Source organism: Haemaphysalis longicornis, unplaced genomic scaffold (assembly GCF_048455015.1).
Source record: "Haemaphysalis longicornis isolate Haplotype H1 unplaced genomic scaffold, Haemaphysalis longicornis Haplotype H1 scaffold_8, whole genome shotgun sequence".
In the NCBI taxonomy this organism is placed as follows: domain Eukaryota; kingdom Metazoa; phylum Arthropoda; class Arachnida; order Ixodida; family Ixodidae; genus Haemaphysalis; species Haemaphysalis longicornis.
Window position 1 is genome coordinate 166,228,856 of NW_027526445.1, and position 140,405 is coordinate 166,369,260.

The following is a 140,405-nucleotide window of genomic DNA, read 5'->3' on the forward strand; positions in this document are numbered from 1 at the left end:
GCACTCCTGCACACAGGGTCTTCTTGCGGGGAAGCAACATTTAGTACTAAAGAGTGCGTTATAATTAGGGTTGTTTGTTTTCGGGTTTTAAATTTTAACACGAAAGTGTTTTATGCCGGGATACACCAAGATTTCACTGACGTCATATCCGTCACGGAAATGACGCCGGTACACCTTTGCCGAAGCGACCCGCCAGCAGGACGTCGCTCGCCAAGCACACCCACAAGACAGCCGCCGACCCGCAAATCATGCTCAGCCGCAGATTTCGCTGCACACTTCACTTTATTGTTTGACCGATTCCTATGACAGAGCAATCAACTATAGTTGTTTTTGTCTGTTTTTTTTTTTGGACGGTAAGCTTACTTCGGCTCGAGAGAGTTATTTTTCATCCACCATCCATCCTTGGGTCCTTATAAAAGTAGTGTCAGCGTGGCCCGGCCGCAAGCTTCGCACTAACGCTAACGTTTGCTTCCCCGCCATAATACCCTCTCGGCAGCGGTGCACCCTTTACAGGAGAAGTCGGCAAATAAGAGTAGGGCGTAGTTAGCCGGGTACCGCGAAATTGACCCAAATGCCAGCGAATGCTTCGCATCAGTTTATTAAAGCTAAATCTTCGGCAAATAAGAGTAGGGCGTAGTTAGCCGGGTACCGCGAAATTGACCCAAATACCAGCGAATGCTTCGCATCAGTTTATTAAAGCTAAATATATACAGTTTACCTATTACATGATTTCAGCTTAACGCTCTTAGCTCTCGTCATGATTTTGAAAGCAATGTCGATAACTAGGGGCTAACGGAAATGGTTAGGCATTGAAAACGTCCGCTACTTCAAGGTCACTCCGCGCTCGTCATGCAAGAGTATTATTGCAACTTAGGTATAAAGGGTGATGAATTTCCCGTAGGGTGTAACAAGATCTGTTTTTCGTGTATTGTATCGCGTTTTTCCAAGAAGATGTCCAGTTTTTGGTTTAACCTTGCGCTGAGCCTCGAACATTATCGTCCATTTTGCTGCGTCTGTTCACTCGAACCTGTTCGGGTGGAGCGAACCTCGGAGGACTTTTATCAAAAACAACCGCAGATGGCTTGCATTACTCTGCAAAAAGATTCACTCGAAACATGTCAGGTTAAGTAGTTCGTGGAGGGCGGTTCGTAAGAAACGCTACGAAAACTTGCTATGCAGGGTAGCGATTGACCTGGGTAGCCAATTATGCCAGTTCACGAACTATCATCTTAGAAACCGGCGCGAAAGAGCGCCCGCAGCAAGGCAAGGTTACTGTTTCGCATCTTACGAAATGCAAGGGGCACTTACGCATTCACTTATCACCTCGGCGGTTTCCTTTATTTCACGCATCCATACACTGTTCACGCCTATATTAAGCGTGAAACACGCTTTTCGGTGCCGTAAACTTCATTTAAGAGCACAACGATGGCCAAAATGCGCGTTGTTTTATTTTTTTTCAAGCGTGAATCGGGTCGAGAAGAACCACATTCGCTTTCTTTCAAGCGTGATACACAATTGCATGCTTATGAAAACTCACGCTAAAAAAATCCCGCGCCGCCGATCGCGCCTTTCTTCATCACGTATCCCCAAGAAGCCGTGCAACGTGATGCTGCATGCTGCGGTTACTTGCGCCTCCTTTCTATTTTATTTTTCATGTGAAGGACCGAAGGCATTGAAAGGTGGCGCTTGCTTCAGCGATTTTGCCTAGAAAACAAAGTTAGAGTCGCTGGAGGCATGGCGTGAAGCAGGCGTTTTGTGAGTCATTCCTGCCTGCCATTGAAGTGTCTACTGTGTGGAGTGCTCGCTTTCTTGGGGAAAAACGTGGCGAAGAAGGAAGGAAGTGATGAGTAATTCGATTGGCCCGCGTGATGTTCCTCGCGGTAAACGCGAGACTTGGTGGCTGACCCAAGCTACCCAGACCATAAATCTGGCGCAGCAAATATTGTCTTCTTCTATCTTTCTAATCAAATGATTTCTGACGGCGAGAGAGGCGTCTTACACACAGCTGGAAAATGCCGCGTCAAGTAAGTACAAATTCTCCATTTCATCTTCACTAAGCGTTGGGAAGGTCGCCAGTCACGGATGGCAAGCGTCAGCGCCTAGCGTGATAGTTCACTGCACCATAAAGAAGCGTGCAAAAATATCCGTTACTCCCACTTTCTAAGCGTTATGAATCCCTCGAGTCATGCTTAGGAGGCGTGATTTTTCCGCGTGAAAGCCCCGCACGGAGCACCTTGTGTATTCGAGGTGACGATATTGGCGACACCGCGGACCCCGAGCACCCATACATAAGTTGTAATCAACCGTAGCAACATTTTGAGAGGTGGAGGGTAGAAGCCTGGAACGATGGCCGTCGGAGCCCTGGTCAAGCTCCGGCCGATGGGTTCCCTGTCTGTCTACCAGTGAGGGAGCTCTGCGACCTCGTTGACCATCAGGGTAAAGGCAATGGTGGAAGTATCCCAGTCCGCGGCTGTATACTATATGACGCATGGTGTTTTAAAAGCCACCCTGTAAATAGGATCGCATCTTTAAAAGGGTCCGCACCGAAACCCAGCTTGCACAAAAGGTTAAGAAACTTAGATGCTGCGTATGTCCCAGACGAAAAAAAAAAAGGCTACAAAACAAATCGGAAAAGGCGCCCGCCGTTGCGACGACGTCTTACATCTCTGCTTATGTCCCGCTGGCTTAAACTTTTCTGGACGATGTAAGTCCGGTTTTGTAAAAGTCGTTAAAAACCCGGTTTAGAATATGAATTATTATTATCATCATCATCATCATCATCATCATCATCATCATCATCACCGTCACAGTGCCAAGGCAGACTCTCCAAACATCTCTGTGTATACCACACCACGCAGGCCTTGAACTAAGGGCAGTTATGGGCCCTTGGTCGGACCCACGCCAGGCCGTACGGGCTACCAAAGCTCTGCTGGTGTTCTTGCGTAGTACTGGCCTGGAACAAGTGCTCTGATGAACTTAACTTCCAAACTCTGTGTATGTGCTTGAACACTTGTGTGCATTACCTCGTTATTTATTTATTTATTTATTTATTTATTTATTTATTTATTTATTTATTTATTTATTTATTTATTTATTTATTTATTTATTTATTTCAGTTCACAGACTCTCATTTTTCGTTCCCTCATATGGCGTAGCATGCTAAGCGATATGGCTCGGCTAACCTCGCTTTTACCATTAAATGCATTCTCTCTCTCATCAATAACGACAGCCGCAACAGCCTACTCAGGCCCACTGCAGGTCGAAGGCCTCTCCTATTGACCTCCAACCACTCCTGTCCTGTGCTACTCGAGTCCGCAGTTTACCCCCGAAGTTCCGTATTTCATCCCTCCATCGGGTTAATGGTCTTCCCCTTCCTCTATACCCATCTCTTGGTATCCACTCTGTTACACTAATTGTCCACCGGTTGTCGGTTCGTCTGAGTAAATGAGCTGCCCAAGTGCATTTCTTTTTCTTTACTTGAACTATGATATCTTCAACTCTAGTTTGTTCTCTGATCCAGGCGGCTCGTTTCTTATCCCCGAGCGCCATTTCTAACATTATTCGTTCCGTGGCCTGTTGAGCCTATCTAAGTTTGCTTTCCAGTTCTTTAGTAAGGCAAGGACCTGTAAAATTCGTTTGGGATGTATTACTTAATCGACGTATAAGAACTCTTGTAAACGCCTCAGACATCCCGGTTTGAGACTAGTCGCTAGGATGCCTTTAAAATCTCTTTGCTGGATTATTACAGCTGGATTTAAGTAGCCTGATTAACGACCATCATGTGTCTTTTGTTCTCGCTCTACACACCGTTGTCGAATAAAGTAACAGAAACATTGAAGTGCGTGACGGAATGCAACGCACCGCACGCAATCCGTGCGTTACACAGTGTTCGGAATTATAGAAACACAATCATTCCAAACATTTTATTGAATTCAGTGCAACAGATTTGAAAACACCGGAATGCGTGATTTATGTTCTCATTCTGATTCTGAATCTAAGACGACAAGGCGAGCCCATAAAGTGCTCTGCACTTAAAAGCGCCGTCATTTGCAAACGTATATATAAAAAAAGAACAGTTTATTGTATGCCGTAAGGCTCCTCGGCGAAGACATAAAAACCCGTAATAGGATTGCTAAAGACAAATCTTTCTGCTCTTGTTTCTGTTTCTGACGATCAAGAAAAATGCTAGTTGTTCCAATCATTACTGTCAGCCTGTTTTTTTCTCCAACCTATTATGAAAAATTGGAAACGCCCCGTCTGTCTCAGAACAACTAAATGAACGAATGGATCCGTCATTGTCACCCATAAAGATTTATTTATTTGATGTACTTAAGCTACTCCAGAGCGTTAAAGTTAATTCTGCTGGTGGACCTGATGGCCTACCCTTACGTCCTTCATGCCTGCTCTGACACCATAGCCTACTTTCTCGCTATTTTGTTTACCAAGTCGATCGCTACCGTTGACTTTGCTGGGGATTGGAAAATTGCAAACGTGGCGCCCATTCACAAAAGTGGTCTGAAAAGCAATCCTGAGAAATATAGGCCCGTATCTCTCACGAGTATATGCAGTAAAATCCTAGAACATAAAATATATAGCGCCATAATAAAACACCTGGAATCTAATAGATATTTTACGAATTGCTACCACAGCTTTCGGGCAGGTTTTTCCTGCATAACGCAATTACCAGTATTTAGCCGTGATATTTTAACCTGAGAGAACAGGTAGACTGCGTATTTTTGGATTTTAAAAAGGCATTTGAATCCGTTCCGCACGCATTGCTACTCCATAAGTCGTCTTTTATTGGCCTGCATCGATTCACGACGTAGTCCAGTGGATCACAGGTCATTTGCATAATCGTACCCAATGTGTACTGATAAACGGCTCTCAAAGAGGTGCTTTGAGTGTTAGTTCTGGGGTTCCGCAGGGGTCTGGTTTAGGGCCCCTGCTTTTCCTTATATATATTAACAATACTGTAATTAACTTGACCTGCAAAGTACACCTTTACGTGGATGATGGCGTTGTTTATCGTGGTATCAAAAGCCCAATTGACACGGGCTATCTTCAACGGGATCTTACCGATATTCAAACGTGGCGTGCAAAATGGAAAATGACTTGAAATTGATTGATTGTAGGGTTTAACGCGCCGACGCAACGCAGGCGATGAGGCGCGCCGTAGTGGACGGCTCCGGATTAATTTTGACCACCTGGGGATCTTTAACGTGCGCCTAAATCTCGTACACACGGGCGTTTTTGCTTTTCGCCTCCATCAGAAAAGCGTCCGCCGCGGCCGGGAATCGAACCCGCGACCTCGTGCTCAGCAGCGCAACGCCTTAGCCACTAAGCCACCGCGGCGGATAAATGACTTGAAATGTTGCAAAATGTAAGCTCGTGTCCTTCACACGCAGCCCCAACCCTATTTTATCGAAACACTCTGGGAAGTATGCCTCTTGAAACAGTGTTGGATTATAAATATCTTTGCTTCTGTGTTCTGTGGGCGCCGATGTGGTCGTGCGGCTGACCCTACATTTATTTGCAGAGAAGGATTCGGTGGCAGAAGAAGCCCAGCGAGTCGGGGAGCGCCCGTGGAATGCCAGCCGAGCAGCGCAGTAGCCTGGGTGTTCTCTAGCGCGTGGCTCGTCGGGCCTTCTTCTGCCACCGAATCCTCCTCTGCAAATAAATGTAGGGGCAGCCGCACGACCACATCGGCGCCCACATTAATTGGTGACCCGGACGTGATGATAGTGGGCGCATGCTTGTCGTCAAAGCATGCGCTCACTATCATCACGTCCGGGTCACCAATTAGTGTGGGCGCCGATGTGGTCGTGCGGCTGACCCTACATTTATTGGTGACCCGGACGTGATGATAGTGGGCGCATGCTTTGACGACAAAGAGGCCGCTACACTTCTATTTTTCATACAACCTAAGCTGCAAACATCAGGTTGGACGTGTGTCCTTTTCAGCCTCCCGCATGCGGATTTTTTTTAAATGCAACTTCCGTGATGCACCTCTAAAAGTTAAGGAACTTTTATATTTCACCGACGTAAGATCTATTGTGGAGTGCACCTTAGCCGTTTGGGACCCACAATTCGATCCTTTGTGTGCACTGCTAGAACGGGTCCAAAATAAACAAAATAAAAAGTTCACATAAGGTTATACGAAAGGAAGAGAGAGAGAGAGAGAGAAGCACAGCCCAGTGTAAATCGAAACATTTGTGAACGAAAAGTTTAGAAAAGGTAAGAGAGAGAGAGAGAGAGAGAGAGAGAGAGAGAGAGAGAGAGAGAGAGAGAGAGAGAGAGAGAGAGAGAGAGAAGCACAGCCCAGTGTAAATCGAAACATTTGTGAACGAAAGGTTTAGAAAAGGTAAGAGAGAAAGAGAGAGAGAGAGAGAGAGAGAGAGAGAGAAAGAGAGAGAGAGAGAAGCACAGCCCAGTGTAAATCGAAACATTTGTGAACGAAAGGTTTAGAAAAGGTAAGAGAGAAAGAAAGAGAGAGAGAGAGAGAGAGAGAGAGAGCTTCTGCAGAGACGTGCTGCGCATGCGCAAGGAGCGTTGGATTAGATTGGATTCAATTGGATTTAGATTGGATTGGATTGAAATGGATTGGATTGGATTAAATTGAATTCTATTGGATTGTATTGGATTGGAAATAGATTTAGTAGCAGTAAGGACTCTCACGGGTGATTTACGGTAAGAACGATCCCCAGTGCTTCCCCCACTCGTCATGATTCACTTCGTGGAGACGTTTGTGCTTGGTTTTTGCTTTTCGCCTCCATTAGAAAATGTAAATTTGACGCGCTATTGGGATGATTTGTGTCACACGCCTTCGTCTCTCTTTTTCTACCATGTGATGAATTGTATTCATGTATGACCGCCCTGCTTTAATTGCAGCACAGGCAAAACAAAACAAAAAGTTTGGCTCAGATTTTTTTCTCTCTATTAAACTTGTGAACGCGTCATGATCGACTGGGTAAATTATCTCAATTTTTACGCCCTGCACTATCCTACTTATTCATTTTCTAATAACGAGTGGAGCAACGCTAATAAAACTATAAATAGCAAACGTTTGCTCGTGAATCTTTTATTTGTTTTTATTTGTTTTTCTACGATTGCCAGCCACAGTGATAAGTTACTGCCCCGCTGGAACTTAGGTAGCTTGTAGGATCTTCATTAAATAAATAAGAACAATAATTCACATATCAAGAATAGGCCCCCATGATTGACCCCCGTCCGTATTTAGCCTTGTACACAAGAACTCAAAATCGCGGATATTCTGTCGGTAGTTCCACAAAAAATGTTAAACCGCCAAGATTTCTTATCAAATTTCATGTCGCTGTTTTGCAAGGGATATTGATTGTTCAAAAAAATTACGCCATCCGCATTTATGATGTCTTCATAGCGGTATAGAATGCAACAACAAAAACGAACGAAACAGCTGGCATGATGTTAGGTAAGCCGAACTTTATGAGGGAAAGTGGAATTATCTGGGTGAGAAGGCAAATGAATTTGACAGGTTTACTTTGTACGGAAATATGTGGCACGTAAACCCCGTCTCATGTCCCCTCCATTCCTACAAAAAACAACAACGACAATGTCATGCAGGATTTTCCCGTATAAGTCGTACATTTTCGTTGAACGAAGAATCATTACCGAATGGTCCAACCTATTGCGGTAATTCACGCAAAGTGACAGTGGTTGCAGCACATTTAAAACTCCTAGATTGTTGAGGACGACGCCTACTTTTGCCTTTTACGTTGCAAAAATATGACCACTCTTGAGTGTAATATAGAATAAAGAGCGCGACTATAATTTTTATTGTTATGCCATGGTATAAAAAAAGCTATGCGGATGGCTGCAAAAATTACCATCAGTGATCATAATAAAGAACTCTCGCTGTGGACCCAGTGTGCGAACGCACAGACTACGAGGAGACGCAATTTTTACGCGTCAAACAATGTACGTGGGCTCCGGACGCATCTTATACTTTAGGTATGAAGTAAAAAGTAAATATGGTTTAAACCGAGCGTCGCGAGGCAAGTCATTCGCAACCAAAAGCAGCTTCACATTCGCACGTTCGGTGGTCAGATCTCCTCTCTCGACCCGTACAAGGCGTCGATGTCCTTCTGGTAAAAGCTTTCTATGGGCTTCCTACGAATCTTCATGGTGACCGTGACCAGTCCAGAGTCCGGCATCCACATTTCCGAACACAGTTTTATCTTACGCGGCAACTCGGCCTTCTCTAAGCCATGCGAAAGCGCATGCTCCAAAATTGACTCCTCCGCGGCCGTGACCACTTCAGAGTCCTCACAGAGTTCCTTAAGTGTGGCTGCGGGCTTCCTGCCAAGACCTTCTGCCACACGTTGGAGTTGTTTCAAGTTAGGAACCGCGAAGGCAACGATGTAAGTGTGAAGCGAGCTGCCATAGGCAAAGGCATTTTCCACGAGTGGGGACATCTTCAGGATGGTCTCCACCCGACCAAGCGAAATGTACTCGCCATGCTGCAACTTCACAAGGTCCTTCTTGCGGTCAATGATCTTAAGCGTGCCGTCGGGGAAGAACTCGCCAATGTCGCCCGTGTGGCACCAACGGATGCCACCTTCCTCTTGGTAGACTTCCCGAGTCAACTCTTCATTCTTGAAGTACCCCTTCGTTACTGATGCGCCCCCTATGACGATCTCGCCGCGAGGGTTGGGCTTGTCCGAGGTGCGGTAGTTGCCCTCAGTCCAGTCGACCAGGCGGACGTACACCCCCGAAATCGGGGCCCCTACCCGGTCCATGCTAGTGTCCTCAACGTCCATGAGGGTCGCCGCCCCACACACCTCGGTCATGCCGTATCCCTCAATCGTCGGGCAACAAAAGCAGGCTCGTGTGAATCGGCGTGTGTGGCTGGAGAGAGGCGCCGAGGCACTTCCAATCAGTTTAACTTCCCCGCCCAGAAGACTACGAAACTTGCTGAAGAGAAGTCTGTTGAGCAGTGGTGTGTCAAATCCGAGGTCGAGCCAGAAGTTTTTGTACTCAATGGCGTAGTCAAATAATGCCTGGAACAGGTGACCCTTCGAGCGAGTTGCTTCCGCGACGCCTTTGCGAATCCGATCGAGTACTAGCGGCACGGTGACCAGTTGAGTCGGTTTGAGGAGGGTCATGTCCCCGGGGCACCCTTTCGCCACACCGGTAGAGTTGTCGGTCAGGGTAAGCGGAGAGGAGTAGCCAATGCGCGCACCAGCAGAAAAGAGGAGGAATTCGGTGAAGAGCTCGAGTATGTGTGCGAGGGGCAAGTAGGCAATAGAAGTATCATTGCTACTGTAGACTCCAAGTCTTTCCCAAGCAGCTCCGAAGCTTTTAAAGCTAGCGATAAGGTTCCGGTGAGTGGCGATAACGCCTTTGGGCTTTCCCGAGGAGCCGCTCGTGAACATAACGATGGCCACGTCCTCCGGGGAAGGGGACGACATCTCAGCCTCTTAGTGTGCGCCTCTTTCTAGAAGTGCGTTGAAGGACACCGCCTGTGATGAAGAAATAACGAGTGATAGCAATCGTGAGAGCGCTAGATATATCTCAAAAGAAAGGTAATGAACCACCGAACGAGGTACTGAGATTTTTACGTCTACGTACTACCTGTGCAACAAGGGCGTTCCGGATACTTTTCGAAGCATTGTACATTGAGTGCACTGCCAGTTGCAAGCTTCTACATGTTCTAACTTCGTTTATGCCGCTGTTAAGGTAGTATACGTCAAAATATAGGATTCGAGAAAAGCGCAGCATGTCACGCTCTACAGCCAGCACCAACAATTCGTTCGTACGGAAGTTTCCATGAAATTTCATTTGACGTTCCTGTTTACGCAGTGTATCTGCTTAAAGACCGAACAGAACCTACGGATACCTCAGCTTATGGTCAGCGAAAACAAATTCAAACTTTGCAAGGACACCCTGAAGACAATTGCGCGGCGCTGTACCGAAGTCACATCAACGGGCTGATTGTGCGTACAGCAAAATATTGGGATACAACCGATGTATTTAGCAGGTAATAACTTTCCTGGGAATCAAACGAAGCATTAAGATTGTCGAAGGGTAATGTTTACGTGCCAGAAGGCACTTCGAAGTATAAATGTAGTTATGGAGTGTCAGTTTCTGTGCAATAACGCGTGCGTTTGTCTCGTGAAATGGACATGATCAAAGAAACATTCGAGAGGGCGTATACATCTTCACACGCTGTTGAACGCTTCGGAAGACCTAGCTTTCGCGCGAGTGAAATGGCTTCATCGTTTAGAGATGCGAAGACTTAATTATTAATGAAACCCACAAATACAAGAGCGTGTCGCGTATCTTAGAAGAGTCCGCAAACGAGTTAGCGAGCATTGTGTGGACTGTCAATGGGCTTCAGAAAAAAAAAAAAAATGGAAGTGCAGAGCAGGTATTCGCCATAATGGGCGTTGCCACCGTTATCCGTTTACAGCTACCACCTAAACCAAATCGACAGGCGTTCTTAACTAAAGGAACGCGGGCGCTGCCGGTTAATTACGTATATTTTTCCTCAAATGTACCTATAGTTTTCTTTGCGCTATAAACCACGGGAAGATGTACCACAAGCGCCAGCTTTTCACGAGTTTCGAACGCTTATGACTGCATAAACCGCTTGGCTTTCGAAGCCTCTGGGGTACGCCGCGAACAACAGCGTTACCCCGGGACGCCGCCTTGGTGCTTTGTATACTTGGGTCTAGCGAGTGAGCTAGGACGGCAAGGCGAGCACCTAAAGTGCTCTGCACTTAAAAGGGGAAGATGCGTCGTAAGTCTCGCAACGAGATCTAGTTTTGCATGATGCATTATTCTTTTAAGCGAAACTTTTGTAGTACTTAGTGGTTGAACGTTCACACTTTTTTTGCACTCTTCTGCCACGCAACTAATTTTTTATGCCTCGTGGGAACATTTTGTAAGTGTTACATAAAAATTACAAAAACCTGCCAATTTTCCTGATCCTAGTTCTTCTTTTTTGTCTTTTTTTTTTTCTTGCCACCGGGCTTTTTTAAACATATCCAAACGACCAACACTAACCATCAACTTTCATTGCTTCTGCATTTTATTTTAAAGAAGATTGAACTATAACCATTTACTAACCTGTGGCCCTTGAGCCAATATTTGTGGTGCCTTGTGCTCGGCGCTTTCCATGTAGATTATGTGCGTCAGCGACGGCATCTTGCGTACAATGCGCACCAAACGGGGCATCAGGTCAGAAGACGTTACCAGGTGCGTTACTTCCGTCTCGTTGACAGCACTGATAATTCCGTCGTCGCTTAGCGCCGCGTACAACGTCGCCAACGGGATGTTCGCCCTGAAACATGCCTGCGCAGTCATAAACCACTCGGCTCGCGTCTCAGCCAGGATGGCGAGATACTGGCGGGGCTTCGCACCTATGGACAGCAACCCGCGAGCAATGAGGTCGATCTGACGACCCACATCTTCGTACGTGAGCCACTCGTAGTCGCCTAAAACGAGCTTCTTGGACATGTGGCCGCTGGCTTGCTTTTCCTCGCTTTGTCCAAGCACGGCCCGTGTCCCTAAAGCGGGCCGCTTGGAGTTCTCCAGGATAGCCTTGCGAGCGACTTCATCTAGAGTTTGCAGTCCTTTGAGGTTCTGGAGTTCCTGGTCTCTGAGTCGTCTGTAGGGTGATGACGGGTCTTCTGGAATAATCCTTTCGGCGAAGATAGTCCTTTTCCTCTGCCAATATATCCATGGTTTCTGAAAGATGAAGTATACCGGAAGCGTGAAGACATCGTAGATCATGGCCATTGCTTTGACGCAGCAGAAAAGAGCTTTTTTCTCGAATGGCAATGTAGTGGGCGCCATGGTTGACGTCCAGGGCCTTAGTGGTCCACATTGACAGAAGCCTTTGATGCGACGTTGTGTATTTACCGGGGAGACCAAAAAGTCTACATTTCGCTTACTCTTTGCTGTCTGTAGAAGCCTCCAACATAGAACTGTGATCTTGGTCCTCGCCATGCTCTTAAATCGGCACCGTAAACTTTTGACTAGGCAGATTTGTTGCTTTTTCGAAAGGCGTCGGGGTGCGGAAGATGCGTCCAGTTGTTTCTTCGTATACAGGCGCTGCCTCTTGAAAACACCGCCCTTAACCCGCACTAAAGAAGGATATCAGCCCATTCTGGTAGTTGCGACGTTCGAGTGTGTGTCAGTGACGCTAACACAAGATATGGGCCTTGAGTTGGGGGCTGCGGGCTGCCTTGGTTGATGATCGAGCCCGATAACGCTTTGTTTGCGAAGATGTGGTGCCGAGGGAGAAGGGTTGCCTTGCCTCTTGCCTGACTTACTCTTCTGTTGAATCCCCTGTACCGCACAAATAGAGAACGATAAAAGGTAAGAGACTGGGCGAATATACCTTTCTTTCTCTCAGTTCTACAAATACTCCTTCGAACTACTAATACTGAACTAACATGCTCAAGATGGAGTAACTCTGTGGTGTAGTTTCTAATCTTGGCTACTGAAATCTATTATACACTTTAGGTTAAGAACAATTACGGTGTATACAAATGCGATTGTTGTATTCAGTTAAAGCTGCACTAAGTATTTCACAGTTGCACGACGGTGAAATTTTTGAAGTAATATTGAGTGGACGTTTCAGGTATCGTTTCTGTAGCATACACACTAAAAGGCCTCGTCATATGCAGGCTTCCCCTGAGCCCCATACAACGAAATTTTTTCTTGCATTGAATTGTCGCGAACGATCTTAGGCAATTTTTCGAATATGGGTAACGGAAATATGGTGCCGTGCAGGAAAGAAAACAGGGCCATCTCCACTAACGTGAAACCTGGGAAGGGGCGAAGCCTGCAGTGTATGCGTGTATTCTTGGCGCATTGGCGTTTTTGCACATGGAGATGAAACCATTGGGGGGAAGAGGTATACAACTTTGCTGCAAAAGTCACGTGTTTTTGAAGCACGAAGGGTTCTCGCGCGAGGCATCGGAAAACGAGTGTCCCGGTGTGTTCTTTTAACACATTTTTGCACGCGGAGATGAAACTGTCTAGCGCGAGGCCCTGGAAAACGAGTATCCCGGTGTTTTAGTACCGTGACGACATGAATTGCGACGACAAGAGACGTCGACTGCCCGATCCTCCCCGGGGCGTCGCCCCTAAAAAACAGGTGGGGTTGCGTAAGCTTCGAGCGGTTTTCATTGTCTCAGCGTAAACTATGCTCGGTTACAGCTCAAGAACGGCACCACCTCATGTAGTGTATCACTCCGCCAAAGCGCCGGACCCGAGATGTCAGTGCGCGCGCGTTTTGAAAGGGGTTTGCTATGAATGCGTGATATCGTCTGCCTTGTCTCACGCAGTTTGTCTGTCGTCACTGAAGTCGTTTATAAGCATATTAAGTCCAAAAAATTACGGGAACGGCTCACGCCATGTTCAAAATATTCCCAGTAACGCCCTACCTGCGCCGCGCAGAGAAACATCCGGCTATGGTGACAAGGCACAGCGGCAACTTCTGGTGCCGTTCATACGTTGTCACCGAGTATAGCACAGCTACGCCTGTATGGCGAGGACCCGACAAAAAGCGCGCCTTTGCGCTCGTCAGTTTTCTTTTAGCAAAAACAGAGGGCGGGGTAACAAAACAAAGAGTTTTCTTGGTGTGAGGAACAGAAGATTCTCGAAATGTATTTAGAAGCTGCGTGGTTTTTACGTTGAAACAGTCGAAAAACCAAAACAAAGAGTTTTCTTGGTGTGAGGAACAGAAGATCCTCGAAATGTATTTAAAAGCTCACGGATATGTGACGTCAACAGCACGTGACCGGATTATCCGGCCTGGCGGCACATCCACACGTGCGGAGCTACGCGGAGTGACTAGCAGACGACAGCGCCGAGGAACAGGTTCCATTCCCCGCCGAGGGGCACCGCCGTCGAGCGAAAACATGCGGAGGCATTTTCTTTCGCGGAGCCACCGCGGGCTATCCCCACCGAGGGGCGGAGCCTAAAACCGGTCCCGTGAGCGGGTCCCGCGGGCCGAAAAGAGACGGTTTCTCCGTCGTGTGAATCTCGCTTAAGGCACAGCGGCAACTTCCGGTGCCGTTCTTAAGTTGTCACATTGACGGGGTGCTTACTTCCAAGAAAAAACCCTCAAATATAAAGTGTTGTTCTTGCTGGTTTTTCTTTTCCACAGATTGTTTGTTGTCGATCGCCACTCTCTCACATTTATGCACTCTTTGTTAGTACAGTTAAACCTGGATGTAATGAACTCCTGGATGTAACGAAGTTTTTCAATTCCCCATTGCCACCCCCATTGAAGCCCTTGTGTTCGCGTCCTCTATGTAACGAAGACGTTGCGACGGTTAACCGTGATGTAACGAATTCGCTCTCGCTGATGAGTCATTTTGTTGCATTTTCTTTTCTAAACATCGCCTGGAGAAATGCGCTATTTTAGCGAATTTCGCCCGCACTGCGAACTACCGCGCGTTAGCACGCGGGACTGCAGCGCGGGCGGTTAGGTGCTAGGCCTGCCTCTCGGCGATGGTGTATAGTCGCGCGTCTCCACTGCTATCTGGGGGTTCGATTCAACGGTGATGAGTTCTGCGGCCCGAAAACGGAAAGATGTTGTCTTTGCAAGACAAGCTTGCAATTTTAAATGCCGTCTCCGCCGGCGAGAAAGAAGAATGTCGCCGCCCGATTCCGTATCCCAGCTATCGCTTTCTCGACAATTTTGAGTGCGGCAAAAAGCATCACGTTCCCGAAAGGGAGCCCTTTCGGCGTAAGATTGGTCTCTAAAAGGCATTAAGGCACCAAAAAGTGTCGAAACTGAAAAGTGACACTTAGGTTACGTTTGTGACTGCGGGATATAAAGTGGCTTTGCGTTTTCGGGGTGCCGTGTAATGACTAAGCTCGTGGGAAAACAGCAAGGGTAAGTCACGCAGTTTTTCGCCGTGAAATAAATTATTGAGCAATGAGTTCACCATCACTGATGCCTAGTATTTTGGTTTAGTTTCTGGATCATTTACGCGAGCTTTTACTCTAAGCCTGCATGTTACGAAAAATTGCAAATTTCTGTCAACTTCGTGATATCCAGGTTTAACTGTAGTTCCAGTGTACGTCCCTTTTACATCTGGCACTGGTTTCACATATTAGGATTGTTTATTCCTTGTGTATCCTTCGCTCCTGAATTCTCGGTATTTTTGACTAAATAAATAAATACGTTTGACGAAGGTGACGCTCAGTAATATAATGCGAGAATAACTTTTGCCTGGACAATGCCTTCCGCCAAAGGATGCTACACCGCTCACTGGGTTCTTGCTACAGATACCAGCGACTCCTGGCCAGTGTTTACCCGTAATTCATGGGGTTTACCGTGTGTCGATAACATAAACCAGGCAGTCTAACCGAAGTTACTTATAAATAAATGGAAAAAAGTGACTGTACACAAAAAGCGATTGTAAACAACACTAAGAAGTCATGTTACTATTGAGCTGCTTGCTGCGAATAATACTTTTCTATATCAACTTTTTCGGCTCATCAACAGAACGTTCAGATGACATATGGAGGGTCCTAAGTTTTTTACATGGGCGTTTTCCAGAGCCTTTCGGCAATATTACCAAAGGCAACCGTGAATTAACTGAAGTAGACCCAGCTAATGCTTTCAATGACGACTTCCTTTCATTTTCACCGATATCCACAAAAAATTACGGTAATTAATCACCTTTCATAAAGCCCTACTGTCGAAACAGAATGTTCTTTGAGCCAGCTGTAGAGAAAAAGCGCGGTTTTTTCGGAGTGAAAACGGAGAAATCGGAAGATGCTTTCGGTTTAAAAATCAAGCCAATGAAGCACCTACTCTATAAAATATGGCACTGTATAGTGCACACATATAACGCCACATATATAACACGCAATATGTGTTTTCCGCTGTCAAGGAGGAACGGCATTTGTGGGCAGGTGCATGCAGCCCGCAAGGAAATAGGCAACGCTTCCCTCCGCTTTTTCGTCCGCCCCAAACGCCCTGTCCACTGCAGGTACGGAGGAACGGCGCTTTGTGGCAGGTGGATACAGCCCGCAAGGAGAGCAGCAATGGAGGCTTCTTCGCTTACTCTGCCCCGAAGCGCCTTCATATTACACATGCATGCCTACATATAATATGCACATATATATACAAACATACCGTGGCTAGGGGTTCTCACAGCCGACCGTGGCCACCGGGATGGGCGAGGAACGACGTTTACCCGCGTCCGTGCACCTGATTACCGGCTATAGCATCCTGGCTGCCCCGCGCCCCTGTCCCAATCCCCGCCGCGCTCAGCTCGTGCCCCGCGCATCGCGTCCTCTTCGCCGTTGTCTTCCTCAGGGGGAATAAAGAGCCGCTCTCCTCCTTGCGCCAATTCTGCGGAGGAGGTGATAACCACGCAGGCGTGTGCGAGTATTCGGCGTAACCCGCTTGCGCACAAATCACTCGGCGACACAGTGGTTTTTGGCGCCGCTTAGGCGGTGCAACGGTTGGCTCGAGCCCGCATTTCTGACGATTGCAACACGTTTGCGGGCGTGGGATTTACCCTCGCGCAAGTGGAATGCTTAAAAAAAAACTATAAAAAATAAGACGCTGAGGACCTCTTTGGGGGGTGGGGGGGGGAATCGCCCCCTTCGCCCCCCCCCCCCCCCCCCCCCCGGGACCGCCACTGGCTGCCGAGGACGATGAAACGTCGAAGGCGCGTGAAGCGTGCTCGTCTCGTGCCGGCCCACGAAGACACCGGCAACACTGTCGCTCCAGGAGCCATAGAAGGGAACGGGCGTTCAGCAAGCCGCGCATGCGCAGTGGGGGGTGGACGGCGCAACAATGACAACGAGAAGGGAGGGACATAGCCTCGACCTTGAGATGTTTCGCATCTAAAAGGAGGTGCGACGGCCGCAGCCAGGTTTTTTTGTTGACTACACCCCTCCACCTGTGATGTAGGCGGCTAGCGACGGTCCGAGCCGGCGGCACATCGTTCTATTCGGGCGCTAGGCGATCCCCGTCGCGCACGTGCGCCTCGTGACGTCACGGTGTTTACAACAGGAAGAGGTCCATTGGGAACGGACGAGTTTAATTGCAATGTCTACACTGCAGTAACCGACCTGGATGAGCCAGATGCCCAATTCGTTTTGTCTTTATTGTCGGATATCTGCGGGATGGCGGTTATTGTAATGGTGAAATGTAAGCATGAAAGTACGAACTCAAATGTCCGACATTGTGGCCAACCAGGGGCGGTATTCTCGTAACTGTCCCTTTTGAAAACGTCCCTTTTGCGCCACTTTCTCGTGACGTACTTCCGGTTAAGCAATGAGCGTTTGCAGTAGGTTTGCCGCGCTTGCCGTACGTCACTTCCGGTTGTTTGCTTTTAGCCAATCAGGGCTTCCCAAAAGGGACACTTTTGAAAGGGACGCAAAAGGGACAAAACTCGAGAATACCGCCCCAGGAGTGGAGGAAGATCTTTACGAAGGGAGAAGTGCAGGCTGAGTCAGATATGATCCGAAGCAATCGGGCAGACGTCGGCTTTTTAACGCGAGGAACCCAAGTTCGGTTTAGACCACGGGAAGCGTATTTTTTTCTTGCGCCGCTTGGTATGTCTTCACTCATCATCATCTTCATCATCGTTGAAATAGATGCAGTTTTTCGAAAGAAAGAAAGTTTTCACCACTTCGTTTCTTCAAAAAACTGCATCTGTTGCAGTGATAATAAAAAGACCTACCACATTTTCCCCTTTGAATTCCTTGGCTTTCTTTATGCCGCACGTGTTATCTCCTCTGATAGGGAGAGTGTTTCGAACTAACGTCACCAGCCTAGAATAATCTTCTTTGAGCTACAGTGTCCTGGATGCGATTCGACGCTTCGAGAACCACTCGCGCCGAGAAATGAATGCCCGAAGAGCATACACTGCGGTATACGATTCCCCGACACTCGCCTGCGCACGTCACTTTGTTGACTGCTGCTTGGTCGCCTCTGTATTCTTTGAGTTGTTAGGGGAGCACAAGGCCGCTCCAATAAACTTGTTTTTCCTTCAAGACAACTGCGTCGTGCTTGGCTGCGTGACATCTGGTAGGTGCTGGGTACGCACCCTTTACGCTCCCTACGACCTCTGGAAGCCGCCAAGCCAGTCCAACTAGAGCCAGCCGCCGACTGCAAGGTTTGCCGCCCGAATTCGATCTCTTACCAGAACGGCCCAACAGAACGACCGCTGCAACCACCACCATGGTGCTAGAAGCAACGTCGCCAATCGTCCTGCAGCAGCCCCGGGAACCGCCATCGTTCCGGGGACCCCCCGCTGAAGACCCAGAAGAATTGTTGGAGAAGCTGGAGCGCGTCCGCTCAATTAAAACATTAATTAACACGATACATATTACAGTTACATCGATCCATGGCAGGCTGCCCTGTCCAGGTTGTCAACTAAAGGTCAGCGTGAGCTAATTCTGGGCCCCTGGACTTCCGGCTCAACACTTCGGGGCTATCATCTCTTTATTCCCTATTTTCTAAAGTTTCACTAAGTCGTACACAACAAAGGTATCTCTCTCTCTCTCTCTCTCTCTCTCTCTCTCTCTCTCTCTCTCTCTCTCTCTCTCTCTCTCTCTCTCTCTGTTTTATAGAAAAATCAGAACGTTCAGTGAGGCTGCGGCGCATGAGAATAAACACTTTTAAACACTGACATCCTCGCCTTGCAACTCGGGGGACGAATTGCAAAGTATGCTTTCCGCACTGGGCGAACAGAGTAGAACCGTGGGCCTGAAAATTAATATGCAGAAAACGAAAGTAATGATCAATAACCTCGGGACAGCACAGCAGTTCGAGATAGGTGGCGAGGCAGTGGAAGTGGTAAGCGAATATATCTACTTAGGCCAAGTTGTGACCCCAGATCCCAACCATGAGGCAGAGATAATTAGAAGGATAAGAATGGGGTGGGGTGCATATGGCAGACATTCTCAGATAATGGATAGCAGCCTACCATTGTCGCTGAAGAAGAAAGTGTATGACAGCTGCATCTTACCGGTACTCACCTACGGGGCAGACACTTGGAGGCTCGCTAAGAGGGTTCAACTTAAATTGAGAACGACTCAGCGGGCAATGGAGCGGAAAATGATAGGTGTAGCATTAAGGGACAAGAAGAGAGCGGAGTGGGTCAGGGAGCAAACTGGTGTTAAAGACATATTAGTAGAAATTAAGAAGAAGAAATGGACGTGGCAGGGCATGTAATGCGAAGGCAAGATAACCGCTGGTCATTAAGGGTAACAGAGTGGATCCCTAGAGAAGGCAGGCGTTGCAGGGGGCGGCAGAAAGTTAGATGGGTTAGCTCACGCCACGTATATCCTGGCATAGACGAGCTAAGCTACTGCTTTTTTTTTTCATCTTTTAACCATCTGTACAGCAGCTGCTTTTTCATTCATCAGCGCCTTACCGCGGTCAACCTATCCATGCATGCAGTCACGGGCGTGCCGGCTGGGCCCTCTTCTTATGAAATCTGTATGATTTCGATTATAGCACTCAATGTTTAAAAAAATCAAGGGCCGTATACGCGTGATCACCAACCCTGTCCCAAAAACATAGTTTCTTACAGTATACTTACTAAGAAACTCTATGCCCAAAACGGAATCCTCGCGATGATAGCACCAGGCTACAAACTATTGCAAGATTTTGTGTGTCTTCTATATTTCTGGGATAAGAAACACGTCACCTCAAAAAGACGGAGTCAGCACAGTCATTTGACCGGAAAACGAGGGAAAAAGTGGGATGAGTAGGATTTATTTCTATCTTCAACGCTTATCGTGACTCAATGGAAAAGATTAGTTTGTGTTTAGCCCGCGGACTGACCCCGTTAGATGAGTATAAATTTCGAGGGGCAACGCCTTGCCTGTGGAAGACACGCACCGCATCAGCTTCTCGCAATGGCGTCCTGCATCTTCACGTGGACTTTGCTCGCCGTCTGTGCCATCGCAGCAGCTCAAGGTGACGATCCCGAGGTCAGTCCAACAGCGCTACTCAGCTTCTCATCTTTAAATCAGTTGCGAAGCGTTATTTTAAGTAAACCCCTTTTGCACAACAGATCGGGTTTAGTCGTTACTATATTTGTTGTTCCGATTCGTAATGAGCACGGTTAGTGTTCGATTTATTTAATATTATAATGTTCGATGTATTTCCTCAAACTGCATTTCTATTCAAGTCCGCGTTCACACATGTACGACGGTAGGAAATAAAGTAGCCCTATTCCGGAGCCAGCACTGTATACTGTCGCAGCAGCTCGTCCCGATTTGCATTCGTTCTTCTCAAACTGATAGCCCGGGATCGGCAAGCTTCTGCGCTTTGGGCAGTTTACACACGGAAGCTACAATCTACACATACAAGCATTACAACTGTGGACACTTTATTTATTTGCCTCTCAGGTTTAGTAAAGCGCTGCTGAAATAGATGCTAGTAGTGGGCTAGACGGAGCATTTCTAATGCTCAAAAAAGTGCGGTTTCCCAAATTTGATGCTTCTTAGTGCAGGTGGTTTCTAAACGAGGAATGTGACACGGAAATGTTTTCGTTGACTTAGTCGGCTTCTCATGCGACCGCGTTTGCATTGTAAGGGAAGAAATGAACCAGTTTATTCGACTTGTTCAAGCTCTTTCAACAAATAAATGAACGCAGCAAGCATATTTTTAGGAACTCCCTAGTGGTGATTTTCTCATAGTGCGTACGCATTATTTTCGTGGGATCATGTCCTCGCATACACATCTACGAATGTTTGCCTCGGCCCCCAGGTGTCTTAAATTAAAAGGCATTTTTTAAATGCCCTATATGGCATATACCTACCGATGAAAGCAGCGTGTCAAGTGTTATGTATGAACCAACGACCAGATACATTTTTGAGAGGAGGAGGGGTGAGTCACTAAAGAAAGTGAACTCATTAACAGGACGAACATGACGCACCAGTGGGAGCAACGAGTGCTACTTACAGCCGACGCCTAATGAAAAAAAAAAATTCACGCATCTCCCCGAAGTCAATCATGACGAGTGGGCGAAGCACTGGGGATCGTCCTTACCGTAAATCACCCGTGAGAGTGTTTACTGCTGATAAAACAATTTCCAATCCAATCCAATTCAATACAATTCAGTTCACTCCAATCCAATGCTCCTCGCGCATGCGCAGCACGGCTCTCCAGAAGCACTCTCTCTCTCTCTCTCTCTCTCTCTCTCTCTCTCTCTCTCTCTCTCTCTCTCTCTCTCTCTCTCTCTCTCTCTCTCTCTCTCTGTCTAACCTTTTGTGAACGTTTTATTTTGTTCTTGTTAAACTTTTGTGAACCTTTTGTTCACAGATGTTTCCATTCACACGGTGCTGTGCCGGGATCCCGTACGCCGGACACCAGACAAGCCTCGGCCTTAAGGTGCTTCACTTCTAAAAAAAAAATTGGCCGCTTATCTGCTCCCTTCTTCGCAAATGTCGACAAAAAATAGGCGATAGTCTTTGTCGGCATTTGTCACGTAAATGCATGCCTCCCTTCGCTTTCCCGCTCACCTCTCATGTTGTACCTCTTGCGTCGCACTCCTCCCAAGGTAAACACGCTAAATGTTTGCTCAAGTCGATTTAAACTTACCGCGTTCCACTGCTCCAAGCCGGGTGCCTCGATGCCAGCGCTGCCGTACGGCGGAGACGCGCGTCAATCGAGGCGCCCTACTTCAACGTTTATAGAACCGCATTGCCCTAGTCCACGTGCGTTCCAAGCAGAACGTGGAACCTATCTAGTGCAAACCTTCGAAACTGTTGCCGCTTGAATTCTCAAAATGCCGCCAGAAGCTATAGTGGCGCGGTTGACAGCAGGCGACAGCGGAGTGAATTTTTTTCTGCAGTTGGTGTAGTATTTCATTTCGCAAAAATCAAGCATCTATGATTTTTTTATATTTGCGTAATGTCTTGTTCTTGTTCAACAATGTTGACAAGTATGAACATATAAACCGGACTTAGATTTTGCTGTGAGTATATAAGACTATTGCGCAGACCTCGGTTCTCTTTGGCGGGGCGGCTGAATCGAGTCACAGACAGACAGACAGACAGACAGACATACCGATAGACCAAAATTTCTGGGTTTAAGCAGCCGAAGAAAAACTATCGTCTCTAAAACGCCCCGTACGCCTCGTCGTACCGTTAACGTGCTTGAGCGAAAGCCACGGCATGAAAATTATTCTCCATAGGACCCGTTCCAATATATCAAGGTAGAGTTCACTCGTAGTAGCGACAGTAGGCCGTCCGCGCCAGAAGGCCACAGATGAAGAGACTGAAAGACTGCAGCCAAATCAGCGAACATACGAAGCCAATTAAGCTAAGTAGTCAACTCCGGATAACGAAGCGAAGTAGACAAGTAGCCGGCACAATGGCCACGCCGAAATAGGAAGAATGATATGTAGATGGTGAATGTTAATGAGGAAAAAGAACTTGAAACCAAATGAATCTTGTGTCTATCTTTTACGCATTACCCCTCAATACTTTCCCGTTCAAGCTTTCTTAGTCATTAAAGGCCCTGTGATTTTTTTCCTGGCGGAGGCGTCGCCACTTTACAGCAGTTTACAGATATCCTCAGGCGAAATAAATTAATTCGCAGATCTCCACTGCAGCCCGGTTCATAGACGCGTTGAATCTAAACTTCACTTGCAAGTGATGATTAAAATTCCAGGCACGGCATAATGACTTTCAGATGAGAGCAAGTTCTGGACGAAACGGTGCGTGATAGGCGAGTCCAAGTGATGTCTTTCCCATCGTCTTTCCGGTTGTACAGCAAAGCACGGTGGGTGCCTGAGGTCACGCGAATCCACCCGTTCGATGACTACCGTAAATAAATGGGGTAAAGGTTTAACGAGATCACGTCAAATTTGCCGCAGAAAGGCGTTATCGTTATTACCTTGCAGGTAAGGTAATTCACAAGAGCATTTCACAGTACATCATTTACGTACCTTCGTGGTTTAACTCTGGGCAACGCCGCCTGTATTAACATTGCCTGACGCGTCGCGCGCTTTTCAATGGGAAGGGCAGGGACGCTTAGTTCAGGCACTGATCCGCTATGTGGCGCGTGCCGGCGGACATCTCGCCTTACGTCACTGCTCGCGAGTCGCGAACGCTGCACCCACTTCTACGACGTGTGTCTGTCAGATTGCCTGTTGGGCTTCAAGGGCCGTTTCGCTTACATCTTAGCCGTGACGGGGCGCTAGTTCTGTGGCGCACTGGGGATCTCGTTCAACGTGTCGCTCGCTTCATACTTGCTGCATTTTTCCAAAGATAAAGACGGAGGCGGACTGAAATAGTCTAAGAACATACTGATTGTTGGGTAGACATATAGCTAACAGAAAAACGATATTTTCGGATGGGGCAGCCATTATTTTACTGATATTTTTCTTCCTGGAGTATTTAGAGAAGAAAAAATTGCGTGCACGTTTTTTGTTCAGGCGCTCACTTCTACGATTACTTTCCAATAATATCACGTGCTTGTAAACTTGTGAAAATTATAGGAAACAAAAGGATAAGCAGCTGCGATCTCGCCACGCTGTCCGGGTGCTTCTACAGTACAGTCCTCAATTTTAGAAGTGCGTACCGATGCGGAGTGTTAACAGCGGGGTCAAAACAATACCTAAATGCGGAGGGGATAGAGGTGGGATGCCCCACTCAGAAAATTTCAGGGCCTGTGATCCGAGTAGATAAGCGCGCAAAGCCGGCATCAGCCTGCGGCAGCGCCAGGGATTTTGCTTCGTGACAACGGAAGTTTTATCAGTAGGTCTCTTTTTTTTGCCTGCTCCGAGCAGCTCTGAGCAGTTCCAAGCAGCCCAAAGCTGCTCCCGCCATAGATGTTCTATGGGCAAATAAAATACGGAGCTGCTTGGAGCTGCTCAAAGCTGCTTTGAGCAGGCAAAAAAAAGAGACCAAGTGACAGACCAAAACGGTCAGGCATGGTGAAAAACAAGAAGGCGTAGGAGCGCCGCCTCGGGAACGCTAAACAAACTTTCTACTATTTTGCATAGTTTCCGAGAAGCGGCGCTGGCTGGCGGACACGAAAGCACGGTGGAAGGCTACGGAGCGGGGAAGGGTAGGAGAGAGCAACAGGAGAGTGGCTGTTTGGCCATTTTTCGCTCACGCGTTAGGCACTGTTTATACAGGCGGCGTTGCTGTGGGATAAAGATAAGGAGGGTTGCACACAAGGCAGGTGCTGCGATCCTGTTCTTGTGTGTAAACTGTGCTATCTGGTATTCCGATATAGATGGCTTGCACTGACGTCGACCACTGCAGATGTCACGTTGGTACACCGCGAGTATCGTAAAATCCTACGAACTCATCTGGGTCTTATATATGGAGAAGAACCGCGAAAGCTGAGAGCAGCGCACCAAGAACGGCGGTGGTGGCGGGGGTGAATTATGCCCGGTACAACAACTACTGATGACGTCATCAAGCAAGCATTTCAGGACACGCTTAAGAATTTCGATACGATATATGAAGTTAAATCGGTTTTTTAACGTTTTTAGATGAGTGATTGACGTGCGTCGATCGATGTGCTTTATTCTTACGCAGACCAAACAGGAGGCACTTAGCAGGACGGCCTCATGCAACATAACGAATAATGTGGTCAAACTGTTGGTCCTCGTTATGTCTCCTAATATTGCCAATTCGGCAAGACTATACTTGTAGTTCTGGGAAATTTCGCCAACAGAAACAAGAGCGAGGTCATTGAAGCATACGCCACATATTTCGCAATGAATAGAATTACCTGAGCACTGCCTCTGACGGCCTTTCATTGAATGCAGTGTGGCTTGTTGAATCGGGCTATAGACGAAAGCTTGCCGTACATTTGTTTGTTTTATTGCCCTGTCCTCTCGCGGTCGTAACTGCCACGTGGTAGTGTTCTTTCTTTAGGTCCTTCCAGTTTGTAACCATGCTCCCACATTGCTGCAGTCCCACAAATTTATAGGATGCGCACCCTTATTAAAAGGAGTTGGTAGTGGTGTGATGTTCGTTGTCTTGTCTGCTTGTTGTGTTGGTCCTCCTCCCCTATTGTCTTTGTTCCGATACATTTCAAGCCCTGTACATACTCTGAGACGCCATGTAAGAACTAACTGTCCTTCAAAGGGTGGGTGTGTTGTGAATAAATAAATAAATGGAGATATGTTTTTGCCTTTCCTTGCAGATTGACAGGAGCCCCGAATTCCTGGCGACAATTAGCGCCATGGACAATGCCGTTGCCATCTTCAGTTCAATCAGCGACCCCAACCAACAGTGCCTCAGTGCCAAGCGTGAGACGTTCGTGCCTCGCAATCGCAATGCCACATTCATCTGGACCTACCCGAGAGCAGACGCCTCCTTTGGGTATGGAGATACACATGGCGTAGTTGCATCTATGCATCATCTCGCTGCGCTCCGTTTCGCATGTATATATTATATACAGTGTATTTAGAAGTGAGAGGCAAATTGTGTGAATACCGATGGGAGAACACGCAGTCCAAACACAAAGTGAATCACATGTGGAGAGTAGGGGAAGGGAGATAACCGTTTGTTCAAATGTCAGGGAACGAAGTGGAGAAAAATAAGGGCCAGAGACCGAACGCACGACCTTCGAATTATGCGCCCCATGCTTACAGGCTCGGCTACTCCACGGCTCTATTCTCCGCCACTTTTTTGTTGGGACTATTTGTTGGGCTTGGGGGTGGTGCCCAGCGCCACTGCGACAGTGAAAATACCTTGTTTTTACCCCATGGCCGTATTGTAGCGTCTCCAGCCTGTCCAGATCGCTCGACTCTCGGGAAACACTTTTATTTTACATTCGTCCCCAAGGCTTCCGAACCAAGCTGTGCTGTCGCGCTAGAGGCATACCGTGGCAGGCGGTTGGACAAAAAAGCGTCCCATATTTCCTATCTGCGAAAATACTCTTTTGCTTGGTGCTACATTCTACAGGCTGTTACGTCTAATTGTGAAGTGTGCGCCACGCTATTGCATTTAGCAACTTAGGCTACCCCGGTTTGTGGCCAGCTCGATCTCTATAACGGTCCGGCTGCCAGTGTTCCCTGGCCCTCTGCGTGACGGTAACGCAAATGCTTGAAAATAGGCCTAGCATTTGTAACTCCTATAATGCCCATTTGACGTGCGTGCTAGCCAAGAATACTCGAACTAACTGACGACTCCGTGAATATTGCAGTCTAAATGAAGCTCACCGGTTTTCACTATCACCGCATCGACCAAGCCGGGCTGTTCAAGTGATTTCAATTAAGTACGTCCGGGCAGCTGTGGTGTTTTCGGATTAAGACAGCATCACATGCATGCATCTCACCGACGCTCTTGTGACCTGTCTTTACAGCTTGTGAGTCCTCTGTGCGGTTCTATCCGCCTTCTACTTTCGCACGCAAGCTGAACAACAAAACTCCTGCTCAATTTCGCCGAATAACGACCGATATAGAACAGGTGCGCTTTCGGTCACATGCGTAGCATCTGATTTATTGTGATGATCGCTTTGCCCAAAGCGACAGAAACTGAATCCTACGCTTCCTGCGGATCGTTAAGAAATCGTTCTTCTTGGTCGTTGTTACGGGAGATAGGCTTCGACGGTTTGCACACAGTATTGAGCCCCCCATACTGCTTCAACTTTATTGAATTTCAATTTATTTTTAGACGACAACTTTTGTTGACAGTAGTCACCAGGGGAAAAAATGTTCGTGTTGTTGGTGGTGGTGTTGTTTGATGGTTTTATGTTTGCTTTGTTCCCAGGGATCGAGTCCGTTGTTTTGAAATCATAATTCATATGACTGAGTCCGGCAACTTCCCGTTTCGGCCCTGCGGTGGTAAGTATCGTACGTAGCTTACCTGTGACCAATATTGTTATTATCATAAAAATAGCCTTTGGCTTGAACATAGTTTGTTGTTCCCCACTCTTTCAAATACCCTTAGGGCCATAATGGCAAGGGTATTTGTAAAAGGAAGATAAAGGTCTTGTGCCCCACTCTGCTGAGTCCCTCCACTGCTAATAAACACTTTGGTAAAGCCCTCATCAACGCCAAGAAAAGAATAAGCAAAGGAATGATCCACCGTGAACATTGTACTAGTAGCATAAAACACTGAAAATGTACAGCCCAATATACCCAAATAGCATACCGGAAACAGGGGCGACCAAAAAGATATTAGGCGGCAACATATAGCAACCGCCGGTAGTCTTACTGCTAAACATTAATTTTCCCTTTTTGCCTTTCAGAGGGCCAGCACTTTTGGGTTGCCCAGGAGCTCTACTCAGACAGAAAGACCTGCTTCGTTGGTCGTTTTCCCCCAGATGACGGTAAGAGTTTTTTTTTTTTTACTTTTCTAAGGTCAGTCAGGACGTCCGGAACCTGCGACGTCTACCGCGCGAGTGAACGTATGGCACCACCATCTCCCGCTTTGTTCAAGATAAACGCTAGCTCCATCTCCTCATCCAAGGATCTTGTTCTTCCGATCATGAGACATGGAACGCTTAATCGGTATTCACGTGATAAACATCACATATATACCAACATCCTAGTTTCTTTTTCAGTACAATAAACTTGCAGCTTAAGAAGTTTGATTAAGCGTTATTCATGTGATAGATGTCACTCTTATTCTTATTTTTAGTAGAACTAAACGCGACTCCTGATGCTTTAGAACACAAGTCATTGGATAACCCAAGCAGCAGAAATTGCCAAGCCCAAGCATGGCACAACATCAGTGGCCAATGTGTCCGAGCTTGGCAATACCTCGGCCGCCAATATTGGCTGGTGTTTGGGAAAGGTGACAAGCCAACAATTGGCCAAGCCCTGGAAGGCCAATATTGGACAATGCTTGGCAAAGTACCTTGCCATGATAATGCCAATTGGTGGAGCCCACGCTATTTTCATGCACATTTTTGGCTTTGTGGCCAGTCCTTATGACCAATGCTTATTTTACGAGTTGCCTCGCGGCCCGATTTCTGCTTTATACATGCCAGTATACAGGAAATTATTAAACGGGTGCGCATTATTTATTTAATGCGCACTCGTTAAATAATTTCCTGTACAATGGCATGTATAAAACAGAAATGGGACCGCGAGGCACAATAAGCAAACTGCATCAACTTTGCGAACCAATTATACATACGTGACTTGCCAAAAACAATGGAGCAACACAACACACCGGATCTCTCTGTGTAGCTTTTTTATTATTCTCATCAAATATACGAGAAACCTCGCTTAACAGTGGCAAAAATACGAACACAAACATGAAAGCAAACACAAATAACAGTCGAGAAAAAATTTTAAAAAGCGCTGCTCATGAAGCGCGAACCGATTATCATTCGTTTAACTGCTTGAGATGCCTACAAAACAGAAGCATTCAGGTAAATGAAAACAGGACCCTCATTCCCGGTAATTCGCCGACCTGCCAAGACCACAATATGTTTTTGAACAGCACTATTGTAGAATAGCCCAGCTTGGAAAGCTTGTCACTGCTGCATCCGCCACTTGTCCACGGGAAACACCTGTGCGTCGTAGCGCCTGTAAGTAAAAAAAAAAATAGTTCACTATAATGCTAAATTCACGCTGCTTACTAAATACAGCACCTATACAAGCCTTACCACATATCCGTGTGAAAATATTCAGCCTAAAGTTCTAGCTTGTCACACTCGCTATGAAACATAAAACGTACTGCACTATTCATTTTTCAATACTGCGTTTTACGGTGGCAGTTACTTGGCTCGTTCTTGAGAAAACAGTCCGGAATTTCACCGAAAATGGGCTTCACTCTTATTGCAGTAGCGCAAATTAATATAAAAAGTCCAATAGACAAAGCAACACGCCAGCGGTTCCGTGAAATTTTGTTGTGCCTTCGCTCACTTCTGCCCCGTCAGACGCGGAATTCAGACGCGAACGGAACCGACGGAGAAGCCCAGCGGTAGTGTAATTACTTTGTCGCTCGACAATACCTTTACGTTGCTCAAGAAAATAATGAAACGAAAGCTTCATTAATAGGTAGAGTTTAATTAAGCCAGCGTAATACATCCGCAACTCTTATACTGCACACGAGTCTTGCTTCAACGCATGCTGAACGTCGTGAACCTGCAGTGGGAGCACGGCTGCTTATTCGGAAAACACAAAGCCGGAAAAAGGATAGCTAGAACTGGCGTCACACAATTGGAAGCACATGTATGTGACCACTTTTTTCTTCGCAAGAACCAACAACACTAAGCAGCACTCGCGAGCGCCAGTTATAAACGACAGCTGAAGTTTTGGCGGGAACGAGCGCGAGCACACCCGCACCGCGAAAAAATGAAATGGTGACTTACGTTTTCAGCGGCGGCCGTAGCAGGCAAACGATGTTATTACACCAGTCAGGTATACTTCACACAGCCACCGACACCAAAACGCACCTCACAGACACGTACAGGAGTACCGCAGTTTCAATGCCACAAAAGAGACGGAGCCGTCGGTGCAACGCGCCCGTGCACCGGCCCCGCCGCGGGTTCAAAGAACGCGCAAAGGCACAACGCTGAAGTAGTTCGACGTTCACCGTTGCGTTAGGACACACAAATGACCAATTCCTACTGAACGTTTAACACTCTCTCTCACGCTGTTTTGAATAAGCTGCACTTTAGTTTAAGTACGCTTTGTTTCGTGGCACGGTGCTGTGGCTCTTTAGGTAACTACTTTTTGCTGCGTTTTGGCCTGTGCACCGCGCTCTAACCGTTTGGGGAACCGCCGCGGGCAACGACCGCAGTGCTGCCCTCGAGTGGTGCTGCTTGCGCGCCGGGTGCGCATGTACACACGCAAAATAACGCACACGAGTGCTCTACAGTGAGACTTCATGTAACAATATGCAAAAACAGGCAAGGCTGTCGGCATTTACACCTGCCAATACTTTTTTATTTAAATGTGCTACTTGACACAAGCTTGAAAATGATTTGGAACTACTTTTTTTGTTGTGCGCTGCGCGTGAAAACAAATTCAAAAACACGCAATCTTCAGTAATATTTTGAGTGAACTTGAGTGGTCATTCAACTAACAAGAACATGCCAAGACGTGCGTAAAGGCACTCATAAATACCTGCGTCACATATAGGCTACTACTCTTCATAAAATTTAATGATCAAAAATTACGTCTGAATGAGCGCGCTGTCCAGTGTGATTTTTTGCGCACCGGCCAATGCGTGTCCTCAAGGCCGGTCGTATAGCGTTCGTTGTCCACGAATGGCTTTTGCGTACAGGCCGGCGTCTGGCCAAGCTATCGGCTGTCCAGTGTGATTTTTTGCGCACCGGCCAATGTGTGTCCTCAAGGCCGGTCGTATAGCGCTCGTTGTCCACGAATGGCTTTTGCGTACAGGCCGGCGTCTGGCCAAGCTATCGGAAGCCAAAGGGAAGCCAAGGGGCGTCCAATGATTGGCTATCGGCCAATGCTGCTTGGGAACCTCTCGAAATGTGCTCCCTGAGTACGATAACAGTCATTTCAGTAGCCCACGTGTGAAGTACAAGTACTTATACCTAATGTGCAGAATTCGATGTTCGTCACTTCTGGATGCGCTTCTGTTTACAGGCCCGATTTAGTGCGCACAAATTGGTGCTTCCTTTACAAGCTTCTATCCTAAAAGGAACAAAGTCAATTGACCGCGTATATTCTTAGTTACCTGCAAATGACGTCAAAAGACGACAGTGTTTCTGCGCTCATGCCAACAATCCTCCTCCTCCTCCTACTTTTCTCCTTCCATCCTTCTTCCCTTCCCGGTCCCTTCTGAGCTATCATTCCGTGTCCCTCCTCCCCCTATTCTCTGCCTCCTCCTTGTCCTCATCCACTCCTCCCCTTCCCCTCTCTCTGTGCACCTCCCCAGCTCCCCACTCTTCTTTCGTGATCATGACACCCACTGGTTAGCCTGGGGCTACACGCGGGTATCCAATGATGGGTCACCAGATTTAACTAGGGCTTCCTGGTAACTAGCGGGTCAAGTCGCTGGTCAGTGACTCACTGGTGGTGTCACTGTTTCCCACTAGTGAGTAACTAACGACCCTCTAAGTGCCAGTGAGTGAGTCATCCTCTGGGTAGCAGACCAGCAGCAACTTTTCTGGTTGATTCAGTCGACAGCCGACGGAACACACTGTCTTATACAGAAATTCTATCGTCTTACCAACAATTTTACCACCATCATACCGGATCACTTTGGAGACACCCGAAATGCCTGCCCAAGACCGGACACCGGCCATGCTACTGAGATCATCCCAAATCCCTGCTTTTTTTCTTAGTGCCGTATGCCTTAGGGCTTTCATTTCATCCACGTCGTTGTTGTTGCTTCCCTAAACAATGTTCTTGCAGAGTTCTTCCAGTGCAGCACGGCTTAATAATTCACAACTTGCGTCCGACTCGTATTCTTGAAGGCAGTCTGACATGTACCTTTAACTCGCTGTTCTATGTCGATCCCTTGCAGAGTGCCTGCTCTTTGTAAACAACCCCTTCAAGGACTCATTTCCAGAGGAATGCGAGAGGCAGTTCGACCGCCTGTGCGGGGAAACAAGTACGCTCTCTACGGCGGAAGAAATTGCAGCTAATTAACAGGCTAGACGTACACGTCTCAGAACAACGCCCGTCAAAGCAAACAAAAAGCGTCATCAGAATGTTTCATGTCTAAAATAAAATGGTTTACCATTCCGACTTTCTTGTTTCCGTCGTTTCCTTCAAACGGTGGCTCCCTGGGTTGGAGTTATACGAGCAAATGTATGCCGGGTTGTACTGACTCACGCTGTATACAGTAACTATATGAGGGTTATAACAGTGATTTTTCGCTTACTTTATCTGATACTAATGAAGACAAGTTGGTGTTACCGACCAAGCGACTCATTATTCACCGGCCCACCAAGAAGTTATAGAGATTTGAAGTTTTAAGAACATGCGGTTCTTCCCTCACCTAAAGCATTACGTAGGCTTGGCTTTACTTACACGCACGCTTACACACGTTATACGAAGTTGTTATAGCTAGCATAATAAATCGTACTCTTCCAGCTACGTGCTAAAGTGACGCATGTCTTCAGACGCAGGTTCAAGAACACTCCCTGGTCGGAATTGTTCTCACTACCCAGTGATTCCTAGCCGGATAACTCCAGACTCGCTTACGACGGGAAGGTGTCGTACGATTTCGTACACCGCTGTAAGGTCAAACACCTGCCGGCCCTCGTATGTGGCGTCACATACCGGGAAACAGTCGACGGGACGGCGTTTGCCAAATACTTAATCCCTTCTTTCTTCTCGCGGGTGAGGGTGTCAGAGGGGAATGCAACCTTAGTTGTTCCCTTGGCTACCCAGAATTGTGGGAATCGGAGAATAGCGCGCTACCCTCGCGATTTCATGCAACGGACGCAACGGTCGGGCCGCCTTCTCGTCGAAGCACGGAAGGAACTCGAGATGCCTCCTTGCGAGAAAAGGGAACTGGTAAAAAGCGCAAAGGTTCATGGGTACAGTGGCTGCTCCGCGGAGCCCAGCCACTTCCGGTTCGAGAGCTTACCTGGCCTCCCGTAGGCCGGCGGCTTTCATGCGCGCGTGTGCTTGTTGTTTATCTGTTTCCACCGAAAAAAAAAAAAACGCTCATGCATCGCACATTCAATGAATAACAACGATTAATCCTACTAGGGACTCCTCTGAAAGGTAAGCACCCTGTGACAAATAACACTCTACACCCACACACGCGCGTGAAAGCCGCCGGCGTACAGGAGGCCATGCGAGATCTCGAACCGGAAGTGGCTGGAGCAGACGACATACCCATGAGCTTTGTGCTTTTTACCGGCCACCTATAGGCCTGGGTAGCGCCATGTGCAGTGTGAGAGGAGAGCACAGGGGAGGAGGGAATCGAATGACATGCAATTTGTTTTGTTCTGGAACAGAGTAACGTGCGGTCAGTCTCGGCTGGGTCGTGGTTCATCTCGAGTGGAATGCAATGGCGTATATAGCGATCAGAAAGCTCAGTACTCCGCTTTAATAATATCTGCCCGCTCTGTGCAAACTGTCAGTACACTAGTTTTCATCTCAACGCAACTGGACATCGTCGCTGTCATTACTGGCCCAACGCTGCAGCAGAGCGCAGCGAAAGGCAGGCCAGCACCATCCACAACACCACCGCGCCTCCGTTCGACGCTGACAAGCGAACCGAATCATTGTTACCGCCTTTTATAAAATCCAATCACGCAGGCCACCACTGCTTTGTCACCATTTGTCATCTTTTATGAACGCAAGCCATTTTTTTTTATTACGGGACTCTCTTATGCAGTTCCCATACGAAGGGAATGCATGTCGGTTTCCTATGTAGTCCCGCATAGTGTTGACAGCTGTCTCGTTCAAGGACAGCAGAAGACGAAATGCCCAAACAGTTACGCCATGGCAGACCCAAGCCTGCCCAGAGTTCTCTACGGATGAGAGAGTGAGCGCATGAACTGCGTGTAACAGCAAGCATTGTGGTTTTATCTCCTTATAATCATGACCCTGGTATCGCTCACAACGTACGCGAATTAAAAAAAAGAAATAAAAAGAGCCTCGCGAATTTCAAATACAAAAGAGGACCTCAATAAAGCTGCAAATGTGGTCTTACTTGACTCGGAACAGAGCAGAAAGTCCTTGTATAAATGCTACCGGGAACCTCTGCGCCCCCCGAAAAAAATAATGGTGCCGCTGCCAGTCGACGCGCAACAACAACCTTTTCTATTCCGCTCCAGGGGTGCACGAAGTGCCTGACGAAGACCTCGTCGCGCACGTCATCAAAGCTGCACTCGCAGGACTTAACAGCAATGCCACCTCGGACACGCTGGTAAGTATTGATGCTGCACTTACAGCTTTACTTTTTGCCAAGGCCTGTCTGGACGTGCTCGCGCGCTTTGCGCTCGCTCGGAGCAAGCGAGCAAATCCATACTGGCCGTGTTTTTTCTAGCAACACATTTGCTAGGAACACACGGTGGGCGGTCCCATTGTTCACAGGCGTCTTACCATTCATCATGTGTTTTCGATACTGGCTTTGTGAGGTTTTCCCTAAAGCGAACGCTTTCTCACTGGCACCGATGGCGTCCCTTCAAATAAAATTACGCCCACCTCCCCTCGCGGGAACCCTGGTGTGATGCGACGCTGAAGAGGGTTCCATTGTGCGTTTCCGTTGGGTCGATTACTCGAATTGCGTGAGCAATCGCCGGGTAATGCGAGAGAGAGAGAGAGAGGGAAGAGAGAGAGAGAGAGAGAGCGAGCGAGAGAGAGAGAGAGAGAGAGAGAGAGAGAGAGAGAGAGAGAGAGAGAGAGAGAGAGAGAGAAAGAGAGAGAGAGAGAGAGTAGCGCGGACGACCGTCGACTGAGAGACCGGCCGGAGCGCGGCACTCCGCTTATATGCGCAGCGCGCCCGAAGGAGAGGAGACCGCGGAGAGAGAGGGCGCTGCACATGCACACAGCGCGCTTGCGCCGCGCCCATCGCCGCCCACCGGCGGAGTGAGAGAGCGCGCCACAGATGTTGGGGGAGAGGGCGCGCTATCACGGTGAGAGGAGGAGGGGCGCAGCGGTGCGGACAACAACAACGACGACGGACGCACGCAGGAAGAACAGGGCCGCCGACAAAAGATGCTCTCAGCGTCGCATCTAAAAACCACTGCGTTTACCCATAGACCGGTTGGCCAAACGAACAGCTCTGGGGCGGTATTCTCGAGTTTTGTCCCTTTTGCGTCCCTTTCAAAAGTGTCCCTTTTGGCGAACCCTGATTGGCTAAAAGCAAACAACCGGAAGTGACGTTACGCAAGCGCAACAAACCTACTGTTAATGCTTAACCGGAAGTACGTCACGATGAAAGGGACTCAAAAGGGACGTTTTCAAAAGGGACAGTTACGAGAATACCGCCCCTGATAAGGTCTCTGTAGATAGATACACGGTGGGTGCGTGAAGCAACCGGGCATCTTCCACTGTGTCAAAACGGCTACTTGGAAATCGTTAATAAGCAACAGTTCTAGATAAGACAATACAGCCATCCATCACGAAGCAGGAGTGCAACAGTACATAGATTTATCTCATAAACCACGTATCGGTATACATAGAGATCGTTCGTAGACGCGTTTACTTGGTACGCGAAAAATCGTCGCATGGGTGCGTCCTTCGTTTGCGATTTGGGTCTTTGAATTAAGGTTTGATGACCGAGTGAACGAACTTTCAGCGAAGGATTTGACGCACGCATGACGCAGTTTTGATGTGAGGAAGCTTTCGCGCTCCTCCCAACTGTCTTTACGAAGGGATGGTAAAGTTTTTTGTGCAAGGGAACGAGAATTATGCGTCCCTGATTTTTATTATGTGTATTATGAAGTGAGAACATCCTTACGCTTCGAAAAATCTCTTTTTCAGGTGACGTAGCTTTTGGAGTGGGACCAGGAAAACCGGTCGAAGACCACGGCCACCACTGCCCAACATAAGTACAATAAAGAAACCCTTAGACTGGAAAACTTATTGGTTTCCTGACTATCTGTGCTTTTTGTACCCCCCCCCCCCCCTCTCTCTCTCTCTCTCTCTCTCTCTCTCTCTCTCTCTCTCTCTCTCTCTCTCTCTCTCTCTCTCTCTCTCTCTCTCTCTTATTTTCCTACTTTCTTCTTTCTACCCATCTTTACACCTCCTTCCATATGCCGCGTGGCAAGAAACACGAAAAAAAAAAAAGAGGTAAGGAAGTTCCTGCATTTTTGCAGCCGTCCCATTCCATAGGGGCGATTTCCCATGTAATCAGGGTAAACTTCCCAAGCGCTGTATATATAGTCCCACACAAGGGCCGAGCTCCAGGCCTGGGAGTCGCTTGTACCTATTTTACCGGTAGGTGCCCGGCGCCACCAAGGCACACGAATGCACATGGTGCCTTCCACAGCCACGGTGGACGCCCAACTCGTAACCGCCTGTGGCAGTACATCCCGCTAGACTCTCTCTCCCCCGGCAATGTGTCGAGGCCGGGGGCCTCGCCACATGGGCAAGGGTCAGCAGGCTCTCCAAAGGGTAAGGGCAGCGCTCATTTTCCTCCCTAGCACTACTTCCGGTCCACAGATACACCACTCCTAACCATGTATTTTTCCCCTCTATGGTGCCTCTAACACATAGATGCTCTTTACAACTTTCATGCACTCTCTGCCAGTCGGTCCCGTGTTTAATGAGCATGCCAACACCTCCCCCTTTCTTCATTCCTGTGGTCCTGCTGCAACCTTCCCAGACATAATTGTATATGATAGGTGGGGCTTCTAGGTCCCGGAGGTGAGTCTCGGCTAAAGCGTATACGCCTGTTCCTTCCCGTTCAAGTTACTTTTGAATTTCCACCAACTTATCTGGCTTTCTGCCTCCCTGCATATTTATGTAGCTGATTAAATATTTATTGCATTTGTTTTTCCCTTTCCGCTTACGCGGTCTGTTTTTGTCTTTTACAGAATTGTTTGCTCCATTGTTTCCACTTAAATGACTTCTGTCAACGCTCTCAGTTACGTCCGTAGGTTCTCCGTTTAGCTCTAGGCCTGGCTGCATCCCAGCGTTCAGTGTGCATGTGTCCCTTGCTTCCCCTTTGTCTCCTAGTTTGCCTTCCTTAGCTGCGCGGGGCCCCCTAAAAAAGCTACCGCTCTCCCACCTAAGCGCCACCCCACCCTGTTTCCTAGCCTGGGGCTGAAGTGAATCCCGTCCCACTGAAAAGCTTGCCTATGTCCGATGCTGCCCACTACCCTGTTCACGTCTATCACTTCAAGCCCAAGTTCCCTGCCGCACCTCACGATCTCGCTGTTAGCAGCGAGTACTGCCCGTTCTGTGTGCACGCCCTGCTTCATCACCTCCGGCACGGTGCAGACTGCAATGCGCACATTTGGGGCCGTCGCCCGCAGGTCCTTTACCCCCTTCGCTATCTCCTGGCCACGTTTTCCCTCCTCTCCCTTTAGAACATCGTTAAGCCCCACGGCAATCACCACAAGGTTTCTAGCTTTCAATGACGACAGCTAGGCTGGGCGCTCCCTCATCGCCGAAGTAACGCTATCACGTCGTACATCTTATGACCTAAGCGTAAATGTCACCTGAAACTTTTTTTTTCAATTTTTTAACCCTCTGTATAGCACAAAAGTGTCGCGAACTGGGTGAGTTGGTACAGATTCATTGTGGTGAAACAGCGCGCAAAAACCAGGACAGAAGGAAGAGGACTCGTGTTGTTGTCCTCCTCTTTCTGTCCTGTTTTTTGCGCGATGTTTCAGCACAATGCCTCTGTATAGCAGCTGCTTTTGCATTCCTTCCTCAGCGCCTTATCGCGGTCAACCCATCCATGAGTGGAGTCATGGGCGTCCGGACTGGTGACACTTCTCATTAAATCTTTGCGATTTTAAGGATAGTACTCAATCAAGGACCGCTACGCGTGATTACTAACCCTGTCCCGGAAAGGAAGCCCCGCGATGATATCACCAGTCTACAATCGATTGCAAGATTCCGTGGGCCTTGTATATTTCCGAGATAAGAAACACGCCACCTCTAAAAAGACATAGTCAACACAGTCGTTTGAAAGCGGAAACGAGGGCAAAAGCGGGATGAGTAGGATTTATTACTATCTTCAACGCTTATCGTGACTCAATGGCAAAGATTAGTTTGTGTGTAGCCAGGGGACTGACCCCGTTAGACGAGTATATATTTCGAGGGGCAACGCCTTGCCTGTGGAAGACACGCACCGCATCAGCTTCTCGCAATGGCGTTCTGCCTCTTCACGTGGACTCTGCTCGCCGTCTGTGCCATCGCCGCAGCTCAAGGTGACAATCCCGAGGTCAGTCCAACAGCACTTGCCAGATTCCCATCTTTAAGTCAGTTGCGAACCGCGATTTTAAGTGAATACCTCCTGAACAACAGATTGGGTTTGGTCGTTACAATATTTTCTGTTCCTATCCGTAATGAGCACGGTTAGCTGGGGCCACGCGGCGGGGTGATATTCGATGTATTTCTCCAAACTGCATCCCTACTCAAGTCCGCGTTCACACATATATGACTGTGGGAAATACAGTAGCCCTTTTGATTGATTGATTGATTGATTGATTGATTGATTGATTGATTGATTGATTGATTGATTGATTGATTGATTGATTGGTCGATTGATTGATTGATTGATTGATTGTAGGTTTAACGCGCCGACGCAACGCAGGCGATGAGGCGTGCCGTAGTGGAGGGCTCCGGATTAATTTTGACCACCTGGGGATCTTTAAAGGGACACTGAAGTGATTTGTAAACATCGCGGGATTACGAGCGAGAGTTGTAGTCCGGAGTCCCTAGGCCCTGTTTCGACCACTCTGATCGCGTTTACGCGAATTTATTTAGTAGTAGTTGTTGTTGTAATCCTTTATTTCAAAGGGAAGGCCATGCGACCATAATAAGGGAAGAAGGGGAAGAGGCAGGGAGGAGTAGCCGAGTAGCACAAATGGTGGGTCCTTGAACGCCATAGAAGAGAAATAGAAAAATAGAAAAGTCAATAGTATAAAAATCAATTAGAAAATTTTGTCCTCCTCTCTGCACCCTCGCCCATTTTCTGGGGCGTTTTCGTGTGACGTCAGCAGGCGATGAGCTGGCAATTGGCTGCGCTACTGCACGGCTCGCCGACCTTTCCGATCGGCCCAGCGTTTCGTCCGCCGGCCGCCGACGGGTCGTCGCAATTCATTCGCTCAGTTGAAACGAAGCCAGGACACGTTTGTGAATGGAAGAATGTGCCTTTCTTTACTTTGTTAGTTTGTACACTGTAGTATCTAGCTCCAAGTCAAGGTAGCTTCACACAAGCGCTGCACAAGCGCACATGAGACGCTTCGCTGACTGGTACGCCAGTAGGAAAATATAAGGCCTCTTGAAGGCGGGAGAAGAGTCAGCGAAGTCAATATAGGTACTAAGGAAATAAAATCAACTGATATTTTTACCGTACAGCGTAAAACTAGGGCGCGGGAAGCACTTTTTTGCGCTGGGCGAACAAGCACAGCGGTCAGCAGCACGACTACGCATCTGCGAATGCTTTTCCGAGTAAGAGATGCAATTGTTAGACGTGAGATAATGTGGAAACTTGGGGGACGCTTACAGCACGAGCGCAATACACCAAATAGTCACCTAAGCTGCTTGAAATTCCAAGACGAAATAAAAGTGTAAACTTCTTATACATTATATACCTTATATTTCCAAATTCATCGTCGCTCGTTTCAATGGACTGGAACATCGCTACTGGGTTGCCTTGGTCCGCAGCAGGGAGCAGAGGGTTGAGCAGGAGGCACAGCCCTCGAAAATCTTCCGCACGCTCGAGAGAGAGAACGCTACCCGGAAAAACATCACCGAGGTTCGACACCAAGGGCAGCTCGCGCGGGGACCGCGTGAAGTGGCAAGTGCCTTTGAGGACTTTCAAAGACGATAGTCTTTCTTGGGCTACTTAAACCCAGAAATTTTGGTCTGTCTGTATGTCTGTATGTCTGTCCGTCTGTCTGTCTGTGACTCGATTCAGCCAACCGGCCAAAGCAAAACAATGCCTGCGCAATAGTCTTATATAGTCACAGCTAAATCTACCCGTCTATGTCCGGTGTAAGGTTGATACTTGTAAACATTGTTGAAGAAGAACAAGACATTACGCAAATATGAGACAACAAATCAACACAGAAGTGATATTTGCAGTGTTCCTTTATAAATAAGTCAAACATGCTTGACTTTTGCGTAATTAAATACTTCATCAACTGCAGAAAAAGAATTCACTCCGCCGTCGCCTGCTGTCGCCCGCGCCACTATAGCTTCTGGCGCCATTTTAAGAAATCAACCGGCAACAGTTACGCAAGGTTCCACTAGATAGGTTCCACGTTCTGCTTGCAACGCACGTGGAGTAGGGAAACGCGGTTCTATAAACGTTGAAGTAGGGCGTTTCGATTAACGCGCGTCTTCGCCGTACGGCAGCGTTCGCATCGAGACACCCGGTTTGGAGCAGTGGAACGCGGGAAATTTCAGATGATTTAAGCAAACCTTTGGTGTCTTTACCTTGGGAGGAGCGCGACGCAAGAGGAACAACATGAGAGGTGAGCGGGAAAGCGAAGGGAGGCATTTACTTCGCAAAAGCCGATAAAGACTATCGTCTTTTGACGACATTTGCAACGAAAGTAGCAGATACGCGGCCAATTTTTTACTCCAGCCTGTTCAATTTGCAGATCGGATTGGACCCCGTCCCCGAGGACGTTCTTAGCTAGCTCCCAAAGGTATCGGAGGATTTGAGAGAATTAATTAACTCTCCGATAACTGCAGCGGAGGTAGAATTCGTAATTAAACCGCTACCCAGAAACCAGTCCCCAGGTCCAGACGGGATTGTCTCAGAATTTTACCAGGCTTTTCAAAAAGGTTTAAGTCCGGTACTCGCTTCAGTTTTCGAGGACACAATGCACAAAAAGCTACTTCCTCCTTCCATGCGAAATATCCACCTGGTCCTCCTGCCGAAAACACCACAATCCGGTCCAATTCCAAGCACATTCGATTTCCGCCCGATTTCCCTTTTGTCGACGGACTACAAAATCCTGGCTCGGATACTGGCTCATCGACTCGAAACGGCCCTTAGTACGGTGGTAGGCCCACACCAGACTTGCGGTTTTAAAGGGCGAACAATAAATTCCAACGTTCACTGGATGAGGACCGCTTGTGAGGCGGGAAAGCTAGGGTTAGCACCACTGGCTGTGCTACAGCTCGACCTTAGGAAGGCATTCGACAGGGTACAACAGCCTTTCCTGTTCACACTGCTCAAGCACTGCGGAGTAGGAGACACCATGATGGACTGGATCCAGATATGCTACACTCAAATCACGACGAGCATAATCGTTAATTGGCAAGTAGGAACCCCCATCATGGTACAAAACTCTGTCCGCCATGGCTGTCCAATGTCTCCACTACTTTTTGCTCTTTACCTTGAGCCGCTGTGTCGCATGGTTGCTGCGTCCACCAAAATCGAAGGACTCGTTATGGGCGGACGGGAACTCCGAGTGTTGGCATATGCCGACGACGTTGCCCTTATCTGCACAACAGCTGCCCAAGCCGGAGAAGTACTCCGACTGGCACATCAGTTCTGTGGTTTCTCCGGTGCGGAGCTGAACCTTGAAAAATCCGAGGGAGCCTGGTTTGGGTGCTGGGAAAGAAAGCCGCGCAAGTGCTTCAACATGCGGTGGTCGGAACGCGTTGAGACATATCTAGGGGTAAAGATCGGAGTGGGCCAGGCGGTGGCGCCTCGGTGGAAACCAAAAGTTGACGCGGCCGAATGGAAGCTTCACCCCTGGAGGAACCGTAACATATCCATTTACGCAAGGTCCCTCTTGTGCAACATGGTAGCTTACTCCGCGATTTTGTACGCAGTGCGCATTACCACCATCGATGCCGGCTCGATACACAGGCTACACCTGTCGTGGGCAGTGTTTGTTTGGCGGTCACAATACGAGCCCATGCGCCGCACCAATCTCTTCTAGGGCGTGGAGGGGGGTGGCATTGGACTGATAAACGCAGAACTCAAGCTCGTAGTCCAGCGCTTCTTTTTCTTCCGTGACCAGGTCGACCCGTTTTTTCAAGCGGCCATCCAATGCCTAGGCTCCTTTCACTTGCGGCCGTGGCTTGCCACATCAGCGCCTGTCGACCACGGCTCTCGCATCACCGGGTTCTACAGGGAGATAGCGAGCGCGGTGGCTTAAATTCAGACGTGTTTTTCTTGGGAATACCTGCTCGCTGTGAAGCCACGAAAGTTATACTGGGACCTAGTTGCGAAGACATTGCCACCACCCCTGTACCGTCAGCCTCTGGTCCCTCAGGGTGGAGGCGATGTGCTCAAGCGAGTCAGGCAATCGCCCATCCCAGTCGGCACAAAAGATTTTTTTTCCGTTTCCACGCGGCAGTGTTGCCAGTCATGGCGTATCAGCAGGAGCGGGGCTTCTTCCTCCCCTGGTGCGCAGGATGCCTCCTGTGTGGCAAACCGGAAACCTCAGAACACACATTCCTTGACTGCAACACGGCGACGTATTTCTGGCACGAAATACAATCGTGCTTCAGAACATCTTGGAACGTCACTTTGGCCGGGCCTCAAGTTACTGTGCGTGGACACAGATCACCCCGCTTTCCGTGATTGTGTCCTAGCCATCGGACTTCACTCCCTCTGGAAAGCGAGGGTAGATGCAGTGGAGTGCGCCCTCCACCCACAACCCGCATGGCGACACTTTCTGCGGGAGATATGGACAGTTAGCGCATTGTGCACATCTGACTGTGACCTGGAACTGCGAAGGAAGCTCGCCCGAGGCAGCCATGCGCTGAAGCGCTACAAAGCAAATGAGGAAAGGCGCAGGCAGGGAAACGTCTAAGCCATTCATAAAAAAAAGGGGGGGTGGGGGGACTGGACCGTTTAACGGGCCAGCGTATCTACGTTGACCAGCTCCTCCTTTATGGTACAAGAGAGATAGCGCCAGCCAATAGGACGCACACAATTCCTTCAGCTTTGTTTTTGTATAGCCTGTGTTGCTGTTCTCATTGTCCTTATCTTTTTGTTTGGTGTCTCTTTGCCCTTTTTTTTCTTCTCCTGGTTTTACGTTCGTTGTCATCTTACCACTCAAAACATATAACCGACACATCCACTGTCAGAGCTGCTCCTGAACCATGTGTAACACTCGGCATGACGTGTATATTTATGTGTAAATAAAGTTATTGTTTTCAAAAAAAAAAAAAAAAAAGCCCGTCCGTGGCCGAGTGGTCTGGGGCGCTGGGTATGTTATTGCAAGTGTTTTGCAAGTCACGAGTTGGAATCCCCGTAGAACGCGTTCTGGTTCATAGAACGCGCGCAAACTGCGCTAGCGAGTTCTCGTTGGCGTGCTGTTGCCATAAGCACCGACTGCTTGCGGGCAGTGGGCACAGGCCAGAATGAACAGACCCTTGGACTGGTGGGAACACGCCTTTTACGATACAGGCATGAGTGAGGCAAGCTCCAAATATGGGGGAAAAGCGCATGACATTTCGGCATCTGCGGGGACGGGGAGGGCGTTCATCCACTGCGTAGGCCTCGGCTAGCGATTGCTACGATTCGAAACCGTCCTGGGAGGCTTATCTTATGCATTTTACAGCCGACAACATGGCAGAAGCGCGGTACGACGATTACTGAGATATCGAGAATGCCCATCCAACGATGCCGTCGGATGTCGAGCATGTTGTTTTACAGAACCGAAACCGAAACTTGTTTGAATGCTAACCTTAGACATCGTCCAATCAGGGTGCCACCTCCTCCCAACGTCACAGCCTTTAGTTGGTGCGGCCGCCGCAAACCGCGCATGGTAGTTTTTCTTCTTTCGCGCTTTGTAAAATAATTGCCGACTTGTCAACCGGATAAACGATGAAAAGTGTGCTAATTTGAGCCAGTCTACGCAGTGCAAGCAAAAACTGGAGCTTGAAAAATTCACTTCGTGTCCCTTTAACGTGCGCCGAAATCTGGCACACACGGGCGTTTTTGCTTTTCGCCTCCATCAGAAAAGCGGCCGCCGCGGTCGGGAATCGAACCCGCGATCTCGTGCTCAGCAGCGCAACGCCTTAGCCGCTGAGCCACCGCGGCGGGGGAGTAGCCCTTTTCCATTGCGAGCACTGCACTGTCGTATCAGCTCATCCCGATTTGCATTTGTTCTTCTTAAACTAATAACTCGCTGCCGACAAGCTTAATTTGGGTGCAGTTTACAAGACTAAAGCTACGATATACACATACACTTGCCGCGGTGGCTCAGTGGCTAGGGCGTTGTGCTGCTGAGCACGAGGTCGCGGGTTCGATTCTCGGCCGCAGCGGCTGCTTTTCTGGTGGAGGCGAAAAGCTAAACCACCCGTTTGTTCGAGATTTTGGCGCACGATAAAGATCTCCAGTTGGTCAAAAATAATTCGGAGCCCTCCACTACGGCGCGCCTCATCGCCTGCGTTGCGTCGGCGCGTTAAACCCAATAATCAATCAACGATGTACAATACGTGCAAGCACCAGAACTGCAGACGCTTTATTTATATTTGCCTCTCAGGTTTAATAAAGCGCTGGTGAAACAGATGCCAGTAATGAGCTGGACTGAGCATTTCTAACGATCGAGTAAGTGCGGTTTTCCAAATTTGACTCTTCTTTGTGCAGGGGGTTTCTAAACAAGAAATGTGACACGGAAATGTTTTCGTTGGCTGAGTCAGCGTCTCGTGCAACCGGATTTACGTTGTAAAGGAAGAAATGAACCAGTTCGTTCGACTTGTTCAAGCTCTGTGAACAAATAAATGAACACAGCAAGCATATTTTTAGGAACTCCCTAATGGTGATTTTCCCATAGTGCGTACGCATTATTTTCGTGGGATCATGTCCTCGCATACACATCTACGAATGTTTGCCTCGCCGCCCAGGTGTCTTTATTTAAAAGGCATTTTTTAAATGCCCCATATGGTATATACATACCGGTGAAAGCATCGTGTCACGTGTTATGTACGGACCAACGACCAGTTACATTTATGAGAGGAGGAGGGGGGAGTCACTAAAGAAAGTTTACTCATTACCAGGACGAAGATGACGCACCAGTGGGAGCAACGAGTGCTACTTACAGCCGACGCTTAATGAAAAAAAAAATTCACGCATCTCTCTGAAGTAAATCATGACGAGTGGGCGAAGCACTGGGGGTCGTTCTTACCGTAAATCACCCGTGAGAGTGCTTACTGGTGATAAAACGATTTCCAGTCCAATCCAATTCAATGTAATTTAATCCAATCCAATCCAATCCAATGCTCCTCGCGCATCCGCAGCACGGCTCTCCAGGAGCACTCTCTCTCCCTCTTTCTCTCTCCCTCTCTCCCTCTCCCTCTCTAGCTCTCTCCCTCTCTCTAACCTTTTGTGAACGTTTTATTTTGTTCTTGTTAAACTTTTGTGAACCTTTTGTTCACAGATGTTTCCATTCACACGATGCTGTGCCGGGCACATGGACGCCGGACGCCGGACAACCCTCGGCCTTAAGGTGCTTCACCTCTAAAAAAAATTGGCTGAGTGTCTGCTCCTTTCTTTTGAAATGTCGACAAAAAATAGGCGGTATTCTTTGTCGGCATTTGCCAGTAAATGCCTCCCTTCGCTTTCCCGCTTACATCTCATGTTGTACCTCTTGCGTCGCACTCCTCCCAAGGTAAACACGCTAAAGGTTTGCTGAAGTCGATTTAAATTTACCGCGTTCCACTGCTCCACGCCGGGTGCCTCGATGCCAGTGCTGCCGTACGGCGGAGACGCGCGTCAATCGAGGCGCCCTACTTCAACGTTTATAGAACCGCGTTGCCCTACACCACGTGCGTTCCAAGCAGAACGGGGAACCTATCTAGTGGACACTTTCGTAACTGTTGTTGCTTGAACTCTTATGATGCCGCATTAAGCTATAGTGGCGCGGGCGACAGCAGGCAACGGTGTGATTTTTTTTTTTCTGCAGTAGATGTAGTATTTCAGTTCGCAAAAATGAAGCATCTATGATTTTTTTTATAAAGGAACACTGTAAATATCCATTTTGTGTTAATTTTCTGTCTTATATTAGCGTAATGTCAGGTTCTTGTCCAGCAATGTTGACAAGTGTGAGTATATACGACTATTGCGCAGACTTCGGTCCACTTTGGCCGGTTGGCTGACTCGAGTCATAGACAGACAGACAGACAGACAGACAGACAGACAGACAGACGGACAGACAGACATACAGACAGACCAAAATGTCTGCGTTTAAGTAGCCCAAGAAAAACTATCGTCTTTAAAACGCCCCGTACGCCTCGTCGTACCGTCAACACGTGCTTGAGCGAAAGCCACGGTATAAAAATTATTCTCCGTTGGACCCATTCCAATATATCAAAGTTGAGTTCACTCGTAGTAGCGACAGTAGGCCGTCCGCGCCAGAAGGCCACAGATGAAGGGACTGAAAGAATGCAGTCAAATCAGCGAACATACGAAGCCAATTAAGCTAATTCAAGTAAGCAACTCCGGATAACGAAGCGAATTTGTGTGGGCGTAAATAGATAAGTAACCGGCACAATGGCCATGCCGAGATAAGAATTATATGCCGATGGTGGACGTAAATGAGGAAAAAGAACTTGAAACCAAGTAAATCGTGTATCTATCTTTAACGCATCACCTCACGATACTTTCCCTTTCAAGCCGTATAAGTCATTAGAGAGCCTGTGATTTTTTTTTCTTCTGGCGGTGGTGTCGCCACTTACAGCAGGTTACAGATATCCTCAGGCGAAATAAATTAATACTTAGATCTCCACTACAGCCCGTTTTGTATATGCGTTGAACCTAAACTCCACTTGCACGTGATGTTCCATACAGGGAAAAATGGCTTTCAGACGAGAGTAACTTCTCAACGAAACGGTGCGTGATAGGCGAGTCGCGAAGATGTCTTTCCGGTTGTACAGTAAAGCGCCGTGTGTGCCTGAGGTCATGGAAACATCCGTTCGGTGACTACCATAAATAAATGGGGTAAAGGTTTCCTGCAAAATAACGGGATCAAATCAAATTTGCCCGCATAAAGTCGTGATCGTTATTACGATGCAGGTGAGGTAATTCACAAAAGCATTTCACAGTACATCATCCATGCACCTTCGTGGTTTAACTCCGGGATAAAGATACGACTGGTTGCACACAGGGCGATCCTGTTCTTGTGTGTAAGCTGTACATCTGGTATTTCGGTCGATCAAAAGTCGTATAGATGGCTTGAACTGACATCACTGTAGCTGTCACGTTAGTACACCGCGAGCGTGATAAAATCCTGCGAACTCACCTGGGTCTTACACCGCGAAATCTGAGCACCGCGAAAGCTGAGCACCGCGAAAACTGAGAGCAGCGCACCAAAAATGGCAGTGGTGGCGGTGGGGAATTATGCCCGGTACAACAACAGCAACTACTGCTGACGTCATCAGGCAAGCATTTCGGGGCATGCTTAAGAATTTCGATGCGAGATATGAGGTTGAATCAGTTTTGAGCGCTTTTAGACGAGTGATTGACGTGCGTAGATCGATGTGCTTTATTCTTACGCCGAACAAACAGGAGGCACTTGACAGGAAGGCCTCATGGGACAGAAAGATTAATGTCGTCAAACTCCTGGCCCTCGTTTTGTCGTCGAATATTGCCAACGGCGCGAAAACGCAGCTTGTTTCGGCAACACTACTTAGTTCAGGGAAATTTCGCCAACAGAAACAAGACCGAGGTAATTGAAGCATACGCCACATATTTCGCAATGAATAGAATTACCTGAGGCCTCTGTCGGCCTTTCATTGAAATCAGTTGGGCTTGCTGAATCGGGCTAGAGGCGAAAGATTAACGTACATTTGTTTGTTTTCTTGCCCTGTCCTCTCGCGGTCGTAACGGCCACGTGGTAGCGTTCTTTCTTTGGGTCCTCCCTGTTTTTGACCATGCTTACGCATTGCTGCAGTCCAACAAATTTATAGGATGCACGGCCGTATTAAAACAAGTTTGTAGTGGCGTGATGTTCGTTGTCTTGTCTGCTTGTTGTGTTGGTCCTCCTCCCCTATTGTCTTTGTTCCGATACATTTCAAGCCCTCTACATATTCTTAGACGCCATGTAAAAAAATGCGCGGCAGTCCACCCTGTGAAGGGGGTTGGAAAGCGAAGGTGGAAACGCCGCCTATAACGATTACCCATGCGACGTCACTTCAATTCACGCACAAAGAGTGAAACCAGAGACAAGTAAAATGCAAATCAATGCACGATTCATGAACGGTGGTTGGTTGAGTTGTATTCGTGAATCACATGAGTGGAATATCTTTTTTTTTATAAAATTAAAGGAAGCTCGAACCTGGTGTTAGAATATTTCACCTCTCCTCCGTCTCTGCCGCCGCCGACTGGGGCGACAAGATCTGCGGCAGAAACGGCGGATAAGTGAGATGCCATGCGTTGGTTGGAGCTTCCTTTCATTTTCATAGTTCCTATCGCATGCGCAAGGCGCGCATACAGCAGCGGGAGAGGTAGCGTGACGCTATCACGTGCCATTCAGCGAGATAGCAGGGGGTAAACCCGCAGAGGTGCTCGGTGAGTGCACCGCCTGCTTTCTCCGTCTCCGCGTGGGCTCGTAGCTTCCTTCTTCTTCTTCAGCGGTGGATCGCAGGCAACTGGAGCCCCTACCTTGTCCCACCTGATCTCAAGCGGCAGGACGATTCCCAGTCTAGTAAGCAGAACCGGGAAGAGGAAATGGACACGAATTCGACAGCTTCGAATGACCCTTCAGAGGAGGTTCATGCTGCAGTTCCTTTAACTGCAGCGATGATGAAAGCAGTGACGTCTCGTACGGAGAAGGTGGAGATGGCAGTTCCGTTACCTTACCGTCCGTATCCTGGGCGGATGCTGTGGCTCTACCAGAGGATGTTCCGGGTGGCAACAGCGGATCGGCGAAGAGGCCAGCTCCTGCCGACGGCGAGGACAAGTCATCGATCGCTGGCAAAAAGCAAGCGTCCAATGCTCTAGATTCTTCCGACATGGCTGTGGTGACTAGTGGTCTTGTGACGCTGGCTGGCTCCAAAAAGCCAGAAAAGTCACTGTGATCCGAGACCACTCGCAAGGGTGGTACATCTGGAGGTGAAAAGGTCGCTTAAGATGCTTCAACAGAATGGCAACTGTCACAGCATTGCACGCTGCCACACTTAGTGTGGGAGGCCTAAGAAACAGGAGAAGGCAATACCAGCTTTTACGCCTCCTTAAACGCATGGGCGTGGACATTGCGGCCATCCAGGAGACAAAGCTTTGCAGTGATGAGGACACGGCGGCTGCATTGGAGCCCTTTTTAGAACATTACAGCGTATGTGTCAATCCCTCGGCAGGCTCGTCTGGTGGATGTTTCTTGCTTATTAGCAAAAAAGTTGAGTTTTCCAGTCTCGCCTGTAGTATAGATGATGCTGGGCGTTTTATTTGCTGTGACCTTGTTATGGTAGGAGTTGAATGGCGTATCATATGCCTTTATGCTCCAGTGAATTGTCGGGAGCGTAACTCCTTTATTATATCACTAGGGAATTTTCTGCGCACACAACGGAAAATCCTCCTCATGGGGGATTTTAATTGTGTCTGCTGTGAGCAGCACGCTATTCGCGGGGTCAAGTCTATTAGTTCGGGGGCAAGAATTGAGTTCCCTCATTGATTTCTGCCTAAGCTGACAGACGATGTGCGCTCTCTGGTTTCTGGGCCTATTACACTCGAAGAAGTTAAGGTTGCCATCTCTGACCTTAAGACAAACAAGACCCCTGGGCCAGATGGTTTGAGCGGAGAGTTTTATCAAAAGTTCTCTGCTATCCTTGCTCCGGTTCTGTTAGACATATTCACAGCAGCATACGACCATGATGTTTTGCCGCCAACCTTTTATTTAGGTCACACAGTTTGAATTCCGAAAACGCAAGATGAACAAAAGCTGAAATCGGTTGACGGCTATCGGCCAATATCTCTCTGCAATGTAGATTATAAAATTTTTGCTCAAATTTTATCTAGGTGCCTTCAACTTGTCATTACTAATTTAGTAGGACCTCACCAAACTTTCGGTATTCGAGGTAGGAGCATTCAAACAAACATACATGTTGCCCGTTCAATATTGGAGTGTGTGTCTGATTCGGCAGAGCAGGTGGCCCTTATCCAAATTGACCTTTCAGAGGCATTTGATCGCGTTTCTCATGATTTTATATTAGCACTATTGGCAGCAGTAAATTTAGGGGATACGTTGTTAAAAGGCATTCAGCTTTGTTACACAGTGCACCACACAACTGGTCATCAACCGCGTTCTGTCTAAGCCAGTTTCGATTAAAGGGACACTGAAGTGATATGTAAACATTGCGGGATTACTAGCGCAAATTGTAGTCCGGAGTCCCCAGGCCGCGTTTCGTCCGCCGGCCGCCGGCGGACGAAACGTCGTCGCAATCAAGTCGTCGTCGTAATCAAGGGTCGTCGCAATCAAGGAGGTTAAAAAAAATTGCTTGGTCGCAATTCGTTCGCGTAGTTGAAACGAAGCCAGGACACGTTTGTGAATGGAAGAATATGCCTTTTTTTACTTGGTTTGTTTGTACACTGTATCTAGCTCCAAGTCAAGGTCGCTTCACACAAACGCACATGCGACGCTTCGCTGACTGGTACGCCAGTAGGAAAATATAAGGCCTCTTGAAGGCGGGAGAAGAGTCAGCGAAGTCAATATAGGTACTAAGGAAATAAAATCAACTGATATTTTTACCGTAGAGCGTAAAACTAGGGCGCGGGAAGCACTTTTTTGCGCTGGGCGAACAAGCACAGCGGTCAGCAGCACGACTACGCATCTGCGAACGCTTTTACGTCTACGAAATGCAATTGCTAGACGTGAGCTACTGTGGAAACTCGGGTGACGCTTACTGCACGAGCGTAGTACAACAAATAGTCACCTAAGCTGCTTGAAATGGCAAAACAAATAAAAGTGTAAACCGGTTGTACAACCGCTCCGTGGCTCTGTGGTCTGGGGCGCTAGGTGTGTCACCGCAAGTGTTTTGCAAGTCACGAGTTCGGATCCCCGCGGGTACGTGCTTTTTTTTTTTTGTAAGTTAACTTTTTTGTTTTCCGCCGATGTTTTCTATATTGAGTTCACCTTTTTTTAGGCCGCAACGTTCATGGCTACGCGAACTAGTTCACAAAACGCGCGCAGGCTGGCACTGGCGCGCTAGCGAGTTCTCGTTGGTGTGCTGTTGCCATAAGCACCGACTGCTTGCAGGCAGTGGGCACAGGCCAGAATGAACAGACCCTTGGCCTGGTGCGAACACGCTTTTTACGATACAGGCATGAGGGAGGCAAGCTCCAAATATGGGGGAAAAGCGCATGACATTTGGGCGTCTGCGGGTACGCGGAGGGCGTTTATGCACTGCGTAGGTCTCGGCTAGTGAATGCTACGACTACAAGCCGTCCTGGGAGGCTTATCTTGTGCATTTTACAGCCGACAACATGGCAGAAGCGCGGTACGATGATTACTGAGATATTGAGAATGCCCATCCAACAACGCCACCGGTTGTGTTTTACAGAACCGAAACCGAAACCGAAACTTGTTTGATTGCTAACCTTGGGCATCGTCCAATCACGGCGCCCCCCCTCCCAACGTCACAGCCTTAGTTGGTGCGGCCGCCGCAAACCGCGCATGGTAGTTTTTCTTCTTTCGCGCTTTGTAAAATAATGACCGATTTGTCAACCGGATAAACGATGACAAGTGTGCTAATTTGAGCCAGTCTACGCAGTGCAAGCAAAAACGGGAGCTTGACAAATTCACTTCAGTGTCCCTTTAAGTCGTCTGTTAGACAGGGCTGCCCCCTTTAACCCTTGTTGTTTGCCTTATACCTTGAACCTCTGTGCCTTAGTATTCAGCAGAGTCAAAGAGTACGGGGCTTTTAATCACTATCCTGTGAGTTTGAAGGTCCTTGCTCACGCGGATGACATTGCCTGTTTCTGTGCTGATAAAAAAGCGTTCAAGAAGCCCTTAATCTGACCAGGCAGTATTGTGACGCGTCTGGAGCAGCTGTGAGCATGGAAAAAACAAATGGATTTTGGTTTGGTGAATGGGGTGCGAAACATTCCTTATTTGGTGGCATTACTTGGGATAAGGACGCAGTTCAATACCTAGGTGTACCTTTGCACCAAATACGAAACACCGGGCCGCATTGGTCATTGGCACTCCAAAAAGTCAAGCGAGCCTCTCAGGCATGGATGGGGCGAGAACTTTCTGTGTTTGCGCGTGCGCACGTTTGTAATGTCTTCCTTGTCGCAAAGCTTGTTTATGTGCTGCGAGTACTTCATTGTGCGGGTTCTAAAGTACAAGCTCTACATAGAGTTTTTGCAACATTTGTGTGAGGGTCCCAATGGGAACCTATGCGTAGGGACAATTTGTTTTTGCATTAGTGTCTGGCGGTGCTGTGCTGATACATTTGTTTGTACACCAGCTTGTATCTCGGTTTTTCTTCTATAAGGTGACGCATCATCCACTTCTGCTCAACGTTATTCAACAGCGCATAAGTTTTCGTTTACCGTTTTTTGCTTGTCTCCACTGGTGAAGTTAGTACGAAGCCGCCATTGGTTTTTTTTAAAGGAGGTGGTCGACACCTTCTATTTCCTTACTGCGAGGTTTTCCCTGCAATATCTGTTTACCCTTTCCAGGAAGGCTTTGACGAACACTTTATTAGAGAGTCTGTTCCCAGTGCCGGTTTATCGCCAGCCTTACATTGGCCACCATAAGGACAGTGTTTTGAAGCGTGTCATACATATAATATGTCTTCCGCCAAATGCAAAAACGTTTTTCTTTTATCTGCATACATCAGCACTCCCAATGAAAACATGGTTGCGCGAGAAAGGAATGTCTATTCCTTGGTGTGACAATTGCCGTTTATGCAATCAACCTGAAACCATTTTGTTTTGTGCCGGGATGCGGTGTTTTTCTGGGATGTGTTGCAAAGAACTCTTAAACAGGACATGGACATTACCCCTTATACAATTCGGTTCTTGCCTTTTCGAGATGTTACTGGAGTGCCCTATGATATATTTGTTGTGATGGGATTGTATAGCTTGTGGAAGTGCCGCATGACGGACAGGCACGCGGAACCCCCTCGCCCAACGAAGTACGTTTTTCGGGAGCAAGCTGCGTTGGTGCCACGTGGTTGGTGCGGACCATTTATGCGGCGCAAAGTGACCCACCAGAATGGCTGCGTCTGTTGGACTTGTGCGTCTGCTTGCCGGAGTTTTGACGGACGGCGTATTTTAGCTGCAGTGACTCATAACTTTTGTAGGCTGTAATAAGTGCAGTTTTCCATGCAGTATAGAAAAACAAAAGTGGGCTCGTAGCTCAATCGGTGAGACAACGGGCTCTGGCTTCGTTTCGCTGTTCGTTCCAGGTTCGATTCCTGGCGGTGCCAGTAATTTCTTTCATTTGTTCGTGGGAGTTTTCTGTTGACACCAACGGTCGCGGCAGAACTTTTTGGGCGGTTGAGGCAAAAGGCTTCGCTTTAAAACGAACTGTCCTTCAAAGGGTGCATGTGATGTGAATAAATAAATGTAGATTTGGTTTTTCCTTTTCTTGCAGACTGACAGGAGCCCAGAATTCCTGGCGAAAATTAGCGCCATGGACAATGCCGTCGCCATCTTCAGTTCGATCAGCAATCCCAACAAACAGTGCCTTACTGCCAAGCGTGAGACGTTCGCGCCTCGCAATCCCAATGCCGCATACACCTTTACCTACCCGAGAGCAGACGCCTCCTTGGGGTATGGAAATACGCATGGCGTAGTTGTACCTATGCATCATCTCACTGGGCTAAGTTTCGCACGTATATTTTGTATACAATATATTTAGAAATCAGAGGCAGGTTGTTTGAATACCGATGGAAGAGCCAGCAGTACAAACGCTAACTGAAACATGTGGAGAGTAGGGGAAGGGAGATAACCATTTCTTGAAATGTCAGGAAACGAAGGGGAGCAAAATGCGGGCCAGTGATAGAGACCGAACACAACTACCTTCGAATTACGCATCCTATACTTACAGGCTCGGCTACTTCACGGCTCTGTTCTCCGCCACTCAAATCAACAGTGTGTTGATTTGAGCCAGTCTACGCAGTGCAAGCAAAAACGGGAGCTTGAGAAATTCACTTCAGTGTCCCTTTAAGCCAGCATAACACGCATCTCATCGACGCTCTTGTGACCTGTCTTTAAAGCTTGTGAGTCCTCTGTGTGGTTTTATCCGCCGTCTACTTTCGCGCGCAAGCTCAAAAGCAAAGCTTCTGCACATTTTCGGCTAATAACGACCGATATAGAACAGGTGTGCTTTCGGTAGCATTGCGATGATCGCTTTGCTAAAAGCGACAGAAACTGAATCCTACTCCTCTTGCGAATCTTTAAGAGGTCGTTGGTTCTTGGTAGTTGGTACGGTAGATAGGCTTCGACGGTTTACGCATCGAGCCCAAAGTACTACTTCAACTTTATTGAATTTCAATTTATTTTGAGACAACGTTTGTTGACAGTAGCCACCAGGGAAAAAATGGCTCGTGTTGCTGGTGGTAGTGTTGTTTGATGGTTTTATGTTTGTCTTGTTCCCAGGTATCGAGTCCGTTGTTTTGAAATCATAATTCATATGACTGAGTCCGGTAACTTCACGTTTCGTCCCTGTGGTGGTAAGTATCGTAAACTTACCTGTGACCAATATTGTTATTACCATAAAAATATGCTTTGGCTTGAACATAGTTTGTTGTCCTCTCTCCTGCAAATAACTTGAGTGCCATAATGGCAAGGGTATTTGTAAAAGGAAGATAAAGGCCTTTTGCCCCACTCTGCTGAGTCCCTCCACTGCTATTAAACACTTTGGTAAAGCCCTCATCAACGCCAAGAAAAGAATAAGCAAAGGAATGATCCACCGTGAACGTTGTACTAGCAGCCTAAACAACTGAAAATGTACAGCCCAATATACCCAAATAGCATATCGGAAACAGGGGCGACCAAAAAGATATCAGGCGGCGACATAGCAACCGCCTGTAGTCTTACTGCTAAACATTGATTGTCCCTTTTTTTTCAGAGGGCCAGCACTTTTGGGTTGCCCAGGAGCTCTACTCAGACAGGAAGACCTGCTTCGTTGGTCGTTTTCCCCCAGATGACGGTAAGAGTTATTTTTTTTTTTACTTTTCTAAGGTCAGTCAGGACGTCCGGAACCTGCGACGTCTACCGCGCGAGTGAACGTATGGCACCACCATCTCCCGCTTTGTTCAAGATAAACGCTAGCTCCATCTCCTCATCCAATGATCTTGTTCTTCCGATCATGAGACATGGAACGCTTAATCGGTATTCACGTGATAAACATCACATATATACCAACATCCTAGTTTCTTTTTCAGTACAATAAACTTGCAGCTTAAAAAGTTTGATTAAGCGTTATTCATGTGATAGATGTCACTCTTATTCTTATTTTTAGTAGAACTAAACGCGACTCCTGATGCTTTAAAACACAAGTCATTGGACAACCTCTTTAAATGCGCTCACTCAGTACGATAACAATCTTTTCAGCCGCACACGTGCGTAGTGCAAGTGTGTATGCCTAACATACGGAATTTCGTGTTCGCCACTTCTGGATGCGCTTCTGTTTACAGGACCGATTTGTTGCGCACAAATTGATTGTTTCTTTACAAGCTTATCTGCTATCAGGAACAAAGTCAACTGACCGCGTATATGCTTGGTTCCCTGCAAATGTCAAAAATGAACATCTCCCCGCGAGGGGGACTCGAGTAAATGCGTCGCATAGGGGGTGGGTGTATTGCGTTAACGTTTAGTGTTTGGGGAGTTGGTGGTAGTGAATGCGTTGTATCAGCAGCTTCTTGACGTAGTTTGAATGAGTCAAGGATATAAGGCGCGTTCGTAGCCTTCCATTCTGTGTCGGCTTTGTGGCGCAGTGGGTAGAGCACCATGTAGCTTGCGTTCCGCCCGCAGGGTCGTGGGATCGAAACCAGGCGCCGGTAAGTATTATTTTTTTATATAGTGTAGGGGGAGAGGTGCGGGCCTCTTGTTGAGAGCGAGGAGGGTAGCGTGATGCGGGAGAGGGGGAGTGGGGGAGAGGGCGCACCTGGAACGGCTGTTGCGGACGCCGAGGCACGCCGACAACGCCGGGTGACATTGTGAGTTAAAGAAATGCTCTGCATTTAAAAGACGAGAGCGTTTCTTCCCTCATGCCAACAATGCTCCTACTTTTCTCCTTCCATCCTTCTTCCCTTCCCGGTCCCTTCTGACCTATCCTTCCGTGTCCCTCCTCCCCCTACCATCTGCCTCCTCCTTGTCCTCTTCCAGTCCCTCATCCGGCCCTGCTCCCCTTCCCCTCTCCCTGTGCACCTCCACAGCTCCCCACTCCTCTTTCGTGATCATGACACCCACCGGTTAGCCAGGGGCTACCCGCGGGTATTCAACAGTGGGTGACCAGATTTAACTGGTGGTTCCCGGTAACTAGCGGGTCAGGTCGCTGGTCAGTTACTCACTGTTGGTGTCACTGTTTCCCAGTAGTAAGTAACTGACGGTTGACATACTGCCAGTGAGGGAATGGTCCTCTAGCCGGCATACCAGCAGCAACTTTTCTGGAAGATTCAGGGGTCAGACAGACGGGACACACTGTCGTATGCGGAAATTTCATCGTTTACATAACCCGATAAATATTATAGAGTATTAAAATTTCGGCGCTTCCTGGCCGGCTACCCTGCAAATGACGTCACGAGATTGCGTTTCTGTCCGCCCTGCAAGGCAACGTTCCTCCACCTCCTCCTTACCTTTCCTTTTTTCGCTCTTCCTCTCTATTCCTCCCAGCCTTCTTCCGGTCTAATCAGTTACTCCGCGATTTCTTCCTCGTCCCTTCTTTCCTTCATCCTTCGCAATGGCCCTCTCAACGCCCTTGCCTCTTCGTCCTCTTCCGCTCTTTCTTCCTCCCCCTCTACCTTCTCTCTCCTCCATCCGTTGTTCACGTGACCTGCTCGCGAACTACGCGTGACTTACAACTAGGTAACTGATTGGGCCCTGTCTAACGAGCAGAACCATCAGCGATATTTTTCGCTGATTCGGGTGACACATGAAGCGTTACGCGTCTGCCGAGCCCATTAAAAACAATCAGCCTATAAAAATCTCAGAATATCATCTTATTGTTCACGTTATTACTTGGAAGCATACTCGCACCGCAAAACTCCTAGGAACGCTCAGTGACATTCATTTGAACGTCAATGCTTTCGCATTCACTATTCATAGGAAGTGCTTAGGAGTCCACGGGATCTTTTTTTTTTTTTTTTTTGCATTCTAAACTGACATTGTGACCAGAGAACAACCGTTTTTATCAAAGTATGCCGTAATTTTAGGCACCCCATCCTACCGGATAACTTTGGAGACATTCGAAATGCCTGCCTAAGACCGGACAGCGGCAATGCTACTGAGATCATCCCGAATCCCTGCTTTTTTTCCTTAGTGCCGTATGCCTTAGTGCCTTCGTTTCATCCACATCGCTGTTGTTTCTTCTCTAAACAATGTTCTTGCAGAGTTCTTCCAGAGCAGCATGGCTTAATAATTCACAAATCGCGCCTGACTCATATTCTTAAGCGCAGTCTTAATTCGTTGTTCTATGTCGATCCCTTGCAGAGTGCCTGCTCTTTGTGAACAACCCATTCAAGGACTCATTTCCAGAGGAATGCGAGAGGCAGTTCGACCGCCTGTGCGGGGGAAACAAGTACGCTCTCTACGGCGGAAGAAATTGCAACTAATTAACAGGGCTAGACGTACACGTCTCAGAACAACGCCCGTCAAAGCAAACAAAAAGTGTCATCAGAATGTTTTATGTCTAAAATAAAATGGTTTACCATTCCGACTTTCTTATTTCCGTCGTTTCGTTGAAAGGGTGGCTGCCCGCGTTCGAGTTATACGAGAAAATGTATGCTGGGTTGTACTGGCTCACGTTGTATACAGTAACTATATTTCCGTGTACTCAATTTGATACTAATAAAGACAAGTTGGTGTTACTGACCGAATGACTCATTATTTACCGGCCCACCGAGAAGTTATAAAGATTTGAAGTTTTTAGAGCATGTGCACGGTGCTTCCCTCACCTGAAGCCTTACGGACGCTGAACTTGCAAGCTTGGCTTTACTTGCACTCACGCTTACACAAGTTATACGAAGGTGTTTTTAGAGCTAAATCGTACTCTTACAGCTACGTGCTAAGTGACGCACGGCTTCAGACAGAGGTTCAAGAACACTTCTTGGTCGGAATTGCACTCAGTACCCAGTGATTCCTAGCCGGATAACTCCAGACTCGCTCACGAAGAGAAGGCGTTGTACGAAGTCGTACGTCGCAGGTAAGGTCAAAGATCTGCCCGCCCACGTTGGTGACGTCACATACCGGGAAACAGTTGACGGGGCGGCGTTTGCCAAATATTTCATCTCTTCTTTCTTCTCGCGGGAAAGGGGGGTCAGAGGAGAATATGACCTTAGTTGTTCTCTTGGCTACCCAGTTGTGGGAATCGAATAATAGCCCGCTACCCTCGCGATCATGTGACGGCCGCAACGCTCGGGCCGCCGTCTCATGGAGAGAGATGAGAGAGAGTAGACTTTATTAAGCTAAAAATGCTGGCGCCGTTAGGCGCCAGAGTGCGGTTCTCTTCACTAAGGTCCTTACTCTTCACGGGCTCCATACGCTGTTCGGGCCTACCGAGATGTCTCCTTGCGAGAATAGGCCTGGGCAGCGTCATGTGCAGTGTGAGAGGAGAGCTGCACAGGGGGGGGATTGAATGACATGTGCGTTTTCTAGTGCTGGGACAGAGGAAACAGCGGGCAGTCTCGGCTGGGTCGCGGCTCATCACGCATGGAATGAAGTGACGCACAGAGCAATCAGCAAGCTCAGTACTCTGATTTGGAAATATCTGCTCACTTTGTACAAACTGTAAATTTAAGTTTTCATCCCAACCCAACTGGACATCGTCGTCATCACTGGCTCAACGCTGCAACAGAGCGCAGCGAATTCAAGGCACACCAGCACCATCCACAACACCAACGCGTCTCCGTTCGACGGTCAGGACTGTAGTCAGGGGGGGGGGGGGGGGGGGGTCGAACCCCTCCCGAAATCTTTTCCAGGTAGCACATAAGCAAACTTATTGTTGATTTCGGCAAAACTACCCCCTTCCCAAAACCCATAACCCCCTCCGAAAATAAATTCTGGCTGCTGCCCTGTCGACGGTGACAAGCGAAACGAATCATTGCTACCGCCTTGGATGATGATGATAAATTATTTTATTAGGAAGGGGAGGACCGAAGGTCGCTGGAGGGGGAGAGGGGGAATAGGGAGGAAGGTAGAAGCCCACTAAATCACGCTCGCCAGGCCACTGGCAACGCCAGAGAATTTCCCTGTGTAATGCTTCTATATCTGAATTTTGAAAAACATTATGGTCGCATGCTCTTGCCACCTCACAATCTGGAGTTCTACCTGTACATGTCCAGCCTCTCCTGCTCGGATCTCCCGACCTCCGCGACCACCCCTACGCGGACTCGCTGCCAGGCGGCCTTGGATAAAATCCAATCGCGCAGGCCACCACTGCTTTGTCGCCATTTGTCCTCTTTTATGAACGCAAGCCATTGTGTTATTTCGATACGGGACTCTCTTATGCAGTTCCCATATGGATGGAATGCATGTCGGTCTCCGACGTAAGCCCGCATATTGTCGGCAGCTGTCTCGTTCAATGACAGAGGAGAGAGAGAGAGAGAGAGAGAGAGAGAGAGAGAGAGAGAGAGAGAGAGAGAGAGAGAGAGAGAGAGAGAACAAAAGTTTATTTTAAAAAATCACGCCATATCCACGGAATGAATGATAAGTGGGGCGAAGCTCGAGAGGGGGAGATCATCGGTAACCGTAACTCTCCCGTGAAAGTTCGCCCATTACATCATTAAGAAAGACGTAAGACTGTGTGCGTACATTGTACAAATCAACTTTTATTTTCGGAGTCAATGCTCCCAGGCCCAGACCTGGTGAAAGACCCCGCGCCATCGAGGACTACCCCGCACCTCCACCACAATTTGTCACGTACGATGGGACACAACGGTAAAGAAAGAACTTTTATTTAGGGCGAACTTGTGCCCGAACAAGACGAGAGGAAACGAGCAAAGGTCCTTGCGTCTCGTTCGATCTCCGAGAACGACTGCCTGCGTTCGTGGCGTGATCTCTTGCGTGATCTCCCCCTCGCAGTGCACGTGCGCTCGCGCCTCCGTTGGCGAACACAGACAAGCTCGCGCTCCCGGTGCCGAGTTTGCGCTGCCGGTTGCAGCCGGTTCTTGCACGTGCAACGCGGCCCACTTTGCGACATCTCCGAAAGCATGCGGCGGTCACGTACCACGAGGAGGAGGAGGATAAACATCTTTATTGAGGGAAAAGGTTGCGTGGACTCTTCAGGAGGTGAAGTCCTCAGTCCAGGACCCCATATGCCTTGCCAGCCGCTACAGCCCGCTCCACCAGCCGAAGCTGGTCGGACAGGCATGAGCTGGATAGGGCGCGCCTCCAGAGCTCGGGAGAGTTGTAAGGATTCGGCTTGGGGAGAGGGTGGGAGGGGCATCCACCAACCATGTGGAAGAGAGTACACTCTGCTCCACAGAAGGGGCAGCTAGGGGACGTAATTTCTTCGGAGTAGTGGCAGACTCTTTTTGGGTGGGGAAAGGTGTTTGTTTGCAAGGCACGGTAGTGGTGTGCCTGCTCGATAGAGAGGTGTCGGTGCGGTGGGGGAAGGGTGCGTCGGGCCAGGCGTAGATGTTGCGTCATTTCTGTATATGTCAGGAGGGGAGTAAATCTCTCCGAGGCGGTGTCTGCACTCCTCGTGCGGCGTGTCATTTCTCGCGCGAGGTCGTGCGCCATCTCGTTCCCATTCACTCCCAGATGGGCTGGAGTCCATATTATGTGGATCTGTCGCTGCGGCGGGTGGCGGAGTAGCATTGCGCGGGCCGCAGCGTGAACGGTTCCGGCCTGAAAGTGTCGGCAGGCCTGTTGGCTGTCCGTCACAACAGTAGTAGCCTGGGTGGAGCAGATGGCAAGTGCGATTGCCGCCTCTTCAGCTTCAGCTGGTGAAAGTGTTTTGACAGAGGCAGTGATAGCCTGTCCTCCTTGGGCGGGGCTTACTGCCAAGGCGAACGCTGGATAGGAGGAGTATGCTGCCGCGTCTGTGAAGACCGCGTCAGCATCTCGACTGTACTGTCGTGAGATGGCCTCCGCGCGAGCCTTGCGCCGTCCACTGTGGTGCTCAGGGTGCATATTACGCGGCAAGGGTTGTACTTTAATGAGTTCTTGAGTAGGTCGGGGGAGGGGCTCTAGAAGGGGGCCATTGTAGCCCGGTGTATTTATTCCCAGTCCTGAGAGGACCTGGCGGCCCGCGTTGGTTAGAGAAAGCCGTCGGTATTGTTGTAAAAGATGTTCTTCAACTAGTTCAGACGACGTATTGTGGATACCGAGTTGAAGAAGTAGCAAGGTGGATGTGTTTGTGGGAAGGCACAGTGCGCGCTTGTATGATTTTCGAATTATTGCATTGACACTTTCTTCTTCGTGCTTGTTGAGAAGCGCATATGGGATCGCGTACGTGATGCGGGAAATAATGAAGGCGTGCACGAGACGTAGCGCCGCATTCTCCCCGAAGCCGCGCCTCTTCGTGATGATTCGGCGCAGCATATGGGATACCTGGTCCGTAGTGTGCTTCAGCCGAGTTATGAGGGTGGAGTTCCGTTTATCTTGCTGGAAGACCATCCCAAGGATCTTGATTTGAGGAGTGGGGCGGATAATGTGGCCCTCGAGGTGTATTTCGACCGGTGGAGGTGGGTCATGCTTGGGTCTTCCTGGTTGGACCACGAGTAGCTCAGACTTTTGCGGGGCGCACGAGAGTCCGTAGTATTTGGCGTACTCAGTGACCACATCGGCCGCTTCTTGAAGGCGAGCTTCCATGTCCCCCCACGAGCCTGTGCCCGTCCAAACTGTCACATCGTCGGCGTAGAGCGCATGCTTGGTGTTCGGAAGAGCTGCAAGGCGTTGTGGCAGTTTGATTAGGGCGATATTAAATAGCATCGGGGAGAGCACTGCTCCTTGTGGGGTGCCTCTGCTCGCCAGGTTGATGGGGTTGGACTTCGCTTCTCCAACGTGGAGTACCGCTTGCCTCTTAGTAAGGAAGTCTCGCACGTAAGTGTACGTGCGTTCCCCGCAATGTAGCTCTCGCAGGTGGGCCAAAATGACTGAATGGGACACATTGTCAAAGGCCCCCTTGAAGTCCAATGCCAGCATTGCCGTGGGGGAGTGTCGGGTGGCAGGGGTCATGACTTCTTCTTTAATCTGGAGGAGAATGTCCTGGGTGGAGAGGTGGGGTCTGAATCCAAACATCGAGGTTGGTATGAGGTTCCGATCGTCTAGGTGACGCTGGAGGCGAGCGAGGACGATATGCTCCATGAGTTTACCGACGCAGGACGTGAGCGATATAGGTCGTAGGTTGTCAATAGAAGGGGTCTTGTTCGGTTTGGGGATGAGGTGAACGTAGGCGAGCTTCCATTCTGCAGGGATCTTGCCCTCTCGCCACACTCTATTGAGGCACGCGGTGAGGGACACGAGAGAGTCGTCATCGAGGTTGGCTAGTAGCCTGTTGGAAATTCCATCAGGACCTGGCGCGGTGTTTCCACGAGACACAAGGGATGGACAGACCCATGGCTTTAGGAGCTTCGCCCCTAAAAAAACGGGTTAGCGAGGGGGTGTGGCGGAGGACCAGAGGTCCGCCGCGACCGCCAGAGCTCGGGAGGTGACCAGCACTTGGCTGGACTCCTCGGAGCTGCCCAGGGCCTGCTCCCAGTGGGATGAGTAGGGGATTGGGGAGTATGGGTCAGCAGGGCACTCGCAAAGAGAGTGACACAGAGTATACAGCTGCCCGCACTCGGGGCAGTGGGGTGTGTGGAACTGATGCGGATGCGGATGCGTATGTATTAGTTGAGTACCACGAGGGAACGTGTGTGTGTGTAGTATCCGCCACATGTGGGCAGCCTCGGGGGATAGGTGGGGGTGGGAGAGTTCGGCGGAGGAGGCGGTAATGAAGGGTAATTTCCCTGAAACTGAGGAGAGACTCGGAGGTCTTGTTCTCGGGAGGCCCGTGTATAGGTGTACGAGAAACAGCGGCCCGGGAAGTAAGAGCTCGAGCGTGTGCATTCGCTGCCTCGTTAGCACCTATGCCGGTGTGGGTCGGTCGGGGGGCTTTGGAGAAGACTTTTGAGGGCTACGGGGGATATAAAAAATTTGGTGAAGTGCCGGATGGCCTGCTGCGAGTCTGATAGGGCGGTAATTGGGGTCGGACTCTGTGAGAGCGCATGGGCAATGGCCGCTTCCTCCGCCGTAGTTGCACATGAGGTGGAGATGGTGGCAGTGTGTGTCGGGACGTTGATGTCAGGTCCGGTAACCGCGAGGGTATAGGACGGTTTATGTGGGTATTTGACTGCATCTACGTACATGGTGTGTATGACAGGGGGGTGGAGTTTCGCACGAGCTGCTCGGCGGTTGGCATGGAATATGGGGTGCATGTGACGGGGAAGCGGTTTGATGCGGATGAGAGCTCGGATGTTGCGTGGAATAGGTTGGGGGGTAGTGGATGTTGTGAGGGGTGTATGGCCTGTGATTTGGAGTATCTAATGGCCCGTGGGTGTGGTGGAGAGTCTGGCGAGTTGGGCTGTCCGGCGGGCCTCAAGAAGTTCAGCGATGGTGTTATGGATGCCTAGTGACATAAGCCGATTGGTGGGAGCCCCGGGAGGAAGGAGCAAGGCCGCGCGATATGCTTTGCGGAGCATGGCATCCAGGGCGATTGTTTGAGTGTTTGCGATATGCATGTAGGGGAGCTGGTATAGTATGCGGCTGATCATAAAGCTGTGTAATAAACGCAGTCGGTCCAGTTCTGTTAAGACATGATGGTGGTTGGCAACGCGTTTTATGAGGTAGATAGTTTGGGCTGTGTATTTCTTAATGTACTTGAGTGTGGGGAGTGTAGATCTGTTGTGTGGGATAGTGAGATCCAAGATTCCTAGCTCGTGAGTGTGGGGGATGGGGTTGTCATTCGCAAATAGTCATATTGACGGTTGGGGGGAAGGGCGGGCCTTGGGAGGTGTTATGATAAGTAGGGAAGATTTGGTGGGCGAGCATGTTAGGCCAAGAGGGCTGATGTGTGTGAGGACATGGTCAAGCCCAGTTTATAAGGTGTCTTCTATCTGGTTATCGCTTCCACGTGGCACCCATAAGGTAATATCATCAGCGTAAACGGTGCTGCGAAGTGCGGGGATGTTGAGGAGCTGGTGAGCGAGTGGAATAAGAGTAATATTAAAAAGTAGGGGTGAGAGAACTGCCCCTTGGAGAGGCCCGCGATTAGGCAATTGGAAAGGCGTGGATTGTATGGGGTCGAGTCTGATAGTGACTGTGCGTTGGTAAAGGAAGTCGTGGATATAATAGAATCGGGCTCCCAGTCCGAGGTTGCTGATGGCTGCGAGGATTGCCTCATGCGATAAGTGGTCAAAAACCTTCTGCAGCTCAAGTGACAGTACAGCAGAGTTATCTTTGGCCGGTGGGTGTTTTATTAAGTCGTGGTGGAATTGTAAAACGGCATCCCATGTGGAAAGGGGGGGGGGGCGGAAGCCTAACATATTTGGAGGATATAGGTTGTTAGATTCTAGATGGTGGGAAATGCGGTTGTAGACGACGTGCTCTAGCAATTTTCTAATGCAGGAGGTCAAAGATATGGGGCGGAGGTTGTGTATAGCGGATGGTTTGCCAGATTGACGTATTAGCGTGATGTCCGAGTGTTTCCAGGCTGCTGGAAGGGTGCCTGGCGTCCAGTGTTGGTTATAGAAATCGGTAAGCTGCGTGATGAGATCGTCGTTGAGATATCTAAGTATCGTATTTGTGACTTTGTCGTGGCCCGGGGGTGTCTACCGGCGTAGGGTTGATATGGCTGATTTCACTTCCTCTATAGTTATAGAAGAATCAAGGGCTGCATTTGGTGCTCCCATGTAGCAAGTTGAAGTGGGATTTGAGGGTAGCGGTTGGGGGATGTACAAGCCCTTAAGTGTTTCTGGGGTTCCTTCCGGGGGTGTTTGGAGTGAATGGATTAATTGGGTTGTGCGGTGTTCTGATTGTTGTTTGGTGTTATTAGGGTCTATGAGGCTACGAAGTATCTGCCATGCCTTACTGGTTGAGAGCTGTCCTTTGAGGTCGTCGCAGAGGGAGTTTCAATTCGATCGCGTGAGAGTTTGGGCGTGCTGTTCTATTTGTGTTCGGAGGTGTGCAAGTTTCAGTTTGGGTGCTCTTATGTGTTTCTCCTTACGCCATCGTTTTTCCATGCTGCAGTAAGTCTTCCATAGGTGAGTAATGTGAGGGTCAACATATGGGGTGAGGATTTGAGGGTCGATGAGAGAAGTACTCTGTTCTTTGGGGCGTAGGATAGATGTGATCCATGTTTCGAGCTCACTTTCTGTGTTAGGGGGCGGGATGTCTAGACTGTTGGTTCTGAATTGGTCCCAGTTGGTAAGGGTGTGTTGATTTCGTGGGGGCGTGTATGAGCGCTACAGATAATTTGTGTTTGAGTGATGAAGTGGTCACTTCCTTTGGGATTGTAGAAGGTCGTTGGATGTGTTTTTTCGTTATAGTTAGGTCGGGAGCTGTGTCCTTTTGGACGCTATTGCCTAATCTGGTGGGCTGTTGAGGGTCGTTATGCGCTGTGAGTTGGAGTTCCTGTATAACTTCCCAGAGTATTCTACCCTTTCGGGGGGTGCGCGTGTATCCCCATGCTATATGTGGCGCGTTGAAGTCGCTCAGAATGAGTAGTGGCTGGGCTTTGGAATGGTGTATGGCTTGTTGGAATAACGCTTTGAAATTAGTATCGGTGGATTTGGGTAGGCTGTGGACATTCAAGGCGTGTAAGGGGGCACTAGTTGGTTTGGGGGTAAAAGAGTAATGAATACATGGGGGATGTCAGAGTTGCGCATGTGTTGTTGGGTGACTGTATTCCTATGTGCAAGAGTGCTTAGTTGGGGGACACGGGTATCCTGATGTGCTCTGTAATTGAGAAGTTTGGTTGGCGTGTGTGTTTCTTGTAGCGCTATGAGGAGGGGTGTTTGGACGAGTGTGGTGAGGAATGCCTGGAGGTTAGAATGTTTGGTTCTGTACCCTCTGCAATTCCATTGTCATATCCTTTGCGGCTTAGAATTCTTTGCCATGTTCTATTGGAGCATCTAGTGGGGTATGAGCTGAGGGAGGTGGGACGGGCTGCAGAATGGCTGCCTGCATCCAGTTTAGCATTTCTTGGTGGAGGTCGTGCACAGTGAGTTGGATGGCTTTGATTTGTTCCGTTGTCTGATTTTTTTAGGGCGGTAAAAGCGGACTCTACTTCTGTGCGTATACAGACGTAATCGCGTCATGCGTTACCGGGGCGGATGGTGTGTTAGTTGGAGCGGATTCCCGTTTTTTTTTAGTGGGGGAGATTGTGACGAGTCACTGAGAGCGGGGGGCTGCGGATGGTTGAGGGAGATTTGTTGTTTGAGTTGAACGTTTTCGCGTGTGAGCCGTTCGTTTTCCTGGCGTAGTTGGGTGATTGTGTGGCAGAGCGTTTGCATTTCTCGGCGGAGTGCCGCCACCTCACCTTGCCATTGTTGTGCTGGGGATTGTAAAGAGGGTGGGGTAGCGGAATACGAAGTGCCCAAACGGTTACGTTGTGTCAGACTCAAGCCTGCCCGAAGTTCTCTTCGGATGAGAGAATGAGCGCACAAACTTCGTGTAATAGCAAGCGTTCTGTTTTTACCTCCCTATAATCATGACCCTGGTATCGCTCACAAGGTATGCGACTCAGAAAAAGAAAAAAACCAGTCTTACAAATTTCAAATACCAAAGAGGACCTCATTAAAGCTGCTAACGTGGTCTTACTTGACTCGGAACAGAGCACTTAAATATAAAGCATTTATATAAATGCTTTAGCCTTTATATATAAATGCACTTATGTAAATGCTACCGGGAACCTCTGCGCCAAAAAAAAAAAATGGTTTCTGCCCTTAAGCTAACCAATTTTCAAAAAACTTATAAAAATATCAATAGTCAATCCTTACAGAAATTTGAAAACAAATTACACCATCTTCCCGTAGGGGAACCCTAAGTAGTATGCGAAGCAGCCATGGGGTCGATTCAAGTGCCCATTAGTCTTCAGTTCGTCGTTTCCGTTAGATTGAGCTACGTAGCTACCGTTATATTTACAGTTTGGTTTCCATGGTAACTACCACACTTTTCACTTACCGGAACTACCAAATGGGAAATTGCGTTGAGCCCAAGGCTGTTTCGCATACTACTCAGGGTTTCCCTACGGGAAGATGGTGTAATCTTATTAGATGCGACGGGGCTATGCCCCTCCCTTGTCGTTGTTGCGCCGTCCACACCCCCACTGCGCATGCTCGGCTTGCTGAACGCCCGGTGGTGTCTTACCCTTTAATGGCTCCTGGAGCGACAGTGTTACTGGTGTCTTCCTGGGCCGGCCCGAGATGAGCCGAGCATGCGCAGTGGGGGTGTGGACGGCGCCACAACAAGGGAGGGGCATAGCCCCGACCATGAGATGCTGGAGCGACAGTGTTGCCGGTGTTTTCCTGGGCCGGTGGATGGACGGACGACGGACGACGGAAGACGGAGCCGAGAGCAAGAGATGCTTTGCATCTAAAAGGGAAGTATAAAGCATGTGATACCTTTTATTAGTCTGAACACCTTTTAAAGGTCATTGCCATGGCACAAACATTTTACACCCTTTCTGACCAAAAAGAGTGCAAAGAATTTTCTAATTATTATTTTCTAATAAGCCAGATGTTAACGAATTACGGTTGAAGCTCGTGAATTAGAACTTCAATAATTTGAATGTATGGATAATTCGAATTTATAGATAATTCGAGCTTCACTATTTGGTCCGGCCAGGTCTCCATAGAAGTCTATGTATATAAAAGCCCGTTATTCGAACGCGAGGGGCCTCCACCACGGATAATTCGAACTACGCCCCACCCTGCCGGCAGCTTGAGGCCTGGCGCACGCGTATAGACGTTTCCTAGTCAGCACAGCCAAGCGACGCATGGCGCAATCTAGGGGCATTTTTGAAACTATTTCCACGTGCATGTGGCCCTCAATTTAACCGCTCCGAATCGTTTGCTCTCGTAGTGCAGTAGTTCCGCTCCTGCGAAGCAAACATCCTAACCCGGGTTCAAATCCCGTTACCGCTTTTTATTTTTTCATTTTGATTGATTGATTGATTGATTGATTGATTGATTGATTGATTGATTGATTGATTGATTGATTGATTGATTGATTGATTGATTGATTGTAGGTTTTAACGCGCCGACGCAACGCAGGCGATGAGGCGCGCCGTAGTGGAGGGCTCCGGATTAATTTTGACCACCTGGGGATCTTTAACGTGCGCCGAAATCTCGTACACACGGGCGTTTTTGCTTTTCGCCTCCATCAGAAAAGCGGCCGCCGCGGCCGGGGATCGAACCCGCGACCTCGTGCTCAGCAGCGCAACGCCTTAGCCACTGAGCCACCGCGGCAGGTGATTTTTTTTTTTTTTCATTTTGACGGGTTTGTCATATTTGAATATTAACGTTTGTTATCACGCATATAATCTATTTATGACATATTTTATGCATTATAAATGGGATTCCGGATGTTTTCGTTGCCTTTTGGTCAGTTTTGGTCAGTTTGCTACTGCTTCTTGTACGTTTTTCTGGGTTTTCCCCGTTTAGGTCGGTTTTGGCTATTTCTCTTGAATATTTTTCAGCGCCGTGGTGCGGACGAAGGACCAGTGCGGCCCTCGCTCGGAAGTAATGACCAGATGGAATGCTACCCATCTCTTCTTCAAGATTGGAGTACGCGAAAAGGCGGCTTTCCGCTATACTCGCTAGTTAGATAGAATTAATGTTCTAGATTTCGCCTTCAAGCATAAAAGACAGGTTTCAATCGCAGTTTTTTGCATGCATTCAATTGCTGACATGCTCTATTGGCGGTAAGCGCCACCACGGGCGGCGCTGCGAAGCGCGTCCCCGAAGGGCCCTTACGTCACGTGCGCGCCTGCGTGCCTATGCACGGACACGCGCACAAGTATGCTCCCTTCGCCTCCGAGATGTCTGCGCAGGGGTTCTCTCATTTGTCGTCTGCTTCACTCGATCTCGCTCTCCAGGCTGTTTCTTTACGCTCGGTTGACATTTGATACTTGTCCGCGCCAGATTATGCGTGTGCGTAACTTCCTATCACAATAAAAGACTGAAAATAGCGTACACCTCCTGGCGTGATTTAAAGTACAGTTTTTGTTACCGCTACGGAAGAAACATTGCCGGCGCCGCCCCGTTCCTGGCGAAGCCGATCCTGTGCGGAGCGCGAACAGTTGGAGCTAGGCGTCAGCTTCTGTATCGGGCAATCATTCGAACACAGGCAACAGGTATCTGCTAATAACCGACAACAGCGAAAATGCAACACGAAAACAAATTACACGCCTTCGGGGTTGTCGGCTTTGGCAGAAGGCATTGCGATTCCCCGTAATCGTATGTATGCAGATGGTAAAACAGTTTTTGTAACCTTGACGCTCGAAAGTATTTTATCACATCACTATGTGTTGAAATGGCATGAGAGTATGCCGACATGCACTATGGGGCGCAAAAAATCTAGGTGGAGTTCCAAATAACCGACAGTGTGTATAGGCGTTCACTGGTCTTATCAACACGTTAGCAACTGCGCACAATACCCGCAACGTGGTCGGTTCAAGCTCGGAGGATGTGCTTCTTGTTGACCCCGACTGCCACAGTCCCTTCCAGGGAGAAAAATGAAAACGTCTCCTCATCCTACGCATATGGGAACATCATCCTATGTCGTGCCACACGGAGATCTCAACGGCGAATAATCGCAAAAACTTCGCAGGATACATATCCACCAATTTCGATAAGCGAAGATATTTGATATAAAACGCCCCACGTTAACTTAAACCTGTGCTAAAATCGGGGAAACACCCACTCTCTTCTACGCAACCTCGTCGTACAGAAGGATGTGTTCAGGGGTTAACAATTAAAACATTACATATTGCAGTTATATCGATCCATGGCAGGCTTCCCTGTCCAGCTTGTCAGCCCAAGGTCAGGGTGAGCAAATTCTGGCCCCCTGGACTTCCGGCTCAGCACTTCGGGGCTACCATTTCTTTATCCCCCATTTTCTAAACTTTCTCTAAATAGTACACAACAAAGGTTCTCTCTCTCTCTCTCTCTCTCTCTCTCTCTCTCTCTCTCTCTCTCTCTCTCTCTCTCTCTCTCTCTCTCTCTCTCTCTCTCTCTCTCTCTCTCTCTCTCTCTTTCTCTCTGTTTTATAAAAAAATCAAAACGTTCAGTCAGGCCACAATGCTTCCGAACAAACACTTTTAAACACTGGCACCCTCGCCTTCTCGCTCTAACTAGCCAGCACACCGAAGCCGGAACTTTTCACGACCGCACCTTAACCCACACAAGCGCAGATGACCTATGCCTCTCCTGTGTAGCGGTGATTAAAACAGTTCCCCCTAGCCTTTAGTGCTTGGAAAGCATAAAGGCCGTATGCGGCAACTCCGTTACAAAACGCTTCCTCGTCGCCGAAGTAACACTATCGCGTCGTACATCTTAAGACCTAAACGTAAATGTCACCTGAAACTTTTTTGTTCATTTTTTAACCTTCTGTGCAGCAGCTGCTTTTGCATTCATCAGCTCCTTATCGCGGTCAACCTAGCTATGCATGGAGTCACGGGCATGCAGACTGGGGCCACTTCTTATCAAATCTGTACGATTTTGATGATAGTACTCAATATTTGGAAAAATCAAGGGCCGCTACGCGTGATCACCAACCCTGTCCCATAAAGGAAGCCCAGTGATGATAGCACCAGGCTACAATCGATTGCAAGATTCTGTGGCTCTTCTATATTTCTGAGATAAGAAACACGTCACCTCAAAAAGACAGAGTCAACACAGTCATTTGACAGCGAAAACGAGGGCAAAAGCGGGATGAGTATGATTTATTTCTATCGTCAACGCTTATCGTGACTCAATGGCACAGAGTAGTTTTGTGTTTAGCCAGCGGACTGACCCCGTTAGACGAGCATATATTTCGATGGGCGTTGCCTGTGGAAGACACGCACCGCATCAGCTTCTCGCAATGGCGTTCTGCTTCTTCGCGTGGATTCTGCTCGCCGTCTGTGCCATCGCAGCAGCTCAAGGTGACGATCTCGAGGTCAGTCCAACAGCACTTGCCAGCTTCCCATCTTTAAATCAGTTGCGAACCGTTATTTTAAGTGAACACCTCTTGCACAACAGATCGGGTTTAGTCGTTACTATATTTGTTGTTCCGATTCGTTATGAGCACGGTTAGTGTTCGATTTATAATAATATAATGTTCGATGTATTTCCTCAAACTGCATATCTATTCAAGTCCGCGTTCACACATGTACGACAGTAGGAAATAAAGTAGCCCTATTCCGGAGCCAGCACTGTACTGTCGCAGCAGCTCGTCCCGATTTGCATTTGTTCTTCTCAAACTAATAGCTGGGGATCGGCAAGCTTCTGCGCTGTGCGCAGTTTACAAGACGGAAGCTACGATGTGCACATACAAGCACTAGAACTGCGACACTTTATTTATTTGCCTCTCAGGTTTAGTAAAGCGCTGCTGAAATAGATGCTAGTAGTGGGCTAGACTGAGCATTTCTAATGCTCAAAAAAGCGCGGTTTCCCAAATTTGACGCGTCTTTGTGCAGGTGGTTTCTAATCAAGGAATGTGACACGGAAATGTTTTCGTTGACTAAGTCGGCTTCTCATGCGACCGGGTTAGCATTGTAAGGAAAGAAATGAACCAGTTTGTTCGACTTGTTCAAGCTCCGTGAACAAATAAATGAACGCCGCAAGCATATTTTTAGGAACTCCCTAGTGGTGATTTTCCCATAGTGCGTACGCATTATTTTCGTGGGATCATGTCCTCGCATACACATCTACGAATGTTTGCCTCGGCCTCGCACTATGGGACATTCGTAGGTGCCTTTAGTTAAAAGGCATTTCTTAAATGCCCCATATACACATACCGATGAAAGCATCGTGTCACGTGTTATGTATGGACCAACGAACAGATGCATTTCTGAGAGGAGGAGGGGGGAGTCGCTAAAGAAAGTTAACTCATTACCAGGACGAAGATGACGCACCACTGGGAGCAACGAGTACTGCTTACAGCCGAGGCTTAATGAAAAAAAATTCACGCATCTCCAAGAAGTGAATCATGACGAGTGGGCGAAGCACTGGGGGTCGTTCTTACCGTAATTAACCCGTGAGAGTGCTCACTGCTGCTAAAACTATTTCCAATCCAATCCAATCCAATTTATTTAAATCCAATCCAATCCAAATCCAATCCAATCCAACCCAATGCTGCTCGCGCATGCGCAGCATGGCTCTCCAGGATCTCTCTCTCTCTCTCTCTCTCTCTCTCCTCTCTCTCTCTCTCTCTCTCTCTCTCTCTCTCTCTCTCTCTCTCTCTCTCTCTCCTAACGCCAAGTAAATGCATCCCTTCGCTTTCCCGCTCACCTGTCATGTTGTCTCTCTTGCGTCGCGCTCCTCCCAAGGTAAACACGCTAGAGGTTTGCTCAAGTCCATTTAAATTCACCGCGTTCCACTGCTCCAGGCCGGTGCCTCGATGCGGCGGACACACGCGTGAATCGAGGCTCCCTACTTCAAAGTTTATAGAACCGCGTTGCCCTAGTCCACGCGCGTTCCAAGCAGAACGTGGAACCTATCTAGTTTCCACCTATCTAGTGGAAACTAGATACTACATCTTAAAATGCCGCCAGAAGCTATAGTGGCGCGAGTGACAGCAGGCGACAGTGATTTTTTTTCTGCAGTAGATGTAGTATTGCATTTCGCAAAAATCAAGCATTTACGAATTTTTTTATCAAGCAACATTGCGAATATCGCTTATGTACTGATTTTCTGCCTCACATTAGCGTAATCTTTTGTTCTTGTTCAACAATGTTGACAAGTATGAACATATAAACCGTACTTGAACGTTTAGATTTCGCTGTGAGTATATAAGACTATTGCGCAGACTTCGGTTCGTTTTGGCCGGGTGGCTAAATCGAGTCACAGACAGACAGCCAAACAGACACACAGACCGAAATTTCTGGGTTTAAGTAGAACAAGAAAGACTATCGTCTTTAAAACGCCCCGTACGCCTCGTCGTACCGTCAACGTGCTTGAGCGAACGCCACGGTATGAAAATTATTCTCCGTTGGACCCGTTCCAATATATTGAGGTAGGATTCCCTCGCAGATGCGATAGTAGGCCGTCCGCGCCAGAAGACCAGAGGAAGGGACTGAAAGAATGCAGCCGAATCACCGAACATACGAAGTCAATTAAGCTCATTCTAGTAGACAACTACGGGTAACGAAGCGAATTTATAAATAGACAAGTAGCCGGCACAATGGCCACGCCGAAATAAGAAAGATATGCCGATAGTGGATTTAAAATACCTTCCCAGCTTTCTTAATCATTAGAGGCCCTGTGATTTTTTTTTCTGGCGGAGGCGTCGACACTTTGCAGCAGGTTACACATATCCTCATGCGAAATAAATTGATACATAGATCTCCACTGCAGCCCGGTTCATAGACGCGTCGAACCTAAACTTCACTTGCAAGTGATGAATAATATTCCAGGCAGAGCGTAATGGCTTTCAGACGAGAGCAAGTTCTGGACGAAACGGTGCGTAATAGGCGAGCCCCAGGGATGTATTTCCGGTTGTACAATAAAGAACTGTGGGTGTCTGAGGTCATGCGAACATCCGTTCGTGGACTGTAAATTCATGGGTTTCCTGAAATTTAACTGATCAGGTCAAATTTTCCCGCATAAAGGCGCGATCGTTATTAACTTGCAGGTAAGGTAATTCCCAAAAGCATTTCACAGTACATTATCAATGCATCTTCGTGGTTTAACTCTGGGATAAAGATAAGGCTGGTTGCGCACAAGGCACGTGATGCGATCCTGTTCTTGTGTGTAAACTGTGCTACCTGGTATTCCGATCGATCAAGAGTCGTATAGATGGCTTGCACTGACATCACTGTACAGCTGTCGCGTTGGTACACCGCGAGTATGGTAAATTCCTATGAACTCATCTGAGTCTGATATATGGAGCAGCACTGAGAAAGCTGAGACCAGCGCGCCAGAAATGGAGGCGGTGGCGGTGGTGACTTACCCACGGTACCACAACTACTACTGCTGACGTCACCAAGCAAGCATTTCTTGACATGCTTAAGAATTTCGATGCGAGATGTGATGTTAAATCAGTTTTCTTAACGCTCTTAGATGAGTGATTGACGTGCGTCGATCGATGTGCTTTATTCTTACGCAGACCAAACAGGACGCACTTAGCAGGACGGCCTCATGGAACATAAAGATTAATGTCGTCAGACTCCTGGCCCTTCATATGTCGTCGAATATAGCCAACGGCGCGAAAGCGCAGCCTGTTTCGGCAACACTACTTGTAGTTCTGGGAAATTTCGCCAACAGGAACAAGACCGAGGTCATTGAAGCATACGCCACATATTTCGCAATGAATAGAATTTCCTGAGCACTGCTCGGCCTTTCATTGAATGCCGTTGGGCTTGTTGAATCGTACATTTGTTTGTTTTGTTTGTTTGTTTTGTTTGTTTGTTTTGTTTGTTTGAACCGTACATTTGTTTGTTTTATTACCCTGTCCACTCGCGGTCGTAACGGCCACGTGGTAGCGTTCTTTCTTTGGGTCCTTCCTGTTTGTGACCATGCTTACGCATTGCTGCAGACCCACAAATTTATAGGATGTGCGACATTACTAAAACAAGTTGGTAGTGGCGTCATCGCCGTTATCTTGTCTTCTTTTTTGCGTTAGCCCACCTCCCCTACTGTCTTTGTTGGGGTACATTTCAAGTCCTCTACACACTCTGAGGCGCCATGTATAAACGGACTGTCCTTCAAAGGGTGGATGTGTTGTGAATAAATAAATGTATATCTGTTTTTGCCTTTCCTTGCAGATTGACAGGAGCCCAGAACTCCTGGCGACAATTAGCGCCATGTACGATCCCGTTGCCATCTACAGTTCGATCAGTGATCCCAACCGACAGTGCCTTACTGCCAAGCTTGAGACGTTCGCGCCTCGCAATCGCAATGCTACATTCATCTGGACCTACCCGAGAGCAGACGCCTCCTTTGGGTATGGAAATACGCATGGTGTAGTTGTACCTATGCATCATATCGCTGGGCAACGTTTCGCATGTATATATTATATACAGTGTATTTAGAAATGAGAGGCAGGTTGCAATAAAAACAGAGACACCGACAAAAAGAAACTGTTAAACACTTTGAAAGTTTTAAAACTTAAGGGAGAGTCAGCAGTCCAAACACTAAGTAAAGCATGTGGAGAGTAGGGGAAGGGAGATAACCATTTTTTTTTTAATTTCAGCAAACCAAGTGGAGAAAAAAACTCCCCCCACCTCCCCGAAGGGGATCGTGCGGAAATGCGAATGCATTGGGTGCACCGATGAGTGCGCTGCGGCAAGCAGTCACGGAGAGAGGCGCGCGCTCCACTGCATTTATATATATTTTTCCGAGCGCAGCGAGCGGAGAGAGGGTACGCGGAGAGGAGAGAGAGACCCGCGCAACACGCCCGCCCCGCGCGCGAGCTCTCTCCGCCGAGCTCCGCGATGTGAGCGTCCTCACACGCCCGAGCGCGCTCCTCCTCTCCCCTTGCCCTCCGCTACTCCCGCCCGAGCTACCACATGCTCCGGTTGCTAGGCGCGCCACAGATGTTGCTAGGCGCACGCCGGCCAACGCACGACAAGCCCCGACTAAGAAATGCATTCGCATTTAAAATACGTGCCAATGATAGAAGCCGAAGGCACGACCTTCGGATTACGCGTCCCATACTTACCAGCTCGGCTACTTCACGGCTCTATTCTCCGCCACTTTATTTGTTGGGATTATATGTTACGCTTGGGAGTGGTGCCCAGTGCAACTGCGACAGTGAAAATACCTTGTCTTTAACCCTGCATGGGGCCGAACTGTAGCATCTCCAGCCTGTCAAGATCGCTCGGCTCTCAGGAAACACTTATGTTACAGTGGGCAGGCACCAAGGCTTCCTAACCGAGCTGTGCTGTCGGGCTAGGGAGACACGCCATGGCGGGTGGTTGGACAAAAAAGCCTCCCATATTTTCAATGTGCGAAAATACTCTTTTTCTTGGTGCTTCATTCGACAGGCATTTACGTCTAATTGTGAAGTGTGCGCCACGCTATTGCATTGAGCAACTTAGGCTGCGCCAGTTCGTGGCCAGCGCGATCTCTGTAACGGTCCGGCTGCCAGTGTTCCCTGGCCCTCTGCGTGACGGTAACGCAAATGCTTCAAAATAGGCCTAGCATTTGTAGCTCATAATGCCCAATGTGACGTGCGCGCCAGCCGAGAATTCTCGAACCGACTGACACCTCCGAGAACGTTGCAGTATAAATAAAGCTTACTGGCTTTCACTAATTTTGCCGCATCGACCAAGCCTGACTGTCCATGCGATTTCAATTAAGTAGGTTTGGGCAACTGTGCTGTTCTTCGAGTTAAGACAGCATTACATACATCTCATCGATGCTCTTGTGTCCTGCCTTTGGAGCTTGTGAGCCCTCTGTGCGGTTTTATCCGCCTTCTACTCTCCCGCACAAGCTGAAACGCAAAGCGTCTGCTTATTTTCTGCTAATAACGACCGATATAGAACAGGTGTGCTTCCGGTCACATGTGTGGCATCTGATTTATTGTAATGATCGCTTTGCTAAAAGCGACAGAAACTGAATCCTACGCTTCCTGCGGATCGTTAAGAAATCGTTGCGTCTTGGTCGTTGTTACGGAAGATAGGCTTCGATGGTTTACGCACAGTATTGAGCACCACATACTGCTCCAACTTTATTGAACTTAATTTATTTTGAAGCAACTTTTAACAGCAGTCACCAGGGAAAAAATTGTTCGTGTTGTTGTTGGTGGTGTTGTTTGATGATTTTATGTTTGTATTGTTCCCAGGGATCGAGTCCGTTGTTTCGAAATCATAATTAATATGACTGAGTCCGGCAACTTCCCGTTTCGGCCCTGTGGTGGTAAGTATCGTAAACTTACCTGTGACCAATATTGTTATTATCATAAAAATATGCCTGGGCTTGAACATAGTTTGTTGTTCCCCACTCTTGCAAATACCCTTAGTGCCATAATGGCAAGGGTATTTGTAAAAGGAAGATAAAGGCCTTGTGCCCCACTCTGCTGAGTCCCTCCACTGCTAATAAACACTTTGGTAAAGCCCTCATCAACGTCAAGGAAAAGAATAAGCAAAGGAATGATCCACCGTGAACGTTGTACTAGCAGCCTAAACCACTGAAAATGTACAGCCCAATATACCCAAATAGCATATCGGAAACAGAGGCGACCAAAAAGATATCAGGCGGCAACATAGCAACCGCCGGTAGTCTTACTGCTAAACATTGATTGCCCCTTTTTGCTTTTCAGAGGGCCAGCACTTTGGGGTTGCCCAGGAGCTCTACTCAGACAGAGAGACCTGCTTCGTTGGTCGTTTTCCCCCAGATGACGGTAAGAAAAGTTTTACTTTTCTCAAGACAGTCAGGACGTCCTGAACCTACGACGTCTACCGCGCGAGTGAGCGGCTTCCCCATCTCCCGTTTTGCTCAAGATAAGCGCTATCGCCTTCTCCTCATCCAACGATCTTGTTCTCCTGATCATGGGGCACTGAACGCTTAGTCGGTATTCACGTGATAAACATCACATATATACCGACATCCTAGTTTCTTTTTCAGTACAATAAACTTTTACAGCTGGAATCTATAATTGCACATTATTCATGTGCAATCACGCGACTCTTGATGCTTTAAAACACAAGCAATTGGACAACCTCTTGAAATACGCTCACCCAGTACGATAACAACCCTTTCAGCCGCATACGTGTGTAGTGCAAGTGTTTATGCCTAATATACGGACTTTCGTGTACGTCACTTCTGGATACGCTTCTGCCAGATTTGTTGCGCACAAATTGATGCTTCCTGTACAAACTTATGTGCTATCAGGAACAAAGTGAACTGACCGCGTATATGCTTGTTTCCCTGCAAATGGCGTCAAAAGACGACAGCGTTTCTGCCCTCATGCCAACAACGCTCCTACTTTTCTCTTTTCATCCTTCTTGCCTTCCCGGTCCCTTCTGAGCTATCATTCCGTGTCCCTCCTCTCTCTACCCTCTGCCTCCTCCTTGTCCTCATCCACTCCCTCATCCGGCCCTGCTCCCCTTCCCCTCCCTCTGTGACCCCCCCAGCTCCCCACTTTTTTTTCGTGATCATGACACCCACCGGTCAGCCAGGGGCTACCCGCGGGTATCCGATGGTAGGTCACCAGATTTAACTAGGGCTTCCTGGTAACTAGCGGGTCAAGTCGCTGGTCAGTGACTCACTGGTGGTGTCACTTTTTTCCCACTAGTGAGTAACTGACTATTCTCTAAGTGCCAGTGAGTGAATTATCCTCTAGCTAGCAGACCCGCAGCAACTTTTCTGGTTGATTCAGTCGACAGACGACGGAACACACTGTCTTATACAGAAATTCTATCGTCTACGTAACCCGATAAATATTATAGAGTATTAAAAATTGGCGCTTTCTGGCCTGCTTCCCTGCAAATGGTTCCCTTAAGAAGCCACTGCCAATGTGGCGGAGAGCCCTGTCGCCGAAACAAAAGGCGCAAGAAACATCGCTGATAGAAATGAGCGGCCTGAAAGAGTAAGACCCGTGGTGGTCCCTTACATCCATTAGCTCTCGCATCGTCGCAAAAAGATGGCGGGAAAATGCGAGTGTCCACTGTGTTTTCGGCTCTCCACATGTTGGCGCAAATTTTTCATAAAGTCAACTGCGAAAAGGAAAGATCTGAGAGGTCGAAGAAGCAGGCCACGCGCTTTGTGCCCTGCTGTAACTGTGTAGTCTATCGCATTCCGCTGCCCTACCCCGAATGTTACATAGGACAGACGGGGCGATGTCTAAACGACAGCCTTAGAGAGCATCGCTCAGTAGTATTGGCTGTAATGGGAGGGGGGCACTTGACCGACCGTTGTCGCAGGTACGTACAAATTCACTCCAGCATACGAAAAAAATGCACGTTTTGCGCAGGCCATGCAGCCAACGCGAACGCGGAATATACGAGGCATAATGTATTGCCCAAGAAGGCGGCGCGGGTATCAGCACCCCTTCTGTGACATTGCCCACAAAAGTTTGGTTCCTGAAGCAAATTTATCTCGCACACGTGTAAATGAATAAGCTCTCTATTTTCTCTTTTGTTTTTTTTAAATGCAGAGCATTTCAGTAACTCACGATCTAACCCGCGTTGACGTCCGTAGTCGTCGTCCGCACCCCTCCCCCTACACTATATAAAAAAAATACTATCCGGCTCCTGGTTTCGATCCCTCGACCCTGCGGGCGGAACGAAATGTACATGGTGCTCTACCCACTGCGTCACAAAGCTGACTTTTTTTTTTTCTTTATTACATGGGAAAATACGCTCAGACGTTGCAGTACGACGAATACAAGCAAACAAAAGAATACCCTGAAGTTATGAGAAGCAAATATACATCAAAATTCAGGCAAACACACACACGCGTTCAAAAGAGGTAACCAGACAGGTGGTTGGTCAAGCGAACTATACACACTATGTACAAATGCCACAGTTTCTCGGAAATAAGACTTAGTTGATCTTGGTGGCTCAGCATGCCTATCACATAAGCGACATCGCCACAGACTGTACAAACCAATCAACACAAACATGTCATAAGGTGGCTCACCAGGATAGTCGAATGGCAAAAATCGGATAGAGAAAGGCGTAATATCCATGTCTTTTTTGAGCGTTCGCTGTAGAATGTCCCAGAAAAAGACAGCATCTCTGAAGTCTACAAAGCAGTGATCAATTGTCTCTGGGCGAGTACAGAGCCGACAGTCTGTCGACCAAGCTATAAACAGACCCCGATCTTTCATCCAAGTTTTAACAGGGAGCGTGCCAGTGTGTAATTTAAAAAAAAATGTTTTAACACCTGGCGGAACACACATTTTACACACTCTATTGAGGACATCCTGGTACGGACACTGTAGGTACAGAACACGATATAAAGGTGTGGGAAAAAGCCCAGAAACCAGGGCATCAGAAATAGACTCGCGCGTAGCAGTAAATATGTACTCAAGGCTAAAGCGAGCCTGTAAGAAGCAAATTGTGTCAACCACTTCTTTGAGGAAACCTCGCAGGCTTCGGGCTGCGTCCACAGACAGCGAAGACACCACAATATCTGGGAGAAAATGTGCAAGACGTATTTGCAGTACAGCTTTCAAAAAAGGATGTTGAACATCTCGAAAGTAGAATAAACGAGAAAGAAGCTGCCAAAGAAACAGATGAACAAGCCCAAGTCCCCCTCGCACAACCGGAAGAAAAAGGTTATCTCGACGCATTGGCTCACTACGCGAACACCAAATGAAGGTTGCAAAAATCCGGTGAAAAGCCTGGATCCTGAGTCGTGAGATTGTTTCGCCGGAATCAATTGGAATAGAGACCTAACTTATTTAGGAGTACCCCTCTCGCAGTTTTGCAATACTGACTCGCATTGGTCGGAGCAGGCGGTGAAGCTACAGCGCCAAGTGAATGACTGGCGGGGACGGCAGCTGTCCATCTTTTCTCGTGCTCGGGCGTGTAACACGTTCCTTGTGACCCGACGTCTTTATGTCCTACAGGTGTTACATCGCCACAAAGCTGACAGAGAATGGGAGGCTACGAACGCGCCTTATATCCTTGACTCATTGAAATTACTGCTGACGAGCGCTCTCTCGTCAGCAGTTGCCACAAGTGCAACAACATTAACGTAACGCACACTACTTAACGTCGTGCGCCCCCGGAAATGCTCTGCATTTGATCGTGCCCCTCGCGAGGGGGATGTTTCACTGCGTCACCATGCGAACAGTTTGCCATTATAGTTTCCACCCGCTCCGGTCGGTGTCGCCACGGTTCAAACCACGGCAGGGTAGCTGCGCGGGCGTTCGTTGATCGGCGTGCGTTCCGGCGTGGTGGTTTGATGGTTGTGGCGAGTTCAGTCTGCACTTGGGATTTTTCTCTCATCTGGCGCATGCGTCGACGACCTAGCGTGTATGTGTGTTTTCTAAAAGTGTCATTTGAAGTCTAGAGTTCGTCCTGTGGGTTTCTTCCTGTGTGTTCCGTCCTTGCGCTAACAATGTACCCAGTATCGCCAAACCAACTAGCCCAACTTTCCTTCTTTAAGACACACGAGATTGCGTATCTGCCACTCCTTCAAGGGAACGCTCCTCCTCCCCTCTTCCCTTTCCCTTCTCACTCTTCCTCTCTCTATTCCTTCCAGCCTTCTTACTGTCTATATCCCTGATCCTCCTCCTTTTCTTCATCCACATCAACGACCCTCTCACCGCACTTGCCGCTCCACTTCTGTCTTCGTTCCCTTCCGCTCTGTCTTTCTCCCTCTCCACCTCCTCTTTCTTCCATCCGTGTTTCACGTGACCTGCCCGTGAACTACGCGTGACTTATGGCTTGGTGACTGATTGGGCCCTCTCTAACCAGAAGAACCACCAGCGATATTTTTAGCTCATTCGGGCGACACATGAAGCGTCACGCGTTTGCCAAGCCCATTAAAAACAATCACCCTATAAAAATCTCAGAACATCATTTTATTATTCAGCTCTTTTTCTGGCATAAGTCATGCTACATTATCAAAAGTTGCAAAAATGATCATAGCTCACTCACAATAGACGACACTGCTGCAGTTTATCTCTGTGGTAATTCTGTTTCGCTGTTTCTACGGGGTGTGTTTGCAGTAAGGCACCCTTTTCAGACGTCTCGTCGTGAGTGCATGAACACAACGAAAAGATGAGCGAGATAGCTGTGTAAAGCAGTCAGGAAATGTGAACCTGATACGCGCACTTGTTATGCGCGCGTTAATACTTGGAAGCCTACCCGTACCGCAAAACTCCTCGGCACGCTCAGTGGCATTAATTTGAACGTCAATGCTTTCGCATTCACAATTCACAGATAAGGCTCAGGAGTCCACGGGCTTTTTTTTTTGCATTCTAAACTGACATTGTGACCAGATAACCGTGCTGACCAAAGTACCATAATTTGAGGCACCACCATCCTACCGGATCACTTTGGAGACATCCTAAATGCCTGCCTAAGACCGGACAGCGGCCAGGCTACTGAGATCATCCCAAATCCCTGCTTTTTTCCTTAGTGCCGTATGCCTTAGGGCTTTCATTTCATCCACGTCGCTGTTGTTGCTTCCCTAAACAATATTCTTGCTGAGTTAATCTTCCAGTGCAGCATGGCTTAATACACGAATCGCGTCCGACTCGTATTCCTAACGGCAGTTTGACATGTACCTTTAACTCGCTGTTCTATGTCGATCCCTTGCAGAGTGCCTGCTCTTTGTGAGCTACTTCTTCAGGGACTCATTTCCAGAGGAATGCGAGAGGCAGTTCGACCGTCTGTGCGGGGGAAACAAGTACGCTCTCCACAGCGGACGGTATTGCAACCGACTGGGCTAGACGCGCACGTCTCAGAACAACGTCCGTCAAAGCAAGCAAAAAGCGTCATCAGAATGTTTTATGTATAAAATAAAACGGTTTACCATTCCGACTTTCTTTGTTTCCGTCGTTTCCTTCAAATGGTGGCTCCCTGGGTTGGAGTTATACGAGCAAATTTATGTGTTTTTTTATTGTATGCGCTTGATAATTTGCAATGCGTTTGAACATTTTATATTTTATCCGATGTAACGTTTGATATAGTGTGTTTTGAGCGTTTGAGATCTAGCTATATGGTTTGAAGTACGTTGCGCTCATGTTGTCGGCTGCGTGTACTGTCTGGTGTCGAAGGCCCAGTCAGGTGGCTTTCAATGCCGCCTTTTGCCTTGACATCAAGACAGACCGCTATTGAACATTGTTTTTGTCAATAAACAATAAACAAACAAACAAATGTATGCCGTGTCGTACTGACTCGCGCTGTACAGTAACTATATGAGGGTACAATGATTTTTTTCCGTTTACATTATTTGATAATAATAAAGGAAAGTTGGTGTTACCGACCGAACGACTCATTATTTACCGGCCCACAGAGAGGTTATAAAGATTTGAAATGTTTAGAACATGCGACGCTTCCCTCACCTAAAGCCTTACGGAGGCTGAACTGCAAGCTTGACTTTACTTACACTCACACTTACACATGTTACACGAAGGTGTTAGAGCTAGCATAATAAATCGTACCCTTCCAGCTACGTGCTAAAGTGACGCATGGCTTTAGACACAGGTTCAAGAATACCCCCTGGCCGGAATTGTACTCAGTACCCAGTGATTCTTAGCCGGATAACTCCAGACTCGCTTACGACGAGAAGGTGTCGCACGATGTCGTACGTCGCTGTAAGGTCAAAGATCTGCCAGCAGCTCCCATCCTCGCCCCTCGGCCTGCCCCGCCAGTGGCGCCCCAAGGCACATGGGGGGAAGGGGGGAGGGGGGGTAGCTGCAACGAAGGGCACCCGAAAGGGCCCCGGTGCGCCGGGCACCGCCAGGACATCTGATGATGAGATGGATGTCAGACTTTTCCTGTCTGCGTCGCAGCAAAAGGGACGGGTCCCTTCATCCAATCATCTAGAGAAGCCGAAAAAACCTCCTCCGAGAGACAAAGCCCAGGGAGACCTTGCATAAACAATCACACTCCAGTAGCTCTGAACACCTAATAATGGGAAGAGAAAATATTGTTCAATGGAACTAAAGAGGCCTCCTTAAAAATCTTAATAATGTCTACAAGATCATCATCATCGTCGTCATCATCACCAGCCTATCTACGCCCACTGCAGGGCAAGGGCCTCTCCCACTAATCTCCAATCATGCCGGTCCTGTGCTCACTACGACCAATTTATCCCCGCAAACTTCTTGATCTCATCTGCCCATCTAACTTTCTGCCGCCCCCTGCCACGCTTGCCTTCTCTAGGGATCCACTCTGTACGGTTATCTTGCATTCGCATTACATGCCCTGCCCAGGTCCATCTCTTCTTAATTTCTACTAATATGTCCTTAACACGTGCTTGTTCCTTGACCCACTTCGTTCTCTTCTGGTCCCTTAATGTTACACATATCATCTTCCGTTCCGTTGCGCGCTGAATCGTCCTTAATAAACGATCGACGGAAAGGTGCGGCTGACCGCCGTCAGAACACTCTCCAAGGACAGCGGCTCCTACTACATGAAGACCCTCAGATGCAAGCCGTACTAGAAGATGTTCCACCCCACATTTCTCCGTGGCAAGACATCCAAATAACAGATCTCAATCCACTACCGCGCAAGACAAACGTACAGAAATACGCCCAGCCGCGAAAAACAATAGCACAGGCCCTTAACGCACATAAACCTGACCCGGAGGAGTTACGCATCCATTCTGACGCTCATGGGACCCCGAGACCCGAATCGCAGCTATGGCAGCGAGAAGAGAGGACGGGGCCCACCGCTCAGAAAGAAGAGACCCCCTCAACCACAGAACTCGAACTCCGAGCCATTCACCTTAGCCTTCTCTGGGTGCTTGAATTCTTGTCTACAGATGGCACCAAGCAAGTACGACAGATCAGGGTTTTAACGGACAGTGCTACGGCACTCAAAAACCTGGTTGGACCCCCACGAATGACCTCCACGGAATATGCCATAAAGCAGACTTGCCGGGAACTACAACGGAACAGAAATATTGATGTCAAGGTCCTCTGGGTACCCGGACACTCTGGCAACACGGGCAATGAGACTGTGCACAAGCTGGCCAGTGAGGCTCGCTCTCCCTACCACTCGCCGCTTGAGCTCACTCCTCTCAAAGCCCTGAGTCATAGCCCTGAAGAAAAGCGAAGAAGGAACAAGCTTGAAAGGTCCAAAGAGCTCCTGACCCACGTACCACCCCTTGAGGATCCCCTACCTAAGGGTCTTCCCCGGGGCGCCCAAGTGTTCGTGGTGAAAGCACGAAGTGGCTTTGCCGTCACGGAGGACGTGGTGGCAAGGTGGAACCACGCACAGAAGTACTCCAAGCAGCCGAACCCGCCACCATTCTCGCCGCCCCAGTGTAGTGTGTGCTTGGCCCCCCAGCCGGCCAACATGCGTCACCTGGTGTGGGACTGTGAAGGACTGAAGGACGCATGTGGCAAACATCGCCCGTCATCTGTATCAACATACGAGGACTGGATCCGGCCAACACACGACCACAAGAGAATTCTACTCCCACTGTGGACATTTGCGTGTGAAGCCTCCATAGTGCGACGCACGTAACCCCCTTCCCTTTTCCCCCTCCCACCGCAAGAGGCCTAGTGCCGTCCTATTCATAATAAATTTTACAACAACAGCAATTTTAAGTCTACAAGATACTGTATTCAAATATCACGTGTGTTCAAGAAACTCGTAATAATAATAGTTCCTTTATTTTCCATCTATTGAGATGAGGGAGGCAAGGGGAAAAAAAGGGCCCATCTCCCCGCGAGGGGGACTCGAGTAAATGCGTCGCATAGGGGGTGGGTGTATTGCGTTAACGTTTAGTCTTTGGGGAGTTGGTGGTAGTGAATGCGTTGTATCAGCAACTTCTTGACGTAGTTTGAATGAGTCAAGGATATAAGGCGCGTTCGTAGCCTTTCATTCTGTGTCGGTTTGTGGCGCAGTTGGAAGAGCACCATGTACCTCGCGTTCCGCCCACAGGTAGTGAATGCGTTGCATCAGCAGCTTCTTGACGTAGTTTGAATGAGTCAAGGATATAAGGCGCGTTCGTAGCCTTCCATTCTGTGTCGGCTTTGTGGCGCAGTGGGCGGAGCACCATGTACCTTGCGTTCCGCCCGCAGGGTCGTGGGATCGAAACCAGGCGCCGGTAAGTATTATTTTTTTTATATCGTGTAGGGGGAGGGGTGCGGACCTGTTGTTGAGAGCGAGGAGGGTAGCGTGATGCGGGAGAGGAGGAGTGCGGGAGAGGGCGCACCTGGAACGGCTGTTCCGGACGCCGAGACACGCCGACAACGCTGGGTGACATCGTGAGTTAAAGAAATGCTCTGCATTTAAAAGCTGTGCGAACAGCTTGGCAAGATACCACCCCCCTGCCCCCCTTCCACAAAGTGATGTACAATGTGACGCGTTCAAGTTTTAAGCAGCGTACAAAGCAAACCTGAAACCGCACAAGCAAAAGAAAGAAACGTTACAAATAAGAGGAAAACAAACAATCACCCGTTATTGCAATCACAGGAAGCCCGCAACACTTCGCCGTTACAGATTTCTTTTCGGGCAGTAATCACAATAACCGAAAGAGCGCCGCAGTCCCCATTACACACATACTCGTATTTGCATTGGTTGAGGGAAAAAATTAAAATAGAAAATCCCGGGCCATCTCAACTAATGTGAAACCTGGGGAACGGTGAAGCATACAGTGTATAAATGTATTATTGGCGCTTTGGCGTTTTTGCTAACGGAGATGAAACCTTTGGGGAATAGAGCTATACAAGTTTGCTGTAAACGACTCGTGTTTTTGAAGCACGAAACGTTTTAGCGTGAAGTGTAAACGAGTGTACTGGTGTTTTTTTTTTTTTTTCAGTACGTGTTACGAAGCCTTCTAGCGCGAGACGTAAACGAGTGTCCCGGTGTTTTTTTACTACGCGTTCGTTCTAGCGCAAGGCGTAAACGAATGTCGCGGTGTTTTAGTACCGTGACTACATGAGACAACAGTTACGACGACAACGACAGAAGACGCCAACAGCTCCAGATCCTAAGGGGCTTCAGGTGTAGCGGTTACGTGAGTGGGGTCTTTCATTGTACTTTTTGGAGATCTAAGGGAGAGGCCGCCGTACTGCAGTGGACTTAGCAATGATGATGATGATGGTGATTATGATGCTGACGATGCTGATGATGAACCAAATCACATTTGTTTATCGGAATTGTTAAATTCATTGACTAATTTATTGCCTTGGCCCATCTCCTAAAGTAATTTGGCGTATACATATACGCACCCATGTAAGTGAACTGAGCAAAGCTAATTTGCTCACCCGGCTAATGTATCACTCGGGCTGCGCGTTATGTGCGCGTTCGTGCTTCGTGTCCTTCATGTTCCGCCACTCATACTAAATTCTTGCTTAAATTTTTTCTCTTTTTTTTGCTATTTAATAATGGATTTACTGAATGAGTGCCAGAATTTCTCCTCGGCTACTCCCGGCACCTGAGTTGACATGCACCGTTCATGCGGGTCATCATCAGCATCATCATTCCCGTCGTCGTCGTCGTCGTCTTCTTCTTCTTATGCACGCTCTGTCGCGCTGGCTGCACGTGCATTAGCTGCTGCGGCGTATTCTACGCAATTCTCGGAACACGGCTGACGCCCTTTTGGCTGTGCAATCGGCGTTCCGCTATTCTAAGCCTCCCTGCGTCCAACAACCCGGCGTCAACTCCTCCCGATTTAGGCACCGCACTTCAGGGATGAGAGAGAGGAATCCCAGGAAGGCATCGAGACCATGTGCCTTGAACTCCCAGTGACCCTGGCGGCGGAAGTGCCGACGAAGGCCGAATCGAAGCGCTTCGTGAGGCTCGTGCGCATGTTCCCGGACTCGGATAAGAAGGGCCCTTGTAAAGAAGATGAACTGCTACATCCGCTTACCCTTCGTCCGCCAGCCTGGCCGCCTGCCTCACGTGCATCCGAGGCTTCTACCAGGAGGAAGAGGGTGACCGCAAGGTCATCTATTACCTGGGCCTGGAGTCTGACTTCTCTGTGATCGAGGATTGAGAAGCGCTGACAGAGGCCGCCTTCGATGGCGTCTTGAGGCACGTGCACAAATTCTTGCTCGAGAAGAGCCTCTGGCTTTACACGGGCAGCCTTCCACAGGCGTCGCTCGTGCGGGCTACTTCCGGCAGCCTGGCTGCCTGCCTCACCCGCATCCGGGGCTTCTACCAGGCGGAAGAGGGCCACCACCCTTTTGTATACCGCCTGGGCCCGGGGTTACAACGCCAAGGGGCCGAACATGAGGACACGCTGACAGAGGTCGACTTGAATGGCGTCCTGAGGCACGTGCATAAGCTCCTGGAGGATAAAAGCCCCTCTCAACGGCTGGACCCACTCAGCACTCAAGACGCGCTGCTCGTGCGCGCTACGTCCGCCAGCCTGGCCGCCTGCCTCACCCGCATCCGGGGCTTCTACCAGGCGGCAGGGGGCGACTACACCATGACTACACGTTCAACTACCCGTTCCCGGAGTTCGACCGCCTCCTCCCCAGCCCTTCTACTGGCTCCTCCTTCGAGAGGCTCGATCTTCAGGGCGGGGCTGGCATGGCGGAGGGTGACCCAGTATCGGCGCCTGCGGAGACTACCGGGCTGTGGAGCAGACGTGTCACCCCGTGCGAGAGCAGCAGCAGCTCGTACGCCACTGCCCCGGGTGAGCTGGAGGGGGACGAGGAAGGCGGCGAGAAGAGGCGGGATTGGTGGACCCAGACTGCCTTCCCTGGCGGTTGCTGGCGGAGCGTGAAACTAAGGCTCAGACTGAGACTCAGCGACCGTCCAGCGACTGCAGGGCTGTAGCTCGTGAAGGAGGAGTATGCCAAAGAGAACTGACTCATCAAGGCTAAGCTCAAGACTTTGCAAGACCACGGGAGTGCTCCGGCAAGGACGTGCGAGGGCCTCCAGTGAGTTGTGACACGCCGCAGCGCAGACGCCACCAGGTGGCACCACGGCTGTTGCCACCATTGGCTCAATTCGTGCTCTGCGGCGGGACACGAGCAGCAATAGCCTGGAGGAGGACCAGGCTTGGAGCCCCTACGTGGCGCCCCCTAGCGATCGCATTGTACGTCGCAGGCAGCACTTCGTTTTTTGTGTTCGCTTTATAGACAATCTACGGAACTTGCTCTTGCTTGCGCTTTCCGGTACGTCCAGCGTTCAATATGAAGTTCTCTTAAATGTGATTATGTTCCTCCACATTTTTTTATCGCGGGACTGTTGAAGTGCCTTCACCCAATAAAGACATTATGGCCCGTCCTGATTGTCTCCATCATCTTAACGAGGAAAAGAAGCCCCTGAGCTTATCGAGTTAATTTTTAATTCTTTGGAAAAGACAATCGGCGAGTACACGGAATGTCAACTCGCACACGTTCCGACACATCGTGGTGAAATGTTTCAGCATTACAGAAACCTCCAACTGCCGCGAATACAAAATGAATGTGTAGCAGTTACATATGAGTGTGGATTTTCGCTGTCTGTTTACAATGGTCAGAGGCCCACGAGGAAGAGTTCACCTGACACGGCACTCAGTGTTAAGACTTTAAAGGAGTACTGACACCAACTTTTGACGCCTAAAAAATGATATAATAGGGTTCAGTAGTTTGCACAGATGTCTCACAGAAATATCTGCAGCGATCCGGGGCCGGAATCACATCGAAAATCGATTTTGATTGTCCCGACATTTCGACTGCGCGGGAGAGTGCGGACCATGTGCAATCGTAGCAGACGATGCGGCAAACGTCCCTGACGTTACGGAAACCATGACGTCAGATTCGCCGTCCTGCATTTGAACGGCCATTTGGCGCGCGACGACCGAATTCGAAACTGATTGGAATAAATGCGTTATAATTAATTCTATGCTGGCGGCTGACCGCCTTTGGTTCGATTTTTGTAATTACTGGACCACTAGGTATTCTATACAGCCTAAAAACCGAAAGCGAGAAATTTAGTGTCAGTACTCCTTTAACGTTAGTTCCCTATGATTTATTCCAGAATGCAGGATCGAATAGAGCAATTGTTGTTGGTTGGTTCGCAAAGGCTTCAGGATGTTTTAAGTGCGAATGCACTTCTTAAGCGACCCTGAACCTGCGTCCACCGGCGATGTCCGCGCTACATACCCACGTGGGGGATTGGCCAGGAAGCGGGCGTGCGAATGCACTTCTTAAGCGACCCTGAACCTGCGTCCACCGGCGATGTCCGAGCTACATACCCACGTGGGGGATTGGCCAGGAATCGGGCGTGAGAAGGGCTAATGCACCCGCTTAAAGGAGTATGTATGTATGTACAGGTATGTACCTCACAGGTACATACATACAGGTACGTACATACCCACGTGGTGGATTGGTCAGGAATCGGGCGTGAGAAGGGCTAATGCACCCGCTTAATTAAAGGAGTACTGACACGAAATTTCAAAGCTGAGATCCGCTCTAACAATCAAGTACAACGACAACACAAATAGGTGTCTGCGAATAAATGCATCTTTCTTTCTTTGTAGTTGTGTGTGTGTGTGTGTGATCTCTCTTTCGCGAACATTACCGAACCGCGCAAATTCAACTCGTGCATTCGCACTTTCACATTCTTCCCCTCGGGGAAATGCGGGGAATTTTTGCCTCCAAACCTCTTGCCAAACATCGAATCAGCGGCTGTTGCTCGGTGTTCCTTCATAATAGCCTCGTCGGCGACCATTGAGACCAACCACTGTGCAGTACTGTGACACTATTGTTCTCTGATCCAGGTAGCTCGTTTCCTGTCCCTGAGTGTTACTCCTAACATTAGTCGTGCCATGACCCGCTGAGCCGACTTCAGTTTGCTTTCTGGTTGTTAAAGGGACACTGAAGTGATTTGTAAACATTGCGGGATTACTAGCGCAAATTGTAGTTCGGAGTCCGTAGGCCTTGTTTCGACCACTCTGACCTCGTTTACGCGAATTTATTTAGTAGAAAAATCAATTCGAAAATGCTGTCCTCCTCTCTTTACGCTCGCCCATTTTCTGTGGCGTTTTCGTGTGACGTCAGCAGGAGATGAGCTGGAAAATGGCTGCGCTACTGCACGGTTCGCCGACCAGCCGACCTACCGATCGAGTCAGTCGGCCCAGCGTTTCGTCCGCCGGCCGCCGACGGGTCGTCGCTATTCGCTCACTCAATTTAAACTAAGCCACAACACCTTTGTGAATGAAAGAATGTGCCTTTCTTTACTTTGTTAGTTTGTAAACTGTGTCAAACGTGTCCGGGTCGCTCCACACAAGCGCTGCACAAGTGCACATGCGACGCTTCGCTGACTTTACGCTAGTAGGAAAATCTAAGGCCAATTGAAGGCGGGAGAAGAGTCAGCGAAGACAATATAGGTACTATGAAAATAAAATCAACTGAAACTTTTACCGTACAGCGCAAAACTAGGGAGCAGGAAGCATTTTTTGCGCTGGGTAAACAAGCACAGCGGTCAGCAGCACGACCGCATATCTGCGAACGCTTTTCCGTCAAAGAAATGCAATTGCTAGACGTGAGATATTGTGGAAGTTTTGGGGACGCTTACTGCAGGAGCGCTATACAACAAATAGTCACATAAAGTACTTGAAATGCTTAAAATAAATAAAACTGTAAACTGATTATACATTATAGACCTTATATATCCAGCTCAGTCAGTGCCGGCTCGTGGCCTAGTGGTTTGAGGCGCTGGGATTATTGTTTTGAAAGTCGCGCGTTCGAATCCCCAAGAGTACGTGTTTTTTTTTTTCGCAGTGTCTAGAGTTACGTCCGACGGAACCCAAAATTGAAAACTAGAGTTACGTCCGACGGAACTTTAAGCCAGTTTCTAGAGTTACGTCCGACGGAACCCAGAATTGAAAACTAGGGTTACGTCCGACGTAACTTTAAGCCAGTTTCTAGAGTTACGTCCGACGTAACCCAAAATTGAAAACTAAAGTTACGTCCGACGGAACTGTAAGCCAGTTTCTAGAGTTACGTCCGACGTAACCCAAAATTGAAAACTAAAGTTACGTCTGACGGAACTATAAGCCAGTTTCCAGAGTAACGTCCGACGGAACCCAACATTGGAAACTAGAGCTACGTCCGACGTAACTTTAAGCCAGTTTATAGAGTTACGTCCAACGGAACTTTAGGCCAATGTTTTGAGTTACGTCCGGCGAACGTAAAGCATTAAAAAATTACAGCTAACGGCACCAAATACCATGACGCTCCATGGGTGTAGCCCGAAACAACCCATTGTGGGAGCGGCAGCACGACAGCGGCAATGTCGCATGACCACGCATGGCTTGTTTTGCAGATTCTGCCGCTTATCGTCAGCAATGCGGTGCCCAGTACAGCAGCGGTGGACGTCACTTGGATGAGCCAATCGGACCATCAAGCAGGAGTGACATCGGCAGCGGGCAGCGGGCATATAAAGCTGGCACCTCAACCAACTACCTTCAGTGGGAGCGGCAGCACGACAGCGGCAATGTCGCATGACCACTCATGGCTTGTTTTGCAGGTTGGTTATTACTCTCCCGTATCACGATTGCGGTCAAATTGCCTTTGTCTGTTGGTGCTGCCGCTCCCTGTGAAATGTCTTGAGATTTTGAGCATGTTGTGGTTGGACCTGAAGGTCTTGCTTTCTGGGGACGTAGAAATGAACCCTGGTCCAACTGTGGAAGAATTGCTGGAACAAATTTTGGAAAAGCAAAATCAAATGGACAACAGGCTTGCCAATTTGGAAGAAAGCCTCACTAAAATTATGAATCAATGTGCTCGGGTGGAAATTTTAGAAAGAACAGTTGAAGACGTTAAACGAACAGTTCAGCATCAACAGCAGCGACTAATTGATTTGGAAGACCGGGCACGGCGCAATAATGTTATTGTATTTGGTGTCCAGTGAAAACGAAACGCGTGAGGACATCGAGCAGAAGGTTGTAAAAAATATCTTTTCTGAGAAACTTGGCGTCATGGTCTCGTCAGTTGAAAGAATACATAGGCTTGGTCAAAAGAAACAGTCGCGTGATAGGCCTGTTATACTAAAATTGTACGACTTCAATGAAAAGGTGGCAATCTTCAAGAACTGCAAAAAACTCAAAGGAACGAAAATCAGTGTTTCTGATGACTACTCCCCGGAAACACTTGAAAAAAGAAGGCTACTTTGGAAATCGGCGCAGACTGAGAAAGGCGCCGGTGCAAAGGTCAACCTTGTTCACGATAAGCTTTTTATCAATAGCATTGCTTATACATGGGATTTCGAGCAGAACGTGCGCGTGAGACTGCGCAACGAGCGGCCACTTGCTTCCGAAAAAGTTGACTGACGCGCAAGGCAGCCACAGATAAGATTACTGAACATAAATGCCCGAAGCATTGTGAATAAGGTAGAACAACTTGAATACTTGTCTTTGCTCCACGACGCGGAGCTAATTGCCATAACAGAAACGTGGTTGCACAGTGACGTTAAGGACGAGGAAGTATTCCCAGGCAATTACAGTGTGATCCGCAAAGATAGAGCAACACGAGGTGGTGGCGTAGCACTATTAGTGAAGAAGCCACTCAGATATGAAACTGTGTCATTCATAAACGGGCATGAAAGTGTTTGGTGCAAACTGTTTCTTGATACCACCATTTTGATGGTGGGCGTTATCTATAGAACCCCCGGAAGCCCAGTTGAGTTTTTGTGTACTCTTGACCAGCACTTAAATACTATAAGGAATGCCAGAAGTAGAATTATTTTAGCAGGGGACTTTAATTTACCTGGTGTCGATTGGAATGCGAGAATTACGGGATTAGTTGAAAAGCCTAGCGCTGATACAATGTTAGAGATCATGCTTAAGCATAACCTTGTTCAGGTGGTCAAAGAACCAACCAGGACACAAGGACAAAATAAATCTACCCTGGATTTGCTTTTCTTGACAGACGGGACCTTCAATTGTAATATCGACATACAGGATGGCATATCAGATCATAAAACAGTCGTAGCAACTTTAACTATGGGTAATATACAACTAGAAAGAAATCCCTCTGTACATGTGTATAATTTTAATCGTGCTGACGACACGTCAGCTACGGACTACTTAGAATGCGCTCTTGATAATATCCCTGTCGAAGATGATATAAATAGTCTTTGGAAATACTTTGTGTCAGTTGTACGCGCCTGCTTAGAAAAATATGTGCCTAAGAAGGCCAAACGCATGGGAAGACGCAGCCCATGGGTAACTATGGACATCATTCATTTGAAGCGACGACTGAATCGTGCGCGTAAAAGGATGCCAAGGAGAAGTGAAGAAATAGCTACTCTCGGCACGCAACTCAGAAAGAAACTAAAAAGTGCAAAGGCGACCTTTTTTTCGACAACGCTTGTGGATTATATGCAAAACTCGCCTCAAAAATTCTGGACATACTTATCGGATTCTAAGCGCGACATTAATGAAATCAAGGTAAACGGAAGCGTCTGTAGTAAGCCAGATTTGATCGCTCATGCTTTTAAGAGTATGTTTAATTCGGTATTTACACCTAGCAGTAATAGGCGCCCCTCAGATACAACTGATGCTTTGTCAGTGTGTGGAGATACTAACGATATCGACATTTCCCGAGATGGCATTGTAGCCTTGTTGCTGAAACTGGATACCAAAAAATCTTGTGGTCCCGATGAAATACCCAATCAGTTCCTGAGGCGCTATTGCGAATGGATATCCCATTTCTTGTTGAGAATTTTTGCGGTGTCATTGCGTACTGGAGGTGTACCCGAAGACTGGCTCCTTGCTCGCATTGTACCAGTTTTCAAGGCGGGCAATAAGTTATTGCCGGAAAATTATAGACCAATTTCCATTACATGCGCAGCGTGTAAAATGTTAGAACATATAATATCGAAACATCTAGTTGAATACATTGAAACTAACAACTTATTCTACGGAAAACAGCATGGTTTTCGCCGACGCTTGTCGACAGTAACGCAGCTTTTTGAAGTGTCCCATGCGTTCGGCCTTGCAATTAACAACAAGGAGCAAATCGACGTAATAGCCATTGATTTTTCAAAGGCTTTTGACCGGGTGTGTCACACTAAACTTATTGAGAAATTATATAAACTTGGAGTTAACAAGCAAATCGTGAAATGGATTCACGCGTACCTTTCCAATAGAAGACAGTATGTCCAAATAGCTGGTGAACGGTCATCTTTTTTGCCGGTTTTGTCGGGTGTGCCGCAAGGGTCGGTTTTAGGACCAATTTTGTTTCTTTTATATGTTAATGACATTGCTAATGACATTGATTCTAAGATTGAACTACGTCTATTTGCGGATGATTGCCTCATTTATTGTCGCGTCAAGAATGTTCAAGATCAAGTGCTGTTAAACGAAAGCTATTCTGGCCTCGCGGTACGCGATTCGACGGGGTTGATGCGTCCGCTATCCATAAAGATAACGGGTAAACATTAGAAGGATTAAAAGGCACAACTTCAATTAAGAATAAATGAAAAACAAGAAAAGGTTACAAGTGGAAAAAAATAAAGGTTCCTTCTTCTGCTCAGCTCCGTAAAAAAAGTGGTGCCGTCTCGAGGGCTGGCATCGGCAGACTGGTGTTCGTGGCGTCTGTGGACCAAGGCGCGGCACGGTTCTGCGAAACATCACTTAACACCTCGCCGGGGTCTCAGGACAGCGGGAGAAACGGGCCGAATTCCTTTTCCAGCCGTCCCCGGCTCGGGGAGGGAAGGAGAAGCGCGCACACACAAGCACAAGAACAAAAACAAAACACACGTTTCCCCTTCCGAGGGACACCGGCCGGCTCGGAGTTCAGAATTTGTGGAGCCTCGCTGCGCGTCGATGAATGCGAGCAGAACACTCCCCGTCTGGTGTCAAGCCTGTTCGACACCACCGCTACTTGCCGGGCGAAAACAAGTGCACAACTTAGGTGATGGGTCTGGAGAAAGTGGTTGGGATTTCTTTTCTCGCTTCAACAAGACATATTTTGTCGGAAGACTTTTCGTCGTCATCGTTGTTCACTTGAGTGCGTGTGTAGCAGACTTGTTTCGGGGTGGTCTGAGAGTTTTCGTTTTCGAAGGCTGCATCTGAGAATTGGCTTGCTGGTGGATGAAAGGCTGTATCATGGTCGTCAGCTCCACATAGAAGGCACTTCACAACTGCCCGGCACTGCTTCGCTGAGTGGTCTGTCGACTTACAACAATGGAGACAGATTCCCCGTTGTCTGAGGAATTCCGTTCGTTCAGCCAAGCCTTTCATGCGGAAGGCGCGGCACCCCGCGAGGGGGTGTGGTCTCCTATGCAGGGGACACCACGCGTCCAGATTATGTTCAGCATGCCGCTCAGTGCGGGTGCCCGGTTTTTGTTGGTCCGTTGAGGAAGCTGAATCAACGTCTGTCTTCACGGTAGAGATAAAAGGAGTCCCGTGAGGCGGCTTGGAGTCTTGGTTCACTCTTCGTGGGTTGGATGCAGCAGAAGCATCATTGCGGTTGGGCATGAAGCTAGGGTCGTTTCTCATGCTTGCCTCGTCCATGATGAAGCTTGCGAAGAAAGAAAAGGGTGGAAATGCGGTGTTGTTTTCCCTTTTGTATTTGCAGCCCACGGACATCCACTTTTCCTGAAGCCCAGGGGGCAGCTTTGAGACGATCAAGTTAACTCCACGGGCGGAATCAAGGTATTTGAGTCCCGCAAGATATGGATCTCTCTTTGCCACCTCTAGCTCGTGGAGCAAGTCCGACAGTTCTTGCAGCCTCACGTTGTCTCGGTGAGAGAGCTTTGGGAACTCCTCCAGCCTACTTAGCAACGCGTCTTCAACCACCTCAGGGCGCCCGTAGTTGTCGTCCAAACGTTTCCAAACGACGTTCAAGCCCGCTGTGAAGTTGTCGACGTGCACTGATCTGAGCCTCTTGGCCTGCGCTGATGAGTTCGGACCCAGCCACTTGATCAGGAGGTCAAGCTCTTCTTGAGAAGATAGATCGAGGCCCCGGATCACCCCTTTAAATGACGATTTCCAAGCCCGATAGCTGTCAGGTTTGTCGTCAAATATGGCGAGGCCGGTGGAAACCAGATCCCTACGACACAGGTACCGCATGACGCCAGCCAACTCCACGCCTGCGTTCGGCGGGGCCAGATTTGGCGGCGGTGGCCGCTGATGGGCCTGCGAAGCCGACAAGTACTGGGGTTCTGAGTGGCTGCTACTACGGCGACCGTCGCCAGGCACGGGGGCCCGGGTACGAGATCCATGGCATGCAGACTTGCTTGTTCTGCGACGTAACTCTCCGTGCGCTGCGCAACGTCTAGGGGAGGGAGTGAGCGGGCACACTCCCCGCCATCCTGCTCCGCCGCTGCCTCCAAAACCACCGCCTGTGCCTCAGCAGCCGCAGCCTCCTTCTCGTGCTGAAGGAGTTCAAGTTCAGCGTCCAGCTTCGCCCTTTCAAGTTTCATAGCTGCCTCCTTTCGAACGAAAGAGGCTCTCGCTAGGGCGGCCTGTGCCTGTGCGCGTGCCTGCGCAGCAACCATGATTATCGTAGGCGAGTTCGTTCGCCGCGATCTCGAAGAAGTAACCGAGCGAGCGGATGCCACCCGGGACATTGTCTTCTCTTTTCGACCGTTCTCCCTCTCGCCGTCTCGTTCGTCTTCGCTCTCGCGTAACCTTTTGCGGGCGGTAGCCACTCGGTCTGCGTCGACAGCCCCGTGAAGCTGCAGTTCGCTAAGGCTTTCAGCAGTGCCAGTAGTTAACAGGAACGCGGCGTTCGTGTCACTGGCCTCTTGATATTGAAGGAATGTGTCCCGAAGCCTTGTTGTAGTTGCCCCGCTGTCAGCTACATTAGCCAGTGGAAATGGACTTATGGCTCTTTCCACACTTCTCCATGACGCGTCGACTGTACGACAATGCCGGTCGCGGCTCGTCTCGTAATTTTCTTGAGCCTTGAGAGAGAGCGTAGTGGCTCGTCGCGGTCTAGAGCTAGCTTCCCGTGGCTCGTCTTCTGTGGCGGAGCTCGTTTTTTCAGTCTGACTGGTCAGCTCGTGTGGATCCATTAAGGCTTGCCGCCTCTTTCGCAGAGTACCCTCCGTTCAATGGAAAAGTCACTTGCGTAGGATGCGAAGCTGACTAGTAGGTATCAAGGTGAGCCTACCTTGCCGTTGGTTGCCCTTGCTTCCTGGTGGCCGCTGAACGTCGGGCTGTCCTTGCAGAAGGTGCTGTCATGGGCGAGCCGTCGACGGAAGGCTTCCCGTGGTGACGTAATCCTTTGCGTTGACGGACCTGACGGTTGCGGCCGAAGCGGGAGACTTCACTTTTTTTTACTATTCTGGCCTCGCGGAACGCGATTCGACGGGGTCGATGCGTCCGCTATCCATAAAGATAACGGGTAAACATTAGAAGGATTAAAAGGCAAAACTTTAATTAAAAATAAATGAAAAACAAGAAAAGGTTACAAGTGGAAAAAAATAAAGGTTCCTTTTTCTGCTCAGCTCCGTAAAAAAAGTGGTGCCGTCTCGAGGGCTGGCAGCGGCAGACTGCTGGTCGTGGCGTCTCTGGACCCAGGCGCGGCACGGTTCTGCGAAACGCAACTCAACACCTCGCCGGGGTTGCAGGACAGCGGGAGAAGCGGGCCGAATTCCTTTTCCGGCCGTCCCCGGCTCGGAGAGGGAAGGAGAAGCGCGCACACACAAGCACAAGAACAAACACAAAACACACGTTTCCCCTTCCGAGGGACACCGGCCGGCTCGGAGTTCAGAATTTGTGGAGCCTCGCTGCGCGTCGATGAATGCGAGCAGAACAAAAGCCTTCAAAAAATTTACGACTGGTGTGTTACATGGGACATGAAAATTAATTTTGATAAATCGGCTTACATGACTGTATCTAGCAAGAAAACCCCGTTGTCTCTTACTTACACAATAAATAATATTCCACTTCAGCATGCCAGTAAGCTTAAGTATCTCGGGGTCACAATAACGAACAATTTGAACTGGAACGAGCATATTGATAACATCTGCGGATCTGCTCAACGCAAACTCGGTCTGTTAAGGCGAAAGTTAAAAGATGCTACACCTGAGGTCAAGCTCAAGGCGTACCAATCAATTATACGGCCGACACTGGAGTACGCTAGTATAGTGTGGGATCCGCACAATGTGGGTTTGATAAACAAATTGGAACGGATTCAAAGGCTAGCTGCAAGGTTTATCTTCGGTGCGTACCGAAGAACGCAGTCTGTATCTGCACTATTATCTCGTGCCGGTTTGCCCGAACTCTCAGTGCGCAGAAAAATAGCTAGGCTGAAATTCTTGTACCAATTGTATAATAATAAATTCAACTTGGATTCCAGGCTATACTTGTACCCCCCAGGGCGAGTGTCGCCACGAACAGGTCACTCTCATGCTGTGATGCCGTATGTGCCACGCGTTGATGTGTTCAAATTTTCTTTTCTTGTAAAAACTATAGTTGAGTGGAACAACCTTGATGCAGATGTATTTATTGACACACCCACGACTGAATCATTTGAGCGTAAGCTGTCATTGTGTGTTCTCTGAATGCATTGCTTGTCTATCGCGGAACTGGTGTTACATGTTTGTGGAAAATTATTTTCCTCCCGCCTCTGTAACAGCCCGCAAGGGCTAACAGTATTGGAAATAAATAAATAAATAAATTCCCGTTTGAACCCGCCCCGCTTGAACCCATTCCCGAAACGCCCTTCCCGTTTGGCCCGTCCCGTGTACGCCCGTTCCCAAAACGCCCTTCCCGTTTGGCCGCTTTCTGTTTCAACCCGTTCGCAAAACACCCTTCCCGTTTCAACCCGCTCCCAAAACGCCCGCTTCGAATAGCTCAGATAAGTTTCTGAGCTCGCAGTTCACTTCCCAGTGAACGCAAGCACGTCTTGTAGAATTCTCAAACTTATCTTGTGTAGCTGTCCAAGACATCTTGATCTGCACATTAGGACAGCTACCACACTTCTATACGACATCTGGCCAAGACCTCCAAGATGTCTACGCAACACCTGAAGATTTTTATAGACATTGCCAAGACTGGAGATAGCCATCCTGTAGCTCGGCTAACGCGACGCTATGCCTGAGCTACAAGTCTTGCAAGATATTCTTGATGATATCTCAGAGACTGCTAAAAATTCCAACAAGACGTTTACAGGACGAATACTAAACACCTCATAGCTATCTGGAATGAAAGCAACAAAACGTTTATTCTCCGTTTTGACGACATTCTCAAAAATTTTGAATAGCAATCTACGAGAAGACTTCTAAGCATGCCAGATAGAGACATAATGTCTTGTGAAGGTGTTTTCTAGTAATTGTGGAGACATAAAGGAAAACCTCTCACAGCAGTTTACGCCAGCGGCATTGTAGCCATCTTGCTATCATCTTATTAAGATGTCCTCAAGACGACTCTTATCGCTCTCTTCCTGTTTTACGCCCAGGGGTATATAGAAATGTGGTTATCAGAATAAGAGTGCACATATATAACTTATTTCATCTAAAACAACTTTGATATTGTATAGATGGGACAGCATAACCACATTTTACTGCATTTCGTGTGGCCTGACAAATCTGACTGAGCTAAAGCGTCTAGACACACCTTAAATGCAGCAATAAGCACACTGAGCAACTTTTGCAAGACTAGCAATTTTATTATTCAAAATACACATGACAAGTCAAAATAGAATAAAAGGTGGCCAAAAGATGTGGGAGTAAAAAAAAACTTGATATGCATAAAAGGCAAAAATTAGAAACAACCCGTTCTATTTGGCTGCCATAGCAATTAAAACGTGCTTATAAAAAATGTCTAGATACTGAATGCCTTTCAGCCTTTCAATGTTATAGCAAAAAAAAAGTCAACTGCAAGAACTAAAAAGAATGATCATAAAAAATAGGTTAGGGATCACCGAAAATATATCAAAACATGTGCATTACAGTGGAAACCTATTCAAAGTGGCCGAGTCTTGATGATGTTTGAAGTGCTGGAAATCCAGGTAGGCTGATCCAATGACGGAGGGTTAACCTTCCTGCGATGAGGTAAACACACTAATCTGAGTATACACAGACACGCACCCAAATGAAACACCCGATGGACACATTTTTGTGTAAGGAGACTTTTTTAGACCACAAGGCAGGGCAAAGGTAAATGCTTAAGGTAGCTACTATTTTACAGGTAACCAGTGAACTCTTGCTGAAAAATTTTTTAATGAACTATTCTTTTGATACATGGAAGGCCATGGGTAGGGGAAGTCAACAGCGACTGATGATAGGGGAAGGGAGCTAGTGGGTATACATTTAAGAGGCTTCAGAGTGCCACTTATGCAAGATGCCAATAATATGCCCAATATGACAACGTCAGGTTAATAATCCAAATTAGTTGTAGGAAATAGTAAAACGTTGCTAGACAACTATTTTAGGCAATATAAAGCAGCATAAAATCATTTCATCAATTTCCACAATATTAAAGCAAATTTAGAAGAGGGGCAACACAAACACAGGGGGTGTGGAATATTGGCTGCATTCTCTTCCAGGCTACTACCCACAATAGAACATTTTTTTTTTGTGGTGGACACGTGACCATTTGGCAAAATTGTGCATCTTGCAATGACAAAATATTAGGCTTGTGCGAATAGTGTTATTTTAGTTCGAAGCGAATTCGAAGCAAATAGTCCTGGGTTCGAATATTTTCGAAGTGAATTCGAATAGTCGCACAGAAAACCGGGCTAGTTGGTACAGATTCATCTTCGCAGCGCACAAATGACAGGACAAAGGGGAGGAAAGGCAGGATACATCTTCAGCGCTTGCCCAGTGTTTTCCTCCTCTTTATCCTGTCATTTGTGCGCTGCGAAGATGAATTCGAATAGTTGTCAGGTGTCCGAAGAACAAAACAACAGTTGAAGTTGTTCTATGCAAAAGTTTTTATTTGTGGGGTCATCACAGAGAATCCTGTGATAACATGATAAAAAATCGCGCCAATCCACCCCGTGAATGTGGTTGGAAAGCAAAGCTGTAAACGGCACCCATAACGATTACCCATGCGACGTCACTTAAATTCACTCACATCGCTCTACAAATAGCAAAACCAGAGAGAAGTGAAATGCACTTAACCACACCATTTATTATTTCAAAGAGACATTCTTGTTAAGGTTAAATCAATGCATGAAGCATGAACGGTGTTTGGTTGAGTTGTATTGGTGTAGCACAAGAGTGGAAACTTTTTTTATAAAATTAAAGTAAGCTCCAACCCGGTGTTAGACGATCTGTCTTCTCCGTCTCTGCGCCGCGGACGGAGGCGACGAGATTTGCGGCAGAGAAGGAGGAGGGGGAAGAAATACTTCTGTTCAGGTTTCTGAACGGCCCAGAGTGCAGCCCTGGGGAGTGATTCCTTCTTCCGTGGGGCCCATATGCAGTCCGCGCGCCTGTGTTCTGTCCACCCACTGAAGCTGGGTAGGTAAAGAGGGCCTGGAGAGCAGCATCTCCCATTGCTCTGGTTGGGTAGTTGACGGAAAGAGAGGAGGGTGCTCAAGGCTAAAGCCGCACACCCCGATTACGGGGCGGAGTGTTCCTACTTCTGAGCAAAATTTACATTCAGCGTCGTAGCGATTCGGATGCGTTAAGTGAAGACGCATTGGCTGTGGGAAGGAGCCCGGATTGTATAAGCCGTAGGGTAGTTTGTTGTTCTCTGGAAAGGTCAGGGTAAGGCGAATGTACGGTCTGTCTCAGAATGCGATAATGCTGGGTTATCTCCCTGAACGTGACAAGCGGGTGACTGACCTCGTGCAGCTACATAGCATGGGAGGTAAAAGCACAGGCTTGTTGGGTGGGCGTATTTGTTGTCCTCCATTGAAGTGTGAGGGGAGTGTCCAGATGAGCTGAATGAAACCGTTTGGGGAGTGGTTTTTTAGCACGCGCAGTGCAGGTCAGGACACCCAACCCTACTGGTAATTCCAGTAGGTTTGCTGGGAATCAATGACTACCCTCCGAACCCCTGGTTGAGCGAGAGCCAAGGTGATAGCTGCCTCTTCTGCTGGCGTAATTTCTTGGGTCCTAAGAGAGGTACACGCAAGGAGGTTGGTTCTGAAGGTAGCCACGATAATGGCGTATCGCTGCCCTCGATGTTTGGAGGCGTCTGTGTAGATAACTGCATGATTCCCATCGAGGGTGGTGTTTAGCGCTTGAGCCCATGCTTTTCGGTGACCCTCGTCATGTGAGGGGTTCATATTTCTAAGCAAAGGGAGCATCTTTAGTTTTACTTGCCAAGAGTCTGGGAGTACGTCAAGCGGAGTGACATTCTGGGCTGCCCAGCCAATCTGGTGAAGCATGCGGTTACCCATCGCAGTTCTGAGTCGGACCTTATGGTTAGAAAGATGGCCTTATATCAGCTCTTCCACGGTGTTGTGGAGCCCCGTGCTAAGCAGCCTCTGTGTGGACGCACTCATAAGAAGACCAATGGCCTGCTCGACCGCCTTTCTAATCATTATATAAAGCGTCTCTATGTCTTCCTTGTCTAGAAGAAGACAGGGGGTTGACGTAAGTAACTCTCGAGAGGACAAAAGCTTCAATTAATCGAAAGGTACCGGATTCCTTCAGGCCTCGCTTCTTGGTGGCAACTCGCCTGATCATGTGTATGATTTGATTAATGCTGTTTTTGAGGCGCTGCAAGGAGACGTCACTCCTGATGTTAGCCTCGAGATGTAGGCCCAGCTAGGATCTTGATGCTGGGGCTTGGAGTCATGGCCTGGCCATCAAGGATTATTTGAGTGTATTCCTTGGTTTGGCGTGAGGGCGGATGACAAGGAGCTGTGATTGTTTACGTGAACACTGGATGCCACAGGCTTTAGCACATTGGCGTAGTAGAAGTGAGATGTCATGCATTGGTGTGAGCTTCCTTTAATTTTTGTAACTCTTAGCACATGAGTAAGGTGCGCACAGGGCCGCTAGATGGGCGTGACTGGTCGCGTGACGCTTTCACGTGGCATTCAGCGAGAACGCAGGGGGTAAACCCGTAGATGTGCTTGGTTAGTACACCACCTGTCTTCCCAGTCTTCGTGTGGGCTCGTAGCTAAATTGGTAAGACAATGGGCTCTCGCTTTGTTAGTCTATTAGTTCCAGGTTCGATTCCCGGTGTTGCCAGTAAATTCTTTTATTAAAGCAAAGCTTTTTACCTCTACCCCCCCAAGGGTTCTTTCGCGACCGTTGGTGTCACCAGAAAACTCCAGCTAACAAATAAAAGAATTTACTGGCAACACCGGGAATCGAACCTGGAACTAATAGACTAACAAAGCGAGAGCCCATTGTCTTACCAATTTAGCTACGAGCCCACACGAAGACTGGGAAGACAGGTGGTGTACTAACCAAGCACATCTACGGGTTTACCCCCTGCGTTCTCGCTGAATGCCACGTGAAAGCGTCACGCGACCAGTCACGCCCATCTAGCGGCCCTGTGCGCACCTTACTCATGTGCTAAGAGTTACAAAAATTAAAGGAAGCTCACACCAATGCATGACATCTCACTTCTACTACGCCAATGTGCTAAAGCCTGTGGCATCCAGTGTTCACGTAAACAATCACAGCTCCTTGTCATCCGCCCTCACGCCAAACCAAGGAATACACTCAAATAATCCTTGATGGCCAGGCCATGACTCCAAGCCCCAGCATCAAGATCCTAGCTGGGCCTACATCTCGAGGCTAACATCAGGAGTGACGTCTCCTTGCAGCGCCTCAAAAACAGCATTAATCAAATCATACACATGATCAGGCGAGTTGCCACCAAGAAGCGAGGCCTGAAGGAATCCGGTACCTTTCGATTAATTGAAGCTTTTGTCCTCTCGAGAGTTACTTACGTCAACCCCCTGTCTTCTTCTAGACAAGGAAGACATAGAGACGCTTTATATAATGATTAGAAAGGCGGTCGAGCAGGCCATTGGTCTTCTTATGAGTGCGTCCACACAGAGGCTGCTTAGCACGGGGCTCCACAACACCGTGGAAGAGCTGATATAAGGCCATCTTTCTAACCATAAGGTCCGACTCAGAACTGCGATGGGTAACCGCATGCTTCACCAGATTGGCTGGGCAGCCCAGAATGTCACTCCGCTTGACGTACTCCCAGACTCTTGGCAAGTAAAACTAAAGATGCTCCCTTTGCTTAGAAATATGAACCCCTCACATGACGAGGGTCACCGAAAAGCATGGGCTCAAGCGCTAAACACCACCCTCGATGGGAATCATGCAGTTATCTACACAGACGCCTCCAAACATCGAGGGCAGCGATACGCCATTATCGTGGCTACCTTCAGAACCAACCTCCTTGCGTGTACCTCTCTTAGGACCCAAGAAATTACGCCAGCAGAAGAGGCAGCTATCACCTTGGCTCTCGCTCAACCAGGGGTTCGGAGGGTAGTCATTGATTCCCAGCAAACCTACTGGAATTACCAGTAGGGTTGGGTGTCCTGACCTGCACTGCGCGTGCTAAAAAACCACTCCCCAAACGGTTTCATTCAGCTCATCTGGACACTCCCCTCACACTTCAATGGAGGACAACAAATACGCCCACCCAACAAGCCTGTGCTTTTACCTCCCATGCTATGTAGCTGCACGAGGTCAGTCACCCGCTTGTCACGTTCAGGGAGATAACCCAGCATTATCGCATTCTGAGACAGACCGTACATTCGCCTTACCCTGACCTTTCCAGAGAACAACAAACTACCCTACGGCTTATACAATCCGGGCTCCTTCCCACAGCCAATGCGTCTTCACTTAACGCATCCGAATCGCTACGACGCTGAATGTAAATTTTGCTCAGAAGTAGGAACACTCCGCCCCGTAATCGGGGTGTGCGGCTTTAGCCTTGAGCACCCTCCTCTCTTTCCGTCAACTACCCAACCAGAGCAATGGGAGATGCTGCTCTCCAGGCCCTCTTTACCTACCCAGCTTCAGTGGGTGGACAGAACACAGGCGCGCGGACTGCATATGGGCCCCACGGAAGAAGGAATCACTCCCCAGGGCTGCACTCTGGGCCGTTCAGAAACCTGAACAGAAGTATTTCTTCCCCCTCCTCCTTCTCTGCCGCAAATCTCGTCGCCTCCGTCCGCGGCGCAGAGACGGAGAAGACAGATCGTCTAACACCGGGTTGGAGCTTACTTTAATTTTATAAAAAAAGTTTCCACTCTTGTGCTACACCAATACAACTCAACCAAACACCGTTCATGCTTCATGCATTGATTTAACCTTAACAAGAATGTCTCTTTGAAATAATAAATGGTGTGGTTAAGTGCATTTCACTTCTCTCTGGTTTTGCTATTTGTAGAGCGATGTGAGTGAATTTAAGTGACGTCGCATGGGTAATCGTTATGGGTGCCGTTTACAGCTTTGCTTTCCAACCACATTCACGGGGTGGATTGGCGCGATTTTTTTGTTAGCTGGAGTTTTCTGGTGACACCAACGGTCGCGAAAGAACCCTTGGGGGGGTAGAGGTAAAAAGCTTTGCTTTAAAAAAACTTTGCTATAAAATGTGTCAACATTATACCAACGCTGCCTATTTGAAGATGAAACAAGGGTACATATAGACGTTCAGTTTGTTTTAAGGAATAAAGAGTTTTCCCGCCTGAAAGTGGACCAGCTTGAGAAAGCAGCTTGTCTCGATTAAAACGAACAGCGACTGCTTTCGTACGGGTACGCCGTTGCAGCGCAGCGCGTAAGGTGAAATATACTTTGCAAAATGTTTGTGTGGGCATGTGTGTAGAGAAGGGGAAGCACTCTGCACTACCTCTGCACCAGGCCAGAATTCTTACGCAATATGCATACGTGTCGAACAATTTCAGAGCTTTCCTATTGGCCACTATTGCAAAACGCATCTAACATGCTCAAAATAGGGCAAAATTATTTTATAGAGCACCGCCCAGGCCTAAGCGACGCGCAGGCGGAGATTTGGAAGAATAATTGTGCGGTAAGTCGGCAAGCTTTACGCCAATTCACTCCGTACGCGTGCGAGCGAGTACATGTGATAGCAATCACTTACCCCCTACCTACATGCAGAGCGCCGATATCGATTATAGGCTACTGTTTCGCGATTCCAGTGCTTTGGGGATGTAATGATTTGGAGTAGATGCACCTAGCACTGAAGGTATCAGCCAAAAGATTGCGTGCAAATGCCTCCTACGTGCAAATCACCGATATTCTAACTGCGCCAGCGCTGCGCTCCTCTCACGACAAAAGCAAACGTGCAGCGAACTTTCGCAAAGGCGTAGCGACGACTTGAGCAATACGTAGCGGTGCGCGTAGTTTGTCAAAGCACGCATCCTGGGATCCAAAGCAAGCGCAATGCCTGAGAGCCTGAGACGCCACAGCAGGACTGCTTTCAAATGGGCGCCGCCATTTTGGCTACAGCTTCAGTGGAAGTGACGTCGGTGACATCACGATGCTGGGGCGCTATTTAGGGGGGGGGGGGGGGTCGGCCTGGTCCCTTACGGGATATGGTTTGGAAATACGCTGCCGGGCGCTTACGGAAGGGGGTGTGGTTTGACCTCTAGCGCGCAAGGGCAAAACTGGTCACCCCGCGAATACTGCTCGAGGTAGCGTAGAGTAAAAACCAAAACCAAAATGCTTAGACGAGCCACGGCATGAGGAAATAAGCGCTTTGTACGACAGATAGTGTCGCCTTGTCGCTGAAACTGACCAAGATCAAGCAGCCGCAACCTTCACTCCCACATGTTCAGCCACACAAGCGTAGATGGCGTCTGTTATTTGTGTGTCAGGGCAATTTAAAACCATCTTGGCTAACCTTCGGTAACTGGAAAGCAGAAATTGTAAACGCAGCAACTCCCTTCTAAAACGCTCATTCGGCGTCAAAGTAACGCTATCGCGTCCAACATGTCACTGCAACTTTTTCTGATGCAAAAATAACTGTCGGACGGTCTTCTTCATCCTGATCGATAGCAACGTGGTGTTGGAATTGCGCCTAACTTCATTAGCTTGGGCAGACGTTAGTGGGACTTCTTCTGTGGAAATAACAATGGGACACGCGGCGTTATCACGCGCATTTGGAGGCTGCTGTGAGCGGCCTCTGATTCTGATGCGCATGCTTCCGTTCCATCACCTATGTGACGCCCGGCCGCCGGTAATGGCCGCGTTTTTCAGTTTAGGTTCCCAAAACACCAATCTTCACGAGCTGTTTGCGTCGCGCGCATTCACGCTTGAAACGCAGTATATTTGCATGTCGCACTCTTTTTATTGGCCCTGTTGGATGGCCTTATTTTTACGCCGTCCAAAATTTGAGTGCAGTTGGCCTTTAGGGAAAAGCTTCAGTATAACAAGCAGCGGGACTGCATGCTTTGTTAGGCAAGCGGATGTTGGATTAGCAGCAACGATGTTGTTTTAGCCCACTCCCTCCTTTGCTTCGTTTTAAGTGGATTGTCTTCGTCGTACGCAATCCCAGTAGGCTACTTCTTCACTAAACGTCCAACGGGTAGTCAGCTTCCCGATCTAGTACTCTTTGTGATAAAAAAAAGGAAAAAAACCTGTGGTTGCCGCATAGTGCAACTTGTCACCGACCACCACCGAGTCAAAATGAAGATGCCGGACCAGGGCACTCTGGCGTTTGAAGTAGAACCCCCGTGCGACTGTAACAAACCTGTACTCCTAAGTTTCGACTCCTGCGATGTGCTGAAGAATGAAGAACGCACGCTCATGACGTAGGAAGGGGAAAATTTAGGTATCTTACCTAAAGTATGTGTATGACCTGCAAGAGAACCTGACGGTGAAACCGGTCCGTTATCTACACCGAAAGCCCGTCCATACGAATAATATCGAAAAGATGAACGTGAGAAGGACCATTCAAGTTCTGCCTCCGGCTGTGACCGCTGCCTTATAACACCTAAAAGAACAAGCCAGGCACACATGCAGCCCATTGTTCGCAACTGCAGGCCACACCATCACATTCATGAGGAACTTCTATCAGGAGTTCATACTTCTGGACATGAGCAATACAACCCGGCACCTGCGCCAAAAGTTCCCCGATGTCCGGCACTACGGCGATGCTGACTATGACAGGCTTGAGTGGCTGGAGGTTACCATGCCTATGTATTTGGAAGATGTTAAAAGAAGTTGCGGCGATCCAAGCGAGTTCCTCACGAAGGAGACGTATGAGGAATTTTCTATCACCACCTACTCTAGTGTTTCCTGCATAAGGTACCTTCTGAAAACCGACAGCTTCCTGTTCGTGCATATACCGAATAGAGAAACGGAGCGAGAGCCCGTTGTCTTACCAATTGAGCTACGAGCACACGCAGATACAGGGGAGACAGACGGTGTATTCACCGAGCACAGCTGTGGGTTTACCCCCTGCGTTCTCGCTGAATGCCACGTGATAGCGTCACGCGACCTCTCGCGCCTCTGTGCGCTCCGTCCACGGCACGTGTGGCGGCCGTGTGCACCAGTGGTTTGTCCAGGTAGACCTCCAAAAGTTTGCACTCGTGTGCAATACCGATACCAAACAACCGACTACCATACATGGAATGTGCTTTGAGTTAACTTTCACGAATAATATAACTGCGCTGAAAACGCAAAGTCTGAGTGCGTATCACACCGGTCATCAGTCCGTTCTGAACATTGTGCTGAAGTGAAATAATATATAACGTGTTACAGGTACAGTGTAACGTGTGAATAACGCAACCGGGCCGTAGGCACCCGTGGTAGGTGGTGTATAAAGCGTCGCTTTCGAAACGCCCTCCACAGGGTGAATAGGCCCGCACTTTTTTGGAACGCAGTGCATAACGCAAAAACGTCTTGCGAAAAGAAATATGCTCGGTTGTGGAATGCAGGCACAGAATTGTTTACAAAATCCCGCTGTCTTGTCAGGACGTTGCATTGACGATCGCCTGCGTGACTACGAGAACTTTCTCAAAGGGTCATGCTAGCAGTCAGCTTGCTGTGCATTGGAAAAAAAAAAGAAGAAAGGGCACGCGTGACCCACGAGGCTTTCTGTATCGCACAATGCTGCGACGAGTGTATTCGTGTGCCCAGTGTCTCGCGTGAACGGAAAAGGGATCGCATATCTTTCGAATTGATACGGGTTTCCTACCATCATTGTGTGCTTTAAGAATTCGTACAGCACCGTCGCCTTCTTCTATTTGTTATTTATTGTTGCGTAGATTTGACTCTTTCGTACAAAGGTTGCGCCCTAATGCAATAAAAGAGATGTGGTTGATAGTCAGTGCACATGTTTGTCTCCTCCTTTCTCGTGTCCCGTCTTCGGGCTGTTGTAATCGCTTAGTTCGTTTTTTTTATTTTGCCACCCTCTGATTGGCTAGGTAGCGCACAAAATAGGCGTCGCTGAAGGAACGACGGGCATTGTGTTGCTGGAACTACGTGCGTCGCCTCCCTTCTTGGGCAAGCCGGCGGTCGTCCAGGCAGCTGGTGGCAGCGGTGGCGACGGAAGGGAGCGTATACGTCGGCGTTGGTCTTGGCGTCGGATTTGGTGAGAGCACGGTTTTATTATTATTATTATTAGAGTACCCTCAGGGCCTTTACGGCGTTACAGAGGGGGTGGGTACAGTGCATGAAAACAGGTAACAGTGTAGAAGTACAGGCAGTATGTAAACACAAGCATATTTCCGGAAACCAGGTTACTGCATTACATGTACAGAAAGTGCATTCTTGAATGATGCCGGATATTCAGTGGACACAATGTGGTGGGGAAGGTGGTTCCATTCCTCAGACATTTTGGGGAGAAATGAATCTGAGAATGCGTTGGTGCGGCCAGATGGAACGTTGTTGCCTTGAACGGATGGTCGATGCGGGATGATATGTACGTGGGCCGTAAGAAAAGGTCGCGTCTTATAGATGGGTTATGGAAATAGATTTTGCGAAACAGAGAGAGTCGTGAAATTTTTCTGCGATGGTGCAAGCTTGGTAGAACCAGGTTATTTTTCATTAGTGAAACACTGGAGGTACGGGAGTAGTCGGAAAGTATAAATCGAGCTGAGCGGTTTTGTACAGATTCCAGAAGAGAAATTAGGTTTTGTTGTGCAGGGTCCCAGATTGCCGAGGCATACTCTAGTTTAAGGCGAATTAGTGTCCGATAAAGTGTTAACCTGAGGGGGGATGGATCATGAGAGAAATTACGGCGAATATATCCTAAGGAACGGTTTGCGCTGCTGCAGACAAAATTAATGTCTGTGTGCCATGTTAAGTCATTGCTGATATGAACACCAAGATACTTGTAGGATGTAACGTATTCGAGAGTGGCTCCGGTAATTTTGTAATTAAAGGGCTGCTGGGGATAACGTTTGCGCGTAATGGTCATGCTTTTGCATTTCTTTGTGTTAAGTATCATGTGCCATTTGCTGCACCATTTAGAGACAGTGTCGAGGTCGGCGTGTAAATTAAAGTTGTCCGTTCGGTCACAAATTTCGCGAAATTACGCAATCATCAGCGAATAATTTTATGGAGGAATTTATACCATGAGGAAGGTCGTTAATAAATATTAAAAATAGCAGAGGACCTAACTCCGAACCCTGTGGTACACCGGATTTAACATCAGTAGGGAGAGAATTCCATTCGTTAGCAGTCACGAATTAGGTGCGATTGGTCAAAAAGCATTCTATCCACTTAACCACATTAGGGTCAATGTTTAGGGTACTGAGCTTAAGAAGTAATAATTGATGAGACACTTTGCCAAACGCTTTTTGAAAATCTACAAAGATGCAGTCTACAGATGAACCGCGATCCAGAGCTGATGCAACGTCGTGTGTGAATGTTAGAAGCTGAGTTTCGCATGAGTAATTTTTCCGAAAGCCATGTTGAAATGGGCTGAAAAAGGAGTTGGATTCCAGGAATGATAGAAGGTTAGAATAAATGACGTGCTCTAAAAGTTTACAGGAAATAGACGTTAACGATATTAGGCAGTTTTAGCATATCGTTACCGTGTTTGCGTTACCGTTTACCGTGTTGCCGGAAGCGCTGACGACGGTGAAGCCTGTGCCGGTAAGTTGCCGTTCGCGGCAACTCTCGCGCTGCGCAGTCTTCTCCCGCAAACACGGTAAACGGTAACGTAAACACGGTAACGATATGCTAAAACTGCCTATTGGCCGGTAATTTAAAGGAGAGCTTTGGATACCGGATTTGAAAACAGGGACGACCTTCCCCACCTTCCAATCAATTGGCACAGCACATCACTGAAGGAATTGAAAAAAGATGTGTGGCAGGATTAGTGACGAATAAACTTCGGTGTTTTTTAAGAGCTTGGGATTAATTTCGTCTACGCCACAACTGGAAGGTTTAAGGTCATGAATCAGCTTCATAATTCCAACAGGATCTACTACAATAGGATCCATTGGAAAAAAGTTGTAATCGCATAATTGCGGCACAACATCCGCAGGACAATTCGAAAACGACTTGGCGAATACTTGATTAAGAACGCGACAACATTCGTCACTGCGCATGACCTGGTTGTCAGCATATCTAAGAGATATAAGTTCTTTTTTATTAGGTCTAATTGTCTTCCAAAACATTTTTGGGTTACTTTGGAGAAGCGAGGGGAGAGTGTTTGTAAAAAAAGACGTCCTTTGCTTTTTTTATGGCTGCACGATAAGCGTCGGAAATATTTTTGTAAGCAAACCAGCGGGATGTCTCATTTTTGCGTTTGGCTACACGAAATGAGCGTTTCTTTAGGCTTTGCAGTCGTTTTAGATCAGATGTGAACCAAGGTGAGCGTTGCTTGACAGAAATAACAACTAAAGGAATATATTTGTTAGTCAAAAATGTAACTTTTTCTTTAAACAAGTGCCAACTGTGTTCAACCGTGCGATCAAAAAAGCCTACCATGTAGGCATCGATAAAACATTCGAGTTCTGTATTAATTGAAGCGTAGTCTCCTTTGGCGTAATTTCTTATTGCTTTGCTGTGTGTTAGCCGGCGCGAAACCTCAGCTTCTAAGGTAAAATGAATGAAACAATGAGCGCTTAAACCAGGAAGGAAAATTAGGAGTCGCACAAGATCTGGAACATTTCTCAGGACCAGATCTAGTATGTTAGCGGACGTCGGACCCACTCTGGTTGGTTTGTCAACTAGCTGAGTCAAATTAAAGTCGAGACACATGTTAAAAAATGTAGTACTATCTCCTGATAGATTACTGTAAGCAGAGCAGGGCACTGACCAGTTTATTTTGGGGAAGTTAAAGTCCCCGAGCAAGAACAACGGCGCATGTGAAAATTTCAAGACCAGGTTGTTAAGAACGTCATGTATTTTGTCACAAAAGTCAGATGTAGCATTGGGCGGACGATAACAGGTGCAAAACAGGGCGTTTTGATTATTTAAGTGTATCGAAACACAGATAATTTCTAAGACTGAATTTGTTATCGCCATACTGGAAGTGAGACAATCGGCTGCAGCGTTCAATACACCGCCACCAGGTTGATTACAACGATCAGCTCGGTATACAAAGTAATTTTTATCGCAACAAAACAATTCCGAGTTTGCCTACTATGTCTGCAGCGCAGTCATCAAAAGGGGAAAACAAGGCATCGCGCTTGTTAGTGACGCTGCGCACATTTAAAAATAAGACTGACAGGTTCTTGTCGTTATTTTTTGGGCGCGGGTCAGATGTTAGGATGACACGGTATTTGAACCCCCGGACGTATCATCGATCTGCCTTGGCTTGTTCGTTTCCAGTTCGCATATGCTATCGGTAGCAGGAGAGTAGACATAGCACTTTTTGTTCAGGTAAAGCTTGTTATAGCGAATGGTAAACTGCTGGCCGCTATCCTTTCCGTACTCGTACAACTTTTTCTCATGCTCCTCGTTGCCCTGCAAAAATCTTCGTTCACGACCACGTCAGACTCTTTCAGCTTTTTTTTGGAATTCAAGATGCTGTTTCTTCATTTGGATGAGGAGAACTTTACAATATTTGGCCGACATTTACCAGGAATGAACTTGCCTAACCTGTGGGCGCGAGATATTCGGTCGTCGCTAGTAGTCAAGTTTAAGTTCAATACGGAATTCAGAACTGCACAAACCTTTTCTTGTGGTTGTGCCCACGTCTCGGAAGAGCTGTCTGCAAGGCAATGAAATATTAAATTCTCCCTTCGTGAACGATCTTCAAAGTCATCTAGCCGTTGGTTCAGTGCCATTACTTGTGGTTGATAATTTTGCGTGGGCAGCCCTTCGGGGCAGCTGACATGTTTTTCAACTTCCGAAAGCCTATTATCGAGATCCGTAATCTGTTGCTCAAGGGATGATTGCGCCTCTTTCACTTCATTAATAGACTCCATCAGTTCATCGTGATTTACATATATCTTGTTATGCAATGACTTAATAAGGGAAAGCAGCTCGTTGTAACATCCTTTGGGGGGCCGGGGTTTGATTCAATATCGCCAGACATGATCAGCAGTTTTACAACATGAACACATTCGCTTGTCACAGCAATCATTACACAAGAGCATGGAAGCAGCAGCAAGCAAACATTGTTTGATCTTTTGCTATAAAGGGAAGGAGCAGAACCCACCCGCACAAGAAAAGCGAAAGGGTTGCTGTAGACTCGCATTGTTGCTGCACTTCCATGCCCACTGAAGGAGATCCTCGGGTCCCAGCTGTTTAAGTAGAGCTGCGGTGATGCGTCGGTTACTTTGGATGACGGCGGTGCGCAGAGGGCCGGGGAGTCGTTCCACAAAAACGGTTGCTGCGCTTGGCAGTCCGGAGTGTTTACTGCAGAATGCAACGCCTGGAAGCCTTGGCCGCCGAGTTGCGCAGTTGGCTGCAGTGTCTTAGGCGGGAGCGGAAGAATTTTCCACGAGGCAAGGAAGGTCAAAATCTGCACAACAAAAGCGAAAGGGTCGCTGTATATGCGCATCGTTGCTGCACTTCCATGCCCACTGATATCGGCTTGTTTGACTTCATGTGAGCACTAACGCAATTTGCTTGGTAGTCGAGGATTTTTGACTTTTCTAGATATAAGCAGTACATCTAAGAGCAGAGCTTTTGTTATCTGCAGTCATGATGGAGACGTCGGTAACAAAACCCAACCTAATGTTGCTCACCGAAGGGCTAGGTATCACACGGAGAGAGCCCACGCGGGAGACAGACGGTGCACTCACCGAGCACATCTGCGGGTTTACCCCCTGCGTTCTCGCTGAATGCCATGTGATAGCGTCACGCTACCTTTCGCGCCGCTGTGCGCTCCGCTCACGGCACGTGTGGCGGCCGTGTGCGCTCCTTGTGCATGCGCTAGGATGCGGTTATATATATATAAAAGGAATCTCACAACAACGCATGGCATCGCACTTCTCTTTTGTCTCTGCCACCGATCCCGTCGCCTCTGTCGGAAGCGACGGAAACAGAAGTGAGATCGTCTAACACCGGGTTTGAGTTTCCTTCATTTTGCAAAAAAAGTGTCCACTCATGTGCTACACCGATACAACTCAACCAACCACCGTTCATAAATCCTGCATTCATTTAACCTTAACAAAGAACATGCAAGAAAGGGTATGGTTAAGTGCATTTCACTTGTCTCTGGTTTCATCTTTTGTAGAGCCACGTGTGTGAATTCAAGTGACGTTGCATGGGTAATCACTGTGGGTGTCGTTTACAGCTTCGTTTTCAAACCACCTTCATAGGGTGGATTGGCGGGCATTTTTTGCCCACAGGGATCGTTTTTGCTCACGTCGATGAAACCGTTGGGGGGGGGGGGTAGAGGTATACAGCTTTGCTGTAAAAAATGCCTGCAGTATGTGTTGTATTCCACTCCATGCCCATGGTTCCACTCTATAGAGCCAGTAATGCGCAATGGCTCCTGGCGTCCCTGGAGGTGGTACCTACATTTATTAATTGGTCCTTTCTACAGTGATGTTTTTGTAACTATAATAGTATATCACGGCTGTGATAGTATTGTTTCGCGTGCAGAGTATGTTATCCCAACTACAAATTCAGGCCGACCGATTACAAGCAAATTCTGAATAGAGTAGTTCCATATGACAAGTCTCAAGCTATGAAAGCTTTGAATATGGGCCGTTTGATTATCCTTGCTCCTGATTTGTTCGTATGCGTGCCAGCACGAATCGCTGCGTAGTTTATGTAACTTTTGCTGTGCTCATTCATACCTGAATTACAGAAGCAATAGGTGCATGCGTCCTCAATTATGGCGCGGCCTTGATAGTTTCCGCGCCACAATACGTTTCCCAATTACATTTAGCACGCGCCTTCTTACAAGTGCAACTCATGGTGCATTAAAGTGAGGCGTCTTAAAGGGACAGACAACCGATTATTGTCGAGTATATATTCTCTATCCCAAATGAAAGGGCATCACTTAAAGCACCTTGACGAGAAACGGTCTTGCTGATAACGCCCTAGAACTTTTTAAATCGAAATTTTTAGATCTGCGAAATTTGAAAATGTTTAGAAATACATATACAATTTAACATTGTACAAATACTTGTGTTGAAAGGTTTTCAATACGTACATAAACGTTTCAGCAGTTACAGTAGCTGCTAGGTTTGCAGGTCGGCTACCGAGTCGGCTTTCTAAGTAGAAAGCCACAACGCATTCACAAGGCCCACCTTCACCTGGAACCATAAAACACACTGGCGACGGGGATGCGTACTGGGATCGCATTTTAGTCGTGTGTATTCTTCCCATCCAATCCAGAATTTTAATTTTAAAAAATCTGAGAGCTGACACTATAGCTGATTAGCGATCGCAGTGACATAGTTTGTCTCGGGTGTCTGCTAGTTTCAGCATAGTGTGTCTACTAGTTTCTACCTTTAATTTTATGCGTGGTGAATAAAACTTCATGTAAAGTTCATTTCAATAGCCAACACACCCCTTCACCAAGTGTGTAATCATTTCCTTAGCCGGTGCAGTATTGCATTCTGCGTCAATTTTCCTGCTTGGAACTTCTGATTATGCTAGGTGGCAAGTTGAAGGTGAACTTGAATGAGTTTGTGTTGTGGGTGCCCAAGAGTTTTTGTGAGGGTGTAAAGGTGGGCAGTCGAAGGGCCGTTTTGTAGGCTTTCCATTTAAGGAAACACTGGTTCCAGAAACATCTTTTTTTTTCTTTTTGCTTTCCAACCAATTCTGAAAACTTCATAGGCTTGTTCAGTTTTTTTAGCTGATTTCAAATATCTAATTAGTTTTGATGTGAGGCAACTAGTTTCTGTGTTCATTTAAAAGAATTCGTTGGTTGTTTATGAGAACAGTAGAAAAAAAACTATTCAAGATTGCCAGCAAGACATGAATAGATACCAGAAGTTGTGGAGAATGAAACATGGGAAGCAGTTTTTTGTTTTGCAATCACATACAAGTTTACACCAATTCTAACTTCTAGGTTTGAACTACTACTGCTAACCAATTAAAAATAATGCTAATTAAACAACTACTGAAATGCAAGATCTGCTTCCCTTATCGCATGGTTTACACATTCAGCTTCACAGTGCGAAAGAAGTGATCATTTCTAGTTGCACTACATGCTGGGATGTACTGTCGGCATCAAATGGAACGCGAACATGAAATTATGGACCAGAACGTGCAGAACCAGAACGGGCTAGGGCAAAGGCCAGTTCTTCGTCCTCCTTCGGGTGTTTGGTTTGGGTGGAGCAGGGGTCAAGAACTTTGCTCGAGCAGTCGGTGGCGGCTGAAACCATAGCTCCACGTGGCTGTGTCAATACAAACAACGTGCAGATTTCCTCGAGTTCCTGGACTCGCAGCTCTCTCCGCAGGGGTGGAGATCTTGTCGAAGGCGGTCTTCTCATGTAAAATGCGGAGGCTGTCTAATAGGTGTCTGCTCGCGGTTATCTTGGTGAGGTGATCCAGGTGCGCAGTGCGTTGCACGGCTTGCACCTTGATTTGTTCCTCGAAAGTGTTGCGCGCACCCAACGCGTCATATTTTTCGTTTGGAGCGTGCATGGGTATTCCTAGGGCTTAGTCATGCTCATTTCTTGATGAGGCTGCTTGGTTTGCAGTCATTTTAAAATATTTACGGAATTGTGGAGTTGTTAGGGGTTTGTGTGAGGGAGAGGCTGGAAGATGGGTACTTGTTGTTAAGGGGGGATATGGCGATCCACCCGCCCCAGTTGACTGAATATTGCTTCACTACAGTTCGCAAACTGGGGTCACTTCAAATGTAAGCTGAATAATCTTGCGCAAGCGCTGTTGGGTAATGAAATTGTAGGTGTAAAACTATATTATGACCATTGATCTAAATTCCTGCGTAGGCTAAATAAATGGTGGGAAGCGGCAGCGTCCCGCGGTGTCCTACGGCTGCGGGTTGAATATGACAAGCGTTAGGTCGGCGGGGGAGCGGGGGCGATGCTACGATATGAACTAGACATTCTAGCTTCACCGTACTATCAGATCCGTTCGCCCCTAACGAGATCCGCGGCTTGTTTGGTTTTAATAATCAGTATCCTGGAGTAGCTACCTAGCGATGATAAATAAGAGTATCTAAACATGCACAAGCAAACCGCGGTATGTACGTGCATTGCTTAAAATAAGCTGCCGACAGTTTTTACCTACGATTGCCTTTGTGCAGTCGCGCGGGCGCCGGCTGGCAGCTTGTTATGTAGCTTTGTGCTTTACACAAATATTGACGCCCAGGTGCAACATACGACGCGGGGCGCTGCGCGTTTCTCGCGCAAGCACGACCATTGCCCAGGTCAGGTTAGTTTTTCCAGACTGCTCTCACACTATAGTTCTCGTAAATCCATATCGCGGCCTCTCAACGCCGAAAGTGCACAACAAACGTCTTCGAATCGAGCACGCATTAATAAAAAAAAGTAAAAGCATTGCACGCACGGCATAGAACTCGCCGGCCAATAAGATGGCTCTAGCGGCGCCGGAGTGCGCGGTGTGCCGGAGCACGACCGGCTTTATAAATAGCAACCTGCGCACGCGCCCTTTTCCTACGGGGCTACGCGGTCCTGTTTTTTCCCGCCGTATACATTTTAGGGTTTGGACAATTTATTAGGCTTTGTTGACATTAACAGAGCGATGACAATGCTGACAACCTGGCAGTTGTCATTAGCATCGCGCCACAAAGGCGGTGCGTTCGGAGAGCTATTTTTCTGCCCTACACTGAAGGTGCGGGGAGTTTCTTTGTGCAGCTGAGCCACCCAGGCTTGGACCACATGATGGAGCGTGTTTATGCTGCTGACTACTGCGCCGGACGACGGGTCGTCTGCAGCTGGCGAGCCTGCTGAAGTGGCGTGGTGCAGCCTGGCCGAGGGAGTCGGCAGTCTCTACTTTGCGGCCACGGGCCATCACGGATGCACCGCCACCTTAGCAACGCTTGCTTGGGCTGGCTGGTGCGATTCTTCACGGATCTACCTGCCTGCAGACATCAGCGGGTGATGACCGCGCCTGCTGGAACATTGCCAGCGGTGGCATTGGACAAGCGGAAGCCGGCGTAGGGAGCGCTATGCAGTGACTAACGATTTAATCGACGAACGAACTTTCCGTCGCCTCTAGTCCTGTAGTCAGCTCTCGCCGGCGTACGCAAAAAATTTAGGAGGGAGGGATGTGGGGATCGCGACTTTCACGCGAACCCCTTTCTGGCTAGCTTCCCATCGCGGCTGGCGTTGCACAATGCGCCTCGCTCTCGCGACGGGAACCATACGAGAGGGCGCCAGCGACCGGAGTCTTCGTTGTCGCCAGGGTGGAGGCGTTGACCCTTTTCCCCTCTGCCTTACCTGAGAACCAGTTCTTCCTCGGCACTAGCGCCACCAAATGGTGAGGTCTGGTGGGTTGTCGCATGACGAGAGGACGCTCTCTTGTCTTGGGGATGCGGTGGCGCGCGGACGTTTCGGCGGCCAGTCCGGACCTGGGAAACGCGCCACAATGGGACATGTCCGGGCGAGCTGGGAGACTGCAACGGCGCTCGCACGCGCAGCGCTCCGCTGCTCCGGTATGCCATCGGTGATTCAAACCATCTCGATCTCTAGCGTTGTTTAATGCCACGCTCCCAGTGTTACCGTTATGGCCTACGAGTAGTCTGTATGCAGTATATTTGATTTGCACTTTGCAATAAATGCTGCCATATGGTGTTTTGCCCTCTCCGCCTCCTGCCTTTCTCTGCCTCTGCAAACAACGGACCCGTACGCAGCCGGCGCTCGCAAGGCATGTTTGCTGAGCGCGGATGGCTGCGGGGTGGGAAATAACTAGTGTGTGAAATGTAGAATCCTACTATGTATATGTGTGTGTATGTGTATATGTATATATGTATATGTATATATATGGTATGTATGTATATATATATATAACACCACGTCCGATTCTCAAGACGCCATGTTTGTTCTCCCCAGGACGGATTCCCCGCTTCTTCCTTCACTTCCACTCGGCGGCTGTCCTCCTCGGTTTGGTAGTGGATTGGCCGGTGACCTAGGTCTCAGCTTTTTGCTTGATGTTTTACGTCTCTACACTCGGCCACACTGCAAAGAGGTGCACCACCGAGCTGTTTGCGTGTGCCCCTGGCTCTGTCTCGACAGACCCACGAAAGGCTAAAGAGTCCGTTGCAGGTCTCTTCCCGTTGGTTATGCCTCGTGGTTCGGTTCTCTTTCTTTCTGGCCAGTGCTAGAGCAAAGCTTGTTTCCATTGATGAGGAATTCTTCACTGCATATTTCAGAAAGATCCTCTGGCGTTTCTAAGCGGCGTGTTCTGCTGTCAATGCTGTCAGTTTGTGTGAAGGTATTCCTCCCTCTCATGGTCATTTGGTTCTCGTTTTCATTTATGCGTAAGTCCGTCTTTTGTCCACGTGCTTGCCTTCAAGATTTTTGTCGTTGGTATCGGTAATTGTCGCAAAAGCATCCTTGTCTGTAGCAGGTGTATCCTTATGGTCGTCGTGCTTTTCATCTTTCGTTCGGGCGTTTGATGCTACCTCGCCGCTGGCTTCGGCCTCATCATTTTTAGCTGAAACGATGTCCTGATCCTCAATGGATTCTTCATAAACGTTTGTGGATGAGTTTCCCAAGATGTTGGTATCGGTCGTCTTTTTGCCTTCTGGTCGGCACAAGATTCTCTTCCTGGGGTAGTTCATGTTACCCATCGTGGTAAGCGGAATGTGGTCTTTCACCGGCACCTTGGAGTTGTTGCAGGGCTCCATTCCAAGGCTCACGTTATCTTTGTTCAAGGATGTGGGCGTCGTGATGTCTGAAAAGTAGTAGGACCCGTCCTCACTTCGTTCTCTGGGCGGGGTAGGTGTGAGCGCCACCACATGCGGCTGCTGCTCCGCCAGACGTCTTGATTGCAACCGGGAGAGCGAAGAACTGTGAATGGTGCTCCTCACATTCATGTCGTCGAGCTGCTGAGCTGTGCCCTGGGGATGCTGCAGAAGGACCTCGTCGCCAACGAAGCTGTTGACCGACGGGGGACGGTGGCATTCCTGGAACTACAACTACAACTACAACTACAACTACAACTACAACTACAAGGCGTAGCTGTCTTACTGTGGGCTTGTTGAAAGACAGCTGCCGCCTTCGTGCCATCCTGCGGCTGGCACTGCGGCGTAGCTGTCTTACTGTGGGCTTGTTGAAAGACAGCTGCCGCCTTCGTGCCATCCTGCGGCTGGCACTGCGGCGTAGCTGTCTTACTGTGGGCTTGTTGAAAGACAGCTGCCGCCTTCGTGCCATCCTGCGGCTGGCACTGCGGCGTAGCTGTCTTACTGTGGGCTTGTTGAAAGACAGCTGCCGCCTTCGTGCCATCCTGCGGCTGGCACTGCGGCGTAGCTGTCTTACTGTGGGCTTGTTGAAAGACAGCTGCCGCCTTCGTGCCATCCTGCGACTGGCACTGCGGCGTAGCTGTCTTCCGAAGCATAATCGGTTCGCGCTTCATGAGCTGCGCTTTTTTTCTCGACTATTGTGTTTCTATTTGCTTTCGTGTTTGTGTTCCTATTCTTGCCACTGTTAAGCCAGGTTTCCCGTTGTAAATTTGATGTACATAATAAAAACAACTACACAGAGGGACCTGGTGATTTGTTTCTGAATTGTTTTGCAAGTCCCGTAATTGCTTCGCAAATTTGATGCATTTTGTTTATTGTGCCTCGCGGTCCCATTTTTGTTTTATAGATGCATTGTACAGGAAATTATTTAACGAGTGCGCATTAAATAAATGAGTTACGTTAAATAAATTCCTGTTAAAGGGCATGTATAAAGCAGAAATCGGGCAGCGAGGCATCCCATAAAATAGGCATTGGTCATAAAGACTGGCCACAAAGCCAAAAATGTGCATTAGAATTCACGGGGTGCACCCATAGGCATTATCATGGCAACATACTTTGCCAAGAATTGTTCAATATTGGCCTTCCAGAGCTTGGCCATTTGTTGGCTTGTCAACTTTCCCAAGCGCCAGCCAATAATGGCGGCCGAAGTATTGCCAAGCTCGGACACATTGGGATTGGCCACTGATGATTTGCCGTGCTTGGGCTTGGCAATTTCTGCTGCTTGGGAACGTCTTGTACACATTGAGGTTCGTACGTCTTCTAGTCATCTTAGTAAAGATGACTTATCAACATCTCACGGAGCTCAAGACGTCGGAGATCTTGCACAATTGTCCTGTAGATATCTCTCTTAAGACATCTTTGAGACATAAAAAATAGACGTCTTATAGCTAACTCGCATAGTGCAAGATGTCTAAGACCTTGCAATACCATGGTGGACATCTATAAGACGTTTTGTGTTCAGTGGGCTTTTAGGCCTCCAAAATTGTGCTGGGCAAGGTAGTGTAATTAAGTTACTGAGTAGTTACTACAACATATTTTACTTATTTCTTGCCTAAATATTTAGCGCGTGGGCAAATTCTATTTTGCAATAGGCAGTTTTAGCATATCGATACGGTGTTTGCGTTACCGTTTACCGTGTTGGTGCACAGCGCGAGAGTTACCGCGAACGGTAACTTACCGGCACAGGCTTCACCGTCACCAGCGGCTTCCGGTAACACGGTAAACGGTAAAGAAAACGTGTCGGAAGGACCCTTTAAACCTAGTAGAGTTAGAGTCAATAGGCAGTTTTAGCATATCGTTACCGCGTTTACGTTACCGTTTATCGTGTTTGCGGGAGTCCACTGCGCAGCGCGAGAGTTACCGCGAACGGTAACTTACCGGCACAGGCTACACCGTCGCCAGCGGCTTCCGGTAACACAGTAAACGGTAACGCAAACACGGTAACGATATGCTAAAACTGCCTATTGACTCTAACTCTACTAGGTTTAAAGGGTCCTTCCGACACGTTTTACACAAAAACTTTGCATCTTGTTTTTTTTGTTGCGATAAGTAGCTAGTGACCTACTTATAACCTGTAGAAACTTCATTTGCTTCAGCGTGCGACGGTTGTTTAATTAGAGGCATTTTCAATGCGGCCAGTCGCAGTTTCGGTTTCAGCGAGTGCCGGGAAACGACGGATTTTGTGTGAACAAAGCTGACCACGTGACCGTCGGAGGGATATCACAGAGCAGAGCCGCCGTAGCACTGTCGAATCCGCATCGACGTATCCGCATCGACGAATCCCCACGTACTGATCTCGTGAGGCGCTTAATTAAAAAGCGACAGTGAATGTGACGCAGGCGCTGCGAGTGCAAATGCTACCGCGGCTAAAGAACGACGCGCGACGCTCGAGACGGTGGGTGGCAAGACGCGCGCTGGGAGCAGCCGGCCGGTCTGCCTACAGGTCCGCCTACAGATGTGTTCGGCTCAGCACTGCGGCGGATGTTCGAGTGCCGCTCTCGTAAGCGGTGCAGATGACAATTTTTAATGGAACCCGCCATCGCATCATTAACTCCTTTCTCATGTAAGCCACCATGGTCGGGACTTGGGGACAATTTCGTGCAGCGGTAACAAGCTATCACTCGAGCTACCTGCGCCGGCCTGGGCCACTTCGCGGCCGTGGCCGCCGCCTGCACAGCGACCGTGCGGCTAGCTCAGTGAGCTTTTCGTGCCTCCGGCGCGTTTTCGCATCCAATGGCAATAAACAGTAATAGAAACAGAGTGCCTGGAATCGCTGTAGAACTTTTGTCGCGGCCAGCTGCCCGATTAGCTGACGAAATCACGGCGCCTCCGCCGCCAACGATCGGGTCGTTCGTTCTCGAGAGCAGAAGCTCCGCCCTCCGGCCCTCCGATTGGAGCGGCGAGCCGGGCGAGCCGGCGTAAAACGCCGGTAGTGCGGAAGCGGCAAACACAAACTCGTGACGTGTTTGGATGTTGTTTATTTACAATTGCGCGTGGTCCTCTGCTGGCTGGTCGGTTGCGTTTCGCACACAAAATTGATTTTAAATATGTTCTAGGCTGTATTCGCCGCTGATATTTTGCAGATGATGTATATGTGTTCCCACAAATATATCTCCGAAGTTATCTCGCCTTCAAAATTTTGTGTCAGTGCCCCTTTAAGCTCTACAGGTGATGGCTATATTGTCAAAGCAACTACAGTTATTGTGAACGCTTCACCCGAAAAGTGAAATATTCCAGCTACTTTAAACAAAAGCAAATAGATATCAGCAAAAAAAATTATGCGTGATTTGCTTTGACACTAATTCATCAGATGTCGCTACTTGCGCCGCGGCGGCCGAAATACGCAAACCGCAAACGGTGTGCTTTCAGCGGCAAACGGAAACTCCCGCTCCCGGTAACACGGTAAACGGTGACGCAAACACGGTAACGATATGCTAAAACGCTATTACAGACGGATAACTACCTAAATGTGTGGTTTTGCTTTTCAACGCACTGCGTGCCCGCTTATGTATTACCCGTAAAAAGTACACGCAAGAGAAAACGGCTTGGGGTACGTGTTCTTAACGCCTGGATGAAAAATATGTGCGAACCGTTTCCTCCGAGGAAAAATTTCAGCTTTAGACTTCGATGGCCATTCTTCTACAGACATTTGCATATAAAGTGACCGTTAGCGACGTACACATTAAAATGGATCGTACCACCATGGCCTGGCCCTTTCTCGCTTTCATAAAATAAGTTTTTTCTGTAGTTAGTTAAGATTTGGTAATAATATTTCGCGATATCTTTTTCCTGCAAATAAAACAGTATACCTGTACTACCCCTAATAAATTAATAGTTGCATTTGTTAAAACCCCAACTTCATTCTTGAGAAGAGCTGCGGGCGCTACAGACTGGCACTGCGACCGCGGAAAGGTTCTATTTTGTTAATTCTCGCTCTTTCTTTTTTTGTGTGCGTTGCATATAAGTGCATTCGTTTATGCAACCGTACGGACTGGCACCATCACCGCGGCCGCGGCGTACGCATGCGAGTAACACGTTCCAGACCGCGCTCGACCAACGCAGAAGCAGACGGAAGGTGTGCTGTACCGGGTCGGACGTAACGCAGCAACCTACGTGTTGTTTTTTAATTGGCGCCGCGTATCGTAAAACGGACCATTGCAAAAAGGTTGCAGGTTCATAGGGCGTCTTCATACTTTGGCTCCGCCAGCCGTAACGTTTTTTTACGGTGAAATACGTTTGACGTAACTTCAATTTAATTTTCAGGTTACAGCAGGCGCAAGTTTCTGACTTTCGGTTACGTCGAACGTAACTCAAAACATGAGGTTAAAATACAGTCGGACGCAACTTTAATTTTAAAAATCGCACGCCTCGGTTCGAGTCACCTGAGTCGAAACTGGGTGCGTTATTCCGGGAAGGGGCTAAATGGGAAAATACGAAACGGGAAGGGCGTTTTGTACCGGGTTGAAGCGGCAGGGAACAAACGAGAAGGTTCAAATGGGAACGGGTTCAAATGGGAACAGGGGAAATGGGAAAGGCGAAGAGCTCTGATTCTCATCGTTTTTTCGCGTTCGTTGTCATTTGCATGCAATTTTCTGCAGCCAGAGCACCGGACTGGAGCTCGCCGGAACATCAAGAGCGCTCGAATAAAAGGGCTCGTTTTGGGGACGCAGGGTGCGCTGACGTTTCGTCAGCTGTTACATCTCGCTCTATCCCGCTTCCGTGTGCTGCCACAACAGAAACCCTGCCTGACGACGCCCCCGTGGACACGCTACCAGATGGATATTCGGGACAGCCTGGAGCGGTGATCCTTGAAGACAAGCATGATGGAGGTGTTTATGTTGACAGCAGATCGGCGTCAACCTTGTTGACTACAGAAAAAGTTAAGTGGAAGAGGAAGGAAAGCGACCTCATGAGTCAAATTGTGCGACTAAACCGCTGCAACAGCTGAGAGAGGATTCCTTCAGTGCGGACCTTCCGTACATACGGCAAAAGGCCGCTGAAAACGTGTCTTCCGTATTATTCTTGCTTGAACAAGTAAGGAATTTTAAGAAAGTAAGGCCGACATGGTCCGAGGAAACGACTTGTCGCTGTGTTGTTCTCAGCCCCATATATCTACAAAGGCATATGAACGTATACGAGGTGAAGCACTTCTGAGGCTGCACTGCAGAAGTGCTCAGTCCGGGCTTATCTGCATCCAAAGTGGCGATATGGGCTTCACAAAACTGGTTGCAGCTCGCCTTAAGACTGAGGCAGAAATCCTAAGCAAGCCACAATCAATGGGTGTAGCCCGAAAGAACCCATTCCCGTTTGACCCCTTCCCGTTTGAACCCATTCCCGAAACGCCCTTCCCGCTTGACCCGTCCCGTGTGCGCCAGTTCCCGAAACGACCTTCCCGTTCAGCTGGTTGGCTGCCTAATAGTCTTACTATGATGTCTTCTCGCTGAACGTCTGAAAGGCCCTTAGAGGTAGTATTCCCGCGACAATTTTAAGTTTCTCTAGTAAAGAAAATTTAGGCTAGAGACGACCCTGCGCTGCTTAAGTTTTTGAAGGTTTGCCCTACTATGCAAACTGAGTACGCCAGAGTGACGGGAATAAACAGAATCAATACAACGCAAAGCTAAGTTTATATTTTTCGCCGCTTCTCATGAGTGCGATTTTTTATAGCCAGATGTGGCATATGTATCCAGATACATAGGGTTAGTTTATTTTTATACATCTTTTTATCTTTTATAGTTTTCATCTGTTTCTTTTCGAAATTGATGTACACTTGCGCTATTATAACGATTACATGTGTTAGTCCGCCAAATACGATTTCATTCAAAGTGAGGGTGTTTTTGCGATTTTTTATTTGTGCTTCGGCGGCGCTTTTCTGGCCTTTTTTATTTTATCATTTTTTGGTTTGTTAGTTTAAAAGACTTGTTTGTTAATTTAAAAGATTTCTTTATTAATTTGTTAATTGTTACTTTGTTTGTTAGGCTTTGTTAATTTAAAAGATTTGTTAATTGGTATGACGAATTGTAACCAAATGTCGTCGTCTCTAGATTCAAAAAGTGAAGCCCACGTTTGAAAAGCAGTCAATTGAGGACTCTGGATGTACTGAGCATGCTATCGCAGCGGCTGTGAACAAACGGAAATAAATGAAAAACAATATGAAAATGTTTTTATAACGTTTCATAAACTGGGTACGTTATTCCGGGAAGGGGCTAAACGGGAAAATGTGAAACGGGAAGGTTCTTTCGCCCCGGGTTGAAATGGGAAGGAACAAACGGGAAGGTTAAAATGGGAACGGGTTCAAACGGGAACGGGCCAAGTGGGAAAGGGCGAAACGGGAAGGTCGTTTTGCGCCGGGTTGAAACGGGACGGAACAAGCGGGAAGGGTGAAATGGGAATGTGTTCAAACGGGAACCTCCCCGCTCCATAGGTGTAATCTGTCACTTGTACGATACACGACGTACGATGTACGATGCAGTGCTGTGGGTTCGAATCCCAACTGGGTTGATGGATTTTTTAAATTAACTAATTCATTTTTTTTATTTATTACAACCTACCCGCCGTTGTCGCTTGAGCTGCGCTTCACGTAGATAGCGCGCTGCGCTCGCGCTCTGCTTCCAGAAAGACTCGTTTCCGCTCCGTCCGATGCGCCGTTCCCACTTAGGGTCGGTAGAAGCGATAGTATAGCTACGTCATCTACAAACTCAGCCAATCTTTCTCCCCTTACTTCTAACTCCTCTTGCGCCGGCGGAGTTTTCTGCGTACACGGCAGCGCCGGATGTTCCTTTCGCGTGTCCATAAAAAGCTTCGCTTTAACATGTCGTGTATGACCAGCATTTTTTTCTTGCCTTTATTGTAGCAAATCGAGGGTTCAACACGTCAAGTTTTCATCTTATTCCCCGTGCGTTTGTTTTTTACATCGAAACTGTATATCGCTAAGATACAGCAGGTCGTCCCCGTGGACGGAGACGAACGATTTTCAGCGGCGGATATATATACTGGGTGTTTCCGGGAAGACGAAGTAATTTTTAAAAATAGGCTTTGGGAGCTAAAATTGTTTTAATTGCGCCAAGTGAACAGGAACCGTGGCGGGAGCTATAAAACGGTTTCAAGTGCCATGGCATACTTAACTAGAAGTTATTAATTAACTTTCTATTTATTCTAGTTAGGTGCTTGGTTGTAATAGGGAAATTGTAAAAGATCATGAGTCCATCCGATATCGATAATTAGATTTTTGAAATTGTAATTGCGTGCAGAGCCACAGCGCTCAGAACCTCAGCTCTCCAGATGCGCACAGCGGGCTCCGTGCGGGAGCTGAGCGCCGCAAAGCCACGCCCACGCGCTCATGGCACTCAGAGCTGTACACGTCACGCGCACGCCGCGCTTTTTCTTCGGCACGAACAGAGGCAAGGGGAGTAGTTTTCATTGAACTTTCTCGCCCGCCCAAATGGGAGTTGGCATCATGCTTGCCGAGTGTGGCCGAGAACTGCCGCCATTTGCGTGCGGCGGTCACGATTCATCCGCAGATAATATATAAGGAAATACAAGTAAAAAAAACTGAGAACATTGTAATCCGGAAATCCGGCTATTAGATGCTTTTCGCCTGTTCAGATGCCCCTTGCCTCTGTTCGTGCCGAAGACAAAGCGCGGCGTGAGAAAAAAATGTGAGTGACGAACGAGCTGATAAGCGTCGCGTCCGCATCATGCGCCGTGATGATGACGTACTTACCTCATACGGAATGTGTCTGAACAAGTGTATGAGCATATTGATCTGATATGTACTACTACATAATTATTTTTGGTCATTTTTTCCTAAAAAAACCACACAACAAAATAATCCATGCATAATCGAATTAATCGATGCCAATTAATCGAGTTGAAATATTAACTGACACCCAACCCTATTAATTACTCTTGAACCATGTAAATTGGTTCAAGAGTCTTCAAGAGCTGTAAATTTTTTGTGCTTTATGTTATGCCAGACGTAACTCAAAACATTGGCCTAAAGTTCCGTTGGACGTAACTTTAGTTTTCAATTTGGGGTTCCGTCAGACGTAACTCTAGAAACCAGCTTAAAGTTCCGTCGGACGTAACTCTAGAAACGGGCTTAAAGTTCCGTCGGACGTAACTTTAGTTTTCAATTTGGGGTTCCGTCAGACGTAACTCTAGAAACCAGCTTAAAGTTCCGTCGGACGTAACTCTAGAAACGGGCTTAAAGTTCCGTCGGACGTAACTCTAGTTTTCGATTTTGGGTTCCGTCAGACGTAACTCTAGACACTGCGTTTTTTTTTTTAAGTTGATTTTTTCGTATGCGGCCGATGTTTTCTGGACTGAGTTCACCCTTTTTGGGCCGTAACGTTCACTGCTCCACGAGCGAGATCGCAGAACGCGCGCATACTGGCAATGACGCGCTAGCGAGTTCTCGTTGGCGTGCTGTTGCCACAAGCACCGACTGCTTGCGGGCAGTGGGCCCAGGCCTCAATCAGCACACCCTTGGCCTGGTGCGAACTAGCTTTTTACGAACAGACATGAGTGAGGCAAGCACCGAATATGCGGGAAAAGCGCATGGCATTTGAGAGTCTGCGGTGACGCGGAGGGCGTTCATCCACTGCGTAGGCCTCGTCTAGTGATTTCTACGATTCTGAGCCGCCCTGGCAAGTTTATCTTAGACATTTGACAGCCGACAACATGGCAGAAGCGCGGTACGGCGATTACTGAGATATCGAGAATGGCCATCCAACAACACCATCGGATGTCAAGCATGTTGTTTTACAGAACCGAAACCGAAACCGAAACTTCTTTGATTGCTAACCTTGGGCATGGTCCAATCACGGTGCCCCCCCCTCCTGACGTCACAGCCTTTAGTTGGTGCGGCCGCCGCAAACCGCGCATGGTAGTTTTTCTTCTTTCGCGCTTTGTAAAATAATTACCGATTTGTCAACCGGATAAACGATGAATAGTGTGTAATTTGAGCCAGTCTACACAGTGCAAGCAAAAACGGGAGCTTGACAAATTCACTTCAGTGTCCCTTTAAGTAAAACGCCAAGTCACAGCTCCGTAACTTGGCAGTATGCATTATGCGGCAGTATACGGCAGTATGCACTAGTTGTGGATTATTTTTCTTTTGAATGACAGAGGTAGCTTACTTTTCATTATTTGGGAGTGCTTGCGTAATGCTCCTTAAAGGCGCAACCACATGCAACGTTTTGGCCGCGTCTTGCAACCGTCTGCGGCGCCTGGCGCCGACGCGGAACGGGCGTTGGAGAGGGCGAGCAACCACATGATACGTGCGAAGAGCGCTTCTCCGATCCAAGTTGCCAGACTTACTTTGGTAAAGGCAGCATCGTTCTGTTTAAGTCATTTTTAATAAACTGAAGAATAATCAAAACTTCAACAAACAAAACACGTTAAATTGATGTTCTATTAAATAAAGTGCTAAAGAGCCGCCAAATAAAGAGCCGCCATGTTGCGTGCGGAGGGGGACCGGAAATTGAGGACAGCAACATCCGGCGCAGACGCCGAAAACGGACCGAAAATCTGGGATGCGCAGACAACGGCGCTCCGAGCGCGCTGCTGTGTATTTGGTGGCGCGCGCTGAACGCGCGTCGCCGCGGACGGTCTCCAAACGCGACCAAAACGTCGCATGTGGTTGCGCCTTAACCCATACCCATTCTGCCCCGGATTTCTCTGTCGTGGTTGGGGTCAGCACTAACCGTCTGTCCGATGTAGTTATATTCTGTTACTTCTTCTAGCGTTTCGTTTCCTAAGCTCAAGAGGACATTTTCGGCATGCTTATTCCTCCTTACTTTAGATTTATTTGTATTTATTTTTAGACCCACGGCTGTGCTTTATGATTGCAGTTCCTCAAGCATTGTTTGCATTTGTTCTCATTCAGCAAGACCATGTCGTCCGCAAACCTCAAATGGCTCAAGTATTCCCCATTTATCCCTAATACTATGTTTTCCCAGTCAAGGTTTCTAAATACCTCCTCCAGACATGCTGTGAATAGTTTTGGAGAGATGGTATCTCCCTGTCTTACTCCTATTCGTATCGGGAATTATTCGATATGCTTATGGAGAGTTATCCTGACCATGCATTCTTTATATATGCCTTCTAGAAGCCTTATGTAGATTCCTTCTATTGCCTGGTCATTTAGTGCTTCTAGCACGGTTGCGGTGAGTACGGAATCAAACGCATTCTCATACTTTATAAATGCCATGTCAAGGGATTTAGTGTACTCTGCGGATTTTTCTATCACTTGGTTGACGACATCGGTTGATCCATGGTTGAGTACCCTTTCCTAAACCCGGCCAACTCTCTGAGTTGTTCGGAATCCAGGCTGTCACCTATGCGGGTAACTATAACTTTGGTAAACAGCTTGTAAACAATGGAGAGTAGGCTGATGGCTCTGTAATTCGTGAGTTCCTTGGGATGCCCCTTATGAATCAGAATAACGCTGGCATGTGTCCAGGCTATGAGCACTTTTTGACTCTTCAAGCTCTCCGAAAATAGCACTGCAAGCTGTTATCGTACAATATCTCCTCCCTCCTTCAAAAGTTCTGCGGTTATGCCGTCGTCACCTGCAGCTTTTCCTATTTTCATGCCTTTGAGAGCCTTTCCAATTTCCTCTTTAGTTACTTGTTGAACATCGCAAGTTGAGCTTGTATTACCAGTAGTTTCTTCTGGCATAGTCTCGCTAGCATACAGCCTGGTCGAATCGTTCAGCTACCTTAGTTATCCTGTCCAAGTTGTGCGTAATGTTTCCCAGCTCATCTCTGAGTACGTACATCCTGTTTTTGCCGATGGCTAGATTTGTCTTAGTTGCTTTCAAGCTTCCAGCGTTTCCTCAATCCCTGCCATGTTACATGCACGAATGTCTTTCGTTTTATTTCTGTTAATCAGTTTCAAACTTTCGACAACTCGGCCAATTCATTCCGATCTGCCGTATTCGAAACTTTGCATGTTCGCACGTTTGGCCATTAGTTCCTTCGTTTTTTTAGTTAGTTTTCCAGTTTGTTCTCTACATGTTGCTTCTCCCCCAGCTACTGCTGATTCACTGAGCGCCGATGTTAGGTTGTCATTTATCCTGTCTACATGACTTCCTCCCGCTCTTTCAAAAGCGAGAATTTGTTTTGAAGAGCTCTTTTAAACTCCGGCGATCTGGCTCTGACTGATTCCAGGCGGGGTTTCTTTATTTTAACGAGTTTCGTTCTTCCTCTTCTCAGACTCAGCCTTAGCTTGCATCTAACCTTTCGGTGATCGCTACTCCGTATCTTACTTAGCACCTCTACGTCTTGGACGATGCCCCGGTTGTCACTTAGAATGAAGTCAATTTCGTTTTTCGTTGTACCATCGGGACTTTTCCAGGTCCAATTCCTATTCTTTCGTTTGTAGAAGAATGTGTTCATTCACCTCAGGTTACTTCTCTCTGCAAATCCCCCCAGTCATCTCCTCGACTGTCGCGATTGTCTATACCGAAGTTTCCCACTGACGTTTCTCCCATTTGCTTCTTACCGACCTCTGCGTTAAAATCTCCCATCACTATCGTGAACTTCGTTGTTGCCTTCTTTATCGCTGATTCGACGTCCTCGTAGAAGCTATCTACGGCTTCATCATCATAGCTGGTTGTTGGCACATATGCCTGCACTACCTTTAACTTGTATCGATTGTTTAGCTTGATCACAACAGCCGCGACTCTCTCGCATGCTGAAAAACTTCTCCACGCTCCCTGCTATTTTTCCATGGACTAAAAATCCCACCCCGTGTTCTTTCTTTTCTTCGGGTCCACTGTAGGGCAGAATATGGCCGCTTGTGAGCTCCACGAAGCCTTCTCCTATCCTTCTAACTTCGCTTAACCCTGTAATATCCCTCTCAACGTCAGGGAGCTCCTCTAGTATAGTACAGCTAAGCTTCCCTCGCTAGACAGAGTGCGTGCGTTGAACGTTGCCAGAGTCAAGTTCCAATGGCGGCCTGTCTGGACCCAGAGATGGGTCCAGACAGGCTGTATCGCTGTTCTGAGCGCCGCCATGAACAGGTGCTCTACAGCTGCTGGAAACTGAGGGCCGATAGTTGAGTTGGTTTGTGCTACATCCGGGGGGGTCAGATCCTTCTCTGGTGAGGGAGTGCTGTTTGTGTCCCCACGAGCCTTCCTAGCATGATTGAATCTTCCTGGTGTAGTGCCTTAGGTATCCGGGATGATGGTTACTTCCGGAGCAGCAAGCACTCCATACCTGCATGCCAAGGTTGGGCTCAGAGAGTCAGTCGAAAGAGAGAGAGAGAGAGAGAGAGAGAGAGAGAGAGAAGTTTTCCGCTTACGACGTTGCCGTGCACGCCTGCAGGGCTACTGAGCCAGCGTTTGTCGGTTTTCCTTTTTGCACGCGCGGTTGTGAAGCTGACACGCTAGCTTACTGATGAGATTCACTGACGTCTGGCATATATAGGCCTAGCCAATCTCTCTCCCCTTACCTCTAACTCGTCTCCGACCTTCTTTCTTTGCGCATGCGCATGGGGTTGCGTCGGAGGAGTCCTCTGCGTACACGGGACAGCCATATCTTTGCCGTATGAAGCTTAGCTTCACATTGAAATACTGCATGCAGTGCTAGCAGTAAAGACACACTTCGCAGTAACTCTAAAGTTTGCTTCACCACAGTAGAACCCTTTTTGCAGTAATGCACCCTTTACAGAACAATAAAGACACACCGCAGTAATTTTGAAGTTTGTTTCACCGCAGTAGCACCGTTCGTGTGGTGGTGCCCTCTTTACAGGACATTAAAGACACACTTTGCAGTAACTCTAGTTTGCTTCACCGCAGTTCCACCATTTGTGCGGTGGTGCACCCTTTACAGAATATTAAAGGAGTACTGACACGGAATTTCTCGCTTTCAGGTTTTTTGCTGTAAAGAATACCTATTGGCTTAGTAATTACGAAAATCGAACCGAAAGCCGTCAGCCGCCAGCATAGAATGAATTATAGCACGTTTATTGCAACCAGTTTCAAATTCGGTCGCCGCGCGGGAAAATGGCCGTTCGAAGGCCGGTCTGCAAGCGGGCCAGCCTTACGTCACGGTCTCACCCGTGACGTCAGGGACGTTCGCCGCATCGTCTGCTACGATTTTACATGGTCCGCACTCGCCCGCGCAGTCGACATGTCGTCTGAATCGTCAGACTCGGATGAGTCGCTGCCACCCGACAGACTGAACAACTTTATTTGGCGAGGCGATTAGGCCGGCGATGTCTTCACCGTCGTCCGTTTTTAAAATCACTGTGGCTCGAACCGGCGCAGACCGTGATAGCAACATCTTGTCGCCATTCTTATAATCAATCTGATCGCGAAAAAGAAGTTCCACATGCGAGAAAGTAGATGTTAGTGTGGTGGAAAATTGTGCTAGGGGTTGTTATCAGCGCTGAATTTAAAAGCGGCGCTAGGAGCCGCCGCACACAGCCCCTGGTGCCTACAGTGCTGCAGTGGAACGTCAACTCGCTGCGACCGCGTCGTGCGGAGCTGAGTACGTTTCTGCTGCAGCACGAGCCCCATGTCGTGGCTCTACAGGAGAGCTATGTGCGAGTGGGAAGGGACGGCTCGGGGGGGACTCGCCTGCCAGGCTACACCGGCTATCACAGTCCTACGGCGTGTGACAGTGCCCAGTGCTCGGAGGTGGTGTGTGGCGTCCCGTCGCACCCCCCAGGAACCTCGCGTGCCTCACTGTTTGTGCGGAACGTTGTGCAGCACGCAGAGCTGGACACCAATGCGGTGACGACAGTGGTGCAAGAGTGCGCGGCAGTGACGCTGCGGCTCAGTGCGGGTGGTGCAGACTTTACAGTGTGCAGTGTGTACGTGTGCCCTGGACGGCCTTGGGACGCGTGCCTCCTGGATCGGCTGGTGTCCCTGTGTACAGTCCGCCATCTCCTCTGTGGTGACTTCAACGCACACGACACTGCCTGGGGAGATGGCCGGATAGACGCTCGCGGAGAGCATCTGTGGGACGCCATGCTGCGCCTCAACCTGTCCGTGCTGAACACTGGTGAGAGCACCTTCCGGCGGGGCAATTGCGCAGCCACCGCCATTGATCTCACCCTAGTGTCAGCCGGGGTTGAAGCCACCTAGAGGAGGGAGCCCAGCACGTGGGGGTCCGACCATTACCCGCTGCACATCGCACCACCCGACAGGACAGCCAAGCGAGCCGCACTGCACCACGTCACCCACTGGGACCTGTTCCGGCGCCGCCTTGCCGAGCAGGACCTGGGGGAAGGAGCCGAGCTGTTCCGGGGCCTGGTTTGCTGCGCCAGACAAGCCACGCAGAGCTGCACTGTAGCCGAGGGGGCCACCACGCCGGACCTGAAGCTGCTGCAGCTGCGGGCGGCGCGCAACCGTGCGGAGAGGAAGGCCCAGCGCTCGGGGGAGCGGGCGGACTGGACAGCATACCGGCGAGTGGATGCGGCTTGCCGCCGTCACGCCAACCGCCTGAGCCGGCAGCGCTGGGCCGAGCTATGCGTCAGCTCGGAGGCCGACCCACGCTGCCGCCGCCTCTGGGGCATCTTCAACGCCGTCCTGAAGCCTCAGAGAAACCGCAACCCCCTGGCTGCTATGGCCATCCGCAAGCACGCCAGCTTTGCGGAGTTGGCCAACCTCTTCGCTGCACACTTCCTGCCGCCACACCAGGCGGATCCAGGGCCCGCTGCTGCTGTTGCTGAGACGGGGGAGGTACTTCACCCCCTCAATAACGCCCCTATCACGGAGACCGAGCTCCGCAGTGCCCTCCGCAGCTGCAAGCGTAAGTCGGCGCCGTGGGCGGACGGCCTCACCTACCAGATGATGCGCAATCTGGATGAGGTGGGGTTCGGCCGGCTCCTGGCCGCCTACAACGTCATTTGGGACGCGGGCCGGCTGCCTCCAGAGTGGCTGCTAGCCATCTTGCGGCCCATCCCAAAGCCAGGCAAGGGCCTTGTGGCAGTCACGGCGTACCGGCCTGTGGCCCTCACATCCTGTGGCTGCAAGCTGCTCGAACGGGTGGCACTGCGGAGGATGGAGGCCATCGCAGCGGAGGAAGAGGCCATCCCCGAGCAGCTGACGGGCTTCCGGAGGCACCGGGCAGCCACCGACTCCATCGCCGACGTCGTGGCGGCTCTTGAACACGCCATGGCCTCCAAGCAGGTGGCGGCCTTGGTACTGCTGGACGTGAAGGGCGCCTTCGACAATCTGCAGCGTCGTGCCATCTCCCTGGCCATGGAGGAGGCTGGCATTGGGGGCAAGCTGCGGGGCTTTGTCGAGGCGTTCCTGACGGGCCGCACGGCGCAGGTGCAGGTGGGAGACGCCCTGTCGGCCCCCCAGCCGGTGGACGTGGGCACCCCACAGGGATCCGTCATCAGCCCCTTCCTCTTCAACCTGGTGATGGCCGCCCTGCCAGGCTGCCTGCCCAGAGGAGGGGGCCACCGAGTGTACATTTCGGTGTACGCCGACGACATCGCCCTGTGGGTGCTGGGGCCCAAGGGTCAGGGCCGAGCCATTGTGCGGCAGCTGCAGGCGGCCATGGATGCAGTCCGGGCCAAGCTGGCGGGCGTCGGCCTACAGCTGTCGGCGTCAAAGACAGACGCCATGCTGGTGCATCCAGACGCCGCCGCCCGTGCACGGACCCGGCGCCTGACCATCGATGGTGAGGAGCTCCAGTGGAAGACCAGGGTGCGGTACCTGGGACTCACCCTGGACCACCGGCTGAACTTCCGGCAGGCAGCCAAGGAGCTCCGAGCCAGGGCGCAGCTGGCCTCCACGGCGGTGCACAAGATGGTGGCCCGGGACAGGGGTTGCTCACAGCGGACGGCTATCCGGCTGTACAACGCCTCCGCTGTGGGTCTCCTCATGTATGCGCTGCCGCTGGTGAGCCTGCGGAAACCGACTTGGCGGCAGCTGGAAAGGGATCACCGCAAGGGGGTCCGCGCTTGCCTCGGCCTGCCCCAGAGCTCGTCGTGCGAGAAGACGCTGGCCGAGGCGGGGGCGTGGACCCTCGAGATGACGGCTGACCGGCGGGCGCTTGGCCAAATTGACCGGCTGCGGCGCGCCGAGGGGGGCGGCCCTCTGCTGCAGCGACTGAGGGGCCACCACCGCTCGCGCATGGGGCGCATGCTCGCGCTCTACGAAGAAGTGGTGGCCCCCGTGGATGCGCAGCCTGGTGGCCCGGCTCCTGCTCTGACAGCTGAAGTGAGGCTGGACATCCCAGGTCTGCGCAGCAAGCGGCGGACGCCCCCATGTGGACAACTGCAGCTGACACGGGGCGTCGTCTGGGGCGACCTCGAAAGCCACACCCTTGTCTACACGGACGGCTCGGTGCGGCAGCAGCAGGGGTCGGCCGCAGCGGCCGCCGTGCTGGGAGAGGCCACCCGGCAGGCGCGGCTGCCCTATGCCTCATCTTCAGCCACAGCCGAGCTGGTGGGTGTCGGACTGGGCCTGGACCTGCTGCTGGAGGTGGAGCCCTTGCCCGAGCGCTGTGCCCTGCTGTGCGACTCCCGGGTGGCCCTGGCGCGTCTACGGGACGGCGACTCGCACTCCCTGTTGGTGCGGGGCATCCGGGAGAAAGCGGCGCAGCTGGCGGACCGGGGCACTCGGCTGTGCCTTCAGTGGGTCCCCGCCCACATCGGCCTGGACGGAAACGAGCGGGCAGACGAGCTGGCCGCCGGGGCTCACGCACTGCCTCCCTCGGACATGTTGGCCCAGGCGGCAGCGGACGACGCCCGCCTGCTCATCCAGCGACACCTCCGCACCAGGCATCCAGACCCGCGGCTGCGTGTCGGAGGGGGTCTGCCGCCTGTGCGGGCATCACGCCTGCCTCGTCGACTGCGCTCGGCCGTCCTGCGCCTCCGCGTGGGGGCCGCGTGGACGTCAGAGCGGAAGCACCGACTGGGGCTGGTGGCCAGTCCCGCCTGCACTCACTGCCGAGCGCCCGTGCAGTCCCTGCCGCATGTACTGTACGAGTGCCCCAAGTTTGCGGCAGGGCGGGCGGAGCTTCTGGCCGTGCTCCGAGGGGTGCGGCCGCTCGAGAAACTGCTTTGGCCCCCAGGAAATGCCAGGGAGCGGGACAAAGTGCTCGAGGCCCTGGGAGCATACCTGGGGGCCTCGGGGCTCCACAATGCACTAAGCTACAACTCTACGTAACCACGTAACTGCCCGGGTCGCAGTGGAGTGTAGCTGTTAGGGTAGAATTCCTGTGTGTGTGTGTGTGGGTGTGTGTGTAAGTGTGCAGGTGTCCTGCTCCTTCGTGTCCTGTATCTTGATATTCATTTATTTGTCTACTGTTTTTTTTTCTTCTTCACCTAACGTTGTATATAGGTTATTCTTGCCCATGTTTTATATATTTATGTTAGCCCTCTACCCTATCCCCCTATTCCTATGTACTCTTTCCTCCCTATCCCACCTCCCCCACACCAGCAGGCGTTCCGGTGTCCGCCCCTAGGCGAGACAATTTACGCCTGTTGGTGGACCTTCCTTTCTTGTTTTTGTGCAATAAATACATACATTCAGATATATGCCGCGATGATAAGCCTACGCTGACCGGCAGCGGAGGTTCGGCGCTCTGACCCAGACTGCCGGCACCGCGGTGCGGCAAGCGGACGAAAGATGGCGCCACCTGCGCGCTAGAATCAAAATAGGCCACGGCAGATATCTTGATCACCGATCGCTGAAACGGGAATTATCGCCAAAATAAAGCTCTATATGCGAAAAAGGGGATGATAGTGGATTGAAAAGTTGTGTAAGGGATGCCCATTCGCAGTTGTACAGATACCGGCGATCAAATATTCGCCACGATACTAAGCCTAAAGTTCCCAACACCCAAGCTGAACCGAGCAACGCCAAGCGTCCTGGCTTGGGCGACAGTTCTTGCGGCCGCCGCCGCGCACGAACTCAGTCCAACGTATAGCGCTGCATGTCGTCGCGTGGAAAATAATGCATCTTGGAGTCGTCGTCGATTTGCTCGGAGAGGCTTCCACGAGCAGTACTTCGCATTCCGCGAGCTTGCCATAGCACAACTTGGGCGAGCTCGGCGACGCGCAACGCCGCGGTGCGCGTCGACATCGCGCACCGCGCGGTGCCGGCACCGCGCAGTTTTCGGCACCAGTGCAAGGCGCCGGCCACGCCGGCCATGCGCCGGCCACGAACTGAAGAGGAAAGGCGTCGAACACGCAAAGGGCGCAAAGTTTACAAGCATTGCTCACACAGCTACACCCACGTCTCCTGCCCAAACGAATACCACCGACAACAGCAGCGCAGGATATCGTTTCGGTTCCTAAAACGACTATATGACGTCACCCTGAACCGGCCAGATACGTCGGCCGATGTTTCGTCACGCCGAAAGCGATTTCGCTAGTGCTGCCGATTTGTGAAAGCTCGCGGCAGGGACAATCAAACTCAATTTTAGATGTGATTGCGGCCTCGGATCGCTGCAAAAATTTCTGTGAGGCATCTGTACAAGCTACTGAAGCCAATTATATCATTTTTTAGGCGTCAAAATTACACTTTGCCATAACGCTAAGGTTTGCTTCACCGCAGTAGCGCTCTTCGTGCAGTGGTGCACCCTTTACAAGACATCAAGGACACACTTCGCAGTAACTCTAAAGTTTGCTTCACCGCAGTAGCATGTGTATGCAGTGGTGCACTCTTTACAGGACATGGTTGTTCGACTGGGGCCACGTCGGGAGGAAGATAGAGTAGAGGCTGGGTCCACATTGCTGGCGACGGAATTATCGGCCTCGAAAAGAGTTCATTGTAGACTTTCAAAGATCCGCATACAGAATGCACGGCTCGAAAAAGCCTAGTGAGCCATAGCGAGCTGCGTTGCACGTGTTTGACCACTGCTTACTTAACCGGAATTCAGTTATCGCGAGTAGAGTGCGGTTGCCTATAGAGTATGGGTCGAAGGGGGTGTTGCAATCAGGGGGGGCGGGCCGGGAGCTTTCATATCGCGTGAATTTAGGGCAGCACAAAGAAAGGTACTGGAGATGTGCTAGGGTGAATAGCTGCCAGTAGGGTGTTATTTGGGTGTCACAGTCGGGGTGTACCACTTGCTAATGGTTTGGCTGCGTAAGAGGCATTGGCGGACAACTTACTTATCAAAACGTCAGTGTATTGGTTGAGCGGTGCAAGGGTACAGTCGGTCTGTGTTAGTTGTTAAGTCGAAGCTCCTCGGCGTTACTGAATTTTGTATAAACCAGTGTTCCTTCGTGAAAGATTTCGTATTAACAAAGATTTTTTGCGTATTCTGCTGAAAGGTTATTTCAAACGCACAGGTGTCGAAACTATTTTGTTCTGTAATAACATCTTTTCAAAAACGAAGTGCGCCTTGTTTCCGCGGTTTTATTTTTTAAACAAGCACATATCTTAGCAAACAAGCTCCTTTGGTAGCGTCCCATAGATTATGTATGGGAGATTTTAATAGAGGATTGAGGCAATGGCTTGTACAACTCACCACAAATAAGCGAGCTAGAAAAGATGATACGCTCTATATGTACACTTCGATGATGATGATGATGATTTCTATTGGTTTCCCCTTTGTATCGGGGTGATGACATGTCATCTTACCAAAAAAGACTAATATACCTATGTTTTGCACTTTTGGTTCAATACTAGCGCTGCTTAGGGCAGGCACAAAAAGCTTATTAGGCACAAAATACTTTTTTTTTTCTGTTACAAGTGGTAACTGTCCTAGGCAATATTCCCCTCTCTGCTTTTCGTCCACCAGCATTCTAATCTTCTTTTCGTCCCCTCGACAGCCTTGAAGTTAACTTCCTCTGTGATACCTTTAAATCCTAGGGCTTCTGACAGCCCAATATTCCCTTCATGTAGATTTGGATGGATACCCTCACATTCTAGCACGATGTGCCGCATAGTTTCTGTTTCTTTTCCGCAGACCACGCATACCCCATCATTTTGTGAATACTTCCCCACAAAACTCTTAGTTC

At 48.7% G+C, this 140,405-nt stretch overlaps 2 protein-coding genes and 1 pseudogene across 3 annotated transcripts; 2 read left to right on the top strand and 1 right to left on the bottom strand.

The window, feature by feature from the left end:
• Positions 1 to 8,078: 8,078 nt before the first annotated feature.
• On the bottom strand, positions 8,079 to 11,835 carry LOC144148566 (long-chain-fatty-acid--CoA ligase 4 pseudogene; annotated as a pseudogene).
• Positions 11,836 to 19,811: 7,976 nt separating this feature from the next.
• Positions 19,812 to 82,603, top strand: LOC144149601 (uncharacterized). 2 transcript variants are annotated; one of them, XM_077681241.1, is made up of 5 exons: positions 19,812 to 19,965; positions 74,552 to 74,730; positions 76,573 to 76,646; positions 77,050 to 77,130; positions 82,007 to 82,603. In XM_077681241.1, exons 1-5 carry the CDS (start codon positions 19,825 to 19,827, stop codon positions 82,135 to 82,137), a joined length of 606 nt encoding a protein of 201 aa, XP_077537367.1. In that variant the 5' UTR covers positions 19,812 to 19,824; the 3' UTR covers positions 82,138 to 82,603. The 2 variants fall into 2 exon arrangements, with proteins under 2 accessions (XP_077537367.1, XP_077537368.1); XM_077681242.1 differs by lacking the exon at positions 19,812 to 19,965 and adding an exon at positions 70,634 to 70,743.
• LOC144148678 (uncharacterized) lies at positions 25,152 to 31,526 on the top strand. The gene is made up of 4 exons (XM_077680195.1): positions 25,152 to 25,326; positions 26,719 to 26,792; positions 27,200 to 27,280; positions 31,402 to 31,526. Exons 1-4 carry the CDS (start codon positions 25,187 to 25,189, stop codon positions 31,524 to 31,526), a joined length of 420 nt encoding a protein of 139 aa, XP_077536321.1. The 5' UTR covers positions 25,152 to 25,186.
• Positions 82,604 to 140,405: the final 57,802 nt, after the last annotated feature.

Coding starts and splice junctions, on each gene's coding strand:
- LOC144149601 (XM_077681241.1), top strand. CDS start 19,825: ATGAGTATAAATTTCGAGGGGCAACGCCTTGCCTGTGGAAGACACGCA. Junction 74,731..76,572: donor AGAGCAGACGCCTCCTTTGG/GTATGGAAATAC, acceptor TATTGTTCCCAG/GGATCGAGTCCGTTGTTTCG. Junction 76,647..77,049: donor CCCGTTTCGGCCCTGTGGTG/GTAAGTATCGTA, acceptor TTTGCTTTTCAG/AGGGCCAGCACTTTGGGGTT.
- LOC144148678 (XM_077680195.1), top strand. CDS start 25,187: ATGGACAATGCCGTTGCCATCTTCAGTTCAATCAGCGACCCCAACCAA. Junction 25,327..26,718: donor AGAGCAGACGCCTCCTTTGG/GTATGGAGATAC, acceptor CTTTGTTCCCAG/GGATCGAGTCCGTTGTTTTG. Junction 26,793..27,199: donor CCCGTTTCGGCCCTGCGGTG/GTAAGTATCGTA, acceptor TTTGCCTTTCAG/AGGGCCAGCACTTTTGGGTT.